At 30.9% G+C, this 117,705-nt stretch overlaps 10 protein-coding genes and 3 long non-coding RNA genes across 15 annotated transcripts; 9 read left to right on the plus strand and 4 right to left on the minus strand.

The window, feature by feature from the left end:
* Positions 1-6,298: 6,298 nt before the first annotated feature.
* Positions 6,299-12,839, plus strand: LOC130671441 (uncharacterized). Its single transcript, XM_057475338.1, has 12 exons — positions 6,299-6,429; positions 6,983-7,221; positions 7,802-7,897; positions 7,989-8,088; positions 9,251-9,371; positions 9,471-9,591; positions 10,888-11,036; positions 11,126-11,175; positions 11,246-11,360; positions 11,445-11,579; positions 11,659-12,403; positions 12,738-12,839. The coding sequence occupies exons 2-11, from the start codon at positions 6,994-6,996 to the stop codon at positions 11,696-11,698; spliced, it is 1,155 nt and encodes a 384-aa protein (XP_057331321.1). The 5' UTR covers positions 6,299-6,429; positions 6,983-6,993; the 3' UTR covers positions 11,699-12,403; positions 12,738-12,839.
* Positions 12,840-13,651: 812 nt separating this feature from the next.
* On the plus strand, positions 13,652-25,426 carry LOC130678717 (uncharacterized). The gene is made up of 11 exons (XM_057486148.1): positions 13,652-13,769; positions 17,615-17,847; positions 17,999-18,094; positions 20,098-20,194; positions 20,276-20,402; positions 20,498-20,618; positions 21,683-21,810; positions 22,678-22,724; positions 22,926-23,040; positions 23,105-23,239; positions 25,127-25,426. Exons 1-11 carry the CDS (start codon positions 13,652-13,654, stop codon positions 25,158-25,160), a joined length of 1,251 nt encoding a protein of 416 aa, XP_057342131.1. The 3' UTR covers positions 25,161-25,426.
* A 4,228-nt stretch (positions 25,427-29,654) lies between these two features.
* On the plus strand, positions 29,655-33,594 carry LOC130678725 (prion-like-(Q/N-rich) domain-bearing protein 25). Its single transcript, XM_057486159.1, has 6 exons — positions 29,655-29,894; positions 30,662-30,910; positions 31,164-31,412; positions 31,512-31,760; positions 33,012-33,260; positions 33,323-33,594. Exons 1-6 carry the CDS (start codon positions 29,657-29,659, stop codon positions 33,592-33,594), a joined length of 1,506 nt encoding a protein of 501 aa, XP_057342142.1. The 5' UTR covers positions 29,655-29,656.
* Positions 33,595-35,618: 2,024 nt separating this feature from the next.
* On the plus strand, positions 35,619-38,300 carry LOC130672586 (protein crumbs-like). Its single transcript, XM_057477214.1, has 5 exons — positions 35,619-35,858; positions 35,940-36,188; positions 36,286-36,534; positions 37,864-38,112; positions 38,168-38,300. Exons 1-5 carry the CDS (start codon positions 35,678-35,680, stop codon positions 38,170-38,172), a joined length of 933 nt encoding a protein of 310 aa, XP_057333197.1. The 5' UTR covers positions 35,619-35,677; the 3' UTR covers positions 38,173-38,300.
* A 3,742-nt stretch (positions 38,301-42,042) lies between these two features.
* Positions 42,043-43,350, plus strand: LOC130676406 (uncharacterized). Its single transcript, XR_008991410.1, has 3 exons — positions 42,043-42,308; positions 42,550-43,135; positions 43,202-43,350. It is a non-coding gene; the product is annotated as an uncharacterized LOC130676406 (long non-coding RNA).
* Positions 43,351-53,296: 9,946 nt separating this feature from the next.
* LOC130678734 (prion-like-(Q/N-rich) domain-bearing protein 25) lies at positions 53,297-61,821 on the plus strand. Its single transcript, XM_057486170.1, has 10 exons — positions 53,297-53,305; positions 53,417-53,554; positions 54,413-54,503; positions 55,591-55,842; positions 56,243-56,491; positions 58,006-58,254; positions 58,354-58,602; positions 61,184-61,432; positions 61,504-61,752; positions 61,802-61,821. The coding sequence occupies exons 1-10, from the start codon at positions 53,297-53,299 to the stop codon at positions 61,819-61,821; spliced, it is 1,755 nt and encodes a 584-aa protein (XP_057342153.1).
* Positions 61,822-66,464: 4,643 nt separating this feature from the next.
* Positions 66,465-70,238, minus strand: LOC130672235 (rh5-interacting protein-like). The gene is made up of 4 exons (XM_057476670.1): positions 70,038-70,238; positions 67,687-67,935; positions 67,353-67,604; positions 66,465-67,213 (listed from the first exon to the last, which is right to left on the minus strand). The coding sequence occupies exons 1-4, from the start codon at positions 70,162-70,164 to the stop codon at positions 66,960-66,962; spliced, it is 882 nt and encodes a 293-aa protein (XP_057332653.1). The 5' UTR covers positions 70,165-70,238; the 3' UTR covers positions 66,465-66,959.
* A 6,093-nt stretch (positions 70,239-76,331) lies between these two features.
* On the minus strand, positions 76,332-81,945 carry LOC130666845 (prion-like-(Q/N-rich) domain-bearing protein 25). Of its 2 annotated transcripts, none has more exons than XM_057468169.1 (10): positions 81,613-81,945; positions 81,381-81,468; positions 81,041-81,289; positions 80,713-80,961; positions 80,399-80,644; positions 80,086-80,334; positions 79,743-79,988; positions 78,193-78,597; positions 77,079-77,327; positions 76,332-76,990 (listed from the first exon to the last, which is right to left on the minus strand). In XM_057468169.1, the coding sequence occupies exons 2-10, from the start codon at positions 81,418-81,420 to the stop codon at positions 76,722-76,724; spliced, it is 2,202 nt and encodes a 733-aa protein (XP_057324152.1). In that variant the 5' UTR covers positions 81,421-81,468; positions 81,613-81,945; the 3' UTR covers positions 76,332-76,721. The 2 variants fall into 2 exon arrangements, with proteins under 2 accessions (XP_057324152.1, XP_057324142.1); XM_057468159.1 differs by having other exon boundaries at positions 81,806-81,912.
* Positions 81,946-88,858: 6,913 nt separating this feature from the next.
* Positions 88,859-89,569, minus strand: LOC130678742 (bone morphogenetic protein 6-like). Its single transcript, XM_057486184.1, has one exon. It carries the CDS (start codon positions 89,567-89,569, stop codon positions 88,859-88,861), a length of 711 nt encoding a protein of 236 aa, XP_057342167.1.
* Positions 89,570-97,744: 8,175 nt separating this feature from the next.
* LOC130678765 (prion-like-(Q/N-rich) domain-bearing protein 25) lies at positions 97,745-103,253 on the plus strand. Its single transcript, XM_057486221.1, has 7 exons — positions 97,745-97,774; positions 97,819-98,098; positions 99,126-99,374; positions 99,452-99,700; positions 99,785-100,024; positions 102,073-102,321; positions 102,997-103,253. Exons 1-7 carry the CDS (start codon positions 97,745-97,747, stop codon positions 103,251-103,253), a joined length of 1,554 nt encoding a protein of 517 aa, XP_057342204.1.
* A 1,516-nt stretch (positions 103,254-104,769) lies between these two features.
* LOC130665644 (uncharacterized) lies at positions 104,770-106,844 on the plus strand. Its single transcript, XR_008989566.1, has 2 exons — positions 104,770-105,012; positions 105,091-106,844. It is a non-coding gene; the product is annotated as an uncharacterized LOC130665644 (long non-coding RNA).
* On the minus strand, positions 106,255-108,032 carry LOC130665630 (uncharacterized). 2 transcript variants are annotated; one of them, XM_057466098.1, is made up of 3 exons: positions 107,797-108,032; positions 106,850-107,733; positions 106,255-106,486 (listed from the first exon to the last, which is right to left on the minus strand). In XM_057466098.1, exons 2-3 carry the CDS (start codon positions 107,374-107,376, stop codon positions 106,483-106,485), a joined length of 531 nt encoding a protein of 176 aa, XP_057322081.1. In that variant the 5' UTR covers positions 107,377-107,733; positions 107,797-108,032; the 3' UTR covers positions 106,255-106,482. The 2 variants fall into 2 exon arrangements, with proteins under 2 accessions (XP_057322081.1, XP_057322089.1); XM_057466106.1 differs by lacking the exon at positions 107,797-108,032 and having other exon boundaries at positions 106,850-107,751.
* Positions 108,033-112,540: 4,508 nt separating this feature from the next.
* LOC130678242 (uncharacterized) lies at positions 112,541-114,355 on the plus strand. The gene is made up of 3 exons (XR_008991777.1): positions 112,541-112,596; positions 113,886-114,131; positions 114,232-114,355. It is a non-coding gene; the product is annotated as an uncharacterized LOC130678242 (long non-coding RNA).
* Positions 114,356-117,705: the final 3,350 nt, after the last annotated feature.

Raw genomic sequence — 117,705 nt, forward strand, 5'->3', positions numbered from 1 at the left:
CGTTGACGAAAGAATTCAAAAAAAAAATTTTTTTCGGTTTTTTCGAAATTTCTCAAAAACGACTTGATAAATCGATTTCAAAATTTGATCAGCTTTAGAACTTGATAAAACACGTCGATTGCCGCCTCAACCATCAAAATCGGTTAATTCGTTCGCGAGATATCGTGGGAGAAAGAAATGCTAAAAAATGGTTTTTTACAAAACAATGGCATACAAAAGTATTTGCGAGCTCGAAGAGCTCGAAAATGTATTCACAATAATGTTTTCGAGCTCAACGAGCTCGAAAACAGCGGGAAGTTTTGGGGCTGGCCCGCAGGGTCATCTGACAGACCGATTTTTTTTTCTTTCTTTGCATCCAGTAATTATGTGAAATGCAATTTTTCTTAATGCAAATTACTCATAAGAAAATTTAATTTAATAAAAATTATATAATTTCCAGAAATTTTTTTTTTCACCTTTTTTAGGCGGTCTTTCTTTTTGCTCGCAAAAAATGAAATTTTTTTTTGATAGCAGCTACAAGAAAGACGACTGTCCTACGGTCACGTTGTATAATAATCCTCTTACTCAAGTATCTAGGAATGCACCTGAACAGGAGGTTGACATAGGCTAAGCACATTGAAACGAAAAGAAAAAAACTCGAACTTAAAATGAGAAATATATACTGGCTCATTGGCAAAAAATCCCAACTATCACTTCACAACAAAGTAAACATATACAAGATAATCATAAAGCCGATCTGGACTTACGGCATACAGCTATCGGGAACTGCCAGCAATTTCAATATTGAAATACTCCAGCGATTCCAGTCTAAAACACTAAGAACTATAGCTAACGCACCATGGTTTGTGTCAAACAAGATAATACTCAGAGATCTCGGAATTTCAACTGTAAAATCTGAAATAAAACAATTCAGCATCAACTATGAGACTAGATTAATGTATCACCCCAACACCCTAGCAACAAACCTACTGAACGTCGAACAAATTAGCAGAAGATTGAAAAGATATAAACAGTCAGATCTGAAAAACCGATTCAACTAATTAAATACCTCGCAAGCCATAAAGTTTACCTCTAACACCTGTAATATATGAATCATAAAAATTACTTAATGTTAATTAGCAGATTGTAGTTTAAATTAATAACAAAAAATAGCAGCTGAAAATTTTTTCTATTAACTTCGGATATCAAAAAAAAAAATCGGTCTATAAGTTGACCCTGCGGGCCAGCCCCAAAACTTCCCGCTGTTTTCGAGCTCGTTGAGCTCGAAAACATTATTGTGAATATATTTTCGAGCTCTTCGAGCTCGTAAATACTTTTGTATGTCAATGTTTTGTAAAAAACCATTTTTTAGCATTTCTTTCTCCCACGATATCTCGCGAACGAATTAACTGATTTTGATGGTTAAGGTGGCAATCGACGCGTTTTATCAAGTTCTAAAGCTGGTCAAATTTTGAAATTGATTTATTTAGCCGTTTTTGAGAAATTTCAAAAAAACCAAGGAAAAAATTTTTTGTTGAATTCTTTCGTCAACGGTTTCTCTTGAACGAATGAACCGATTTTGATGGTTGAGGTGGCATTCGACGCGGCTTATAGAGTTTTAGAGCTGATTAGATTTTGGAATCAATCCATCGAGCAAATTAAAAGTTATCCAAATAAAACATTTTCGAAAAAATTTTATTTTTGAAATATCTCTGAACGCACCCTACCGATTAAGTTCAAATTTTTACGGCTTCAAGACATTAACAAACCGCGTCGAATGACACCTCAACGATCAAAATCGGTTCATCGGTTCAAGAGTTATGAATATTTACATACATACATACGTACGTACGTACGTACACACATACATACACTCGGACATCATCGTGAAATTAGTCAGGATAGCTTCCTAGGACCTCGAAACGTCGACATCTGATGGAAATTCGATTTTCGTAAATCGGACCGAAACCAATAACTTCCCGAATTTTTGAAAATTCACAATTTTCTTAGCGGGAAGTTAAAAAAATATAATTTAACGACAGTGAGTCCCCAAAAACCTAGTATTTCCTTACTCTCTAAACATGAATTAGTGAAAATTTCATTAATTACGTTAGTGAAGCAGTATTTACTTCATAATCAGTGTATTTAAATAACAAATTAGTGAATTCTCACTAATAAATTTAGTACTATAATTTTCACTATAAAATTAGTGATTTTCACTACTGAACTAGCGATATTTTAATAACTTCTACAAGTGAAATTGTTAATCATTTCTTAATTTATGAATTTCACAATTTCACTAGTAACTTTAACTCGCAAATAATTAAAAATTTCACTAGATATAAATTAATCAATAATTATGGTGCTATTTTTAAAAATTTTGATAAAAAACTTTCAAGATAAAAAAAAAATAGAAGTACAGAACAATAATATATTTATATGAAGAGTACGTCAATCATAACATCACGGATTTTTTATTTTTTCATCAGTTATTGTTTGGTATCATAACGAATTTAGGTCAGCGCAGTGGATAGCATCAAAGACTTTAAATCGGAAGGATGCAGGTTCGAGCCCAGCAGTCACCGGGATTTTTTCATCAATCATAATCATGTATACTTCCTCTAAGTAATGATTTTAATACATTAATTACATTTCGGATCTAATTACAAGTGCCTTATATTTTTATTCGCAATATAATATTTTTTTTCACCGATGAAATCAGTGGATTCCCATATTCACTTATCAAATCAGTGAATTCTAATATTCACGTATTCATTTAGTGAATATTCACTAATTCTGCATGGTACGATTGTAGCATTGACAATTAGTGAATATTCACTTGAAATTAGTGAAAAATCACTAATTCATATTTAGAGAGTAAGTACCCCGTTTTGCCCCTTCCTCCTCTATAAACATTTGTATGTTTTAAAAAAATATTTTCCAAAATCTTTATTACGAATTATATAAAATATATATTTAAAATATTATTTATCATCCGACAATAAAATGATTATCAGTTCACCAGCATACATATAACTAGAATATATATAAATTATTCCTTACCTATTTTGATTGTACGGCATCACCAGAAAATTCGAAGATACTAAACTTCTACAAGCACATTCATCTCATTTTTAAAAATTATTTTTTAACTTAAATATAATTAATTACTTATCTTCTCATACTAATATCTAAATAACAATTAAACTCAATAATTAAAAAAAGTATATCATTTTACGCAGTTAAAAAATTCTTTTAATTTCTTATTGACACATCCGATTCTAAAATTATTATTTATATTTTTTTTTTTTCATAAATAAAACATATTTCTGAAAACTTCATTTCACTATTAAAAATAATGAAAAATAAATTATTTTGTATTAAATTTTTTTAATTATTCGAATTACATTAAAAAACAAAATAAATTAAATATAAACATTAATTAAATTATTTTACTCACCTGCCGCAATTAATTTCCGTCATAAAAAAAATATAAATTTTATATATAGATTAAAAAATATAAATTTTTAATAAAAAAATTATTTAATAATATTATTCAAGACGTATTTAACATTTTTAATTGAAATTCAGGGAAATTACATATTTATCATAAACAATATTTAATATTAATTTTAAATACTTTATTATTTATCAATAATAATAAAATATTTCATTACTTTCATAATCCATTTATATAATTTTCATTATTTTTAAGTCACTAAATAATTTATTTTATTAACTATAGAAAAAAAAAATTTCCAGAAATGTCAATAACTTTGTAAAAAATTTTTTTTAAATTAAATTATTTTTTTTTCAAATTATTTTTATTACCAGGCGGCAATTTAAATGACCCATTGGAGCCTTGACCTTTTGTTTGAACGAGGGTACCATCAAAAACAGCTTTTTTCAAATAACGTCTTATCAATGGGGCTGTTTTTATGGGATTTAATTGATAATTTGTGTTGACATATTTCTTTATAGCATGCAGTGATGATCCATGACGACGGTTGTTTAAACTCAATATAGCTTCGTTGACCATATTTGATGTAGACGGATGTGGTTTTAAACTAGTCGATTTACTTTTATTATGATTATTTGTCCGCAAATTTTTCTTAATTACTTTCGACTTTAATTTATTATTCGCCTTAACGACTTTTCGTGGAGACGCTTTGGTATTTATTTTATTTTTATTTCTTGACGATGATCGCGATTCAATCATTTTTCACTGACACTTGATTACTCAATGCACAAAAAAAATATTTATTATTAATAGTTGTATTTTTTATAACTTTTATTTGTGTTCAATTCAATGTATGATAAGAGAAACTTCCAGCTTGAGCTATCAGAGAGATGGCTTAAATGTCAATTATGTGATGATTCAATTGTCAATTAAATTTTTGTTTTTATTTATTTATTTTTCTAAATAAAAACAAAAAAAAAAACACGAACGATTTTATTTATTTAAAATTTTTGTTTGTTTTTTAATGCAAGAATTTTTTATGAGTGTGAATGTAGCAGACATCAGACAAATTTAAAATTACAAATAAATTTAGTAATAAATTTTTTTAAAAATGCACTTATTAATTTAAAAATTTTTTTACATGCGCATTTTTGAAAAATTATATTTCATTAATTATTTACTCTATTTATTTATAATTTTAAATTTGTCTGATGTCTGCTACATTCACACTCATGAATTTTTTTTTAAATTTGCTACAGCAGAGATGGGATCTATAAAAAAGAGATAAAGAGGGTAAAAGGAGACATGTTACTTATCTTGTATTCATTATATATTCATAAATATACTACAATGCCGACGGCACAATGCTGCTAGTTTTTCCCGCCATAATTTCCGGCGTGTCAATCAATGTATACTATCGTATTACCACCAAAACTATATAGATGTCGTTAGACTAGGTTTATCGGCCAGAAGCAATGTGGATACGGCAACGCAGTATGGGCCTGACGGCCATACCGACATTGCGGCGTCCGCGACAACTATTGCCAATGTTACTATTCCCGCAATGGTTGAATCGTCTATGCATACAATTTTATAACCTATAAAAATCTTCGATACCATACAGTATGGCGTTGACGCCCATACTGGCATTGTGGTATCCGCAAAATACTTCTTACCGTGTATCTTTAAAACATTCCATGCAGTAGTTTTCTTTAAAAAAATTCTAATTTTTACACGAGTCTAAAAATTTTTTACAGTGAATCATTCGTTTTCTCTTTGAAGAAACGAACTTTTTCCCTCTAAACAGGGCAGGAATTTTAACTCTCAGTGCAGGTATAGTAAAAAAATTTTTTTTTTCATTTAAAAATTATATTATATAATACATCTAATTTACATAAAACTCACGTATATTAAATCAAATTATAAATGTATGAATCTTTCTCTTCTCCTTACACATAAACAGCCGACATAAACTAATTTTCATCGGGTACCGAAATAATCAGTAGCCGCTACCGATTATTTTTTTCGGTGATCGTACAGTGAACTGGCGTAATTTCCATTTATTTTGGATAATTTAGTCGCTTTCCATAAATAAATATAATTAAAGCTCGAATAATTAATTGCCTTTATTAAAATATTAATAAAACTTCTATATAAATAGGATTGAAAGTAATCGTTAATTAATTTAGTCAATTTACGACGCACTCGATTAATTACAATCGATATTACATGGTGAAGTGAAATTTTATTCTATATATAGATTTTAGTACCTGATTTTAAATACAGACAGCTAAAATATAACGTTAATAGATTGATTAGATATATTGGTAATTAAAATATTTTACTATCTAATTTAACCATTATCTTTAAATAGGAAGTGTAACGACGCTATTTAAAAGTAAGTATTACGAATAAAATAATACCAATTAAAGAGAAGGGATCTATTTTCATGAGCTTATTAGTATTAAAGACATTGATTTTTATAAATTGGTAACAGTTTTAATTTATAAATTTAATTTGTTCAATTGTAATTGCTATTTGATTTTTAATTTTAACATGTAAGTATTTACCGATATATTATTTTGACTTACAAATTAGTAATACATTTTTTTAATTAATTATATCTATTTTACAAAAATAATATTCTTCAATCAAAAAAATTTTCCTTCTAATAATTTTTTGGCTCAAGTAAATTCTTCTTGATTAAAATTCATTTTTGTTTAGCGCATAAAAAAAATCCGTTTGCGCTCTGAACAACTCAGCTTGCCGACAGAGGGTTTGTTACTAATAATAGGCATTATAAAATCAATCTCAACAAAATACTTATTATAATATTTTTATTATTACAGAAAAAATGGAACGTTTAAGAAATTTTAATCCATTATTAATTTTTTTCACAATTATACAAATTATTACTGTCAATGCAGATTATGAATGTCGAGATGTCGCTAGTCGATACATCAAATTAAAAAAAGATCATCAATATTATTGTAAATTACTATTACCTTTTATAAATTGAAGAATAACACAAAATGGAGAGAATTTTTTTTTATAAAATACCAATAGAAGCCATTCCAGGAAACTGATAGTACGGAAGGACCTTTTCAAGCCTCCTTTGTTCAGAGTCTCTTGATTTCCTGAGATGGAAGGAGTGTTAGAATCCCAGAGATAGGTCTCGTTATAAGTGTAGTTAGTCATGTTAATGGGGTTGTTCTTTGAACGTGTCTCCAGGTAACGTCTATTCTTGGTTACTTGATCATATTTTAGGCTAGGAGTATCATCTGGGCTGAAAGGTATAGATTTTCGTAACGCGTGTATAAAAAGAATAGGTTAGGAAACAACAGCGCAACCTGTCGGCTTATTTTTGAACTAACCTATACAATAATATATCACTTCTAAACTTATATCATAAATAGCTATCAAGAAGTCAATGTGTTCTGCATTTTCTGTGGGTAATCAGGAAAAATTCTCTCCATCCACAATTTTTGTTTCTACTAAAACGGCAAAATATATTAATAATAAAAATATGTTTCCATAATCTAGTTGAAGATTGTATGTTTGTTGATTTACAATTTGGAGAACATAAGGTATCACGTAATATAAAAATTACCATTGTATCTATTGCCGGTAAAGTACTGGAAACTTTGGATCTTTACGAAACAAATGGATTACTTGCCGATTTTTCAACGCCTGTTTATCTCAGTCAAGTAGATTCGCTTAAAAGTGTTAGAAGGCTTGTTAAAGTTGATAATTATACTTTTAACAAAACAACCATTGATGAGGTATATTTATCAATTAATTCATAAATTATATATTTATGACTTAATCAATATTTAATTAACAGCACACTGCGTAAATCAGTATGAAACAACACGAGTTCCTGAAAAAAGTTGTTCAGATCTACGTAGATCGGTTTGTCCTACTTTTTAAATTATCATAGATCACTTAGATCTACAGGAATCTAATTTGATATTTATAGATCAACATTATTTACGTCTATGCAGATCTAATTTTTTCGGATTTCAGATCTTCATTGAACTAATAGATCTATTTAGATATGCTTGGATTTATAGATCTTTTTAGGTGTTTAATTTTTCTTATACGAGGTCTCAAAAACGTTTAAAATCAACATTTTGATATTTCGCTTTTTTTAACTTTAATCAAAGTAGATCTGTATAGATCTACATACATATAAATAATCAAGAATAAGGTCTACGCATGCCTCTGTATATAATTTTTTTCTCGAGTGCAAAGATCGATCCTGATTTACTCAGATCTTTATAATATATTATATTATAGTCTTAGAACTATTCTAAAGTATCTTTTTTTCTATCGCCCATCAAAATAACCATTTTTTTACAGTATGCTCGAGATCTTGGTTATTTTACCTTTTACCAAGATAGAAGTAAATTAGCTTCTATGATTCATTTTTTCAAAGATTCATTAGATATCAGTGTGGTAATTAATCGATATCAACATTACTAATTATCACTATAAGTACCTATATTATTTTTATTAATATCATTGTCACAATTGCTACTTTTACTAGGAAGGAAACGTTGGGAATTATGTACTTAGAAGATTACCCAGTAACTTTCATAATGGGTACTATCAGTACATTTATGTACAAGTATTAGAAAATAATCAAGGTAATAAAATAGTTGATATAATTAGTTACATGTCTAAACATCACAGGATAAAATTTCACAGTCGTACATTTACTCTAGTAGCATTCCGTAGTAGTATTCTTATAGAAGTCTTAAGTAAATCCGTATTTTAAGTCTTAAGAAAGTCTACATGATCAGTCTTGCACAGATCTAAGGCAAGATATTTTCCGTAAGATATCTTAACCCTTCCCCGATAATCCACCTCACGGAGTGATGATGAACGGTTCAGTTGTAGTAGTGCATGCCCCCTTTTACTATTTTTTCTGCCCCTTCTCTACTAAACAGGTTAGCGCTCTCTTACTTTAAGACGAAGACGTACGATTCAAATTAAGAGTAGGGACTCAAGGCCAACTGGAAAGGGTTAAGCAAATCTGTTGTAGCTCTTGGCTAAGATACTTACGTAAGATTCGTTCGGTCAGACTTGCTAAGGCATTGCTTCGAATACCTACAGATGGCGACTCCTACTTCGTTACTTCGTGATCCGTGTATTCAGCATTAGTATAGTAAATTTAGAGCTACTCACTTAATATTCAATTTCATTTTATCAACCGATCATATTAATAATTTGTAACGTTTCAAATTTCAATGAGAACCACTGGGTTCGCTATAGGGACTAAATTTGAGCCTCGGGCAATCCTAAACAAATAAACCTGATATCTTAAGCGATTTTGTAGCAACTCTTACTGAACATTGTTATAGAAGATATCTTGGTTAAGAATTGCTGCAGACTGATTCTATAGATTTACGCAAAGACGATGAAATTTGCAACAAGTATACAGTCGAGTCGCGTTATGAGTCCGTTTGTTATGAGTCAACTCATTTTCTATTGAAGACACTCCAAAGTAGGGAAAATTTGAGATACGGGGGTCGACTGCTGAGTAGAAGTGGGGGCACAGAAACTCTTAGAATTATATTTCCCTAAATCCCTGTAAGCGGGTTCATAACGCGACTAAGTACTTACGAAATACATCTTCTTCAGGCCTTGTTTAAATCTTCCGTAAGAAACTTGCTGAAGGCCTTTCATCAAATGACCTGCTTAAGACAGTGCTACTAAGGTACATATGATATTTTGTCGTGTGATATTAGTATTTACAATTTCATAACAAATAGTTACTTATTTAAAATATATATTCATCATTATTAGCCACCGAAGTATGGAACGATTTTGACGTTTCTCCACAACCATCATTCAATTTAGGTGCTTCTGGTGTTAAGGCGATTAAGGCACGATTATTTGTTGCACTGGACCTAGAACATACTTTTGAGTAAACATTGAATTATTTTACCACTTTTCATAAATTATTTATCAGTAAATCACAATATTAATCTTTATTGTACAATAACTTAAATGGATAATTTGATAGTAAGACACCAAGTGAGTTGATGAAAATTCTTCTTATGTATTTCAATTTTATTGGTATGATGAACGGCAACTTTACATCACCAACAGTAGACCTTGAAATCGGAGCAATTATTATTCCACAGGTAAGTCATTAATTAATTGTTGATCTTATATTACAAAGTAGGAAATTAAATACGACATTTTAACTCAACCGTGTTCGAGTCCCGCCGAAAAGTAAAAAAAAATATCTTCTGTTTCACTGACATCAACAGTGGATTTTTTGTCAGTACAGTAGAGTCTCTCTAACTTTGACTGAGACGAATCCAAAATTCCAGGAATTAAAATTATAGAAGTACCCCTTCTTTTTACTAGAAGGCGAGTTTTTTAAATTTTAAAGGTTAGGTTTTGCCAAAATTAATATGTCAATTCTATTGCTGTTAAACTTCTTAAATAGAAAATCAATTTTTCCAGTGAAACTCATTCTTCATCGAGTAATAAGTTTATTCTTTTTTTTTTTTTAAAGCTCATTTAACTTAAATGTTTATTTACGTACACGAATTTAGGGTTAAAATACTCAGCTTACACGCAACGCCTATACGCAGAACCGCGCTTTATCTTTACGCATGTACAGTTGAGTGACAGAGTGGGAGAACACTTCCCCTGCTGTCGGAGAAGAAATTAAGGGAAGTCAAAGTTACAGAATGAAAAAGTTATAGAGACTCTACTGTATTACCAATGAATTTTATTGATTCGATCAGTAATTTTGTTTCACTGAGGCAATCAGTGAATTTCACCGATTACTGAGCTACCATTTCACTGAAACCAACAGTGATTTTTACTAATTAAATTAGTGTTCAAATTTCACTGGATCAATCAGTTATAAAATTGAACTAATTAAATTAGTAAATATTTACTAATTCCTAGTTGTATATTTATAACTGGGAATAAGAGTAAATATGCACTGTGGCTCAGTAAGAATACACTACAGTCTAGTCGTGTTACGAACCCGCTTACAGGGGTGTAGGGTAGTATAATTCTCTCTCTAAAAAGGAATCAGTGAAATTCACTTCAAATAAGTGAATTTTAACTGGGAATCAGCTATAAGTATACCACTGGTTGAATTAGTGGTATACTTATAGCGTATAGCTGTAGAAACAGTGACTATCCACTGATTGGCAGTTCATTTCACTAATTCATTTTTAGAGGGCTAAGAATTCCTGTACCTCCACTTCTGCTCAGTATTTGACCGCCGTAGCTCACATTACCCCTACTTTACAAGAGTGTGAGTATGTACATGATTATTTTCATAATCATAGAGGGGGAATGTCTTCAATAGAAATATAAGCCGACGGACTCATAACGCGACTCGATTGTATTTCACTTTTACAGACAATTATGCAAAAAAAAAATAAATAATTTAACTAAATTTTTATTTAAAGAATACAAAACCAAACCCATACTTAGGAAGTACCAGTCCCTTTTCAAGTAAGCTACACTTTCAGCAAACGAGTGAATTAATAGGATTTATGTATACTCACAAATATTACTTTGGTGTTGATAATCATGATATTGTAATTCTTATGACAGAGTACGTTTTTTTTATTAATAACAATTTCTTTACAAATTTGTTACGATATTTTTTCGATAGTTAATAATATGTAAATCAATTATTTTAAGACGTTTGATGTACGGATCCTCAGAAGTTCCTCCAAAATTAGTAAAAATGGGTAATAATAATTATTATTGTTTATTGATTAGATATTTTTTAAAACTTATTGACTAATTATTATTTACCAGATAGCTTGAATAAACATAAAATTTGTGACGTTAATGAGGATCCATCAATTTTTTTATCGTACCATGTTGATTTTCAAGCTGCTCATAACATCTTATTATTTCAATTATTTGATTTGTAAGTTCATATGTAATATATTATTCATTAAGTTATCTATTTCTATACATTTTTTTGTTACGAATAAATTATTACAAATTGTAGGTTCAGCTCAAATAATGCCGAACTAAATAAGAGAAATGGTTGCTCCAAATACTGGAACAATATTCAAGGGAAAAGATCCAAACAATACCGAACATTGCCTACGTGTATTATCGACTCATATTCAGATTATTTCCGGTAAATTATTAATCTTATATTTAGGTATTAAAGAGATATAGATTTAAATGATAGTAATTCAATTCTTCACTTTCATTAGGAACTCTAACTGCTCATATTTCAGTGAACATAAGAAGTAATAACATACATCGTCTGTATAGAATGTATGTCATAAGATGCTACGCTTAGGGACCCGACGACTTCCGATGGAAGAATATCGACTTCAATGGAGCTGTCGAATGCAAATCGTTACTAAAATTTAAGGAAACATTTTTCAATAAATTAATTCAACATTAATTTGGTTGTTAAAAAAACTGATTTCTTTTTATTAACCCTTCGTCACTCGCTCAATGAGCGCGGCGCCGCCTTTTTTACAATTATGCAATTTTCTCATAATTACGGTGACGGATGAGGTCGAAAAAATTAGAATGCTTGAATTAGACATTCTAAAAGAATTTCTAGCACTAGCCGCTTCTAAGAAATAAATTATTTTGTTAAAAAAAAATATTTTCATGCGAAAAAAATTGAAAAGCGGCGCGACGCCGCCCAGTGCGAGTTAGTAACCGGTAAATGTCCGCCGCGCGCTGCTGCCAACTTGTGTGTGGTAATATTCTCTTGTACGATATAGATATATAAATATTTAGGTTGGACATTTAGGTATTCTCTCTTAATAGAGATACATTTTTTATTAATAATTAAGAATAATTCTACGCGTAATAAGTATTTTGTCACAAACAAAAATATGTTATTTAAATATTAATTATTATATTTACAAATATATATTTATATTATATGTAATGTGTGTATAATATTCAAGAAGAATTTCGAGGTTATAACCACAACAGGTAATTGAATTTTATTTTGTTTTTAATCAATTTTGAGTTAAAATAATGAAAAAATTCTAGTAACAATAGAAGCATTATTAATAATTATAGAATTAATAATATTAACAATAATAATATCAAAAATGAATAATTTATTAAAATACATTTGAGTAATAATTTTATGAGCAAGCGATTTTTATAATAAAATTGTTGTTAAAAAAAATTTAATTTTACTTGAAACAGAGTAATTCCTAATAAAAAAAATTAAAAACAAAATGGAAAATCTATCTTTTATTTTTTAATTTCGATGAATTAATTATTAAAAAAAATTTCTTTTAGATTATTTTTTATATAGATTTAGCAATCTGAAAAATGTGGCAACAGCGCGCTTGATTTAACACGGCGGCGCAGCGCTCACCGCGCGAGTGACGAAGGATGAAAAAGTGATGCGGGTGACGAAGGGTTAATCCGTTGATAATTAAATATAGACAAGGAAGTGATAAAGAACATAGTAAATTAATATGATTATTATTTCAGTTTAAAAATAGTGTCAAAAAATCGTAAGACCGACGATTTTAGGAATTATTTTGTAGTCTCACGGAGAAATTATTACTCTTGTTTGACATGCTATCGTGTTATAGTAAATCCGGAACATGTTGGCCATCTGACGGAACTTGAAAGAAACGCATGCAAAAGTTACTATGACCATAGTAAAATTTCCAATGGTTTTATCACAAATTACTGCAATCATTGTAAATTTTACTATGGTCATACCAGTTTTTGCAAGTGCTTATTTCGACTTCCACCAGGTGGCCAACATGGTCCGGCTTTACTACGGTCATAGCATTTCAAACGGAAATAATTTCCCCATGCAGTTATTTTATAAGTCAACCATCCCCTAGTAACACTGTCAGAATTTTTAGACAAACTGAGGCTAGAGTCTTTCAGAAGATATCCTAAGTTCATGTGTTGTCTACACGGTAAGAGATACTTTGCGGATATCACTATACCAGTATGGGCGTGAACGCCATACTGTACGGTATCGAAGATTTTTATAGGTTATAAAATTGTATGCATAGATGATTCAACCATTGCGGGAATAGTAACATTGGCCATAGTTGTCACGGACACCGCAATGTCGGTATGGCCGTCAGGCCCATACTGCGTTGCCGTATCCACATTGCTTCTGGCCGATAAACCTAGTCTAACGACATCTATATAGTTTTGGTGGTAATACGATAGTATACATTGATTGACACGCCGGAAATTATGGCGGGAAAAACTAGTGGCATTGTGCCCTCGGATTGTAGTATGGCTCTCAGGGCCATGCTGTTTCGCCGTGCCTGCTATGCATACGTGAGCAATGCAATAGCTCCAGTACTATACAGTATAGTAAATAACGGCATACTTCTGGGACTCGTTACAATACTGTCTTGGAATATTTCACATACTATTTTAGTATCTGTCTTGAGACCGTACCAGCATGGTGTTAAACGCCATGTATTTCTTACCGTGTACGATGTTGACCAAAACGAGGGCTTTGGAAAGGTGCTTCTAGTCTCTGGGGGTATTTCAGTCAATTTTTTCGAACTAATGCTAGAACATAAAAGTAGAGAAGAATTTTCTTTTGTTTTAGCATAAGCCTGAGTGAGTTCCAATTTGGTATATAATTTCTATGCTATTTCTCAGAAGTTGATCCTGATCAAAATTAGGGCTTCGATCAAATGTCTGTACCCCAGGTAACAAAATTTGAAGTCGAAATGATATTAAAATTTCTTCTCGGCCAATAAGTAGCTGACGAAAGGCTCAGGCTTTTCGGCCTCTTCTGATAAAATTCTTCGGCTTTAGCGTGATTATGGTCAAATTTAAGGCCCATTTAATAAAATTCTATGGTTTCGGCGTAATTTCCGCCGGATATTTTTACCCGTGTAGTCTTCGGAGGAAAGTCAGTGAGTTTCGATTTTCTATAGATTATTTTGCGAGGCAATGCTGACCAAGTTGAAGTCAGGGTATCCGGTTTTTAGCCTTTGGGGCCATCAGTCGAATTGATTGGATAAATCAATCGACTGTTCGTTGTCGAACCATAAGTATAATCGTATGTCATCCAGTTATTTATGAGAGATGATAACTTTTGTCAATTGATTGTCATTTAATTGATAAACTAACTATTATCATAAATTATATCTTAAAATCATTGATACGCAAAAATAAATTAGTAACTACAAAATATTTAGGGAGTATAGAATTTTTATCACGTATAATAATTGTAATATAAATAATTAATAAATCAAATATTAATGATTTAAATGTATGTTATTTTGGAAATTATATATTTTTTTTTAACACCGACAATTTACTATTTATAGAAAGTATATTTTACGTCAACACCTAAATGATTTTTCTATTGAAGGAAGTCATAAAAAATAGACAACTCTCCAATAGAAAATATACCGTTGAACTTTTTATTGTCTATTTTTAACTTAATGACTTTGTTATTCGAAAAATTATATAAATAACTAATTTCTGATAAGTAACAAATAAAAACTTCAAGTTTTTATATTTTGACTTTTATTTACTAAATCGTATTTTTGCTCGTTGAATGAAAGTTAAATACTGCAGCTACTGGTACGTTATCAATTAAGTACTAAATTACTACAATTAAATTTCAGTACCGTATATTATTTTTATTAAACTATTTCTTTGTAGAAATTATGAGTCCATTAATTGGTATTTTGTTATTTAATTTATTTTGTGTAACATTAAATAAAATAATTAGTGAGAAGGATTATGAATGTAAAAATGAAGCTCATGAATTATTAGAACTTGAAAAATCACATACATTTTACAGTAAATATGTTTTTAATTATTTAATAAAATTTTCATTGTATTTTTTTATTGCACTGAGAGAAAAAAATTTATATTTTCGTTAAAGAATATCCAGCTTAAGTAATTTACTCACTTACATGCCACCCAAAAAATGTATTTTTAATTAATAAAAAAAATAGTAACTTGATTTAGTTATTCTACTTGCTTGTGAAATTAAAAAAAAAATAATCTGTCTATCGGTTGACTCTGCGGGCCAGTCCTAAAACTTCCCGCTATTTTCGAGCTCCTTGAGTTCGAAAACATTGTTGTAAATACATTTTCGAGCTTAAATATACTTTTGTATGTCATTGTTATCGAAAAAATCTGTCTATCGGTTGACCCTGCGGGCCAGCCCCAAAACTTCCCGCTGTTTTCGAGCTCCTCGAGCTCGAAAACATTGTTGTGGAAACATTTTCGAGCTCTTCGAGCTTGAAAATACTTTAGTGTGCCATTGTTTAAAAAAAAAAACCGATTTTAGCATTTCTTTCTCCCACGATATCTCAGGAATGAATTGACCGATTTTGATAGCTGCGGCGGCAATCGGCGTATTTTATTGAGTTCTAGAGCTGATAAAATTTTGAAATTGTTTGGTTCAGTTGTTTCGAAGATATTCGCAAAAAACTGTTTTTTACCATTTCTTTCTCCCGCGATAACTCTCGAACGAACTATCTGATTTTGATGATTGAGGCGGCAATCGAAGTGTTTTATTGAGTTCTAGAGCTGATTAGATTTTGAAGTTGATCGTATAAGTCGTTTCTGAGAAATCAATAAAAAACTAAAATAAAAAAAAATTTTTAATTCTTATTCTTTGTATAACTTGTAAACTACATGACCGATTTACCCCAAAATCTAATCAAGACTAAGTTTTGGTGAGCTCTTTCGATCGCCACCAAGTACGTTCAAATCGGTTCATCCGTTCCAAAGATATCGTCGGACAAAAAAAAGTTCACACACACACACACACACACACACACACACACACACGGACGTCCACCCGGGAATAGTCATAATAGTTTCCTAGGACCTCAAAACGTCGACATCTGATGAAAACTCGATTTTCGAAAATCGGACCGAAACCAATAACTTCCCTTTTTTGAAAATTTGCAATTTTCTTAGCGGGAAGTTAAAAAACCGTTTTTTAGCATTTCTGACTCCCACGATATCTCCCGAAAAAATTAACCGATTTTGATGGCTGAGGTAGTGCGTACTTCACTTCTGTGGCTACTGCCTACTCTCTAAACATGAATAAGTGAAATAAGTGATTATTCACTAATTCTGAGTACCAACCGAACCACTTTTTGAAATTAGTGGTTCGGTTTGCACTTGGAATTAGTGAATATTCACTTATTTCGCTTATTCATGTTTAGAGAGTAGTGTAGTAACCAGTACTGTCCTAAAACACACTCACAATCGTATTACGCATATCTTATTATAGATTCTTCTAGATTTTGAAAATCAAAATCCTGTTATTGAATTAAGAGACAAGTACACAAAATGTTAACGAACGATATCTGCAGAGTAACTATCATTGCTTTTAATGTAGTACACGGAGAGAAAAATATCGCCAGAATGACTATCCAATGTATCCTCAAACGACATATCGTCAGAATAACGATCCGTATACCTAATTTAGGAATACTCTCATATTAATTTAATAATCTATAGTATCGTTAAAATAAAGATACGTATTTGGGTTAGGTTAAGTATTCGTTTATTTAATTTAATAATACGACGAATAGCCTTTGTAACGATATGTAGTTTCGTTGATAAGGTATCTGTGTCGCCAGCGTGAGGATCCGTATAGCTAAATTGGCTATACGTATCGTCGTTCTCGGTTGCCGGATGCCTAAATACAGAGTTTGCGCAATAGTCATCTCAGTGATTCATAAAATGCCTAAAATAAGGATATGGATCGTCATTTTGATGATCCACTGTGAGAATACTCTGTATAGCTGAATTGGCTATACGGCGTATCGTTAAGTAAGATGACTATACAGCGTATAGCCAGAATAGCGATACGTATACTTAATCTGGCGATATTTTTCTCTCCGTGTATGTGTAACGTTACTCACTATAGTTAGAGACAGTACTAACTGCTGTGGAAATAGTTGCTATTTCTCGGGTCAGAGTAATTCTTATGGTTCTACATGAGATTTCATTGTTTTGTATATTATATAGCTTAGATTACTATCCCATACGGTAATGGTTACTGTTTTTTTTCACCGTTTACTTACTTCAAGTATCTCTTGTAATGAAAAGATGCTAATTTTTTTTTTCTCGCAGTGTAGTAATAAACAATAAATAATGAATAATAATTTTAAGCAATTGGCTTAATCAGATAGCTAACTGATTGTTATTATAATATAGTCGAAGATTGTAAGCTCGTTGAAATAAATTTCGAGGACCATAAAGCGAGAAAACTTAAATTTTCAATAGTTTCAAATGAGGGGATATTGGATTCGGTAGAATTGAAAGAAGCTGATGGATTACTAGCTGATTTTTCAACTCCTGTTCACTTATTATCTAGTCATAATAATGATCGTAGCGTTAATAAACTCAAAAATAGTTTTTATTCTATCAGAAAGTCAAATATTTATCAGGTAATAAGCCGAATTTTTTTTTATTATTTACTTTTTCTGCTTTCAAACTATAAATTTATTCAAATTAACCATTGAAATTTCCAATATAATAATCGCTAAAATAAAACCGTACATGCATAAAAATCTGTTTAAAATTGTTTATTTTTTATAGTATGCTCCAGATCTTAATTATTTTACATTTTATCATAATTCAAGTAGAAAGGCGGCTCTTCTCTATTCATACCACGGACCAATGAATATAAGTTTGGTAATGTATTTTAGCATAACAAAATATAACCTCACTGCTTAAATTGTTGGTTCCTTTGTGCTGTTAGACTGCTAGCTTACCGAAATATAGAGGTTAAATTAGAAACCGCGCTGCATAACTAATTGTTGAATTTATTAATCAACACTATGCTAACTCATTAAAGCCGAAATAAAATGAATGTCTATAGTCCACTTGGTCTATAACAGCCTGTTACAATTGCAACCCTTTAAGTCACCATTTTCACATCTCCTTGAAATAAATGCTTCTACCCCATGCAGTGAATAATAATGTCGACTTTTAACCGTTTTCTGAAATATAATTTTTGGAACTTACGATGTTTACACTCTAAAACCAAGCGTGTAGTCGCAATTAATGCACTTTCCGCAACTGAGCTGTCTGGGCTTATGCCGTATTCCGTTCAATTTTATCGAAATTCATTTAGCCTCACAATCCATCTTACGGTAGCATTTTTAAAATTACATTAAATAATCCTGTAAAGCAGAAAAGTATGTATTCGTGTACAGACACATACGAGAATATAAATACAAGGCTCATTTAAAGTATGTTACAATGCATTCATACACTTGTAACACACTTCCCTGGTTAACAATAGGGGAGGGTGGGGCAGAGCGGCCCCCCTGAAATTTTGACAAAAAAAAAATTTTTTTTTTTTTCGACTAATTACTATAAATCCGATATGTTTGCGCATTTTTACCCCTACGCATGACATTTGGGGCAAAATGGACAAGCCCAAAATTTTGAAAAAGTGATTTTTTCATATTTTTATCGTCAAATTAAAAAAAAATTATTATAATTCCACATTTCTAGCCCTACGCATAACATCTGGGGCAAAATGGACCAGCCGAAAGTTCCAAAAAAATTATTTTTTCATATTTTTCGGCCGTTTCTCTATGTAAGAGGCAAATTTGGTCACTAAAAATTTGTAAAAATTAAATTTTTTTTTTTAGTTGATAAATTTTTGAAATAAAGTAAAATTATAGAATTGATTTTTTTTTTTTATTAAATAACAATTAGTAATTAAGGTAATCGAGAGTGAACGATTTTTTACGCTTTAAAACATTTTTTTCGAGTAATATAAAACCAAAAATAGTTGTCAAGAGAAAGAAATACATTCTTAATGATGAAAACAATTTAAAAAAAAAAAACGGAAAAAAAAATTTTTTTTATCACTTTTTGAAGGGGGGCCGCTCTGCCCCATAAAAAAAAAAAAAAATTTTTCAGAATTTTGGCAAAATGTCCATAAAATTGTTCGAAATAGGACAAAAGTAAAGTGATCCTATGGTTGAAAGCCACAAAAAATAATAATTGGCTTAGGGGGGCCGCTCTGCCCCACCCTCCCCTACTGATTGAAAAGAATTAAGAAGCGGTCACTTCATGCAAACAGTCTATCTATATATACAAACAAAAGAATTGAAATTATTGAAAAGAGTTCGAATTTCATCATTTTTAATTCTTTTCAATCAATATTTTTAAACAGGGTTGGTTTTAGAGTATGTAGTTAAGTCTGCAGAAGAATGGGCTTTTCTCCTACTACTTGGCTCTAACGAAGTCCATGAATTTGCACTAACGCGCATGCGCAGTAATGGCTTGATTGTAGAAAAATGGTGAGAACAAAGATCATTCTTTTACGGACTCAAGTATATAGTCGTCCCGGAAAAGCGTGGGATTTTTTCCCGCCATTGTTCTTTCCCCTTTTATTATAAATGCTTGCGCATGCGCAAATCCAAATATTGTGGTAGGGGAGGAATAATTGCGGCAGGGCAAAATCCCAAACTTTCTATGGGACAACTATAGTTATTTTAACCCTTAAACGGTTACCTTAAAAATTTGCACGCTACGGGTAATGCCGGTCTGACAGACGGCTATTAGAAGTAGACTCGGTTTTTTTATATACTATTATAAAGTTCATTTATTTTGAAACTTCAGACCAGGGTTACCGTTTAAAGATTAAATCTATGTTTTATTATCGTTTTGTTAAAAAGGATGGAAACATTGGAAATTATGTACTTCGACGTTTACCAAAAATTATAAATAACAAATATCAATATATTTACGTTAAAATACTGGATACTTATCAAGGTAAAAAAAAAAATTGGGCTACATATTCAATATAACTATTCAATATTCTAAATATAAATAATTATTATTATTATGGTTTAGCACTTTTACATAAAGATTCATATATATCTGATATTTCGCCAAGAGAAAAAATTAATTTGGAAGCTACTCATATAAATGCGCTTAATATAAAATTGCTGGTTATTTTGGATTTAGAAAAAAATTACATGTAATTGAATTATATTTTAGTTATATGTTTTACACACATATTTTATTAATACGTAGGTCATGCGCTTAAAGTAATAAAAATTTATAATTTTACAGTAAATCATCTGCTGAATTAATTAAAACTGTTCTGATGTTTTACAACAATAATAACATGCTCTTTAGTGATTTTGAATCGCCGTCAATTGATTTTATGTTGAAAGGGATTGTATTTCCACAGGTAAAATTATTTACATCTATACACATTATTATTAAATTAACAATCAGTACTATCATCAATTGATTTGTAACTCGGCATCCCCGATATACAGTCGATTATCCATCATAAGCCTTCTCCTCAAGCGGCTCATTCGTTTGAAAGTTACAGAATATTTACATACATACGTACGTACGTAGATTCTAGGTGTTTTGATCCCCAAAATAAAACATCCCCAAGACCCCTAAATCTTGTCTAGAGTTAGAATTTCAAACAAGACTGATAATGTACGCGTATGCAGAGACGATTATATGTTAGACGCCATTTTTCTGATGTAAAACTGACACGTGTACACTTAAATATCTGCCTAATAACTAGTCGATAATTAGTAGATATCGCGTATTGAAATGTGCAATTGGCCGCGATAAATCACCAAACTTATAATCGTTATCAAACTCAAAGTTTAATAGACTTCGAACAATATTAGGTTTCATCCCAGATGTGTTGGTGGAATCGTCAGTGAGGCACCTCCAACACATCCTGCCTCATACTTAATACTGAAGTTACCAAAAAATTTGAATAGGTTGGACGTATAACGCCACCGTCCATCGTACAGTTTTAAATGAAATTAATTATTAAATATTTTTGATTTTTATTTAATCTATTATAAGATGGTAAGTTACCGGCTACACGTAGGTAAATAAACGCCATCTGTGTGTACATGGCCGGCTTTTTCACTATCCACATGCCACGTCACCCACAATGCATCTTTTGAATCGTTTAAGATAATAAGTCAGGAACCAATTGTCAAAGGGATCAAATGTCCGGGAATCAAAACGCACAGAACCCGTACGAATAGTACATACACATGAACATCATTTTGAAATTAGGGAAAATAGCTTCCTATAACCTCAGAACGTCAAGATCTATTAGAAATTCAATTATCGAAAATCGGACCGAAACCAATAACTTCCTTGTTTTTGAAAATGAGTTAAAAAGAACAAGAGTGTCCTTACTATACCATTCCAGAGAGTTTAAATGTTGTAAATAAGAGTTGTACTTTCAACAATTTTGTATTTTATTTTCAGGACACAGACATTACTTCTAATTCTACAGTTTTGACACTTGAATCTATTAATAACGTGAAGGAATTTGTGGAAAAACTGACGCCGTATTTTCAATTAGAAAATCATGATATTGTGACAGTTTTAACTCAGTATGTATCTAAATCAATACAAATAATGAAATATGTAATCTAGTAGCATGCCAGAAGAATATGCCTTCAAATGCCTAAAGTCGGCTTCATGAATTTTCATTTTAAAGGTTCATCCTTTTCGAAGGATCGAGCTTTAGAACCAGTGCTACTTTTTATCATCATGACTAACTACAGTTAAATCTCTATAAAGTTAACGCACCTGTCCAGGACCATTTCATACATTCAACTCACATTTTTGTCCCCACCAAAATGTCTAAACTGCGCATGCTCATGAGCGACTAATTGAGCTACGCTGGATACGGCCGTGTTCTTTTGGATTTAAAGTCCAAATGGTGCGCTCGCGCTTGCGCAAATAGCAGTTTCTACTTCGCTTCCTCACAGATATCCCGGGAAAGCAAAATAGAAACTGCTATTTACGCAAGCGCGAGTGATCAGTTCAATACAATTGCACTTCAAACCGAAAAAAACATGGCCTAAGTCGAAGGCCTGTTTTAAGTGAAAAAGTTTATTATTTGGGTAAGAACACATGCGTACATTTTAACCTTTCAGCTGCATGGCAATGATACATGCGCAAAAGACAACGATGCACGCATGCGTATCTATAAAAATAAATAATTTTTGCGCTCAGAAGAGGCCATCGAACAACTAAATATACGTTCTTGGTAGAAACTCGGCGAACTTAGTATAGTCTGTAGGCATAAGATGGCATTTTTCTTCGTGCACTGCATAAATTATTATATAGATTTAGTAAAAATTAGTGTTATACTCTCGTGTGTTGGCACCACTCGCCTAAGGCTCGTGTCCACTTTACGCTTGAGTATGGTACTAATTTCTACACGATCATTATTAATAAATTATACATTTAAGGCGAATGATTTTGCTGGATAACGAAACTAGACGATTCACTGAAGCTAGTAAGTATTTATGTCATTTTAATTATTATGATTGAAAAGTTATATAAAGAATTGACAATATTCAAAGATAAGAAAACTTTGAATAAGGAATCAATACGTTTTTAATACACTTATATTAATCAATAATTATCTCCATTTTATAAGATGGAGAATATTTGCCTCAATTTAAAAAGAAATTTTGATATTTTTATAATTTGTTAGTGATTATCAATGAGCACAAAATTTGCGAAGGTAATGCAGAGCCGACACTTATTTTATCACCATATTATAATTATCAAACAGTCCATGATACATTTTTAGCAAAGATTCTTCCAATGTAAGTTGATTCAATTATGTTGGATAGATGTATGAAATTGAAACAATTATTATCATTCATTTAGGTTTGGCACTAACGATTTCAAAAATAGATTAAACACCATGTGCCCAGAATTTGTGGTCAATGTTCAGCCGGATTATGTAAATGGTCAACAATTATGGCCTTCATGCATTATTACAGAGTATTCCAAGTACTTCAGGTATATTGTCACTGTTTGTTAATATGTTTTATGTAATTCATTCTCGAAGAATATGCCGTTAAATCGCTAGAGTCAGCCTAATAAATTTTTATATTACAATATTATCCATTCTAATTGATCAATAGTGTGATTTAGAATATCTTTAACCGGTACTTTATATATTGAATCACAAAGTTTAAGTTAAACGGATGGAGTACATTCCTACTCAATGATTGAAGACACTAACAAATTTCACGTCTCTTACTTATGACGTCACTTTAACCCTTCCCCGGTTGACCTTGAGTCCCTACTCTCAATTTGAATCGTACATCTTCGTCTTAAAGTAAAAGAGCGCTAACCTGTTTAGTAGAGAAGGGGCAGAAAAAATAGTAAAACGGAGCGCATGCATGCACTACTACGACTAAACCGTTACTCACACAGTAGAGGTGGGTAGTTACGGGAACATTCCGGAATGAACCTGGAACGTTTCCGGAGCGAAAAGGAACTAGTTCCTGGAATCATATCCGTGGAACTATTTAATGTTTTCAATTCTCATGAAGGTTCAGTATTTAGAACGTAGACATACAAAATATTCTAGTATGCACAACATCATGCTATGCGACCTATGTGTTTAAGACGCATTCACGGCGAACTATGTTATTTTATACTAAATAGAGAATGAATTATGAGTGGTATTCAACCCAAAGTTCCATAAGAAATCACCGATCAAAAATTATTCTGCTGCTTTACTGCTTGTTGGTCATGACGGCAGTGGCGGACAAAAAAGAACTAGTGAGTATACTAAAGTGAATTTTGAGGAACGATCGGATACGTATCCGACAAAAGACATAGTTCATGGAACTATACAGGTCTGGAACTACCCATCTCTATCACACAGTTTTAACAATGATCTTTGATTGGCGCTACCCCCGTAGAGCTCACACCGATACATTTCGAAACACACTTTCGACAAAGGGTTAAATTGAGCTACAGTTAAGTCTGCAAAAGAATGGGCGTTTTTCCCTGTACTTGGCTATGATGAACTCCATGACTTTACACTAATGCGCATGTGCAGTAATGACTTAATTGTAGAAAAATGGTTGGAGTATAAAGGGTAGAGGTACCTCTACCCTCCATAGGTTGGAGAGAAGCCCATTCTATTGCAGACTTAACTATACCTTATTAGTATGATTTGTAATAGGTAGGAACTAAATGTCACCCATTTCGGGGTTGTAAAATTTCTAATGGAAAAATATTACATTAACCATTATTTATTTATTCTTTAGTGTAAATCATTCCCATTTAAAATTTAATTTAATGGTTGATGGAATTTTTGCTATTAAAAAATTAAAATTAATAGCTAATGGAAAATTTCACCGTTAATAATGTAAATTTGGTGCCGCGACTATTGAACCGAAGACAGTTCAACCGCGACACTTCAACCGAACGACAGTTTAACCTAGCGACATTTCAACCGACAAAAAATCCCTGATAAAAGGGCACCTAAATAAGGAGGTACAGGTTATTTTCAGTTGAAATGTCACTAGGTTGAACTGTCGTTCGGTTGAAGTGTCGTTCGGTTTAATTTTTACAGAACCGTAAATTTAATGGTCAGTGGAATTTGTCGCCACTAAAAAATCAAATTTGATGGCTCTAATGAAATCGCTAATGCATTAAAAAAAATAATGCATTATTTACAACTTTGGGCCATTTGTTGTATTTCTTTTCCGAATCTCGTGATTTAAAAAATTTTAAATCATCCTTACGATTAATCAGAAATCACAAGCTTTTGATATAAAAACTTATGGGGCTTTCATGCAATTTGCAGCATATTCTTTGTCCATTAATTAAATAGAAAAATTATGTAAAATAATAATCTTATTTATCGGTAAATTTTTTTTTGTATAGGCACAATATTTGTTCAGAGTTCGATACAAATTAAACATTTTAATCATTCGGGCAGACCGTCAATAACAATGAGGTATTGGTGTATCAAGAAATAATATTTCTAGACGACTACTTTTTATTTTTGGGAAACTCCGAGTATAAATAAACTACAAAAATTCCATAAAAAAAAAAATATTTCTTTTATTATAAGTATATTGTAACAATAATAATTATTATTATTTGATAAGAACTATAAAAAATGTTTCTTAAATTTAACTTAAATCATCATGAGATATCTTTTATCACTGGTGATAACAAAACAAACGCTTCAACTTTAGAACTGAGGCAACACATCAATCGAATTTAATTACTTTTTTATTACTGTAATTGAACTATAAAATTTGTTTTTTAGACAAAAATTCCAATCGAATTGTTATTCAGTACATTATAGTCATATTAAAAATATTTTAGTCACCTATAGTGTGGACTTTTGAATTCTTAAAAGAGTAGACATTAAAATGTCCTTTAGTGTATTATTATTATCAATAAGATTTGATATTTTAGTATTCATTGTATTGTCTGCAAATTTAATTGTTGGGGATGGAGACAATATAAATAATAAATGTGCTAATTATAAACAATCGGTAAGTATTAATTGCCTTAGTAGTAATATTAAGTGATGCTTGCTCAAGAGTTGTTTACAATATTGGCTGAAATTTTGTACAAAAAACTCGAACATTTATTACTCCATAGTAATAACCTTGTTCGAGTCTATTACAATTTTGTGTCGAAGTTTGAACTACTATTATTAAACAAGGTTTGATTTATTGCGCCAAGTAATCGGTCAAATACATGGAAAAAAAATTCTTGCAATTTTTACGATTTTTTTATTGTATAAAATTGTAATGCTGAACCAGACTCTCTAAATAATCGTTTTTATTATATACCATCGTAAATTCTATTTGATAAATATTACTACCAAAAACATTATTATGACCAATACTAGAGCAAATTAAACAAGCCTGGTTTATAAAGTTTACAATACGAGTATCGTAATATTAAACAGTCGATAATGTAGAATTTCTGCTCCTACGAACGAAAAAGAGAGGGTTGCTGACTGATGTAGTCAGAGAGAAAATAGAGACAGAGAAGAATTGAAGGAAGATTGTTGAGGACACGTGACGTCATTTCATCATCTGAGGATTTCACGTCATCCCGAGTCGAAATTTAAAACGTATCTCAAGCGTCTCAGGCGTTTAAAACGTATGTCAAGCGTCTCAAGCGGGGTAAGCGTGATTAAAACATTTCAGTTCAAAAACGTAATAAGTGCAATTTTGAGCACTTAAGTATGGAATAAGCGGGAAGTTGCAGGGATGGCCTTTAGGGTCAACCGTTTTCCTAATTTTTTTTCGAATAGTCCATTATGCCCCATATATTACATATTGGCCCAAAATATCATAAAAACATCATAGAGGTCATAACTTGACGAAAAATGGAAAAAAAAAAATTTTATCTAATACCCAGTACATGACCTTTTTAATTTTAATCGGAATCAAAAATTAAGTTAACGACAACCGTGCTTGGACATTTGACGACAGTAGAGTACTACCTCTCCTCTTCGCGTTCGAGGTGTACAAAATTATTGAAAAGTTTTAAACACGCTCTTAACGCCTGAGACGTCTTAAACGCGCTTTCAACGCCTGATAAGCTTGAGATACGTTTTAAATTTCGACTCGGGATGGCTCTTGACTAGATTGTCAAATGAGTATGAGGTGGAATTGTTATATATTGAAACAGGCATGAATATAAACACTTGTGAGAAGCGTAGATGGTAGTGCCATCTCGTACGGAAAAGCCGAATCTCAATATACATTTATATAACTATACAAACATCTTATCATAGTATAGATAACTCATACACTGGTCCCTCAAATGTACACTAGCGCTATCCACGACAAATACTGCTAACATCAATTTAGAAATACTCCTATTTGAGTATCGTAAAATTTGTTACTTACATTGGAAAGATACAGAGGCAGCACTGGAAAGTTAAAAAAAAATACAGGAATAATTAGGTTTTTATATCTTATTTTTTCGTTCCTATACTTTTTACGATACCAGTATTGTATTTTTTCAACTGAACTTGATACAACAATCTTTTGGTAAAATTACGATAGTAAATTGTAAAAAATCTTTTGTAAACAGTAAGTTTTCATATAAAGTATTTGATAGTTTACGGTAAAACGAGTCGGATCCAGGATTACGATACTTGTATAGTAAATTTTCATAGAATTTTTTTTCCATGTACTCTGCCCAAACAATTTGCATAATATCATTGCTATTAAAACACATCGTTGACGATAGTATATGATGGATAGATGCTTGTACCTTACGGAAAAAGTGCTATAAGCTTCAACTGATGAGCAATAGGATACAGGTTCGAGCCCCAGTAATGATAAATAATTTTTATAAGTATATATAGTTGGATCCGATTTTTAACTTCCCGCTAGGAAAATTGTAAATTTTCAAAAGTCGGGAAGTTATTGGTTTCGGTCCGATTTACGAAAATCGAATTTCCATCAGATGTCGACGTTTTGAGGTCCTAGGAAGCTATTCTGACTAATTTCAAGATGATGTCCGAGTGTATGTATGTATGTATGTACGTACGTACGTACGTATGTAAATACCTGTATCTTTTGAACGGATGAACCGATTTTGAACTTTAAGGTGCCATTCGACGCGGATTGTCAATATCTTGAAGCCGAGAGAAAATTGAGCTTGATCGGTAGGGCTCGTTCAGAGATATTCCAAAAATAAAGTTTTTTCAAAAATGTTTTTTTTGGATAACTTTTAATGTGCTCGATGGATTCATTCCAAAATGGACTGGGCTCTAGAGCTTTATAAGCCGCGTCGAATGCCACCTCAACCATCAAAATCGGTTCATTCGTTCAAGAGAAACCGCTGTCGAAAGAATTAAAAAAAAAAATTTTTTTTATTTTTCCTGAAATATCACAAAAACGACTCGATAAATCGAATCCAAAATTTTATCAGCTTTAGAACCTGACAAAACGCGTCGATTGCCGCCTCAACCATCAAAATCGGTTAATTCGTTCGCGAGATATCGTGGGAGAAAGAAATGCTAAAAAATGGTTTTTTACAAAACAATGGCATACAAAAGTATTTGCGAACTCGTAGAGCTCGAAAATGTATTCACAATAGTGTTTTCGAGCTCAACGAGCTCGAAAACAGCGGGAAGTTTTGGGGCTGGCCCGCAGGGTCAACTGACAGACCGATTTTTTTTTATTGGGTTACACCATCGATACTAAGGAATAAGTGCAACAGGTTTATCACACTAAAAATCCTGAGAATATTAAACACACTAATTACACTGAAGTTTTAGTGCACAAAAATCCTCGACCATTAGTTTTTCATTAGCGTTTCCCAATAGTGTTCATTAGTATTTTTCCGTAAGGAATACTCTCCTCGTTGTAATAAATTTTAAAAATCTCTGCTCCCTTTGCTTTTGCCGTCGAGAATATTTTACATATATAATTAACTATAAATAACATCCACCTGAAATTATTATTTATTTTTATGAATAGTGTAATCCTAAATTTCATCAGCCATGTTGTAATCAAAACTATTCATGTAAATCGACAGGGCTAGAAAATGAATATATTTGCACAAAAAAAGGTAATGAAACAAACGTTTTGATTTGGTATAAAAATTATTGTTCTTTTTATTTTTTGTTATATTTTTTTGCATGCTAGCACTGCTGGGCACACATTGTTCGGCTGATAGGGATTGTGATGTGAAAAGGCATGTAGAATGTTCTAGAACTAACACGTGTGTTTGTGAACCGTTTACTGTACAAGTAGATGATTCAACATGTGGACCATTGATAAGTGCTTATTGTCAGGACGATGAGCCTTGTGGTCCAAAAAATTCTGTGTGCATTCGTAATCGATGTCAATGCGGAGCAAATTATTTTCCACAGTCAAATCGTATTTGTGTACAAAGTAAGTTATAGATTTATATAGAAAAATGATATTTTTTGGAATTCTGGGCCTTTCCTGAAGATTACCGGAACTCCTGGGGCTGAATTAATTTCCGAGGTCGATACCCGCCATTTTTCTTATATATATGTACATATGTATATGTATATTAGAGTTAGCATTCATTTATTAAATTTTGTATTAACGTAGATATTTTGGGGCTGCCATGTGTGAATGACACGTCTTGTGCACAAGTAAAATTTGCTAAATGTACAGAAAGAAAAATTTGTGATTGTACATTAAATACAATGGCAATTAATCCATATACATGTGGATCGCTAATGAATGGTTTTTGTTTATTTAATAATGATTGCGTATTCGTAAATTCATATTGTATTGATAATACTTGTAAATGCAAATTTCAACACGTTCCTTCAAGAAATCCTCTTCTTGATTGCATCCCAGGTCTGTATAAATAATGACGATTACTCCTTTAAATTAAATTTAGCAAAATGATGGAATTTAAGATTTATCCTTCCGCTAAGGTTATTTAAACATGTCCTGTAATTCCAATCAGTCGTGCAGTGACATAATAGATCACACAATATGCTCAGAAAATGGTAGATGTATCTGTGAATCGGATTATCGTCCGATAAATGGAACAAGTTGTGAATTATTATTTGGTGGAGTATGTGCGAAAAACGAATCATGCGTGACTGTTAATTCTGCTTGTATTGATAATGAATGTCAATGTAAACCTCAATACGTCTATCAAGGCGTCAAATGTATGCCAAGTAAGTATAAATTAATAAAAATAGTCGGGATATCCTCCACTTTAATAGACGCTAGTATACTACTATATTTTGGAAATTGTACGGCTATAAATAGAGTACCTTTAGTAGCATTGTCTTAAGTAAGTTTCTTGACAAAAGTCTTTCAACAAGTCTCTGACAGAAGATTCCATCAAAACTTAACGAAGATGGATTTCATAAGTATATTTTCTACAGATTCCATCAAATGTTACTTAAAATTGTTTCTAAAGATTGGAGTAAATCTGTAGAAATAGTTTGCAGCAACTCTTAACCAAGATATATACTATAACAATGCAAGTAAGAGTTGCTGCGAATTTCCTTAAGATATCGGGTAAATTTTTTGTTAGCATTACCCGAGGCAAATTCAGTACCTGCCGCAAACAGAGTGGTCCTCATTGAAGTTTACTAAAGCTGAATAGACGGATCACGTAGTAACGAAGTAAGGGTCGCCATCTGCAGGTGTCTTAAGCAATTTGTTAGCAAGTCTGATTTTGTGGATCTTACGCAAGTATCTGTACCAAGTTTTGCAACAGATTTGCTAAAGACATCTTACGGAAATATCTTCCTTTAGACTTGTCCAAGGCTGACCATGTAGACTTGCTTAAGACAAGATACAGATTTACATCAAACTTCCTTAAGAATGCTACTTCGAACACTATTTGATTTTTTTGAAACTTTGCACAATTCAAGCGCAAAGCTTTGAAAGAATACGTTATTAGCAAATAATTTTTCATGACATTTTCTCTTAGCAAATTTGAATCAAGTCTGTCAAAGCAATAGTGATTGTAGTAAAATACGGAACGCAATATGTTCAGCCGATAGTAAATGTGTTTGTCATGAAAATTATGAAGAAATTAATAAAACCATGTGTGGAGCAAAATTAAATAGTTATTGTTCAGTAGATGACGATTGTCTGATCCCTAATTCTATTTGCATTTTGGGTCATTGTAAGTGTAGAAATAATTATCTTCAAGTTTTAACTAAAAAGTGTATTGTCAGTAAGTATTTTTGTGGACAAAAAAAAACAATAAATGCAATATGAACATTGATGACCCCTTTTTACATCTCAGTCGAAATATATCAGCAAAAACATCTCATGAAAAAATAGCTCCATTTAAATATCAATTACACCCTTGTCGTACTCATGGAGATATTTTTTCATGAGATGTTTTTGCTGAGATTTTTTTGTCCGAGATGTCATTTCAAAATTAGAACATAATTAACTAGTTCAAAATTCACTTTTCTTCTAAGCTCGTTTAGAACAGTCATGTTTTGAGGACAGAGATTGTAAAGAAATAATGTATTCAAAATGTTCTGAAGATAAAAAATGTGTTTGCAAATCTAACTATGGTAAATTAAATGAAACTGTCTGTGCTCCATTATTAGGAGAATTTTGTTGGAAGGATAATTTATGTGCAACAAATAATTCTGAATGTATTGATAATAAATGTCAATGCCAAACGGGTTATTTACAACAGTCTAATAGTAAATGTATTAAGAGTAAGTATGATCAATATATGACCTAGATTGTGTATGATTGTATTTTGTTATGTTTCATCAATTTGTTCCATCTGTTCTGATTCATTTTTGGAATTTTAGACTACTTAGGAAAGACTTGTTTGAACGATGACGATTGTACAGAGGTACTCCACGCAAAATGCTCTGGCGCTAAAAAATGTGCATGTAGAATAAATTATGTTCCGTCGAATAAAACGAGCTGTACACCCTTATTGGGTGAATTTTGTTGGAAAACTGAAAGATGTGGACCTACTAATTCTATTTGTATTGATAATGAATGTCAATGTAAAGCTAACTATTTACAACAATCTAATAATCAATGTTTGGCCTGTAAGTTAAATTTATATTCGAATTGAAATGTATATTTGCATTGGTTATTTCCCTAGTGGATCCATTTCACGGTAACTTACGGTAAAACTACGGGTTTACACCGATTTAATGTAAAAAAATACGGTAAATTAATTGTCAATACGTGTTTTACTGTAACTTATGGTAACACGTTGTAATTAACAGCACAATTGCCGTATTTTTACGATAAATAATTACTGTACGACACGGCCATTTTGACGCAATGTCGTTACATTCACCGTAAAATAGACAAGACCCATCGTAAATTACAGTAATTTTTTATTATTATATTGGATTACTACAAATGTATATAACCCGCGTCAAATCTACCCAATTTAGATAGCTTTACCTTAAATTTTGGAAAATTTAACGTTACTCTTTTAAAATGAACCAGTGAAATTCCACTGATTCAACCAGTGAAGTTCACTGGTTTCAACCAGTGAACTAAAAATATGTAAGCGCGCGGGTACAGCAGCATTCCGTACATGAGTATATTTAAGTGTTTTATTATGTCAATAAATAAGTAATATTTATTGATTATCTTCATGTAATATTTTAACTAACTTTTATATAACAATAATAATTTTATGCCACAATTTTTACAGAGTTTAAAAATAAATAACTTTGGAGTAATTTCAATAGCTTGGAGCTAACCTCAAAAATGAATGACATAATTTTAAAATTAAACAATATAAAAAGCCCATTGAAAATGGAAACAAATTAAATTTTTATAAATCCTAATGAATATTATTTATTTTATTACAAAATAATTTTTAATTAAATATAATTGTTATTAAGACTCTTTTAGTTCACTTTGTTTTTAAATAAACGTTTATAATAAAATAAAATTAATCTAACCTATTGTGTATTATATTTATGTAGTACACCGGCGTATCACTGGTTTAACCAGTGAATTTCACTGGTTCAACCAGTGAGCCAAGCGATCATCTTAGTCCACTGGTTGAATCAGTGAATTTCACTGGTTGAACCAGTGACCGCTCGATTCACTGGTTGAACCAGTGGATTTCACTGGTGAATCAGTGGATTTCACTGGAAAATCAGTGAAATTTCACTGGTTCCTTTTAAGAGAGTACTTTCTGTAAATTTTATCGTAAAACAAGATGAATTTACATAAATAATGTTCATGTACAGTAACTGTGAGAGATTAAATTTGTTTTAAAAATGATATTTATAATTTTTATCGATGTAATGTTTTTTTTTTATTTTTGATAGCTAATTTAGGACAGTATTGTTACGATGATACAGATTGTAAAAACATTAAATATTCAAAATGTTCGGAAGACAATACTTGTATTTGTAAATCAAACTATGTTCCATTTGGAAATAAAACATGCAGAGCACTTATAAATGAATTTTGTGAAAATAACGACGATTGTTTTCTTTTCAACGTCATTTGTACGAATAATAAATGCAAATGTTTACCAAATTTTTTGCCTCAGTCAAATAAAAATTGTCTATTCAGTAAGTTTAATTGTAAAATATTTTGAATTAATGTTATGATAAAAAAAACGATATTTTTCTAGTTTATGTAAACATCATGTGTAAAAAAGATGAGGATTGCAAGACAGCAAAATATTCCAAATGCTCAGAACATGGAGTATGTGTTTGTAATACAAATTACGCTTCAATAAATGAAACAACGTGTGCGCCGCGTTTGAATGAATACTGCGAAAATGGTAGCCGTTGCGCTACCGCTAATGCTATTTGTATTGACGATCGTTGTCAATGTAAATCTAATTACGTATCACGATTCAATGATTATTGCCAACCACGTAAATATTTTATTGATGAGTAAATATACACGGCGTGAACTTTATGGTAACAATTACAATATATTATAGAAATTGCTCCCATATCGGATGCAGTGCTGCCAGATCGTGGGATATTTTTACCCCTTTCCGTAGTGAAAGACCATGGAGTGTAATGCCAAGAGGGAGTAAAAATATTCCACGATCTGGCCGCACTGATCGTATGGGTCTTTTCGAAGTATTGGTTATAGGAATAGCACTCCTACAAATTATGATAATCATTCCTATCTATAAGGGTTTTATTCCTTTATGATATTGGAAAAGTTTCTATGTCATTGTAGAAATCGTTCCCATGCTTTTTTTTATATAATTACAAATTCGTAGTACAGTAAGTCCACTTCAAGTTCCTTTCTTTATAATTTCACATAAGTACACATGTTGAAAAAAAAACTTTAAAACTGCTTTAATGTTTCTTTGCAGCTTAGCTAAAGTACGATATTTTGGTAATATTTACAGTATCTTACTACCTTTTTTTGAATACCTTTTATTACTTTCAACTGTCCCTATAATTCTTTGGGACTGCGTACTTTCATACCTAAGATTGTAAGTACAGTGCCCTCTATCTTAGCACTTTTACTTTCTATCTCGATAAGGGCATGTGTCCTTCGGTCTTTCTCGTTTTGAGAACTACTCGCTTTTTTTCTCACTTATTTCTATTATTTTAGCCCACACCCGAATCATAAGAAAAAAGGGACTTGAAGAAAAAGACGACAGAATATTTTTGAACTCTGACCAGAGCGGTCATACTCTTCCGGTTATAGAATCTAGACTTATACTTTTTTGAGTTTTTATACCTTCGTATCTTATATTAAATATATCGAATTTAAACCTTTGGATTTTATATCTTGAGATATTTTTATGCATTATTTAAGTTAGTGTTAAAATAAAATAGTTTGTTGTTCATAATTAAGCAATTTGATTCCACAGGATAAACCTCTAAGAAAATAAATTACTATTCGCTTCGTAATAATTTAAATTTTAAGAAATTAAAATTTAAAAATACGTTCAGGTGCGTACAATTTATTTCTATTGGCCTATGGGAATTATTCCCCTTAGTATGGTAATCATTATCACAATTCAATACGTATACGACATAGGAAGTATCACTACATCAATAGGAATCGTTACTACACTGTAAAAAATCACCGGGGTAAGTCCAAACGGTGTAGGTGTTAAAATTATCGGTGTTAAATTTACCCCTGAAAGCGGTGTGAAAATAACGCCGTCACCGGTATAAATATTCTGTACCGGTGTTAAAATAACGCCGCCGCCGGTGTAGATATCCTTTACCAGTGTTAAAATATTTTACATTGTGAATATTTTTACTTACTCGATCACTATACTTGTCAATAAATGATATTCTTTATTAATTTTCATAAAGAACTGACATTTTTTGTGTTTTGTAATCTTTAAAGTTAATAATCCAAGCGGACGCAGTTTACCCTACTTTTACACCGGTTATCCCGCTTTTACACCGATGTTACTCCGTTTTTACACCGGTTACCCCGCCTTTACACCGATGTTACTCCGTTTTTACACCGGTTACCCCGCTTTTACACCGATTTTACTCCGCTTTTACACCGGTTACCCCGCCTTTACACCGATGTTACTCCGTTTTTACACCGGTTACCCCGCTTTTACACCGGTTACCCCGCCTTTACACCGATTTTACTCCGCTTCTACACCGGTTACCCCGATTTAACACCGGTATTTTTAACACCGGTGTAATTTTATTTTAACACCGGGCGGAGTTAAAATGAGTTCATTTTTAACACCGCTCTTTTTACAGTGTATAGTTATTGAAACGTATCCCAAAAATAACGGATTTATATTCCAATATCACAAATCATTATTTTATTTTATTACTATCTCTCTTGGAATGATGTTTCATATAACGTCATAGCGTCCGTTACCATAATTTTCTCTCCGTGTAAGATAGCTTCGATTATTTCATATATTACTAACGAGACTATAGTTTAAAATGATTGATGGTATTTCATTTTAGTGACTTTAGATTCATCTTGTATAATTGACAGTGATTGCAATGAAGTAAAACATGCAATTTGTTCAATGGATAAATGCGTTTGTAAAAAAAATTACATTAGACTAAATGAAAAAACATGTTTACCATTTTTAGGAGAATATTGTTCGACAAATGGATCATGTGCCACTGAAAATTCAAACTGCATTGATAATCGATGTCAATGCAAATCTCAGTTTATACCTTTATCAAGCAACAAATGTATAACCGGTGAATTTAATTAATTAAATATTTAAATATTACCTTTATCTCTTAACAATTACATGCTGATATATTTATTTTCTTTATTAGCCATCAGAGAAAAATTTTGTCACACAAACAATGACTGCAGTGAGATAAAAAATGCTGAATGTACAGAGGAAAAAAAATGTTCTTGTAAATTAAATCATGCTATAATGAACGAAATGGCGTGTGAACCACTTTTAGGTGAATTGTGTACAACAAATCGAGATTGTATTACAGCAAATTCCGTTTGTAATATTAATAAATGTCAATGTAATCGTTATTATGTGGCAAAATCTAAAAACCAATGTGAACCATGTAAATATATAACTTTCATTAATCTTCTCGATATGTATAAGTTTCTGTTCAATCGTCAGTATGGGTTAACTAAAAGCGTAATTGACTTTCGTTTAAGTTACATTAGGAAAGCCCTGTGAAAATAATATGGAGTGTTTCCAAATACCTAACGCTGTATGCTCGTTAAAAAAAATTTGTGATTGTGATAAAAATCATTATGCAATGGACGACCAAACATGTTTACCAATCCTCGGTGGATTTTGCTCACAGGACGATCATTGCCGCTATAATACAATGAATTGTGTGAATAACATGTGTCAATGCAAAAGTAATTTTATAGCTATATCTGGTACTCAATGTAAAGAAAGTTAGTATAATTGATAACATTTTAAAATTCGGTCGCCAATTTTATATTCATAACCTAGAAGTGTTAAAATGATTCGAAATTACGAAGTATTCAGTGAGAAAAAAACAGTAATCATTTCTGGTACGTCACAGTCTCCAACTCTGACGGATCCGAATTACGGAAAATCACCGTAATTTACACTAAGTTACCGTAATTTACGATATTAGGAATATTTATGGAAAATTACGGTATCTTACAGTAAAATGCGGTACTTTCTCGTAAAATATAGTACAGTTGCCCCCCCCCCCCCTATCTAAGATATTAGACTAGGGACTCTGGTTCCAGGAAAAATATCTTAAAGAGGTACCTCTTCCACTCTTAAAAGGTGGAGCTATTAAAAATAGAAGCATGCGTAGTCTTACTATCTATAAGTATATCTATGTGTATGTAAACAGCTGACTTAGAGTAACGGCTCAAGCGCATGCGCAAGTGCATTCCACTGAGTATAGTGGGGACACTGAATTGGGGGGAGATGGTAGTAAAATGAGAAAAAATGATTTTTCTGCCCTCCGGCCGGAAAGTGGCAACTTTCGGGCCGCTGCCCTAAACGAAGTTGCAACTTTCCGGCTTCGTCGAGCAGAAAAATAGTATACGCACCTTGGCCAGTAAAAAAGAAAGCCTCAGACCACATGTTTGTCAGCCTCGGCTTCGCCTCGGCCAACAATTACATGTGCTCTGAGACTTTTCTTATTTTACTGGCCTAGGTATGTAATATACTATCTTACAGAGGGATATCTTAGGGGGGGGGGGGGAACTGTAGGTCAATAGCAAATTTACCGCATTCTGCGGTAATTTACAGTGATATACAGTATTTTCAGTGATTACAGTTACTTCACTGATATCAATTGTTGTTATGGAACTTCACAACTATTTCTTGTACTTGGCCCTTGGTTCTAGGCGAGATTTCATTGAAGCGCATATTATATTGAATAGATTACTGTTACTTACCAGAAATAGTTACTGTTTCTTCTCTTATTCATATCAAAGACAATATCAATACTCATTTTAAAATAAAAATATTATTGGTAACTTTCGTAATTATTTAAAACATTCGAATCATTTTTTAATTAGTGTCTAAATTTTTGAATATTAGTAATATTATAATTGAGGTTAAAAATTCTACATTTTACTTCGATCTTAGTAATTTAATGATTTATGCATAATTCCAAATCTAATGAATACTTAGAATTTTCATAATGATTTCATCCGGGTTTCGAGTTGAACAGTAATGTTCGATTAGATTCGAACACTATTCGTGTATTGCTATTCATAACTTTTTTTTTAATTTAGAAAATTTAGTACCATCATGTAATGAGGACTTCGATTGTGGTGACCCATGGCATGGACAATGCTCGGAAGATGAAAAATGTGTCTGTAGAGAAAACAATATTGCTTCGAATGATTGGACTTGCTCACCGCTTATAGGCGGGTTGTGTTGGACAAACCGTCAATGTCAGGTTGAAAATTCTACCTGCATTGATTTTCATTGTGAATGCAAGTCTAATTTTGTCTCCGTATCCAATCATTTATGCGTGGAGGGTAGGCATAATTATTATGAAGATGGTTTCAAATTTGATATATTTTTTTTTTTTAGAGTGATTTTTATTTCAACGCTAATTGGATAACTCAAATAATTACAATACATTCTAAGAAATTTGTGTGTAATTTTTATGATTATAAAACATTCAAATCTATTGGAAATAAGATGTGTGAAAGCTAAGCTGCCTTTGCGATAATTTTTTTAATTAACTGTTATATTTTTATTTCAGCAAAAAAAAAAAATTATAAAATAAAAATAACTTTTTGTTTCTTTGAAATTTTTAACGGTTAGTAAATCAATTTATTTATGAAATTTAGTTCCCAAATTATCTAAAAATTGATACGTTTACTTACGAAGGTGACAAAAATAAAATAATCAAAGTGAGCCAATTATAGAAGATTGCCATTACATTTAATCAATTTTTATTACTTTAGTTAGAAAATCAATATTGTTTCTCATCGTAATGAAGCTTTAATCAAATTGTAATGTCGTGTATTGAGTTTATATAAAAAATATTAAACTTACAGGTAGTATACTTCTGAATTTTGTAGACAGTAGATGTTAAAATGCCCGATCATATGTTATTGTCTGTAAGTTGTGGTATATTAGCATTTCTTGTGTTATTCTCTAATCCAATATTAGGTGATAGTAAAAGAAGAACTATTGAATGCAGTGATGACGAAAGTTTGGTAGGTATTAGTTATAATTGATATTGAATAATTGTAATTGGCATTTATTATGACTTTCATAATATTCTATTGATGATTTTGTCACATTTGTTTTTTTATCTGAAAAATTACACGTAGTAATCAGAAGGTTTACCTGTCCCTCATATATATATGTCGGAGATAAAAGAATTAAATGAGTTTTTTCCAAGGGAACGCGGAAACTCCCAATACTCAGTCGAGACTTTTTTATTCTATCACAACTCATAATCAGCTTAAGTAATAAATTTAAGACTAAATTTTTCTTAAATAAAATTTCATACCCTACACAGAAAGAAAATTATGGGAAGTTTTGCTATGCATTATGGGAATGGTTCCCATATTGGTATGGGAATAGTACCTATACTACTATAGGGATGGTTCCCATATATTATGGGAACCATCCCCATAATAGTATGAGAATAGTTCCCATACCATTCCCATATCATTATGGGAACCATTCCTATAATGGTATGGGAACTATTCCTATAATATTATGGGAATTATTCCCATAATGTTATGGGAACCATCCCTATAATATAATAAAATTTTTTTTTTGCACAATAGTGTAGAAATTTCCCAAAATTTGAATTTTCTTGAATGTTTTGTGCTGACAAAAAATTCTTGTTAAAAATTTTAATGTTTTTTTGCTAAATACGAATTTTTTTTTTCAATGTTTGAATTTTTGTTTTTATGTTTAATAATATTTCTGTGTATTGTAGAAGTGATTACCACACTTCTTTAAATTCATTTTTTCATGATAATATGGGAACCATTCCCATAATATTATAGGAATGGTTCCTATAATAGTATGGGAACTATTCCCATAATATTATGGGAATGATTCCCATAATGGTATACGAACCATTCCAATTGCATTATGGGAATCATTCCCATAATATTATGGGAATAGTTCCTATAATTTATGGAAATGGTTCCTATAAATTATAGGAATGATTACCATAATATTATACCATATATTATAGAAAAGATTCCTATAAATTATAGGAACCATTCCTATAATTATAGGAACCATTCCTATAGTGTTATGGATATCATTCCCATAATTATAGGAACTATTCCTATAATTATGGGAAACATTCCTATAATTATAGGAACCGCTCTCATAATTTATGGTCGTAATTCCTATGATGGTATAGGAAAAAATTTCACAAAATTATGGGAACCGCTGCCATAATTTTCTTTCCGTATACAAAGAAGATCTCATTCGAAATTTTTGTGTCGATTGGTTTCCATGATATCGATCCCCAAACACTGACCTATTTTTAACGGTTTTACTTTTTAAAAAGGTTTTTCGTCATTTGAACGAAAAACCATTTGAATAAAAATTTTTTTAACTAAAATTATTTATCGATAATTATTTTATCATAATCGGAATATCATATGATTAGCAACGTATATTACGTATATACCTTTAATTAATAATATTCAATTATGATTAAAAATATTTGTCAAGGGTCGAATCAACTCTTATTAGTAATTTACACAATTTGAGAATTTTGCTATCTTAAAATGAAGAAAATACCTACACTTCTTGAAATTCATCTTTTTCTTAAGTTAAAAAATCATACATGTTTGAACAATTAATTATTAAAATTAGAAAAAAAAAATTTTAACGCCGAAATTCTTGTACAGGAGAGTATAAGTTTTCCAATTCTTAAGAGTGCAAAATTATTCAATTGTTCCGTTTTGGCTGACGAAAAATTAAATACTTTAAGGTGGTGTTTTTAGAGATGATTATGGAGAAGGGAAGACCGGGGCAAGGAGGCCCCCCTGAAATTTTGATAAAAAAAAAATTTTTTTTGTCTAATTACTATAAATCCGATATATTTGCGCATTTTTATCCCTACGCATGATACCCGGGGCAAAATGGACCAGCCGAAAATTCTGAAAAAATGATTTTTTCATATTAATATCGTCAAATTATAAAAAATTTAATGTACTCAATGTGTCAAAAATAATGACAAATAAGGAGTATGGAATTGTTTTTTTTTTATTACATGACAATTAGAAATTAATCTTATCGTTGGGGAACGATTTATTACACCTTAAAAATTTTTTTTTGAGTAATATAAGACTAAAAATAGTTATCAAGAGATAGAATTACATTTTTAACGATGAAAAGAATTTAAAAGAACAAAAAAAAAAATATCATTTTTTGGAGGGGGGCTCTTTGCCAAAAAAAAAAAAAATTTTTTCAGAGTTTCGGCAAAATCTCCAGAAATTAGTTTGAAATAGGACAAAAGTAAAGTGATCTGATGTTTGAAAGCCACAAAAAGTAATAATCAGCTTAGGGGGGCCACATTGCCCCGGTCTCCCCTATTTCTAGTAGATTATTATTAACATAGTTATTCATGATGTGTTGAAGAAATGGAAAATTATAGTATGTTAGTTCTAAAACAAGCGATCAGGCTGCGATGTGTCACAAGCAATCGAATAAAAAATTTAGCGTCTGATTACAGTGAGAATGATAAAACCGTCACTTCTTGAGTTTCACAACACAGCCAGAGGCGAATTTCCAAAAATAACAGCAATTATTTTACTCAACTTAAAAAAATGCTATCATCACAAATTATTATCTACCTTTTTTTTTTCTTTTTAGTGTTATCCTCTCAGGCCAGAACCATGCTGTAATGAGTATATGCAATGTCGAATGAATTCAACACATGGTTATTTTGTATGCACAGAAAAGGGTATTATTTTTTTTCAATTTTATCTTAACATTAAGTTAAATGAAAGCTGGGCAAAATAAGATATCTGAAACCATAGTAAATTTCCTTTTTCACGTGGGTTACTAATTGCAGTATAAAACATTTCTTTACTATTAATTATTAATACAAAGAGCAAACAAATATGTGCTGCGAACTACCATCAATTTGATCAAACCGAAAGTCTTTCAGCGCCGTTGAGCCCAAGACAATTTTGATAAAAAAACTGAATTTAGTTAGCAGCATATTTTTTTTCTGACTGTACATTACTTTGATTTTATTTAAAAATAAGTAGAGAGTACAGAACCCCTGCATTACAATTTACAACAGTGCTATATTTCTTTTGTGTCCCGATTTTGCCCAGCCCTATTCTATGAGAAAGAGTCGCGGCTGTTGTTACAGAAAATTTCGTTTCACAATTTTTAATCTTTTTCTGTATGTTTAATCATAAAAATATAGAATTACTCATTTCTTTTTTTGTTGTACAAGAAATTGTGCTGTATACAATATCAGGAAAGTTGGGTATGTCATGTGAAACTGATGCCGATTGTGATATAATAATCCACGCCAAATGTTCTAAAGATAACAAATGTGTTTGTCGGAAAAACAATATTCAGCTAAATGAAACAACATGTGCGCCACAGTTAGGAGAATTTTGTTGGAAAAATGAAAAGTGTGCAACAGATAATTCCGTTTGCATCAATAACGAATGTCAATGCCAAAATAACTACTTCTTGGTATCTAATCGTTTTTGTCTACAAAGTGAGTATGAAATCATCTAACGGTGTAACATGAATAGATTATAGTCCAAATGGTTCAATAGTCTAGGAATAATAACAAAAGTATGTAAGCTTAAAACGGTGTGCAGCTAACTGATCCCACCACAAATGATCTTAAATAACTGATCCCACCGATAATCTGATAGATTCTGAAAGCCAAACAGTTGACATTGAACCGCTTTGAACAAAAGATGGATTATATATTTTATTTCATAAAATTATAGAAATATTGGGATCCTCGTGTGATGATGATCTAGACTGTGAGCGAATTAAATATTCAAAATGTAATGAAAATAAATTGTGTAAATGTACATCCAATACAATTGAATTGACTCCGACATTATGTGCACCAATTATTGATGGTTTCTGTTTAACAAATAAAACGTGTGTCCCAGATAACTCTATTTGTATTGAAAATAAATGTAAATGCAAGCTTGATTTTAAACCATCATTATCTAAAACTAATTGTACACCAAGTAAGCAAATTACAAGTATTAATATTGATTAATATCAACAACTAATGTGAGACAAAGCAATTTTTTTAATGTTTCAATGCAGTAGCTTATTTGGGTATGATTTGCAAAGACGATACAGATTGCCTCAGTTCGACCGATCATTCAAAGTGTTCTGAACGAAATGTCTGTGCATGTGAATCGAAATATCACCCAGTAAGCAGAAACACATGCGCGCCCATATTAAACATGCCTTGCACTCACAATGAACTTTGTGCTATAGATAATTCAATATGTATCGATAATACATGTCAATGCAAGCAATACTACGTATATCGAGGCTTTAAATGTGTACCAAGTATGATTAATGCTTATATAATTTGATAATTGTATGATTAACATAATTTTTGTATCAATTTTATAGCTATTCTAAAAGAAACATGTGAAACAAATACAGATTGCAATGAAATAGAATTTTCAATATGTTCAAATAATCAACGATGTGTTTGTGGTGATGAATATGTCCAAGCAACTAACACAACTTGTTTACCTATTCTAAACGGAACTTGTTATACCGACACAGAATGTACTGTTGATAATTCTATTTGTATAGATAATCAATGCAGCTGCAAACCTAAGTTTAAAATTGTATCTGACAAACAATGTCTTCCTGGTAAATATCACTAATAATTTATTTATTAAGTAATATTTTAGTTAGTTAATAACCTCACATGTCGCACTATCGTGATATAAATACGCTGAACCCAATAGCTACATGTTGACAAATGACGTCGAAATGTGGACCAGTTTGTCGTCAATATGTTATCACAAAAAGGGATTAATGCGACAGAGCTAATCGGTGACGTTACTTTCAAATGTTCACCCCTTTATACGGGGGCCGTTTCCTCACCTTTTTGGGTATACATGAGTTGCTTACATCCCCATCTACCCCCCTCCCCCAGACGACATCTTTGATCGAAAAATATAATCGTGGTGACCAGGGTGATCGTTAATCAGTGATGAGTTCAAAGAACTTACACCTCTGACCGGTAATGTCTAACCACAACCACTGAAAGTCCGAAATTCCTCAGACCCAACACCCCTCCCATCTTAGAAAATAAGGAGACTATGGACGAAGTGGGGTAGGGAAGGTCTGTCCAATGCACTAGATCTCTAAGGGTTGATGAATCAGATAAAAATATTTATGCTTCATATCTTATACATAATCATATTTAATTATTTTTCTGCGCGATGTATGTTCACACATGTTCACATATAAAGCATATATATTTCTTATATGTATGCTTTATATGGACATGTAAATTAGGGTGGCGCAAAAAAACCGACTATTTTTTTTTTTTCCATCTCGCATGAAAATTTGTTGGTTTACGATGTTTTAAGAAGCCTCTCCACAAATCAGCTCAATAAAAAATTTTTAAGAGGTCGCTCACGAATTTTGAAAATATCAAAAATGATCGAAATTCGGATTTTTATTTAAAAAATTTTTTTTTTCTCGTGGCAGCAATAGTTTATATTTGTAAAATCATGACTATGCTGAAAATTTCAGCCCAAAATTTAAATATTTAAACGGCGCTCAAGAATTTCGAATATTAACTGATAATATGTAACTAATAGTTTGAATTAGTTTTTATAACTCAATTATTGTCATTCCACTTAAATATAACTTTTGCATAACCAAAAATATACAGGACAGTCTTAAACAATAAAATTTGGTAAGTTTTGAATAAGTGAAAAAACCTACAAATTGGATTAAAAAATAAAAAAGTATGTAAATAACTTATTATTTCTATTTCTCGGGTTATATTTTCATTCATTGTCATGCGAATTGATGGTGAAAAAATCGAGAAGCTTTATTATTAATATTTAAGAGTCGCTCAAAAACGTCTAAGAGACTGCGCTCGAAAACATTCAAAATTCTTGAGCGCCGTTTAAATATTTAAATTTTGGACTGAAATTTTCAGCATAGTCATGATTTTACAAATATAAACTATTGCTGCCACGAGAAAAAGAAAAATTTTAAAATAAAAATCCGAATTTCGATCATTTTTGATATTTTCAAAATTTGTGAGCGACCTCTTAAAAATTTTTTATCGAGCTGATTTGTGGAGAGACTTCTTAAAACATTGTAAGCCAACAAATTTTCATGCGAGATGGAAAAAAAAAAATAGTCGGTTTTTTTGCGCCACCCTAATGTATATATGTTTTCTGTAATCAATATCTTGATTTTCAGTGGAATTAGGATTACCTTGTTACGATAATTTAGATTGTACTCAAATATATAATTCTGTATGTTCTGATGATAATAAATGCGTCTGTAGAATTAATTATGTTGAAATAAATAAAAAAATATGTGCAGCATTGATAGATGAGTATTGTTCAAAAAGCATTCTATGTGCGGTCAATAATTCAATCTGTATTGAGAATACATGTCAATGCGGAAACAACTTTCTACAAGAGTCTAATAATCAATGTATACAAAGTAAATCATAATTAATTATGAAGATATTATTATTTTTCATTGATTGTTATCTGAATTTTTGAATAAATAATGAAAATCATGGTTATTGACAATTTAGGTATTATTAATCAATACTGTCATGAAAATCTAGATTGTGAAGTGATTCAAAATACTGTGTGTTCTAAAGACAACGTATGTGTTTGTAAAGCAAACTATATTCAAGTTAGTTACACAAAATGTGCACCATTATTGTATGAATTTTGTGGGGAAAATGATGACTGTGCTACAACTAACTCTATTTGTTCAAGTCATCAATGCACATGTGATATTAATTATTTACGCCGATCTAATGATAAATGTCTACCAAGTAAAAATATATCACTTTTATAAACTCTCTATAACCATGAAATTTATTATTATTTTCTGTAAAGTCTCCTTAGGACAATCTTGTACAAAGAATGAGGATTGTTGTGATATTAAGTACTCGATATGCTCGAAAACCAATAAGTGTATTTGTCAATACGATCATAGTATGAAAAATGAATTTACGTGTGCGCCACTTATAGGGGGAGACTGTAATGAAAATGATGACTGTTTTTCTAATAATACAATTTGTTTTTTAAATCAATGTAATTGCGCTTTTAACTATATATCTGTATCTAAATTTGAATGCTCACCTAGTAAGTGATATTATTTTATAAAAATGAAAAATGTTGATTACGTTTTCATTTAAACTCAATAATCATTTTGTTCTTAATCTTTGCAGTATTTTTCGAAAAAAATTGTCATAACAATAGCGATTGTAATGAAGTTAAGTACTCATTTTGCTCACTAGGTATATGTGTTTGTGAATTAAATTACGTCGCATTATCCGGATCAATTTGTTCTCCACTTTTATATGAAACTTGTTCCTTAAATGATACATGTGCTATTAAAAATTCGTTGTGCGCGCAAAGTCAATGTAAATGTAGACAAGAATATGCATCACGTTCAAACAATCAATGTCTACCAAGTAAATATATATATATTTTTTTTTAATTTGTAAGTGCTTCTTAGTAACATTATCTTAAGCAAGTTACATTAAAGAAAAAGATAACTTTTGTAAAAACAATATTTATTTAAGTAGTAAATCAATAAAAATTATTACACCATTAATTTCATATCTAAGATGAAGAATAATTGTGCTGGCAGAAGAAAATTAAAATTTATTTACACTATTACAAAAAAATAGACGATTAATGTATCTCGAGATGAAATTAGATTTCTTCGATTAAAAAAATAATTTCGAATGAAATTTTTGGTTTTTATTCTAAAAATATTAGATTGGAAATTTTCAATAGCATGATTTTTAGCAAGAAGATGCTAAAATGCTCCTCAGCAAGTCTCTTACGGAAGATTCGAACAAGACTTGACAAAGACGGACTTTAAACGTATACTTTCTGCAGATTTCATCAAGTTTTACGTAAGATTCTTCCTAACGATTTACGTTAATCTGTAGAATCAGTCTGCAATAATTCTTAACCTAGATAGTTAATTCTTAACCAAGATAGTTACTATAACAATGTTAAGTAAAAGCTGTTGCAGAATTTCTTTAGATATCGGGTTTATTGTTTTTAGCATTAACCGAAGCTTAAATTCAGTACTACAGCAAACTAAGTTATTAAAATCCAAAGCGCAATAAATTATCAGTATTATTGGTTGAATTAATTAATGTAACGGGGCCGTTAAGCCCACCTCCGTTTGACCGGAGGCCGATACCTTACCCTTTTGGGCATACTCGCGCTGCGTGGTCCCTATTCATATAATCAACACCACCATATATTATAGAAGCGAAATATGAACATAAGCTCACATTAGCTTACCCATTAGGCATGCATTGCATGTGGGTGCCTTATCAACAACCACCACGAGTCCGACCTCATTTGGACCCAAACACTCCTCCCATCTCAGGAAATAGATAGACTCTGGTCGAAGTGGCTTGGAATGGATCCCTTATGGTACCAGCTTCAGCTCTGATCAACTGCTTGCATAGATTAGTGGTGGGATGCAAGTTCTTCCTATACCCTATGTAAAGGGCTTCTTCCACTGTTATCTTTCGGGTTCCCAACAAGCAATTATCCGCTTGTTCGTCCTCTTCTAGATTTTCTACTATCTCCGAGCTAGTTGCACCCTAATTATTCAAGCCAAATTACAGTAATGAGCTTAATACAGTACTAAGATACAGCATTTATATAAAACTTCCTCAAGAATGTTACTAGGGCTCATCGTGTATAAGGTGTGCCAAAAATATTGTACACGAATAAAGGAGCAGAGAGAGGATGTAAATTTGAGACCAAAAGCCGCCGAGGGTATTTGGATCTAACGCACAGCTAATTAGTTATCAATTTATGAAGGTACCCAATTAGATACGCGCTTTAGTGGACGTCGGCAAGCAGGGTCGTTTGCAAAGGGTTGCAGTCATTCTCTACTCAATTTTATCCGCTAAGTGCCTTTATAAATGGGCGCTTTCTTAAATTTATAATTAACTAAAATTACCTATGTGTCAGATCAAAAAAAGATAGAGGACTGTTTCGTCTCAGAACCGCATCCTCTTTTTATCTCGTTATTTTTACCTTCTTTCTACCCCATTTTTTTGGGACACCTTGTACAATGCTTTACCCTCGCAGATTTGAATCACGGTGGAAACACAGTGGGTTTATTCCATTTTACCACTGTGATTACGCGGTGTATCGACCGTGATTCCATGGTGGCTTGACCACTGTGTATACACGGTGTTTCCACTGTGATTACGCGGTGGATACACCGTGGAACCACGGTGGTGAAATAGCACAAAGCCACCGTGGAATCACGGTGGATACACCACGTAATCACGGTGGAAACACTGTGTATACACAGTGGTCAAGCCACTGTGGAATCACGATGGATACACCGCGTAATTACAGTGGATACACTGTCTATACCCGGTGGTGAAATGGAACAAACCCACCGTGTAACCATGGTGGATCTACGGTGTTTACACTTCCACGGTGTTTCCACCGTGATTCAAATCTGCGAGGGTAAGCATGGATGCAACGTCATACCTGATCAGGTATATCACTGCATCGACGTTCATGACATAAATAATTATCTGTGGTATTTAATACAAAATAGGTGACAATACATTAAATCAACTATGGCAATATTTTAATGAGAACTTGTGATCATTATTGTAAATTATTTAAATTTGACAGATAACTTCCTTCAGAAATCTATTAACATATTTTTTTTTTAATATTTATTTTAGGTCATTTGGGAGAGAAATGTACTGAAGATATAGATTGTGATCTTGTAAAAAATTCGGAATGTTCGAGTGATAAAAAATGTATTTGTAAAGAGAATTACATTGAACTCAATAAAACAATATGCGCATCACCTAATGGCTATTTTTGTTTGACTGATGAAGAATGTGGGATAGAGAATTCAGTTTGTATTGATAATGAATGTCAATGCAGGTCTGGTTATATTACTGTATCTAATATTGCATGTATATCAGGTCAGTTAAGGGCTTACAAGTAATGTTGTGGCACAGTGTGATGAATTGTTATTTTCTTTTTTTTTTTGTAGTACAAACAAAAAAATATTGTGATTCTGACGACGACTGCACAAGTATAACTAATTCACAGTGTTCACAGAATCGACGGTGTGTTTGTAAAGAAAATTACGTTGAAATCAATAGTACCAAATGTGCATCACTTTTGTTTAGTGATTGTTTGAAAAATGAAGATTGTATTACTGATAATTCTATTTGTTCAAAAAAAAAATGTCAATGTGGTCCTTACTATACACCAGGATCTGATAATAAATGTCTACCAAGTAAAAAAAATTAACTAACACATAATTCAATTTCATTTAATTCGATTAGATTTCGCTATGTCTTGTTAGATCTATTTGTTTTTTCATAGTTATCTGCATTGACTTTGCAATTCATTTAATGTATTTAATAATTTTTTTGTTATTGCGTTTGATTAAAAAAAAATTTTTTTTTTTTTGCAATCAAGTATCGTTGGGAATGCCATGTAATGCTAATTCGGACTGTGAAACGATAAATAATTCAGTTTGTTCTGACAATAAAATATGCATATGCGATAAAAATAATTATGCTGCAACCAACTCAACATGTTTACCAACGATAGGAAAAGTTTGTGAAGATGACGTTAACTGTTTGTCAAAAGTTATGCACTGTATTAATAATAAATGTCAATGTAAACCTCCTTTTGTAACTGTTTCCAGTAGACAGTGTGTCACAAGTGAGTTATTTCTTGACAATAAAAGAATTTTTCAGTATAAATTTCGTAATATTATGGTAACGATTACTATAATGTTATGGTAATAGTTACCATATTATATGACAACGATTATAAAATTCCTACTGACGTTATAAAACAAATCGGCACAAATAAGACCTATGGTGGACATGCAAATACTGATTATTTTTCGAGTATTTTATCAGACGATAATATTTAAAACTATTATCTGTGTTTTTAAACTTCCCGCTAAGAAAATTGAAAATTTTCAAAAAAAAGGGAAGTTATTGGTTTCGGTTGAGGTATTCTGACTAATTTCAAGATGATGTCCGAGTGTATGTATGACCGTACGTAGGTGTGTGAATATTCTGTAACTCTTAAACGGATGAACCAAATTTGATCTCCAAAGTGGCATTCGATGCGGCTTGTTAATTCTTACAAGCTGTGAAAATTGAGCTTGATCAGTAGTGTGTGTTAGGAGGTATTCCAAAAATTAAATTTTTCAAAAATGTTTTTATTTGATAACTTGTGATGTGCTCGATGGATTGATTCCAAAATCTGAACAGCCCTAGAACTTAATAAAACGCGTCGATTGCCACCTCAACCATCTCAATCGGTCAATTCATTTGAAAGATATCGTTGGAGAAGAAAATGGTAAAAATCATTTTTTTCGAAAACAATGGCATACAAAAGTATTTTCGAGCTCGAGGAGCTCGAAAACAGCCGAAAGTTTTGGGGCTGGCCCGCAGGGTCAACCAATAGACAGATTTTTTTTATTAGTTTAATTAATAATAAATGAATAAATATATATATATATATATATATATATATATGCTAAATATACATATATAATGTGATCATTATTATAGTCGAATAATTTAAAATGATTGAAAAATTTTATAAATAGTGAATAAATATGTATAAGTAGAATGAATGTTTTAGAGCAAATAACCATTTAAATATAGTGGAAACCTAAACATGCAAACATGCAAATAACCTTCTCAATAAGACAATTTATAGATAAATTGAGAAAAATATAGATAGCCCGAACTAGGAATCGAACCCAGACCAATTCGGTATCGCGCCCAGTGCTCTACCAGTTGAGCTATCCGGCTCTATACTATATTCCGTTCAATTTGATCTATAACTTATTGAGCCACACCGTCCATCGTACGGTAATACACCATTTAAATATAGTGGAAACCTAAAATTTAAATTGAATTTTTCGTTGTAAGTCTCAAAGAAAGTTTTAGTAGTTTTTTAGTGGTATTAGATGGTGGGAATGGTAGAATGAAATTCAGAGTGTTGGTAATACGTTCATTATCCAGAGCATAATCGTAATTTCCCTTCAAGATTTAGATTACTGTCAAGCAAAAATCGTTATGCATTATACGGCTAAATTTGTATTTTTTTTTTTTTTAATTTAGAATCTTTAGCATTCTCTTGTAACAAAAATTTGGAATGTGGTGAGCCATGGCACTCTGAATGTTCGAAACATAAAAAATGTCTGTGTAAAATAAATAATGTTGCGATAAATAAATCAACCTGTCGTCCAATAATCGGTGGATATTGTTGGAAGAATCAGCAATGTCAGCCTGAAAATTCTGTTTGTGATAATTTTCAATGTAAATGCAAGATAAACTTCATACCGGTTGCCGATAATTTATGTATGCCATGTAAGTGAAAAAATGAACTTAAAAAAAAAATGAATGTTATTCTATAGTATTAAAATTAAATCGAATCAATGATGTATTTGAAATCTGTCCGACTTTTTTTTATTAAATAAGAGTTTCGTCTAATTATTGTTGCAGTTTAAACTGTTATAAGGAAGAATATGTTAAAACAAGCAAGTAGATTAAGTTGGACAATCAACACATAAAATTGTTGAACAATATATTAAACTACACGAGTATAGTTCTATTACATTTATCTGCATTTATATTTTTTATACTATTTCGAAATCTTCTAAAATTATGTCTTATAATACAGTGGTATATGAGTTGAATAAAGCTATATAATTTTAATGAAAATGATTTCACTTTTTTCCTATAATTATTATCTATAGTTAAAAAACAACGGATTCAATATTACTTACTGCAATTCTACCATAGGAAATCAGTTTTTACCAACAGTTGCTACGAATGTGTGTTATTGACAATCATATTATCTTTGCTACCGAAGTCCCAGCTTCAATAAAGGATGAGAGATACAGAGGTATTAACTTTATTTATCCTATTCAAAATAATTAATGGATATAGGGGAGGGTGGGGCAGAGCGGCCCCCCTAAGCCAATTATTATTTTTTGTGGCTTTCAACCATAAGATCACTTTACTTTTGTCCTATTTCGAACAAATTTATGGACATTTTGCCAAAATTCTGAAAAATTTTTATTTTTTTTTGTGGGGCAGAGCGGCCCCCCTTCAAAAAGTGATAAAAAATTTTTTTTTTTCGTTTTTTTTTTTTTTAAATGGTTTTCATCATTAAGAATGTAATTCTTTCTCTTGACAACTATTTTTGGTTTTATATTACTCGAAAAAAATTTTTTAAAGCGTAAAAAATCGTTCACTCTCGATTATCTTAATTACTAATTGTTATTTTATAAAAAAAAAAAAATCAATTCTATAATTTTACTTTATTTCAAAAATTTATCAACTAAAAAAAAAAATTTAATTTTTATAAATTTTTAGTGATCAAATTTGCCTCTTACATAGAGAAACGGCCGAAAAATATGAAAAAATAATTTTTTCGGAAGTTTCGGCTGGTCTATTTTGCCCCAGGTGTTATGCGTAGGGCTAGAAATGTGGAATTATAATAATTTTTTTTTAATTTGACGATAAAAATATGAAAAAATCACTTTTTCAAAATTTTGGGCTTGTCCATTTTGCCCCAAATGTCATGCGTAGGGGTAAAAATGCGGAAACATATCGGATTTATAGTAATTAGCCGAAAAACAAAAAATTTTTTTTTTGGTCAAAATTTCAGGGGGGCCGCTCTGCCCCACCCTCCCCTAATTACTAGATTTATTACTTATTTTTTATGGGCGAAAACGAAAAGTAAATAAGTACAAATGAGTATTGATCTCTAGATCAATAGATGTGCTGACAACAATGAGTATTGTCCCTAACTGTAGACTGAAAAAAAAGTTTTTTTCCTCCTGGTAAATTTTTCATTCTGGTAACAATACTGGTATCCTTTTAGTAAAAAAACCAAAGTTCATTTCATAGAGCAATAATAGATGGGCTATGTTGGCCAGACCCTCAATGCCAGGTTCATAATTCTGCCTGCATTGATTATTGGTGTAAATGCAAATCTAATTTCATCTCCGTATGTGATAATTTATGCGTGCTGGGTAAGCATAATTATAATGAAGATCTTCATTTCAAATTTTATAGATTTTTTTTTTTTGTTAGCTCTCAAAGAATTATAATATTTTCTAAAAAATATGTGTGTATTCTCCATGACTTAAAAACATTCAAGTTCATTAGGAATGAGACTTGTAAAAACTAAACTTCCCTTCCAATTATTTTTTTAATTAACTGTTATAATTATATTTCAACAAAAAAAAGCCATAAAAATGGACTTTTTGTTTCTTTTAAATTTTCAATCGTAAGTAAATAAATCTATGAATTTTGAAACATTTTCCTTAAATATTTTAAAATATTCGTGACCTTATATAATAACTGTATTTATGTTATTTAGTTTCCAAATCATATAAAAAATTAAAACGTTTACTTACTAAGTGGTGTCAAAAATAAAAATGATCGAAGTAAGCCAATTATAAAAAATTGCCATTACATTTAATTGAATTGTGATGTCAGGTAGTGACTTTATATAAAAAGTATTAAACTTACAGATAGTATATTTTTGAGTTTTGTAGACAGTAGATGTTAAAATGACCGTTCATATATTATTGTCTGTAAGTTGTGGTATATTAGCATTTCTTGCGTTGTTCGCTAATCCAATATTAGGTGATGGCGAAAGCAGAATTATTGCTTGCGGTAATGACAGAAGTTTGGTAAGTATTAGTTATAACTAATATTGAATAATTGTAATTGGCATTTAATATGACTTTTATAATATTCCATTGATGATTTTGTCACATTTATTTTTTTATCCGAATAATTACAAGTAACAGGCAGAAGGTTCACCTGTCCCTCCCAATACATATCGAGCAGAATATACTATTTTTTGAAGCGTGACATTGAAATGAAAATAATTAGAGAGCACTGTGGAATTTTGAAAAACTCCGAGTTAGACCTATGGTTTCCCCGGAAAAGTAGAAAGATCTAAAAATTTTCTGTAAATTTAATTTCAAGCTCAAATAATTTTTAAAGAGATGGATTTATCAAAAAATGATAAGAAACTGTTTTTGTAGAGCATTCGATTCCGAGAAGAAAAAAAAATTTTACTTTTTTGGAAACACCCTCATACATATATATAATATATATATATATATATATATATATTTATATATATATATATAGAGATATATAGATATTCCTTATCTATGATGACGTTTTCTTTTGCACATAATTATATGTGATCATTTCGAATTATTCTTTTGAAGTCAGCGTTTTTCAAAATGATTATAAAGTATTTCTAGCAGGTTATTATTAAAATAGTTATTTATGATGTGTCTAAGAAATGGAAAATTGTGATATTTGCTCCAAAATATTCGAACAAGCTGCGCTGTATCGCAAGCGAGCTAAAAATAAATGTAGCCCCCAAGTAAAGTAAGAGCGATGAAATCGTCAAGAGTTCTCTTGTTTCACAATACAGCCCGAAGCGAATTCCCGAAAATAACAGCAATTATTTTACTGAACTTAAAAAAAAAGCTATCATTACCAATTATTATTTTCGTTTTATTTTTTAGTGTAATCCTCTCGACTTGAAACCATGCTGTAATAACAATATGCAATGCAAAGAAAATTCAACAGTTGGTTATTTTGTATGCACTGAAAAGGGTATTATTCATTTTCAATTTTATCTTAACATTAAGTTAAATGAGAGCTGGGCAAAATAAGATATCTGAAACCATAGTAAATTTCCTTTTTCACGTGGGTTACTAATTGCAGTATAAAACATTTCTTTAATATTAATTATTAATACAAAGAGCAAACAAATATGTGCTGCGAACTACCATCAATTTGATCAAACCGAAAGTCTTTCAGCGCCGTTGAGCCCAAGACAATTTTGTTAAAAAAACTGAATTTAGTTAGCAGCATATTTTTTTTTCTGACTGTACATTACTTTGATTTTATTTAAAAATAAGTAGAGAGTACAGAACCCCTGCATTACAATTTACAACAGTGCTATATTTCTTTTGTGTCCCGATTTTGCCCAGCCCTATTCTATGAGAAAGAGTCGCGGCTGTTGTTACAGAAAATTTTGTTTTACAATTTTTAATCTTTTTCTGTATTTTTAATCATAAAAATATAGAATTACTCATTTCTTTTTTTGTTATACAAGAAATTGTGCTGTATACAATATCAGGAAAGTTGGGTATGTCATGTGAAACTGATGCCAATTGTGATATGATAATCCACGCCAAATGTTCTACAGATAACGAATGTGTTTGTCGGAAAAACAATATTCAGCTAAATGAAACAACATGTGCGCCACAGTTAGGAGAATTTTGTTGGAAAAATGAAAAGTGTGCAACAGATAATTCCGTTTGCATCAATAACGAATGTCAATGCCAAAATAATTACTTCTCGGTATCTGATCATTTTTGCGTACGAAGTGAGTATGAATTCATCTATATAATAGAGTAACATGGATAGAATATAGTCTAAATAGTGCAATAGTCGAGTAATAATGGCAGAAGTATATAAGCATCGACTGTGTGCAGCTATCTGATCCCACGACAAATGATCCTAGATAGCTGATCCCAGTGACAATTTTATAGATCCAATAGCTAAAAAGGCTAAATCGAATTGCTATTACGGAGATTGGACTATCTATTAATTGGATCAGATGTTGTTGAAATCACTTGACATGAAACCGCCTTGGACGTATGTTTATTACATATTTATATTTATAAAATTATAGAAATACTGGGATTACCATGTGTTGACGATCTAGACTGTGAGCAAGTTAAACATTCAAACTGTAATGAAAATAAAGTTTGTGGATGTACATCCAATACAATTGTATTGACTCCGACATTATGTGCACCAATCATTGATGGTTTCTGTTTAACAAATGAATCGTGTATCCCAGATGACTCTATTTGTATTGAAAATAAATGTAAATGCAAGCTTCATTTGAAACCATCATTATCTAAAACTGATTGTGAACCAAGTAAGCAAATAACAAGTATTAATATTAATTAATATCAACAACTAATGTGAGTTAAAACAATTTTTTTCATGTCTCAATGCAGTAGTTTATTTGGGTATGAGTTGCAAAGATGATACAGATTGCTTTAGCTCGACTGATCATTCAATTTGTTCTAAACAAAATGTCTGTGCATGTGAATCGAAATATCAACCAGTAAGCAAAAACACATGCGCGCCCTTATTAAACATGCCTTGCACTCACAATGAACTTTGTGCTATAAATAATTCAATATGTATCGATAATACATGTCAATGCAAACAAAACTATGTATCTCGAGGCTTTAAATGTGTACCAAGTATGATTAGAGCTTATATAATTTGATAATTATAAGATTAACATAACTGTTGTATCAATTTCATAGCTATTCTAAAAGGAACATGTGAAACAAATACAGATTGCAATGAAATAGAATTTTCAATATGTTCAAATAATCAACGATGTGTTTGTGGTGATAAATATGTCCAAGCAACTAAAACAACTTGTTTACCTATTTTAAACGGAACTTGTTTTACCGACATAGAGTGTACTGTTGATAATTCTATTTGTATAAATAATAAATGCAGTTGCAAACCTGAATTCGCATCTATATCTGACAAACAATGTAATCCTGGTAAATATCTATAACAATTTATTTATTTATTGAATAATATTTTAGTTATTTAATAACCTCACATGTTGCATTAATTGTGATATTAATACGCTGAATGGAACAGTTACCTGGTGGCAAACTGACGTCAAAATACGGACCAGTTTGTCGTCAATCTGTTATCACAAATAGACGATTAATGTGACAGAGCTGACTGGTAACGTTACTTTCAAATGGTCACCCCTTTACACGGGGGCCGTTTCCTCACCCTTTGGGTACACACGAGTCGCGTACATCCTCATTTACCCCCCAGATGACACTTTCGATCAAAAAATATAATCGTGGTGACCAGGGTGATCGTTAATCAGTGATGAGTTTGAAGAATTTACTCCATTGACCGGTGATGTCTATCCACAACCACCATGAGTCCAAAATTCCTCGGGCCCAACACCTCTCTCATATTAGAAAATAAGGAGACTATGGACGAAGTGGGGTAGGGAAGGCTCGCCCGTAGCACTAGTTCTCTGTACTGGTTAACAGACCGCTTCGAGATTAATTGGCAAGACGCGGCCTCGCTTTATTACCCTAAAAATGGTTCTCGTATTAATGTATAACACTTGCCCGGATAGCGAAATTGACGGTCGGTTAGCGCTAAATTGAACGCAATAAATTGGGAATGTTCTAAGTTAAAGGAAAATTCCGGGAAACTTTTTGTCAACCTTGCGGCCGTAGATTGTCGCCAACTTTCTGGGAAAATTGGCGTCAACTTGTACTCAAAAGTTACAAAAGTGTGAAGTTGTCGACACGCTGTCGTTAACTTGACCACAAGTAATTGACATCTACTTTCTGACCAGAAAGTTTGGCTATAAGGTCGGATGAACAAAATAAAAATACTTATAGTTCATACCTTGTATATAATTAGCTTTTTATATAATGTATGTTCCCAGATGCTTATATATAAAGCATATGTATTTGTTATGTATGCCTTATATGGACATGTATATATGTTTATTCAACTCATGCGCGCTATTCACGTTTTATCATGCCTAAAATGCGAACCCTAAATGGCCGTTTACCGACTGGTGAAAAATTATTTGTCAAAACGCAATAAAGATGTCTACTATCCCGGCCATTGTGACGTAATGAAAATAAACGTAACTATCTTTCAAGCTCTTACTGAATATGGGGTAATTACAATTCCCTGTTGTTACCCATTGAGTAGCCAAGGTTGTGATGCCGAATGTTTTTTTTTCACCATGTCACTAAACAGCTATTGAGACTTCGCTTTTTAGGCGATTAATAAGACGTGGATAGCGCATATGAGTTGAATAAAACTATGGGCGCAACATGTAGGGTAAGTCATAATCCGTCACCCGCGATGTGTTTAGCACTCGTCTCCGGTGCGCAGTATGCACTCGCTTCGCTCGTGCCTGCGCACCTGCGACTCGTGCTAAACGCATCGCGCTGACACATTATGAATCACTTACCCTACTAGTTACGCCAATAACTATTTTTGTAATTAAAATCTTGATTTTCAGTGGAATTAGGATTACCTTGTTACGATAATTTAGATTGTGCTCAAATATATAATTCTGTATGTTCTAATGATAAAAAATGTGTCTGTAGAATCAATTATGTTGAAATAAATAAAAAAATATGTGCAGCATTGATAGATGAGTATTGTTCAAAAAGCATTCCATGTGCGGTCAATAATTCAAACTGTATTGAGAATACATGTCAATGCGGAAACAACTTTCTACGAGAGTCTAATGATCAATGTCTAGAAAGTAAATCATAATTATTTATGAAGATATCATTATTTTTCATTGATTGTTATCTGAATTTAAAAAAAAAATAATAATAATTATGGTTTTTTGTCAATTTAGGTATTATTAATCAATACTGTCATGAAAATCTTGATTGTGAAATGATTCAAAATACTGTGTGTTCTAAAGACAAAGTATGTGTTTGTGAAGCAAACTATATTCAAGTTAGTTACACAAGATGTGCACCATTATTGTATGAATTTTGTGAGGAAAATGATGACTGTGCTACAACTAACTCTATTTGTTCAAGTCATCAATGCACATGTGATATTCATTATTCACGCCGATCTAATGATCAATGTCTACCAAGTAAGAATATAGGGGAAAGGGGTGCAAAACGGGGTATCCCCTAAACTTTATTAAGAAAATACATTTTTTTGAATGTTTTTTTAACGTTTTCGAAAATCGAGTGTCAATCGAAAAATGTGAATGCCTTTTTTTTATGATAAAAACTATTGAAAAATTTTTTTCTCTATTAGCATTAAATAATCATGTGAAATGTAGTTTTTCTTTATGTAAGTTAATACAAGAACATTTAATTTAATCAAATTTATTTAACTATCAGACTATCATTTTTTTTTCACATTTTTTAGCGGGTCCCCATTTTGCCCACAAAAAATGACTATTTTTTTTTAACGGCAACTGAAAATTTTTTCCATTTATTTTGAAACTCATTGAAAAAAAGGTTTAACGTATTTGAGTCCCCGAAAACTTAGAATTTCCTTAAGTACCTCGTTTTTTCCCTCCTCCTCCCCTAACGTACAAAATTTTTATAAATTCTCTATAACCATGAATTTATTTAGTATTTTCTGTAAAGTCTCCTTAGGACAATCTTGTACAAAGAATGAGGATTGTCGTGATATTAAGTACTCGATATGCTCGAAAACCAATAAGTGTATTTGTCAATACGATCATAGTATGAAAAATGAATTTACGTGTGCGCCACTTATAGGGGGATACTGTAATAAAAATGATGACTGTTTTCCTAATAATACAATTTGTTTTTTAAATCAATGTAATTGCGCTTTTAACTATATATCTGTATCTAAATTTGAATGCTCACCTAGTAAGTGATATTATTTTATAAAAATGAAAAATGTTGATTACGTTTTTATTTAAACTCAATAATCATTTTGTTCTTAATCTTTGCAGTATTTTTGGAAAAAAATTGTAATAACAATAACGATTGTTATGACGTTAAGTACTCATTTTGCTCTCTAGGTGTATGTGTTTGTGAATTAAATTACGTCGCATTATCTGGATCAATTTGTTCACCACTTTTATTTGAAACTTGTTCCTTATATGATACATGTGCTATTAAAGATTCGTTTTGCATGCGAAAGAAATGTGAATGCAGACGAGATTATGAACCACATTTAAACTATCAATGTGTACCAAGTAAATATACATTTTTTGTTTTTGTAAACGCTTCCTAGTAGCATTGTCTTGAGGACTATAGGGGAGGGTGGGGCAGAGCGGCCCCCCTAAGCCAGTTATTATTTTTTGTGGCTTTCAACCATAAGATCACTCTACTTTTGTCCTATTTCGAACAAATTTATGGACATTTTGCCAAAATTCTGAAAAAAAATTTTTTTTTTTGTGGGGCAGAGCGGCCCCCCTTCAAAAAGTGATAAAAAAATTTTTTTTTTTCGTTTTTTGTTTTTTTAAATTGTTTTCATCATTAAGAATGTATTTCTTTCTCTTGACAACTATTTTTGGTTTTATATTACTCGAACAAAATTTTTTAAAGCGTAAAAATCGTTCACTCTCGATTACCTTAATTACTAATTGTTATTTAATAAAAAAAAAAAAATCAATTCTATAATTTTACTTTATTTCAAAAATTTATCAACTAAAAAAAAAAATTTAATTTTTATGAATTTTTAGTGACCAAATTTGCCTCTTACATCGAGAAACGGCCGAAAAATATGAAAAAATAATTTTTTCGGAAGTTTCGGCTGGTCCATTTTGCCCCAGGTGTTATGCGTAGGGCTAGAAATGTGGAATTATAATAATTTTTTTTTAATTTGACGATAAAAATATGAAAAAATTACTTTTTCAAAATTTTGGGCTTGTCCATTTTGCCCCAAATGTCATGCGTAGGGGTAAAAATGTGCAAACACATCGGATTTATAGTAATTAGTCGAAAAAAAAAAAATTTTTTTTTTGGTCAAAATTTCAGGGGGGCCGCTCTGCCCCACCCTCCCCTACAACTCAGAATTGCATACTCTTTTTACCCCTTCATTCTCTGAAGGATCCGAACTACGGTAATTAATGCCATTTTCCGTAATTTACGGTATTTCATAGTAACAGTATGGTATTTTTACCGCAAATTTCCACTAAGAGAAGGTAATTTACAGTAAAGTTAAGTATTATTGTTGCACTGTAGTAACTGTAAAAATAAAAAAAAAGGTGTTTACGGTGAAATTTACAGTAAAATACAGAATATTACCTCTACGGTATTTCACCGTAAAGTTATGTATTGCACTGTAAAAACAAAAAAACATACGTTGCTTACGGTGAAATTTACAGTAAAATACAAAATATTACTATAAATAGCCGTAAATTGCGGGAACATGCGGAAAATTACCGTAATTCGGATCCGCTAGGGTCCCTACCTTCTCTCTACCCCATCTTTTTGGGACACTTTCTATAATGCTTTAAACATGGATGCAGCATCATACCTGATCAGGTATATCACTTGCCTATATGTTAATGACATAACTAATTATCTATCGTATTTGATATTAAAGTGTATGACAATACATTGAATCAACTATAATAATATTTTAATGAGAACTTGTAATTATTATCGTAAATTATTCAATTTTGACAGATAACTTTTTTCAGAAATCTATTAACATATTTTTTTTTTTAATATTTATTTTAGGTCATTTAGGAGGGCAATGTACTGAAGATATAGATTGTGATCTTGTAAAAAATTCGGAATGTTCGAGTGATAAAAAATGTATTTGTAAAGAGAATTACATTGAACTCAATAAAACAATGTGCGCATCACCTAATGGCTATTCTTGTTTAACTGATGAAGAATGTGGGATAAAGAATTCAGTTTGTATTGATAATGAATGTCAATGCAGGTCTGGTTATATTACTGTATCTAATATTGCATGTATATTAGGTCAGTTAAGTGCTTACAAGTAATGTTGTGGCACAGTGTGATGAATTGTTATTTTATTTTTTTTTTTGTAGTACAAGCAAAAAAATATTGTGATTCTGACGACAACTGCACAAGTATAACTAATTCACAGTGTTCACAGAATCGACGGTGTGTTTGTAAAGAAAATTACGTTGAAGTCGATAGTACCCATTGCGCAACACTTTTGTTTAATGATTGTTTGAAAAATGAAGATTGTGTTACTGATAATTCTATTTGTTCAGAGAATAAATGTCAATGTGGTCCTTACTATACACCAGAATCTGATAATAAATGTCTACCAAGTAAAAAAAATTAACTAACACATAATTCAATTTCATTTAATTCGATTAGATTTGGCTATGTCTTGTTAGATCAATTTTATTCATCGTTATGCGCATTGATTTTGAAATTTATTTAAAATATGTAATAATTGTCTTTTACTGCGTTTCATTAAAAAAAAAAATTTTTTTTTCAATCAAGCAATGTTGGGAATGCGATGCAACGTTAATTCAGACTGTGGGACCATAGATAATTCAGTTTGTTCTGACAATAAAATATGCATATGTGATAAAAGTAATTATGCTGCAAATAACTCAACATGTTTACCAACGATTGGAACAGCTTGTAAAGATGACGTTAACTGTTTGTCAGAAGATATGCACTGTATTGATAAGAAATGTCAATGTAAACCTCCTCTAATAGCTGTTTCCAGTAGACAGTGTGTCACAAGTAAGTTATTTCTCGATGATTAACGAATTTTTCAGAACAATTTTTTTCTTTTCCCCTTAAAACATATCTGAGTCTGAAAATATATTATCTCTCCTGTTTTCTGAATGCATTGATAAGTTAGGATCAATACTAGATTTTATTTACAACTATAGTCCGCGAAGAATTATCATTTCCCCCACTACATATGAGAAAGTGCATGTATTTGTACAAAGGCGCATGCGCAGTACTGACTCAATAGTAGAATAAAGTGGGAGAAAAAGTAATTCTTTCTTCAGTACAACTATAACGTTTATTACCAGAGCATGATAGTAATTTCCCTTTAAGATTTAGCTTGCAGTCAAGCAAAAAACGTTTTGCATTAATTGCTTTGAAAGTTCTGTTTCCGAGCGCTGTAAGTCGTGTCGGAAGCGCTAAATATAAGTTTTAACTTTATTGTACTAACGTACTAATCAGTTGTCATGTTCAGTGACTTTAGTTAATTTTGCTCTCTATAACTAACGACATGATTGAACTTGAAGCAAAGGAAACGTCACTAAACGTTGTGACAACACATTACTTTTAATTTTCTGTCGCTCATGCGATATGTATCGTGTATGATCTACAACTTTGTCAGTTCATGGTAACTGGCATAAGAAAACGAACGATCTCACGCTGTTGATCATGTTGAAAATTATCATATCCTTGGAAAATTTTGATTTAAAATGAAATTTTAATTTTTGACTTCTCGAAAATTGAACTTTTATAGCAGGAATTGCAAAAAATACTGTATCCTGCAGGTGGACAGAAGCAAAAATGATTGTCAAATTTTTATTCTTTAGTACACATCCGAGTCGAAATTTAAATCGTAGATTGAACGTACATGACGTTGAAAACGTAAATTCACTTTTTGAAGACGTAAATAGTCGTAAAACGTATTTTAGACGTAGCTGACGTACGAAAACGTAAATAAGACTTGCGTAATCGTAAATCGTAGATACAACCTTTCAAAACTGGCAATAAAACAATTAAACTATATCGGAAACATTTTTGTCTACCAGCTTCTAGGTAGTCTGTAACACCTAAAAAAACTCGAAAAACTGAACATCAGTAGAGTTATCTCCTGCAAGGCCCAAAATATTTTTCTACAGCTGCTAAGAATTTTTATTTCTTATCTTCTAGCTGCTAGACATGTCTTTTGGCAACGAAATGTTTCCGATATAGTTTAATTGTTTTATTGCAAGTCTTATTTACGTTTTCGTACGTCAACTACGTCTAAAATACGTTTTAGACTAATTACGTCTTCAAAGCTTGAATTTACGTTTTCAACGTCTTGTACGTTCAATCTACGATTTAAATTTTGACTCGGGTATGTAGTATAAACTACTATTGTGTATCATACGGCTTAATTTTTATTTTTTTTTTAATTTAGAATCTTTAGCATTCTCTTGTAACAACAATTTGGATTGTGGTGAGCCATGGCACTCTGAATGTTCGAAACATAGAAAATGTCTGTGTAAAATGAATAATGTTGCGATAAATAAATCAACCTGTCGCCCAATAATCGGTGGATATTGTTGGAAGAATCAGCAATGTCAGCCTGAAAATTCTGTTTGTGATAATTTTCAGTGTAAATGCAAGATAAACTTCATATCGGTTGCCGATAATTTATGTATGCAATGTAAGTGACAAAATGAACTTAAAAAAAAATGAATGTTATTCTATAGTATTAAAATTAAATCGAATCAATGATGTATTTGAAATCTGTCCGACTTTTTTTTATTAAATAAGAGTTTCGTCTAATTATTGTTGCAGTTTAAACCGTTATAAGGAAGAATATGTTAAAACAAGCAAGTAGATTAAGTTGGGCAATCAACACATAAAATTGTTGAACAATAAATTAAACTACACGAGTATAGTTCTGTTACATTTATCTGCATTTATATTTCTTATACTATTTCGAAATCTTCTAAAATTATGTCTTGTAATACAGTGGTATATTAGTTGAATAAAGCTATATAATTTTAATGAAAATGATTTCACTTTTTTCCTATAAGGTAGAAGCACCAATTATTGACACTATAAGAGACAAGATTGTAATTCCATTTTTTTAAACATATTAACGATTAATATTATTGAATTTTAATTTTAACATTGTCTCATTTAGTCTTTTAACTAAACAAATTTATATTTTTTTATAATAATAAATTACATTTACTAATTAATTTAAAGCGATAAAATAAGTTACACGGATACACCAATTATTGACAAGTTAAAAACCCGACTGATCTAACTATTGACATGCTGTTGCTCCAATTATTGACACCCTTACTGCGCATGTGTCACTGATCTGTTGAACTTTACATTTACTTTTTGAAAATGAGGTTAATTTTTAATTTAATCAATAAATATTTGATGTATAATGTTTTTCACTCATTTTTATTTTAAACACGAAACTACTAAAAATGTTTTTTTTAATTAAATAAAAATCAATTCATCATTTTTTTTAAAACAATTCAACATTATACATATGACAGCGTGGGTTCTCGAATATTATGGTTTAAGTTTTTAATGGATTTATGTTTGAAAAAAAGACGTCATGGCGCTGTCTACTGACCTGTCAATATAGTCGTTTCGATGAAAGCTTGGGATTTTTTCCCCATCAGTTCTTTCTCCTACCACCATGATATTTGAATGTGCGCATGTGCAAAGCCACCAAAACCAACATTTAAAGGGTGGGGGAAGAAACCGCGGTGGGAAAAAAATCTCAAGCTTTCATCGGGACAACTATATAAGATACAACTTCAATATTATGTACTAATTATTGACATCCACTATTTTAAAATTAAAAAGCATATAATTTACTGTAAATATATAATATTGTTAATTTTTTATATTTTATTTATTTATAAAAAAAAAATTGATGTGATTAGATGGAAAAAATAATTAAAAATCATCGTTTCAAAAGACTGCTTTTCTAACCGCAATAGTTAAGAAAATTGACGCACACAAGCTGTTTCGATAGACTATAATGAAGTTTTTTTTTATTAATGAATATCTAATATTTTTCACTAACAATAATTTTTTTTTGATTTCTTAAATTATATAGATTGTTTAAAAATATATACAATCATTATTAATATAGTAGGTAATTGAATATGTTCTAAAATAGGATAGGGCTTCAATAATTGGACCCCCCGTCAATAATTGGTGCTCCCTGGTTAAAAATACTGATTGAAAAGAATTGAGAAGCGGCCACCCCATGCAAACTGTATATCTATATAAACAAACAAAAGAATTGAAATTATTGATAAGAATTCGAATTTCATCATTTTTAATTCTTTTCAATCAGTATTACCTTAACTATTGTCTATAATTAAAATAAAAACAGATTCAATATTACTCACTGCAATTATACCATGAGAAATCATTTTTTACCAACAGTCGCTACTAATATGTTTTATCGACAACCATATCATCTTTGTTACCGACGTCCCAGCTTCAATAAAGGAGAGATACAGAGGTATTGACTTTATTTATACGATTCACAATAATTAATGGATACAATTTCTAGATTTATTGCTTAGTTTTAATGCGCAAAAATGAAAAGTAAAAAAAACAAAATCATTTAGTGCTGATAAGAAAATAACAACCTTTAATTTACACGTATATATACTTATAAATCCTTGAATTGCTTAGATTAATATAACGAATACAAATATTCTAAATTTCATATTTTTCACATTAAAAAGATTTTTCAATTGTATGGCTGCATTAGAGTGTTTCAAAAAACCGACTTTTTTTTTTTTTCTCGAAGAACATTGAAAAATCCACAGAGTATCTCTAGACAAAGACCCTGTTAAAATATGAGACCTTAGTATTAATAATATTTAAAGGTGGCGATTCGCGATTTTCTATTTTCCATTTAAATAACATGGAAAAAAAAATTTTAAGTTTGGAATTTTATACCTCGGCGATGGCTTATTGAACAGATAAGTTCAGGACATATCTTTGGAGGGAATTGAACGCTCCACAAAAAAAGTCTCTTATCATTTTTTGATAAATTCATCTGTTCAAAAGTTATTGGAGCTCGAAGTCAGGTTAGAGTAAATTTCAAGATCTTTTTACTTTTCCGGCGAAACTGTCGGACTTATCATAAAATGTCACGAAACCTTTTTTGTACACAATTTTATTTCCTACAATTATCATTGATAAATATTTTTTGAATTTTGCATTGTTTTCTAGTTATTTCCATTTTAATGCCAAGCTCATAAAAAAAATAGTCTTCTGATCGATTTTAAGAGCTTGGCATTAAAATGGAAATAACTAGAAAACAATGTGAAATTTGAAATAAATTTATTCAGGATAATTTGTAGGAAATAAAATTGTCTACACAAAAGATTTCATAACATTTTATGATAAGTTCGATAGTTTCGCCGGAAAAGTAAAAAGATCTCAAAATTTACTCTAACTTGACTTCGAGCTCCAATAACTTTTGAACAGATGGATTTATTAAAAAATGACAAGAGACTTTTTTTGTAGAGCGTTTAATTCCCTACAAAAATATGTCCTGAACTTATCTGTTCAATAAGCCATCGCCGAGGTATAAAATTCCAAACTTAAAATTTTTTTTCCCATGTTACTTAAATGGAAAATAGAAAATCGCGAATCGCCACCTTTAAATATTATTAATACTAAGGTCTCATATTTTAACAGGGTCTTTGTCTAGAGATACTCTGTCGATTTTTCAATGTTCTTCGAAAAAAAAGAAAACGTCGATTTTTTGAAATCTAGGCTGCATACTTTAATTTATTCTACACAAATTATTAGCCACAGCTATAAATGGGTACACACATCTGCAGTGAAAATCAATGCAAAAAGAATTCTCAACAACACACTGATCATCTTTCCAACAATATCCTCCAATAAGTGGTAAGCACGTTGTAGTACTTATTGCAGTATTGTTTGCTTTACATGAACATCTTTTGTTTTTTGAACATTCCCAATGCCATGGAACACCACAATCTGTATCATTATTACATTTGGTAACTACCCATGCTGTAATCACAAAAATAAAAATAAAACAAACTTTTTTCACTCTGAAAAACATTAAAAAATTCCAACTTTGGTCGTAGAACCAACGAAATATTTTCTACGATTTAAAATAAATTATTCAACGTTACAGTTTAATACCTACACGATACACACTGATTTTCTGACACAGGCAAGTAATGATTCAGACATTGACATTTATTATCAAAACAATGATAGCGATCATAATCACATTCACTATCATTTGAGCAAAATTTACCAATCATTGGTATGCAAGAAGTTTTATTATATGCAAAAGAATTGTCGTCACAAATACATTTTTTATTATGATTTGAACATTGAGTATTTGCTATCATCTCACAATCTGAATTTTCATTACAAGAATCCCCTAATGAAACTTTATTAAAAAAAAAATTAATTGTTTCAAATTATTAAAATTTATTTTACGACTATTGATATTCAATAATAATTCATTTTACCTTTTTTACACTCAAAATAAGAACGTGCTCTATAACTATATTTGCATTGACACGTATTATTAAAACAAAATGAATTTGCCGTAATACAGTCATTATCATTTACACAGTGTCCAGTTATAAGTGGTGCACAAACAGTGTTATTTATTGGAATATAATTTGATACACAAGTACATCGTTGATTATTTGAACACTTTGTATGATTTATATCGCGACAATCATTATCATTGTAACAAAATTTATCCGTCAGTACTACATAACAGTAAAATAAAAGTTAAAGTAATAACTCTTTTTGTTCAACACATGTACGGTTATGCGGTTTTATCATGCCTATGGAGTGAATCGTACCCAGACAGCCACAGATTGTCCGCAACTCCGTTATTGAGAAGCGGTTTCAGTCGAGGTGCCGTCATGTTGAACGCAATATCTTCGAGATAAATTATCACGACGCAATCTCACTTTATGACCCTAAGAAGGGATCTCTCCATTTATATCAAAACAAAGGAATATTGCCGTCGTTTCGGCATTAGACCTACATTAAGTTACAGACAAAATGGCTATCTGAGTAAGTGGTCATTTATAAACCGGTAAACTGTAGTCAATTGAAAGGCAATACCGGTTTCAGTTTTTAACCAGCGTGACGTAATATGCTCATAATGACACTATTGAAGTCATTATTAATGATTCCTCTTACATTTTTTCTCGTATTATCATCAAGATAGATACTCTCTAAGCATCGCGAGTGGACCGTCCTCCGCCATTTTGTGCCTCAAAACATCATGGCGTCCACAAAAAAACTCGTAGATAAGAGATCACTAGGTGATGGATGAGGGCATGTGTTTATAATGGCATGTTTGAAATCTTGGTGATTATATTCCAAAGTGGAGGTAGCCCTTATGGGTTGGGGAAGAACTTGCGCACCCCACCACTAATCCTAAGCAAGCAGTTCTCCAGAGCTGAAGTCTGGTACCATGGGGGCCCCATTTCCAAGCCCCATTTCGGTCAGAGTCTCTTTATTTCCTGGGATGGCAGGAATGGGGGGCCGAGTGAGGTAGGACTCGTGGTGGCTGTTGGTGAGACACCTACATGCAATGCATGCCTAATGGGTAAGTTAATGTGAGCTTATGCTCATATTTCGCTTTTATAATATATGGTGGAGTTGATTATAAAAATAGAGACCACACGCAACGCGAGTATGCCCAAAAGGGCGAGGTATCGGCTTCCGGTCGGCGGAGGTGGACTTAGGTCCCGTTACATTAATTAATTAATTACTCTCTAAGCACCCCCGATGCTCTCTATACTGTAATTTGGCTCGAATAATTAGGGTGCAGCCTAGCTCGGGGATAGTAGAAAATCTAGCAGGGGACGAACAAGCGGATAATTGCTTGTTGGGAACCCGAACGGTACAAGTGGAGTAGCCCTTTACATAGGCTATGGGGAGAACTTGCGTCCCACCACTAATCTAGGCAAGCAGTTGACCAGAGCTGAAGTCTGGTACCATGGGGGATCCATTCCAAGCCACTTCGACCAGAGTCTCTCTATTTCCTGAGATGGGAGGAGTGTTTGGGTCCAAATGAGGTCAAATTCGTGGTGGTTGTTGGTGAAGCACCCACATGCAATGCATGTCTAATGGGTAAGCTAATGTGAGCTTATGTTCATATTTCGCTTTTATAATATATGGTGGTGTTGATTCTATAAATAGGGACCACGCAGCGCGAGTATTCCCAAAAGGGCGAGGTATCGGCATCCCTGTTAGGAGGTGGGCCTAACAGCCCCGTTACATTAATTAATTACAACTCTCTAAACATGAATTAGTGAAAATAAGTGAATATTCACTAATTCCAAGTGCAAACCGAACCACTAATTTCAAAAAGTGGTTCGGTTGGCACCCAGAATTAGTGAATATTCACTTATTCATGTTTAGAGAGTAGGTTTTGATACCAAATTATTAGTTGAATATTAATTTATAGTTTCGATTAAATACTTTTACTGTTAAATTTTTAGTCTGATTAGCGCTAATTCGCACCGTATCGCTAAATGACTACTGTGACAATGTATTGCATGTTTGATAAATCAGGATAACCAGAAATGTGTTGAATAAAGTATAATACGTAATACGTAGACTATTATCCGTATAACCCAATGTTTTTAGCTCTTGCTTTCAATTCGTGCAAGCGTTCCTCTGATTCGTGCTAAAGCCATTGGCATTGACGAATAATGGCCAATTTAGTCCACTTGTTATACAATCTACTATCATGTAATTTATATACCAAGATTATATACAAGGTTTGGCTAAATGCCGAAATTCGACCTCATAAATTTCCATTTTAAAAAATAATGTTGCCGATACTTACGTGGTATACATTGTCGATTAGATACAGAAGTCGTGAAAAATTTACATTGACATTTATTTTCTCTACAAACTGAATCTTTAACAATGCATTCTTCATGCGTTGTACAGAATTCGTTTAGTAGAGGCATACATGTTGTTTCGTTAAATTGTGAGAAATTTTTTTTACATGTACATTTACCATCATTTGAACATTTTGCGTGTTTTATTCCCTCACAATCTATGTCACTGGCACATAATTCATTCAAGTAAGCTGTTGAAAGAACAATATCATTACTTTTTTTTTTTTTTAGTTAGTTATAGTATGTGTATGATCAAGACAGTGTTACTTTTCTGGTAGTGTTCACTATATGGTAGAGTTTTTATTGGGTCGGCTTGAAAAATGGTAGGGCTGTTTTTTAGTAGAGATTTATTCTGGTATAGTTAAAATGTGGTTATTTATTGGAAGCTCGTAAATGGAAGAGATGCTAATAGTAGGCATTTTTATGGGTGATCAATATTGTGGTAGAGATTGTTATGGTTGAGTTTGTTGGGATTTTCGCGGGTAGTTCTTGAAACTAGTATAGTTGCTTGTGGTAGGCCGGGTTATGGTTCAGTTGTTGTAAGGTAGAGATTTTTAGAGATGTTTAGGTTCCTCTATATAAAATTGGTGTATTACCGTACGATGGACGGTGTGGCTCAATAAGTTATAGATCAAATTGAACGGAATATAGTATAGTGCCGGACATGGTCTGGGTTCGATTCCCAGTTCGGGCTATCTATATTTTTCTCAATTTATCTACAAATTTTCTTATTGAGAAGGTTTTGCATGTTTAAGTTCCATTATAAAAAAAAAACCGAGATTTTTATCGTAGACCTATAAATTGTGCCATTTCAACCCTACGTTGCGGTCAGTCACAGTGTCCTAGTTGTGATGCTTTACATGGCTAAGTTGAATATTGAAAGAAAAAAATTCTATTTTTCTGTTTTATACCCCCCTGCTGCAGGTGCTACGTTCTCGCTCTAGTTTTACAGCGACAACATAAAGTAGGGTTTGAAGGTGAAATTCTGAAGGCTTAGTCAGGGTAAGAATCAAGCAACTTACATGTAAGACATCGGTTGTTTGGATATAATTTATATTTAGGTTTACATTGGCACCTATTGTCAACACAAATAGAATTATCGATGGTACATTGTTCATCTTTTGAACAAAATCCGTTCAAAAGTGGTTCACAGGTTTTTCTGGATAATGCAAAATAGTTTGATTCACAAACACAATTATTTGTTTTTGCACATATACTGTGATTTGTTTCAGTACATCCTACGTCATTGATACAACTTTTGTCCAACTTAACTGCATTGATAAAATTAAAAAAATTGTCAAGTAAAAAAATGATAATTTTACATTCGTTTTTATGCATTACAAGTACTGTTATTTTCGCTGGCAAACACTTACTCGGCAGGCATTCAAGATTGGACCTTTGTACGTAACTATTGAGACATTGACATTTGCTACGATAACAGATCGACTTATTCATTGAACAATCTTTATCTTCGCGACAATATCCTCCTAATAGCGGTGAACATGCTAATTTATCATCTTTAATATAATTTGACTGACAAACACATTTATTATTATCAGAGCATTCGGCATCGCTTATTTCATCACAGTCTTCATTTTCATTACAAGGTTGTCCCAAGTATACTATAACGAATGATTAAATGAGTATTTTCTTGCCTCTGGGCGGAAAGCGTCAACTTTCGTCCCGCTGTGCAAAACGAAGTTGACGCTTTCCGCCCGGAGGTGAGAAAAATAGTACACACACCTTGGGCAATAAATAAGAAAGCCTCAGATCATATGTTTGTTGACCTCGGACATTTCTTACTTCACTGCCCTAGGTGTGTAATGTACTATTTATTTACTTTTCGAGTAATGTTATAATAATTAATAATAACAATACACTGATAAACAAAATTACTTTCGTAAAAACAATTTTTTCTACAGTTAGTCAATGAAAATTACTATAACTTGAATTCAATATCTAAGATAAAGGAAAATTTTCTTGACTGAGCGACATCGAAGTTCGTTTACACTCTCACAGAAAAAAAAAAAAAAACATGACATTTCGAGCTAAACCGAAAATGACTTTAAAAAAGGTTTTCACTAAAAATACATTAGATTGAAAATTTTCAATGGTGTAATTTATTGTAAGACGAAAATAAAATGTTTCTGAATGCTATTTTTATCTCAGGGTAGATTATTAAGAAATATAAATGTTTAAGTTGCTTACCTGCTATACACTTGTTATTAGATCGTTGTGAGTAATTAATATCGCACATACACGTATTGTTAGAACAAATCGAATTGTGGGGTGCACATTGTTCATCACTCGAACAAAATTCACCTATCAGAGGTGCACATGTTGTTTCATTTAGTTGAACATAATTCGGTAGACAAATACAATTTTTACTGATTGAACATTTTGCATTTGCATGACAATGTACATCAGTGATACATGGTAATCCGTAAATTATTTTTACAAATACAATCAAAGATAAAGTCACACCTGAAATTGAGTATGAGATTCCAATTCCTGGCATTTTTCGTTGCTGTTGTTCAAAGCTATTGTTCAAAGTGTTAACGAGTTATCAAATTTCAAAGTTGGAAAACAAAATTTCAATGTTATTTGAATGGAAAATCTTTTTAGGCGAGTGCAAAATTTGTAAGTGAGTGAGAGGGCTCTATTTGATGACTAAATGTTATTTTTTGTGACAGACACTTGAATTCTACGACATTTAGCGACTATAGCCGGCAGCTAAAAATATTAGATAAGATACAGCTGGCAAAAAAGATACCTAATTGTTCTAATAGTGACGTCATCATCGGATCAAAAAATATTTTTTGGTTACATGTGCGATAGCAAACGGCCAAAAAATATCGAAGTAACTTAACGAGCCATCTTGTGACAAAATTTATCATCATTTTAATTCGTCCACTAACCGACTTCTCTCTAATTTTCAACAAATACTCAAAATAATCTTACCAAATAAATAAACGCGGATTTATAACCTGCCATTTATAGGCACTAAATGTAGTAAATTTCAAATATCTGTCACAAAAACTAATGTATTTATCTAGTACAATCGAGTCTAAGACGCTCGTGTGTTGATACCCTCGCCTTCGGCTCGGGCACCAATCTTCACACTCGCGTCTTAAACACGATCGCACTCAATAGATAAACTACTATTGTCACATACAACAAAATTTTCATATGAGGCCGAAAAAAAAATAACGATTTTATTTGGCACTGTCTAATATACATATATATTATGGTGTTTCAGAAAAAACAAGTTTTTTTTTGGTATTCAAAAATTGAAAGTATACCTGAAAATCAAAATTTTGGTGCCAATCCGAGCTCTTAATACTAATATTAAGGTTTGTCTCAATCCATTTTTTTATTTTCCATTTAAATAACATAGGAAAATATTTTTTTTTTTTTAGAATTTTTAAGCTTACAGACCACTCAACGGATTTTTATGCGCAATGAAAATTTACGTAGGAAATTGAACGTTCTACAAAAAAAGTCTCTTATCATTTTTTGATAAACCCCTCTTTTCAAAAGTTATTTAAGCTTCAAGTCAAATTTATAGTAAATTTTAAGATCTTTTCACTTTCTGGCGAAACTATTAGTCTTATTACAAAATGTCATAGAAACTTTTTTGTAGGTAATTTTATCCCTTACGAATTGTTACGAATAAAATTTTCTGAAATTCCGCATTGTTTTCAATTTTTTATCATTTCAATGTCAAGCTTTTAAAATTAATCAGAAATCTATTTTTTTAAGAGCTTGACATTGAAATGGAAATAACTTGAAAACAACGCAGAATTTCGAAAAACTTTATTCATAATAATTTGTAAGGAATAAAATTATCTACAAAAAAGTTCCTGTGATATTTTTTGATAAGACTGATAGTTTCGCCGGAAAAATAAAAAAATCTCAAAATTTACTATAAATTTGACTTGAAGCTCAAATAACTTTTGAACAGTGGGATTTATCAAGAAATGATAAGAGACTTTTTTTGTAAAACGTTCAACTTCCTACAAAAACATTAATTGTGCATAAAAGTCCGTTGATTGGCTTATGAGCTGGAAAATTCTAAAAAAAATTTTTTTTCCCGTGTTATTTAAATGGAAAATAGAAAAATGAATTGAGGCAAACCTTAATATCATTATTAAGAGCTCGGAATGGTACCAAAATTTTTATTTTTAGTTATACTTTCAATTTTTGGATACCATAAAAAAAAAAAAATTGTTTTTTTTTTTTTTTTGAAACACCCTAATATGTATATAATATATATTATGTATAATATGTAAATTAAATTACTTACAGATTGAAAAAAAAAATCTTATCTATAGTAATAATTCTTACTTGAGTACTATAAATTGTGGACTAAATCAATTTTAAAACAAAAGAATGTTTTTGATCAATAAAATTTATTTATAAAAGTATTGAGGATGTCGATTGTAATAAAGTTGTTTTTCTTATATATTTATAAATAAATGTCATTAAACTGGTGGCACTGTCGGGGCTAATTACTGTACCCCCTTTTTTTAACGAAGTGCAGTTAAGGATGTTAAAAAAAAATTATTTTTGGCTCAAAAATAGTGCCTTGTTTTGCCCCGAGTCCATGATAAAGGCGAGGTTTGAAAGATATGAGAATGCTAGATAATAAAAAAAAAATAAAACAAATTTTTGATAATCATCACAAAAATAAATTTTTTCAAGTTCGATTAAATTTTGAAATTCTCCTAATACTCCGCCACATATTATTTTAACTTGATATCAAATTAGATTTATTTTCGATTTAATTTTTTTTTATTCGAAATGATTATCTTAATTGTAAGCTGCTGTCTCACACTTTTAATTTAACCTCCGTTTCTCTTTCACTTGAAAACACATTTAACCCGTCCAGATATGGCTTTAAAACAATTACGGTAGCTATTGTTGAACGTTATTAATAACTCATTTGGAAAAACATTATAGAAGTAGGTCGAGTACACGGAAAGAAAATTATAGCAGCGGTTCCCATAATTTTGTGAAATTTTTTCCTATACCATCATAGGAATTACGACCATAAATTATGGGAGCGGTTCCTAACATTATAGGAATTTTTCCCATAATTGTAGGAATAGTTCCTATAATTATGGGAATGATACCCATAACACTATAGGAATGGTTCCTATAATTATAGGTATGGTTCCTATAATTTATAGGAATACTTTCTATAATATTATGGAAATCATTCCTATAATTTATAGGAATACTTTCTATAATATTATGGAAATCATTCCTATAATTTATGGGAATGGTTCCTATAATTTATAGGAACTATTCCCATAAATTATAGGAACCATTCCCATAATATTATGGGAATGGTTCCTATAATAGTATGGGAACTATTCCCATAATATTATGGGAATGATTCCCATAATGCAATTGGAATGGTTCCCATACCATTATGGGAACGGTTCCCATAATATTATGGGAACCATTCCCATATCATTATGGGAACCATTCCTATAATATTATGGGAATGGTTCCCATATTATCATGAAAAAATTAATTTAAAGAAAAGTGTGGTAATCACTTCTACAATACACAGAAATATTATTAAACATAAAAACAAAAATTCAAACATTGAAAAAAAAATCGTCTTTGGCAAAAAACATTAAAATTTTTAACAAGAATTTTTTGTCAGCACAAAACATTCAAGAAAATTCAAATTTTGGGAAATTTCTACACTATTGTGCAAAAAAAAAATTTAATGATATTATAGGGATGGTTCCCATAACATTATGGGAATAGTTCCCATAATATTATAGGAATAGTTCCTATACCAATATGGGAACCATTCCCATAATAGTATGGGAATGATTCCCATACCATTATGGGAATGGTTCCCATAATGATATGGGAATGGTCTCCATAATATTATGGGAATGGTTCCCATAATCGATGGGAATCATTCCCATACTATTATGGGAATGGTTCCCATAATATATGGGAACCATCCCTATAGTAGTATAGGTACTGTTCCAATACCATTATGGGAACCATTGCCATAATGCATAGGAAAACTTCCCATAATTTTTTTTCCGTGTAGAGGAGGAACATAAAAAATATCTAAAAAAAATTTATTTGAGGAAATTTCCATTCCATTCGATGCCAGATAACACTATTAAAAATTACATATACATATATATATATATATATTTTTTTTTATTAAATATATTTTTGCATAAAGTACATAGTAAATATTCTGCATTAAAAATTACATTTTTTGAATCGTAAAAAAAAAAAAAAAACAGCACTGCCTCCGTTGTAACGTTACATCTCGATTTTTGAATAATAACTGTTCCCACCGTGGGAAGTATTCTCGTTACTCTCGATAGTAAGGTTCCGTGTTCGAATCCAACACCCGATTAACGATTAAAATTAGAACAAGCGCAGTTCTCCTTACAAACAGAGGCAGAAATGTAACTTTCAGGTGCAGGTCTGGTGAAAAATCATATACACACTACAGGGGGAAGGTAGGCTGACCCAATCCGTGTGTTTGCCAACCTTGCCTTCGGCTCGAGTAGGCTGTTATACACGCGGGTTGGAATTTCCTATTTTTCGTGCCTTGACATTTAATATTACTTGATATACTATTGATTATTAAAGTCACTTTGTACGCATAAATTCTTTGACACACGTAGAAAATGAGGTTTGCATTGGCAGCTATTATCAATACAAACAGAATTTTCAATGCTGCATTGACTACTTTTCCAACAAAATCCATCTAGAAGTGGTAGGCATGTCGAATTAATAGATGCAATATGATTTGATTTACAAACACATTTGTTATTTTCCGAACAATCTGTACGTAATGGATCGTTGCAATCAGTACGTTCATGACAATTGGGTAACATAGATGCTTAAATAAAGAATGAAGAAATATTCATCGTTAAAAAATTTAGGAACCAATATTATACTATTTTTTATAATTTGATCGTTATACTAACTTTCTACACATTGGCTATCCGATGCAGGTGAATAATTTTCTTGGCATTGACATTTATTATCGAAACAACGTAGGTTTGCAACAGAGCAATGCTCATCTATCAAGCAAAATTCATCAATCATTGGCTTACACATTAATTCATTTTCTGCCAAGAGATTGTAGTCACAAATACAAATTTTATCTTTTGAACATATAGAATTTTTGATCAAACTACAACTCATAGCTGATTTACATGGCATTCCCAATGAAACTAATGAAAAAATTATAATTCGTTATTCGTTATCATATTCAAACAAATTGAGCTTGAACTGACTATCGTTAAATTGAAATAATTATAACAAACCCGATTAAAACAAATTATATACACTGTAAAAAGAGGGGTGTTAAAAATGGACTCGTTTTAAGTCTGCCCGGTGTAAAAATGAAATTACACCGGTGTAGACGGAGTAATACACCGGTGTTAAAAATACCGGTGTTAAAGCGGGGTAAATTGCGTCCGCTTGGAGTATTAACTTTAACGATTATAAAACACAAAAAATGTCAGTTCTTTATGAAAATTAATAAAAAATATCATTTATTAACAAGTATAGTGATCGAGTAAGTAAAAATATTTTAACACCGGTAAAGAATATTTACACCAGCGGCGGCGTTATTTTAACACCGGTACAGAATATTTACACCGGTGGCGGCGTTATTTTCACACCGCTTTCGGGGATAAATTTAACACCGATAATTTTAACACCTACACCGCTTGGACTTACGCTGGTGATTTTTTACAGTGTATGCTTATATATGGTGCGTATATATGATTTGGATATGATGCGTATATGTTTCATATATGATTCTTATTTGCTTTATACATGATTTGTATATAAGCTCCATATATCAGCATGAATGTCTAATTTTCACATTAAGTGATATATTATATTTTTTTTTACGGGAAGAGAAATTTGATTTATTGTATAAATAAATTTTTTCCGAAAGTTGAAAAAGAAAATTTTATTTTCAAATCAAACATATGCAAAAGCCTAACTTCTGTTCAAATTCACATGGAATTACTTATTATTCAATATTGATAAATGTATATTTTGAAAGAGTCAAAAATATGTGCTTACTTGGCTCACAATGATTTATCGATCGAATTGCATAATTTGGTTTGCACTGACATCGATTGGAAATACAAATTGAATTTTCAACAACACAATCTTCATCGATTTGACAAAATTCATTAAGATATGCTAAACATACATTATTTACCATCACGTAATTGTTATTGCAAACGCATTGATTTTTCCAACAACGCGTATTTATTTTCTCACTGCAATCTTCATCCGAATTACATACTGTTTGTGTGACAGAACAGTTTCCCGCAAGGCAAAAAAAGTCACTCCATAATTGGCAGTACGTTTCATTTTTTTTAACATAACTTACGTCACAAATACATTTTTTCTTTTCTGAACATTTGGAATTTTCTATTAGACGACAATCTGAATCTAATTTGCAGGATCCTTGTAAATGCACTAAAGGATAAATGAATAATGTAATATAAAGAATATTCTTAGAGATCATTTTTACCGACATGAACATTACTGTTTGTAGAAAAACATATATATCTGAAAATAAATGCCGGCAAAATAGCATATACTCAACAATACTAAAGAATCAAGCCGCATATGTACTATTCTGCCGATATATATTTTTTTTCGGTTGGGTAATAAACACTATTGGAAAACACTAATGAAAAACTAATGGACTAGTATTTTCACCCACTAATGTTATAGTGTCATTAGTTTATTTAGTTTAATTAGAGCGTTTAGTGTCCTTAGTTAGTATTCTCAGTACTTTTAGTGCCATAAGTGTAATGCACTTATTCCTTAGTATCGATTGTGTAACCCGATAATCAAAATTTGGATCCAATCATATATACTGAGATTACTGTTTGTACTGATTAATTGATATTTATTAATTTTTTTATCGATGAAAAATTAGTGGTCATTACTGGGGCTCGAACCTGGATCCTTCTGCATATCAGGTGAAGCCTGTACCACTCTGCCAACACCACGAAGTCAATAGTTACGATTATTTTAAAGGTCTATATATTTATCACAGAAATCTCAATAATCATGACAATGCAAATGATATTAATCGCTATGATTGAGCAATTTATAAAATTTCACTGTATTTATATAGAGGTTAAATATAAAATTTTAAGGTTAGAGTTTTTTTCACAATAGTGATGTAGAGTTAATAATTGAACTACAGTATACAGTGTAGTAATGTATATTCTCTATTTCTATTTATTATTCTCTGACCTTGTCTATCTGAGTTTCCCTCTCTGTGTGAGAAACCCGGGTAAGTGAGAAACCTCTATAAGTGAGAAAAAAAATCTTAGTCCCTTCAAGTCTCACTTATACAGGTTTCACTGTACTTACTAACACTATTGAAAGCCTGATCAACACTAATAACTTTTAATAGTACTGTAGACCCACTAATCGGAATACTAATTATCATGAATACAAAACTAATCGACACTTGTCACTTCCAATAGTGTTGCGAGGTTTACATTAGCCGGATTACTAATGATCACTAATTCATCACTTATGAACACTAATGGATTTTCAATAGTGTTTATTAGTCTTCACCGTAAGGGTATAATAATACTCACCTGGTATGCAGTCATTGTTAGGCTGAAGTTGGTAGTTAGGTTTACATTTACACCTATTATCAATACAAATAGTGTTTGTGGTTGCACAGACTTCACCAGTTGAACAAAATCCATTCAAAATAGGTGCACACACATTATTTACAGCAACGTAATTCGGATTACAAATACACATGCGGTTTTTTGAACATTTTGAATTCTTTATATTATGACAGTCATGATGGCATTCACAATTTCTTTTCAAGGACACTTAAGATGAGACAAAAAATTAAAAAAAATAAAAATTACTAAAATCATGTCAGCGAATATATATATATATATATATCGCGATTGAAATTTAATTTACTTGGTGCGCATTGCTTGCTGGATACAGGCACGAAATTAAATCTACATTGACACCGATTATTTAGGCAATATGAATTTTTTATAGCACATTGTTTATTTGTCAAACAGATTTCGTCTAAAATGGACCCACAACTTTTTTCATTTATCTTATTAAAATTATTTCTACAGACGCATTTTTTATCTACTGAACATATTGCATTCTTTATTTTGCGACAATTAGAATCATCGTTGCATGGATCATTTAATAATGCTGTAAAAATTTAAAATAATTATTGATAGAAAAAATAAAACTTTTTTTTAATTTGGAACCTTACTTGGCACGCATTCCCAGTCTCGATAAACATAATTAGGTTTGCATTGACACTTATTATTAATGCACACCGAGTTATCATTTGCACATAACTCATTTGTTTGACAAAAGCTATTGTAAGTTGGCGCACATATTGTGTAATTTATTGGAAAATAACCATAATTACATGAACATATATGACTGTCACACACTGAATGATTTATGAATTGGCTACAATCTACATCACGTTTGCAAGTCATTCCTATGTAAGCTAAATTATTTTGGAAAATTGTAATAAATTGTTCATTGTGGGAAATTTTTTTATTAAAACGCATTTACCTTCTGTACATTGAGTATTCAATGAAGGTAAAAAAAAACTGTTGCATTTACATTTATTATTAATACAAACAGAATATTTAGGTACACATTCTTCATCTTCTTCACAAAATCCATCTAAAAGTGACTTACATGTTTGATTTACCGCAATAGTATTTGATGTACAAATACAAACAAAATCAGTAGTCGAACATTTTGAAAATTTAACCAGCTTACAAAAGTCATCATTAAAACATAATTCTCCCAACACAGCTAGAATAATATCAGATGAAACTTGTAAGTTCTCAAATTCTATTCATTATTTAATTTATTATTAAGCAATGATTCTTACATGGTTTACAAAAATTATTCAATTCCTTTGAATAATGAGCTTTGCATTGGCATTCATTATTTCTACAAACTGAATTTTCAGGCGCACATTGTTCATTGTCCATACAATATTCACCTAATAGTGGGGCACATATTAAATTATTAATTTGAATATAATTTGATCTACAGACGCATATATTTCCTGTTGAACATTTTGCATGCCACACTGTATTGCAATCCTCATCTGATTTACAAAACATTCCTAAATATCCTGGAATAATTATGTGAATTAATCATTATAATCTCATTACTAAGACATGTTAATAGAATAAAAATCGTTTTTTTATAACCGGCACAAATACCTTTATAAATACATTTGAATATACCATCACTTTTTTCCATACAAATGTTACTTTGGTCACAGCATGGTTTTGGATGCTCAGGATTACACTGATAACGTAATAGAAAGAAATTAACATGTATAGTGTTGCTACATTAGACTTTTATGAAAAAATTAATTAAGATCAACGCAAATCTAATTTGTATCATTTTTGAGATCAACGTGGATCTCCAAAATATCATAAATTTATTTACGCAAATTTAAGCCGCTTTTTTAAGTCTTTGAAACAGTCATTGGGTATTAAGACTAAAACATTTGACTTTTTTTTGAGTTGTTTATTTGGTAATAACAGATAATTTAACAAACATAATCTGGATTAGAATTTTTTTACTAATTATGCGTTAGGGTGATTATAATTGTAATAAAAAATGATTTTTACAATTTTACCATGCGTACGCGAAAAAAAAGTTAATGTAACCGGTACAATATCATTTTTTGATGGTCAGAATACTCGTTTAGCTATTTAGAGGTTAGTTATTAGTTAGTTAGTTAAGAGTGGAGTCTAGCGTTGGCAGCACGGCCATATTGAAGTCTGGTTTGGACTTCTGCGCTCGGGCGCTAAGTTTAGGACTCGTTTTCTCGTGACACTGTTACGTCCCAGCCTGTATGGCAGATGTCGTAGGCTTTTACTTCCTTAATTACCGACCTGAAACCTAACTAATTATATCGAATATCGATAATCTAGTAATTCCAATAATATTTAATTAATCATATAAAATAATATAATATAATAATAGAATAATATTATTTAAGACATTTGAACGTTAAGGATATGAGTAATAGTTGATAAACTTATTTTTCTATATTTTATCAAATATAAATAAGCGCTGACGCCTCGAGTTAATCCTCGAGACGTGCAGCTGCACAAATATCTATTTTGTTTAAGATAGCTTTTGTTAATAGATAAGTGACTCATTTGCTAGTAACAAAAGTGGAGAGATCGTGAGAACTAAGTATTTTCAATAAATATTAGAATGGATCATTCGAGAACATGCGTTATCTCGAATGACCCCTCCATATGACTCGATGCGCGGGTCTGATGCCCAAACGTATTGATAAGAGTTACTCTAGTTTTTCTCGATCAAGAGAAGTCAGTCTGAGATATAGAATCATAGAGAGCAGTCAGGCTCAATATTAAAAACTCAACTTCGTTCTCACATTCTCGAAGCTATTGTTAAGAATAACTTAACAATATTATAACACTAGAATTGTACGTTTCACAAATTCTCCAACTATCTCTTTATTCATTGAATAAATCCGATCCAGATAATATATCTAATAACATATAAATATAACCAGTTTATTTCAACCACCAAATGGTGGCTGTTCAACCCATACTTAATTATTATTTATAATTATATGTAAGTTTCCATCACGTCCAATTTAAATCGACCGCTCAACTACGCCAGCGCCAAAACACCAACCAGGACGTAACAACACAGTGCCACCTGTCAGCTTATTCTGGAACTGACCCATACTGTAATATGTCACTTCTCAGAATTATATTATAACTAGCTATTTAATTTTTAAATTGTAGATCTCATGTCCAATACAGAAAGTTATTAAGTTGTTAGTGTAATAACTTTTGTCATTATTGATTTAAATACTTGCCAAATTATTATTCTGCGCACAGTGAAAAATTTTATTTTGTGAGCCTCCACAAACTGAATTGCTCAATAATGGAATAAAAATAAAAACTATACAATGTATTATAAATAAAGTAACAATCAGCACCATTATACTGCTTTTTTTGCAACATTCACTTGAAAATTTTATTTGCTATTTATAATTGTTAATTTAAAACAGTCGTAATTAATTCATAGAAAATTTTTATTATTCGCTGGAATAATTTAATTAACCCTGTTTAAAAATACTGATTGAAAAGAATTGAGAAGCGGCCACTCCATGCAAACTGTATAACTATATATATAAACAAAAAATTGAAATTATTGAAAAGAATTCGAACAGATATGAATAAAAACAACTTATTCTTACTGTCAAATAATAAACTAATAATACATACTTGTAGATAACGTAATAAAAATTTAATGTAATTGAGTATTTCGTTCCTAACTCAAATCAAATATTTGACATTTTATTTTTGTTTTATTATTTTCTTAATGATCAAAGTTGTAGTATCATGAACTCAACTGTTTTAAATTAAAAATTTATAAAAATATACTTCAACATAAACTATAAAGATTAATAAGCTTTAAAAAAAAAAAAAAAAAGTAGTATAAAAATAAACGAGGACCACTTCGTTCGTCATCGATCGTAAAAAATTTGTGACATGATTATGTGGAATTACTTCAAACATGGCCGTCATGTCTTGTCGAAGCATATTCCTATGATTTTAGGTACACGGAGAGAAGCAAATGCAAATCATTCCCATGCTACATTGTAACTATTACAATCTCAATAAAGCTGCGTCTAATCCAAGGTAATAAGGTTATTATTAAACTGACATTTTGAAATTAAAAAGTTAGGTTATTTAATTAATATTCAATATATTCAATTGTTTTTCTAGTATACAGCCGTAGTAACGGCTTTTTACACTTTTTGCCTTTATATCGCAACTGCTTTACTTCTCTTTCTGCCTTCATTGTGCGGCTGTGGCCCGACTTGTGCTTATACTGTACTGCATTATTACGGTGATGCCCTACAACCTTCCTTGTGCAATGAAGGTGTAGTAACGTAGGGAAACCACAGAGAAAACCTAGCCAGTACAGTTTCGGTTTGGGTGAAGCTCCAGTGGTCGATAAAATTCCCATTTTACCGATCACTGGATCTTCATCCCGCGCCTAACGGTCAGAGACCTTCATTCGAACCCAACGCGTGGCTAAACGGTCACCCAGCCAAGTAGTGGCCATGCTCAATGCTACTTAACTTCGGTGATCGCCCGAGCCACGCGTGTGCCGAACGGCTGCCTCAGCCGCATTATTTAATTAATAATAAATTCATATATTAATGCATTGAGTGGAAGGTGCTTTCGACAAGTGTTATTGGTTCACGAGCCGTTAGGCGAGTGTTGCCAACACACGAGTGTCGAAAGCCCTTCTTACTCAATCCGGTACAATAGTATTTGCATCGAATGGTAAGAAAGAATGTCTTTTATTGGTAAGAAAGGACACTAGATTAAAAAGAAAATTAATTTTAACGGTAATAAAGTTATATTAATATTGATTTTCATAATAATAAATAATTCTAAATTAAAATAAAAACACATAAATAACATTTGTATAATTTAATAATAATAATAAACTCTGATTATTTATCAAAATTTACAAAAAGATCTCCTTTTGATCCGAAACGTAAATTTTGTTATTTTTTTTATACTGAAAAAAAATTGTAATTAATGAAATTTGATGAAAAATATCACTAGAATTTGAGGTTTTCTACCAAATTCTAAAAAAAAAAAAAATCGATAATTTATCGAAAGATACCCTTTTGAAACTCACCTCCTCAACTAGAGACCGCTGTTGATTGGGTTTTCTGTTGGATCGTTTAATGACTAATGAATAGTATATCTATGCTTACATTATCACTCTTTTTTTTTTTTTTTAAATTAAACACATTTAATGAAACGTATAATTCTTTATTATTAACTTATAAAACCCTTTCCTACACCAATTTCCATAAACATAAAAAAATTAAGATTCTTGTTGTCGCAAAAAAGATATATGTCGAAATATGTATTTCGTATATTTGTATATATGTGACATATATAACATATATGTTTGCAGATATATACTTACATGCGGACGGGATGTGCTTTGCATGCAAATTAAAAATTTATTCTGTTAAAAAATATTATATGACACAAAATATTTTATTTTTACTATTGTTCGAAATTTTATTATATTTTAACAAAATCATAACATAAAATAAGTGGATTTTAAATCATACACCAAAAATTTCAAGTCTCTTATTTTGACTGGCTCTCTCATATTTATAATATACACTTATCAGTAATCAGCTATAAAATAAAATATTTTATAATTCAAATTTTAATAATTATACAATGCAATAATTAATTTATTATACTTACTAGATATTTTTATTAAAAAATTCATTATCAAAATAAATTTTCCCAGCACCAGTAACAATAATTATTGTTATTATTAATTATTTATTGATTTATTAACTATCAAATCCATAAATTGTACGACCGTGACGTTTTAAAGCCCAAACAACGTCCATAACGGTTACTCTTTCTCTTCTTGCATAAATAGTATAGGTGACAGCATCACGTAAAATATTTTCAAGAAATATTTTAAGTACACTACGTACTTGTTCATATATAAGACTTGAAATACGTTTAACACCACCACGACGTGCTAACCGACGTATATCTGATTTAGTAATCCCATTAATATTATCACAAATTTTCCTTTTATGTTTCAATCCATTTCTCCCCGATCCCTTCGATTTTTTACCACAAACTTTCATAATTAAAAATAAACGTTTTTTTTTTTAAATTATACTTTAATATGTTTTTTATTTATTGTCAATTACTTAATTAACTTAGCTCATTAATTTATAATTTTATAGTAAAATATTTTGTTGAAAGTCATCTAACTACTAGTAGTGATGTATCTTGTAAACGTTTTAAGTAGTGAATGATTGTTAATAGAGTTACTCGAACGTGTACTTATTTCAAAATAATATAATTACAATAAGTACGACGCAGTTAACGATTACATAATCTTTTGTAATTGACGCCGCTATGATTATTTAAGTTTGTTGATATTGATAAACTGAGATATAGCATGTACTTACGATAACTAAGTAGTGATTAGTGTTTTTACAAATCATATATATTTCATTATCGAGTATTTTATAAGCTTGTATTAATATCGTTATAATAACAATCAGAAAAATATTATAATTGTAACAAAAGTGAAATATTTATCGATAGAATGAGGTCTGATTAGTTGAACATAGATGTTATTTCATATAAGAAATTCCTAATACTACTAATTAAAGAGTATAGGTGGTTAAATAAATACACTTAACATTTAGTTATGTTTACGTATATTGTTACAGCATAAAGTTTGACAGATGGATTCACGAACTCCTCTTTCTTACGTGACAAAAGTTAGAGTGTTATACAAAAATTATAAGTGATAACTTACCCTTAACGGATGTGTAGGAGGAATAGAAATTTAGCTAATTGGTCGGAATTAAAATGGTAGGGTTTAAGCACCACACTTTTGAGGACTAAGAGTGAGGGCAAGTTACTCGAGAAATTTGTCTAAAACTAAATTTACAAAAATATGAGAAAATATATAAGTACACGGAAAGAAAATTATGGGAAGTTTTGCTATGCATTATGGGAATGGTTTCCTTGATGGTATGGGAATAGTACCTATACTACTATAGGGATGGTTCCCATATATTATGGGAACCATCCCCATAATAATATGAGAATAGTTCCCATACCATTATGGGAATGGTTCCCATAATATTAGAGGAACCATTCCCATATCATTATGGGAACCATTCCCATAATGGTATGGGAATCATTCCCATACTATTATGGGAATGGTTCCCATATTGGTATAGGAACTATTCCCATAATATGATGGGAACTATTCCCATAATGTTATGGGAACCATCCCTATAATATCATAAAATTTTTTTTTTGCACAATAGTGTAGAAATTTACCAAAATTTGAATTTTCTTGAATGTTTTGTGCTGACAAAAAATTCTGGTTAAAAATTTTAATGTTTTTTTGCCGAATACGATTTTTTTTTCAATGTTTGAATTTTTGTTTTTATGTTTAATAATATTTCTGTGTATTGTAGAAGTGATTACCACACTTCTTTAAATTAATTTTTTCATTATAATATGGGAACCATTCCCATAATATTATAGGAATGGTTCCTATAACAGTATGGGAACTATTCCCATAGTATTATGGGAATGATTCCCATAATGGTATACGAACCATTCCAATTGCATTATGGGAATCATTCCCATAATATTATGGGAATAGTTCCCATACTATTGTAGGAACCGTTCCCATAATATTATGAGAATGGTTCCTATAATAGTATGGGAACTATTCCTATAATTATAGGAACCGCTCCCATAATTTATGGTCGTAATTCCTATGATGGTATAGGAAAAAATTTCACAAAATTATGGGAACAGCTGCCATAATTTTCTTTCCGTGTAGGGGAAAGTGGGGTCAATTGAACCAGTAAGCTTAGAAAATAGAAAAATGAGTCGTCCTCTCGGAATTATATTTTAATACACTAAACCTTAGTCTGACCAAAATTAGGAACCAATATGATGATTTAATTTAAGAAAATTCGAGTTTTTGTGTTTTTAGGCATCTGAACTTTTTTTTCAGCTCTTGACAAATTGTTTAATAAGTTTTTAATTTTCAAATGTAATCTTAAAATTTTTTTTGCAATACCTTCTTTCATATATTAGTGATAAATTTCTAACTTTACATCTAATAAAATAGTTCTTGAATATTTTTTTTTAAACTAATTATTTCAATAAAATCATATGGGGTCAATTGAACCAGTACTCTCGGGGACGGTTGAACCACACGAACCACACTGTGAGCATCAGACATGCGCGCGCATCTTGACTGAATGTGAAAAAAAGCTAAACTAACCAAGAAAAAAAATAATCATATTGACAGAAGTTGTAAAAGCAATTGTTTTAACATATAATGTCATATAAAATAATCAATATTATTAGAAGTATTGTAATTTCAGTTTTAAGCTGTAATAAATAGTAAATTATTCATTAAAGTCATTCGTTTGTGGTTCTAATACTCTTGATTCAATTGTCCCCGACTAGTGGTTCAATTGCCCCCGCAAAGGGGACGATTGAACCATTTGATGCAGTTGTACAATTTCATGCTTATAAGAAATTTTCATAATTTGTTAAGTTATGCGCTTATGAGAAATGATAGTCTATATAATAAAGTAAAATTTCGTAAAAAAAAAAGTTATCATTTTGCTTTTATTCATCTAAAAAAAAATGTTAAAGTATTTTTGGTTCAATTGACCCCACTCTCCCCTACACTACAAGGACACTGAAATTGAATTTCCAACTAGTCATAAATCCAAGGATTAACAAACCCTTCAGGCGACTCACATCTGTTTGTTGTAAAATTTGAGATTAAAATTTCACTCGAACTTATTTTTATGCGCTTATGACTACCATGTTAAACCAAAAAACAGATGTAATTTATGACACCAAAAAAAAACTTAGCTCTCGAGAAACTAGAGATTTTAACTTAATATTACTAATCTAGTATCTATTATAATCTTAAATTCAAATACAAAAAATTAAAAACACTAATTTTATAATTAATTTATACAACATTTATTGAGTAATTATAAGTAAAAACTTGAAAAAAAAATTTATTTGCAAGGCACTTTTTTTATAATACCCCTCTTTATAAATTATAACAATTACTCACAAGGACATTCTTCAGCTATTATGTTGGGCACTGTTTCTAAAACAATATTATCATTGACGTCAAAAAATAGAGCAGTTAAATTTGAAAATTTCGTAGGCGCACAATACGTTGATGATATTTCTTCAGGATATAGATGACATAATGACTGATAAATAAGATAGTGGTTATAAGCTGCAGAATAAGTTGAATTGTCAAAATTTGATCCACCGCATCGACCATTGCAGAAGTTGAAATTAATTATTTTTGGAGCAATTATATGGTCACGTCCTATATCTTCAAAATTAACGGACAATGATTTCATATTACAACTACTCGGTTTTTTTTTTGAACCGTCCTTATTATAGTCAGCTAAATTTTTTTTAACCGTACGATGATTGTCAATATATTTACGTTTGTAAGTTTTTGTAAATGGAGTTAATGCAACATAATCTGGAGGAATTACATCAATTTTATTAGATTCATAGTCTAATGATTTTGAGAAATCATCTCTTTTATTGCGAACATTCTGTTTGATCTTCAAATTATGTTGATCGCTAATAACATTATGAAAGTACAGAACCAAAAATGGTTTGAATTCAATGTCAGCCGATGATTCCAATCCGGTGATTCCAATATCTTGGAGCTTAAGTTGTGATTCATAAGGGCAAGATTTAAATGGCACAATTGAAATATTCAATCCGTTATTTTTCTTCGGGTCATCCATCCATGATTTGATAGATTCGGTGACGTCAAAAGTTAACCAATCAGTATCGTCAGGTGAAACAAGTAGCGAATCCATAAATTTATTGTTTTTATCATCAGTTTCACATAATTTTTGATAAACTTCAATTTTCACTGATTCACAAATTCGTTTATCCTCAGATGTATTATTTTTATATAGATATAATTCCGCTGATTCTAATGTTAACGTATTTCGAGACATTTTAGTTACGTTAAACCACAATATTTCTCCAGAAAATCGGTCATTGTGATTATAAAAATTATCAAACGGTCTTGCCACTATACAAGTGATCATCATTTCCGTTGAGTTATCATTTCCGTAATTATAATTCATTAAATCAAAACTTTCCAAATGATCGGCTTGACTGTAAACACTTTCCAAAAAATAAGTAGCTGAATTTTTTTTAGCTCTTGAACTACGAAATTCACGGTAGCCATTTGACGATTTTGGTAAAAACTCAATACTCGGTGTTTCGTGTTCGAAAATACTTTTAAAAGTTATATTTAACAATTCATTACTTGAATTTGTTTCATTAATTACACCATGATTATTTCGTACATCACTTATCATAAAAGCATCGATTTTACTTTTAAAAGTTAATAAAAAAATAAAACAAATTAATAAATTACGATTCATTGATTAGCAGTTTTTAATCAACACGTCAATTTAAATAGAAAAATATATACTGTTTCTAGATATATAATTTAAGCCGTTATATAAATTTTTTATCGCGATATGATTTAGCTTTCTTAGTTAGATTTATCATTATTGATGTTTAATCGTTTTAGTGTCATATCTCAGTATATTGTAAATTAATTCTAAAAATATGTGCTTTGTATAAAATTGAGTGCAAACACTGCTATTATGACTATAAAATAATGTAAATGAGTCTTATTTTTTCACTTTGTTTCCAATATCTGACACTTGTTTATCATTAAATACACATTGTAACTGCGGTAGTGTTAAACTAATTTACGTCATAACTTAGTTAGAAAACATATGTATGTAATATAATTAAATTTATTATCCAAATTATAGATATTTTTATATCAAATTAAATATGTGCGTTAATTTACGTCATTCGTAATTTAAAAAAAAATTGTAGAAGAGACCGGGGCTGACGGACCCCTTCCAAAATTCACCAAACAATTTTTTTTTTATGATCGTCATATTTTCATAAGTTTGATATATTTACCAAATTCCAAAGCGATATGAAATACTCGGGGTACGACGGATCCCCAAAAAAATAAAAAAAATATGCTCATTTTACAGCCTAAGTTTACGAGTTTAATGCAATTTACGAATTTCCTCGTCTATTAAAATATTATTTTGTTGAAAAAAAGCTTTTTTAATGTTTTCGTAATTTGAAGGATCATAAGTGATTGAGAAACACAATAGGGTAAGTGAGGGTATTATCGTGGATGTGAGTATTACCGTGAATTTTTTTCATTCTATTATAAATGAATTATACATAATTTTTTGTAATTTAAAAAAAATCCAGCAACAAATTTAATATTTCAAGAATGTAATTAACAAACAATCCGGTATAAAATGCAACTACTATAGTTTGTTATAAATTATTGCAAACCGATTGATCGCTTTGAGAGAATATATCATCAATTTCTTGCAGTTAGTGTGCAACTGTACGCTCGAATAAAATGTGGTTTTTTATAAATTAATGTTTTAATACTTATATTTGTTAAAGCGGCTGAGGCAGCCGTTCGGCACGCGCGTGGCTCGGGCGATCACCGAAGTTAAATAAGTAGCATCGAGCATGGTTACTATTTGGCTGGGTAGGGTGACCGCTTAGCCACGCGTTGGGCTCAAACGAAGGTCTCTGATTGTCAGGAACGGGATGAAGAGCAAGTAATCGGTAAAATGGGAATTTTATCGACCACTGGAGCTTCACCCAAAACCGAAACTGTACTGGCTCGGTTTTCTCTGTGGTTTTCCTAGCCATTGCACCTCCATTGCACAAGGGAGGTAGCAGGGCATCACCGTAATGATGCAGTACAGTCATGAGCAAAAGTCGGGCCACAGCCGCAAAAATTAAAAAGAGGCGAGAAAAGGGAGAATTTGAATGTTAAGTCACGTAAAACACGATGAGTGATACAAGTAAATTAAAATTATTATTACTTATATTTGTTGCATTCCAGAGCAAGATTATACTTTTTTATAGTCGAAAATTCAAGAAACATTAACTTTTAATCAATTGTCACTTTTAATTTACTGCCGCAGTAATAGTCACCAACTTTTAAAGCGTGTCAGTATTATCGTGGTTTCACTTGATTCCACGGTAATAGAAACATATGTAGTATCTTAGGTGAATGCGACAATTGCCGCGGTTGAAATATAATTATTCATAACCTCAAAATTGATATAACTCATTGTTTATCTTGTACACTCGTTGTAATTAATGCTTGGCCCCCTGTCTAGTTAAGAATTTATAGTCTAAGGGGCCAAACAGTAATGACAACGAGTGTACCCCTTGTATTAAACATTCAGAATTGCAAAAACTCAAACAAATTCTGAAAATACGAAAAAAACAAGTTAAAAAAGTGATCAGTGAAAAACAAAGTGTAATTATAAACATAAAAATTTATTATTAGTGGTGAAAAGAAGCGCAAAGAGGCAAAATTATTGCAGAGCTGTCAAAAAAATATATAATAATGATACTGATTAAATCGTATATTCTTATATCACTCATAATATTAAATGTATTGGTTAACTGTACCATAATTTGAACGTGATATGCATTATTAAAGTTAAAAGCTTGTTTTTTATAAAAAAAACTATTCATTATTTAATTTAACGTTTGCATTTATAATTTATTTCATGGATTTATGTTTCATCGGATTCCGCGGTAATTGTCACACGGTAATTGTAACGCGGTAATTGTCACAAGTCTCTTTAAGGTCCACGGTAATAGTAGCATAGACAGACACATCAAACCGCGGTAATACCCAGACTTACCCTAGAGTGTTTGAAAAAAAATTGAACACTTCAAAATTTTCAAGAAATTTTTTATTTTAGTAGGATTAAAAAATTTTAAATGAAAGAAATTAAATTAAAAATAAAAAACAAAGTTAATTATTTATAAGTCGAATAAATATTATTAATGGAAAAAAATGATAACATAATCAAAGTATTATTATTAATAATTATCATATGAGCGATTGAGGTGCGCACTTTCGGATTTTCCAAGATTTATTTTTAAATGCCTACAGAAATTATTGAAATGATAGATTAATTTTTTTTCATATAAAATTGTTATTAATATAGTTTTATCGGTTTATTTTATTATTTGAAATTTTATTAATATATGTTTTTTTTTTTTTATTTTTTTTAAGAAAAATGACTAAAAAGTTCAAAAACCGGATTACGACCAATAACAAGGTCACAAACGTTTTTTCATTGCGGGTATTTTTTAATGCGTCTATTTAAACATTAGATCGTTTTTTATTCTGAAATATATTAAATACGATTGATAAATCTAATTTAAGAAATGACTATTCACATACGACTTATAAGTGTTCGTGTTAATTAAAAGTAAAAAAATTTAATCAATATCGAATTAAAAATTAAGAATTTGTTTGTCACGTTATCAATTTTTACGCAGATAAATTATTTTTTAATCTCAAACTAAATTATTTTATTATATAGAAAAGAATAAATTTGTTATTTCAAACTTATATAATAATTAATTAATAATATATCAGTACTTTTTATGAAAAAATGATTTGTACTTGAAGATAAATAATTAATTTTTATTAATGTGTTTCTTACACCCGCGAGCATTGGAGACTTTTAAAAAAAGATAGTCGAAAAAAAAAAAATTATTATTATTATTTTATTAAAAAAATATCTGGAATTTTTTTAATTACTGCTCTCTATATAAAAGTATACAGATGTAACTTTATAAATCACTCTTGTGATAGATCCGATCAAGTTGAATTGTTTTTTTTCTTTTTTTTTTTTTTTTTTTTTTTAATAAAAAGAAGTCTTACAGTTAATCATTACTTCGACAATTAAGTAAACTTTCCACACTATTAAATATTTGAAGATACTTTCAAAATGATTATTCAAAAATTATTTTTAATATCGAGTGGAACATTAGTTTTAATGATATTCAATAGCTACTTAGTTACCGGGAATAAAGAAACTAGGGTAGAATGTTCGAACCATGGTGAAACGGTAAGTAATAAATTGAATTGAATGAATTAATGGTGATTAAAAAATTGATAACAGTGTAGTCATAAAACTTTTATTTAATTTTAAAAGTGTAAACTTCATGATCAACCATCATGCTGTAATGAAAATTTAACGTGCAAACGACTAAATCTAACAAACACGTTTGTATGTATGGAAAAAGGTAACTAAACAACAATTTTAACTAACAGTTAATGGTAAAATTTAGACTTAATTATCAATTAATAGTCTCAAAATTAACTCTTTTTGAAACTTAATTATGGTAATACTTAATAATTTAAAAATGATAGAAATAAAATTTCAAGCTTTTACGAAGTAGAAGTTCATGTTAGATGTGAAATAAGGTCTGATAATTTGAGAATGATGTTGTCGCGACATGAGCGTAAGGCTTATGAAGCATTGACACGAGTCCTTATCTGTCAATGCATTGTAGTAATTGGTATCTTAAATTAATATCACTTATACACTACAATGATAACACACTTATATTAGAAACAACAACACCACAATTAACAGCAGCAAAAGAAAGCAAGAGCAATATATAGTTTATTGACATACAATGTTTGCTGTTTAGTTGTCAATATAAGACTGACTTAAGTCGCGCATCTATAAAAAAAGAGAAGAAGGCATTTGTTTTCTAGCTATTCAAATATTTTAAAGATCAGTTTCACATTCGTTACAGTATCATAACCTTAAGGCGTATGGTGTGATCAATATTTTCATGTTCACTTCTTAGTCCATCTGTAGGTTACATTATTTTTTGCAAATTCTGACAAATTCTTACAATACATATCACATGAACGACAAAAAGTAATACGTTGTCGCAACGTGTGGTGGCGCTTCACTCGCTTCAAGTACAATTACGCCGTTAATTATAGAGAGCGAAATTAAATAAAGTCACTGGTCATGACATCTTATTACTACGTTAGTATAGTAAAGTTACAGGTTATTTAGCGCACAAGTTCAGTTAAGTAAAATGTATAGGCACGACGGAATATATTTTGTGTTTTCAACACGACTTACAGCGCTCGAAAACTGAACATTCAAAGCAGGTGTTGCAAAAATTTTATTATTTGATTCAAACAATGTGAAATTTGAATAATTTAGAACAAATATTGTCCGGTAATATAATCTGTAGTTAAAAACTATCATATAATATACAATTTGTAGTTTTATGCATATCATTATTGTTACTGATATAGATATTATTTAAAAATAAACAATAAGTACCGAGTACCGAAGTAATCGACAGTTTTTAATAAAGAACTTAAATGTACCTGAAAATCGGAAATCTCAATAATGAAAAATTTTAACACCAAATTATTCACGACACACCGTAGACTCAAAATTTTTTTACAGTGCACGGTGAATCTTTTTTTAACTTCCCCTTCTTTTTAGAACCTGCTTAACATATCATGATAAAATTTGCATAAACTTGCTCTAGTAAGCAGTTACAAAAAGCAGAATAAGAAATAAAATTTCCTCAAACTGTGGCGAATTTAGGGGAGGATGGGGTAAAGTGGGCCCCGTAAGCTAGAAATGGGATTATCTTTACTTTTTTTACTCGTTACACTACTTTATAAGCCCTTGTTTGTTATTTAACATTGATAAGCTGTGTCCATTAAAATTGAAAAATCGAAAATTAGGGGCAAAGTGGGCCCCCATCTAAAAAAATTGTGTGAGACAAATTTATTGCTCGTTTTACTTTTTTTAAATTCGCCACTTTGAAAATGTTATGAATAAGCTGTGTTCATAATAAATTACGAATTTTAAAATATGGGGCAAAGTGGGCAAAAATGGGTAAGCCATAAATAAGCTAATAAGTAATAAATGAATAGTCGTAAAAAAGTGAAGGTGACTTATTATGAGCCTCGTTCATAAAAAATTTCAGGGTGCTCACTTTGCTCTCAAATTTTAGGGGGGCCCACTTTGCCCAAAAATTTTGGAGGCTTTTCAAATTTTAGGGGGGCCTACTTTGCCCCAAGGGGCCCACTTTGCCCCACCCTCCCCTAGTCTAAAAATGAATTATTGAAATTCACTACGAATCAGTGAATAGTCACAGTTTCTTCAGCTATAAGTATCCCACTAGTACAACAGGTAGTATAACAGGTGGTTCCTAGGGCATATTCACTAAATCGCAGTGAACTTCACTAATTTATTTTTAGAGAGTACGAATATTACGAATTTTGATTAAAGTGAATAAATCAATTTCATTGTTTTTTTTTTTTTTTTTTTTTTTTTTTTTTTTTTATTAAACTTAGTAAAATTAGGCGATTTCTGCAAAACTGATCAAGAGTGTAGTGACATATTGCATGCCAAATGTTCAATGGGAAACAAATGTGTTTGTAGATCAAATAATGTTCGAGTAAGTAGTGTGGATTGTGCTCCATTACTAAATGAATTTTGTTGGAAAAATGAAACATGCGCGCCAGCTAACTCTTTATGCATTAATAATATATGCAAATGCGATAGTGGCTATTCACCGCTATCTAATGATCGATGCTTACCAGGTAATTATGATTAGACAAAAAAAAGATTTAATTATTTGTAATCAATCACATTCTAATGGACTTTTAGACTGATGTTTATAATCATTATTGTAGAGATATTAGGATCATTCTGTGAAAACGATACTATTTGTAATAAAATAAAATATGCGGAATGTTCTCCAGAAAATATATGTGTTTGCACATCAAACACAATTGCTTCAAGTCCCATTTCCTGTTCACCACTTTTAGGTGAACGGTGTCAAAGTAATTATGATTGCAGTATTGATAATTCTGTGTGCATTAATAATAAATGTCAATGTGAATTTCAATATGTGCCTTATTCCAAAACTGAATGTAAATCACGTAAGTGTCGCTTACACCATATCAAAAATATCCATGTGGGAATCTAACAGATATAAAAAAAAAGTCGTTTCAAAAATCTTACAAAAAAGCTTATAGCAGTAAACTTTTAAATTTGAGACGATTCTGAACTGTGAGTTGATCATTTTTAAAACTTCAAAAAAATTGAAGAGTAATAAAAAATTCAATCTCCAGACCTCGTCTTTGAAACGTTCTAACAAAGAGTCAAAAAATGTTCATAATTGGGTTCCACAGTTGAAAATTTTCTTTACTCGTGAACGTTTTTAAAGTTCAAAAAATGATCAACTCAAAATCAGAATTGTCTTAAATTTGGAAGCTCATGGTTATGAATTTATTTCGAGTATATTCAGAACGATTTCTTTTCACACGGGTGTCCGTGGGAGCCCACACTATGAAAATTTATATATTTATATAAATCCATACTTCTGTATATTGATTCCGATGAATTCTTGTATTCATCCACACTTTCCTATATCGATTTTTATGGATTCCCATACAATCCTTCACGTAAACTTAATCTCGTTTAGAATGCTATGGTGTTATGGTAAAGCCAGATCATGTTGGTCACCTGACATAAATTAAAATAAACACATGCAAAAATTACTATGACTACAGTAAAATATATAAAGATTACAGTAATTTGTGATGTAATTATTCCCAATTTTACTATGATTATAGTGATTTTCACCAAACGTTTATTTCAATTTTGAAGGTGGCCGAAACTTTTCGGCTTTACTATGACACCATAGCATTTCAATCAAGAATAATTTCTCCGTACACATTAATTTTTTTGATGGAACAGTCATTGAGAATTATTGAGGAATTGTTTTATCGAATATTTTTTAACTTTATATTATAGCTTATTTAGGTATGACTTGTGAGGATGATATTTATTGTCAAAATTTTATAAACTATACAATATGCAATACTGATAAAAAATGTCTTTGTGATCATGAATACTATCCAACGAAATTTAATACATGTGGACCAGGAATAAACGCACGTTGTTCGGGTAATAAACCGTGTGCTGCGAAAAATTCTATTTGTATTGATAATCAATGTCAATGTAAACGTAATTATGCGCTTCGGGAATCGCGATGTTTACCAAGTAATTTAATTTACATGCAGCCATAGAAATTAATAAACCATCAGCAACAAAACACTATTCTAATTATAATTACAGCAAGCTTAAATGAACCATGTCATACAGAGACTGATTGTGATGAAATCGAATTTTCAACATGTTCAGAAGATAAGATATGTCGTTGTAAAAATGAATACTTTGCTGTGAACGAAACAAAATGCGTATTAACTATAGGTGGATTCTGTTTATACAGTGGAGAATGTACTGTCAAAAATTCCGAATGCTTTCAAGATCAATGTCAATGTAAGCTTGGTTATATCGCTATTTCTGAAGAACAATGTTTCCCAAGTAAGTGATCAATTAAAAATAAATACACTCGAAATCTAGAGTTCCTACCCGAGTCGAAAAGTTTAGCATTATTTCAAACTGATTAGGCTTAACTAAACCTTAAATGAAGCTGACTGCGCTGAACTGAACCTTACTTGAAACTGACTACGCTTAATTGAGCCTTAAATTAAATTGTTCAGCCTTTCAGTTAAAATTATTTCAAACTGATCAGCCTGCTAGTGGAATTAAGTTAAAGCTGGATTCAACCTGAATAAGCTTAAGCTTCAAACTGACATAAAATTTTCAGGCTGTTTTAAAACTGAACAGCCTACTATATAATTGAAAAGACACTGAATTCAAGCTGAATAACCTGTCGGTTATTCAGTTCAAAACTAGCTTAACTTTTGAGCTTATTTTCGAACTGAATAAACTGCTATTTAACAAAATTAAGACTTGAATTGAAACCGCCACACTGTCATTATAGAGCACAATTTCGACCTGAAGAACCTTAATTCTGCACTGATTTGAAGCTGATCACGCTGCTACAATTAAACATATTTTTAACTTGAAGAGCCTGATTTGACGCTTTTGTCAAACTGAATAGCCTGACTAATTGATTTTATTTTCAAGCTTAATTACAGCCTGTTGGTCCTGAAAAGTGAAATATGACGACCTTTCAGTCTGAGTTCAGACTCATTTTTTAATGTATTTCAAATAGCCACTTTTTATTTTTTTCTACTATTGGTTCGCAGTTTATTCAGTCTGAATTAATGCTGAAACTTTTTGACTCGGGTATTCACCTACTCTATATGCTTACTATGAAACTTATTGCCCTATGCGCGTTCCGATGTGCTATAGATATTTAAATAGCGCGCCAGAACTATCGAAATTTGCTTCGTCTTGTAAAAATCACAGTAAGGGAAAAACGCGTAATTTTATAGTGTGTATTCTGACAACTTTAGAGGATTAGCAACTTGATGGAAAGCTACTTTAATAAAAGACTTCGACTTTAAATTAAAACTTATTCCAATTTTCACTATACTTTTAGCGGATCTTAACGGGTACTGCGACAGTGATAATGATTGCAAATTAATTATCAACGCTAAATGTTCAAAAGAAAATAGATGTATCTGCAGAAAAAATTACGTAAGAACAGATATCTCAGAATGTGCACCATTGCTTAATGAAACATGTACAAGTGACGAACAATGTGTACCAGATAATTCTGTTTGTATTAATAATAAATGTCAATGTAAATTTAGCTACTCGCAGCGATCTAATTATGAATGCGTATTGAGTAAGGAAAATACTACATTTAAATTCATGGGAAAATTTATAGAACAAATGAACAACTGATTTATTCGTTGATTTTAGATTATTTAGAAAAATGGTGTAGGTTAGATGAAGACTGCAATGATATACTTTATGCTAAGTGTTCAAATGCTAATAAATGTATTTGTCATTCAAATTATATTCAATTGAATGCAACAACATGCGCACCACTATTGGGAGGATTTTGCACTAATGACGTAGAATGTAGAACTAATAATTCAGTATGTCTTGATAATAAATGTACTTGTTCGGACGGTTACTCATCACGATCGGACAATCAATGTTTGCCTGGTAAGTGTAATTAATAATAGAAGAAAACTTTTTTGTACGCAATAAGAACTCTTCAATAATTATCTGTCTATTTAGTTTTCTTAGGCCAATCTTGTAGGGATGATAAAGATTGTGATCAAATATCAAATGCTAAATGTTCTGATGACAATGAATGTATTTGTAAATTAGGTTATTCAACATTTGATAAGCGTGTATGTTTACCACTTATAGGAAGTTATTGTAAAGAGCATAAAGAATGTCTTGTCTTTAATTCTAATTGTCACAATAATAATTGTCAATGTCTAGACAATTATGTAGCCCTATCTAATGAACAGTGTGTATCAAGTAAGTATATAAAGTCTTAAACGTACCAATTATAGTACATTGAATACCGAGTGAACTAGGTGAGTCTTTATACGGGAAGCACAATGTTTTTAAAACGAGTTGTAAGTGCAACGCTAGCGAATGCTTAGTTTGCACCGGAGACGAGTGCTATGAACACAGTATTTGACGGATAATGACAACCCACGTGCCATGCACTATACTTTATTCAATAATTGGCTGATTTTTGCGAATAACTATATCAGCAAAGTAACCCCTAAATCAGTTAGGGTTAAATATGATGATAGTTCTTGACTGTTTTCACCATTAGCTTTTTATGTTATTTTAATTAGTAAAAAAATAATCAACGTATTTATATACAGACATCGACATTAGGGTGTCCGTTATTTACCAAATTAGACTTTTTTACTTGGGTATGATATAAATCATATATTTGTGATCCAAAAATAATAAAAAAAAATAAAAAAGTTTATTCTAATGCCGTTTAACCCTGCCTAAGCAATGATGCATTCTCATTTCAGTACAATGAGAAAAATGTAATTACTTGCTTAAAAATGAGTGCACAGTAACGACTAATACATATTTTCATCGGAAATTTCCCGCTCTTCAAAAAAGGTCTCTTATGTTTTTTTCGTGAATCCAACTGTTTAAGAGATATTGAAGGTCAAAGTTAGATTTGTTTAAAAAAATTTGCGTTTCTGTTTGAAATTTTATAACTCTCTAACACCTAGACATAAAATTAAGCGCTGTAAACTTTCTTGTAGGAAATTTATTGATCTTCAAAAAAGGTATCCAACACTTTTTCCCTAAATCCAACTATTCAAGTGATATCGAAGCTCAAAGTTGATAAATTTAAAAATGAATGTTTTTCGATTAAAATTCTATAACTCTCCAGCAAACGAATATTTACGTAAGCTTTTAACAGTTGTTCGTCGGAAATTTACCGCTCTACAAAAAAGGATTCTTTAATTTTTTTGATAAACTCAACCGTTTAAGAAATATTTAAGCTTTAAGTTGAAAGAAAAGTTTCACAAACCAACACAAAATTTTGCTCTGATGATATTAAAAATTTCTTTTTTTTCGAGCTTAGATATCTCTTAAACGGTTGAGTTTATCAAAATAATTAAAGAATCCTTTTTTGTAGAGCAGTAAATTTCCGACGAAAAACTGTTAAAAGCTTACGTAAATATTCGTTTGCTGGAGAGTTATAGAATTTTAATCGAAAAACATTCATTTTTAAATCTATCAACTTTGAGCTTCGATATCACTTAAATAGTTGGATTTAGGGAAAAAGTGTTGGATACCTTTTTTGAAGAGCAATAAATTTCCTACAAGAAAGTTTACAACGCTTAATTTTATGTCTAGGTGTTAGAGAGTTATAAAATTTCAAACAGAAACGCAAATTTTTTTAAACAAATCTAACTTTGACCTTCAATATCTCTTAAACAGTTGGATTCACGAAAAAAACATAAGAGACCTTTTTTGAAGAGCGGGAAATTTCCGACGAAAATATGTATTAGTCATTACTGTGTACTCATTTTTAAGCAAGTAATTACATTTTTCTCATTGTACTGAAGTGAGAATGTATCATTACTTAGGCAGGGTTAAACGGCATTAGAATAAACTTTTTTATTTTTTTTTATTATTTTTGGATCACAAATATATGATTTATATCATACCCAAGTAAAAAAATCTAATTTGGTAAATAACGGACACCCTAATCGACATAAAAGTTGTTAGATTGATTGTACGATTGATAAAGCGTGATTATCCGGCGTGCGTTGAATGAAATCATTTGCCGCACGGGAAACATCGCTTCATTATTAAAAAAATACTATTTGGGATTAGTCCGATTTTATCTATTGTCCACTCGAGCGGATGACAACTTACCGCTTTCGTTGCACAATACACTATTTTTGCATTTCGTATTTCTGTTAACTATTGACATCCTTAAAAGGAGATTGTTTTTGAATATAAGAACGATTTTTTTCGAAAAGTCTAGATTGCATTCACATTAAGTTATTTCTTATTTCAATTATTATTTATTCCAGGTCATTTCGATAAAGTTTGCTATACCAATTTTGACTGTGGAGAAATAATGAACTCATATTGTTCAAAGTATAATTTTTGTGCTTGTAAATCAAATTATATTGCAGTATCAGGAAATAGGTGTCAACCCATATTGGGTGAACAATGTCAAGACGAAAACTTATGTATAACAAATAGCTCATTATGTATTGATAATAAATGTCAATGTAAACCTAATTACGTAAATGATGGGAATAATAAATGTATACCAAGTAAGTAAACAGTTTCGATATAAATAATAATATCCCGATCGAAAAAATCCATCTAGGAATCTAGCTTAGATTTCCACACAGCGTTTTCGAATGGATTCCCATATGGTTTTTTCAGAATCCATCAGAGATTAAAAGATCTATCTACAAATTCTTACGTAGATTCCCATAGGAAACCTTGTAGCAGGCTTCACTAGACACTTTACTAGTAGAGAGAGGCGGATACCGACCAAACTTCTTACATCCAAGTAGTACCTAAAATAATCCGCATATATTTTTTATATGAAAATCCAGACACCCCGTATTCTACATAAATGTATTACATGAAAATCTAGGTATTCTAGTTCCTATATGAACTTCTAATATGGGAATACAGATATCCGAGTTTCTATATATATTTGTTGTATGGAAATTCAGGTATTAATAATTTCACATGGATTTCCTGTATAGGAACTTCTATACCCATACTTTGCTACATTGATTTCTATAAAAATCCACGCTTTCTTGTGCTGATTCCCACGGAATCCCATGTAAATTCATACTTCCCTCTAATAATTTCTATGGATTTCAATACTATTCTACATGGATTTTTTTGAAAAGGATATTTCAACACGATTGACGCATAGCGTTCCAATACCTTATATAGTAGAATAAAAGCACAATTATTTATGTTATTAGCACGATTAGATGAATTTTGTGAACAAAATGAAGATTGCATTAAAATACCCAATGCTAAATGTTCAGCCGAAAAAAAATGTATTTGTAAAAATGATTATGTAGCGCCAGATAAAACGTTATGTCTACCACTTTTAGGTGGTAAATGTTCAAACGATAAAAATTGTATTGTTGAAAATTCTATTTGTAGTGGAAATAAATGTCAATGTAAACCTCATCATTTAATACACTCTAATCATAAATGCGAATCAAGTATGTGAATTAATTTTTTTCTTACATGTCACTTGCGGTGGAACTACAAGCTTCAATGCCCGTTTAGCCAGTCGGGAAGAGCTGATTTCAGATAAATCTGAATTAAAGTCTTGAAACTGATCAATTTTTGCCTTGGTCGGAACCTGACTAGTTTCTTCTCACTGTATCAGTTACTGACTTTACTTTAGCTCAGTCAGAATCACATTTGTTTATTGTAGACCCCAGAATAATGAAAAATTATTGTAACTAACCAGGTTGACAGTTGAGTACGCATCGACGCCACTGATCTTAAACAATGTGATGTTTTGTTTTGATTGCCTTCAGCTGTTTAAGCTGTTTTAGTGCAGGTAATTATAAAAATAGGAGAACCTGAGACAAGATAAAATCATCATTTTAGTACACGGAGAAAGAAATATTGTGATTGGAATGATCTAATGGATAGTGATTTGATAGTGATGTGCATATTGTGAAGGGAGAGATCTGTAAAGCTACCGTCGCAATCCATTCTAGTTCCATTCACGATCCGTATTACTGTCAGCACTATACGCATCAATACTCACACTAACCTCCAAATTGCTAAACGAGTATCGCGACAGTCAGTATACTGTTTTGTGCTGTTCACGATATAGTTTTCTGCGTGCAGGTGCTTTTTCTACAAACCGTAACTAAACATTTCTGAAAAAGAATTAATGTTTTTTGTCTTAAAAACAGTATATCATATAACTCTAGATTTTCCTATACTGTATAGCACGAAGTAGAATTCAATTTCAGACTTTATATAATTTTTTTATTGCGAATTCATTGTTTTTTGAGTTTTCTAAACATAACTATCAGTTTGAATAGTTATTAGAATGACAGAAATATTTAGAGGTTTACAATAATGAGATTCTGACAAGGAAGAAATAAAGTTAGACAAATACAGTGGGCAAAAATTAATAAGTTTCTCCCGTAAATAAGAAAATGATAAATTTATGCCAGTTCAATCGCATCGCCCTAACGGACCCAAATTACGGTAAATTACGGTAAACCCACCGTAAATTACGGTAATCCACCGTAAAATACCGATTTACCGTAATTTACGGTGGTTTTACCGTAATTTACGGCGGATTTTCCGTAATTTACGGTGGATTTACCGTAAAATACGGAAATACAGTAATCCACCGTAAATTACGGTAATTCGGTAATCCACCCGAATTTCTTTACGGTAGATTTATCGTATTCGACGGTAAATTTACGGTATACCTGCCGTAATTTCCGATGATTCACCGTAAAGTACCGATTTACCGTAAATTACGGTGGATTTACCGTAATTTACGGTATTCTACGGTAGATTTACGGTAAAAATACCGTGAATTTACGGTAACTCAGGTCTGCTAGGGCGCTCTGAAATTGGCTTATTTCAATTTACGAAATAGACATTGAAACTTGCAATTTTAATACAAGTGATATGAAAAAATGATTATTTTTATTTTACTTAATGAGAATGTTTTTTTTTTCATTTTTACTTCTCCTATGAAGATGCTTTGGGAAAATCATGTAATACAAATCTTGATTGTGGATTTATTCAAAATTCCATATGTTCAAAAGATAAAATATGCATTTGTGATGCAAATACATTTGCATTAAATCAGTCCTTGTGTGTACCAATATTAAACGGATTTTGTTTGAGCAATAAACAATGTAAATTCAATGGTTTTCATTGTGTTGATAATAAATGTCAATGCAAACCAAATTTTTCACCAATTTCTCCTAGTCAATGTCTGGCAAGTAAGTGTCATATGAATTAAACAAAATATTGGTGACTCATCGAATAGATTTGTTGATTATATGTCATTATTTCTACAGCGCATCTTCTACACTCGTGTACAGAGTCTACCGACTGTTCTGAACCATGGCATGCTGCATGCTCGGATGATGCTAAATGTATATGTAGATTAAATAATATTGCAATGAGCAGATCAACATGTCTACCACTTTTAGGTGGATACTGCTGGAGAGATGATCAATGTCAGGCTGAAAATTCTATATGTGATAATTTTCGATGCGCGTGTGACTCTAATTTTGTTCGGGTTTCCAACAATTTATGCGTACCTGCTAATTCCGAAATGACTTCTAAAAACAATAATTTATTCAAATGAAGATATTTAGTTTAATATTCAAAAGCAAAGTCAATATTTATGAGTATGGGAGAACGGGACACGACGGATCCCCTCAAAAATTTTCTAGAAAAATTTTTTTTTTATAATTAAAAAAAAAAAAAAAAATTTTTTCATAGCTTAGATTTATGATTTTGATGTAATTTACGAATTTTCTCGGCGAAATATTTGGGTTAAAATGGAATACTTTAGAAGTTTTAATGAATAAATTTTTTTTATTTGAGTCAATCACAACAATTAAATCTATTACACGCATTACGCGAAAAATAAAAGTTGTTTCACTGACGATTCTTCCTCGTTGACAATTTCACTCATACACAAACATTTCTACACCCTTTTCATAGCACAAAAAATATATTAAATTGTGTACTCACATGCAGATAATTTATCAAGGAATAATTTAAACCCAACGTTGAGTCGATTTGTTATTTCATTGATTTTAAATTAATTATTTTAATCCAAGCAACTAGTGCTGTCAATCGTTACGTATTAATCTTCGTAAGCACGATAACTCTCGAAGGAAATAACTAATCGGTCTATTTTTTTTTATTGGCTATGTATTTTTTATTTTTTTACAAAGTTTTGTCATTATCATTTTCAGGAGAAGGTTCATCATGCCTCGAAAAAAATTTTTTTCTTTAATTATGGCAAAATTATGATGGATTTGTTTCCGAAAGATCAGAACAACTTGCGGAAGTTGCTCAAAAGCCACAAAAAATAATTAGCAGCTTAAAGGGCCGCTATGTCCTGGTCTCCCCTATGTAAATTATTAAAATATAATTTTGACTTAAAAATGGTGTGTTTTATAACCTTCCCACAAGAAAATTGTAAATGTAAAATGTCATTAAGGGGTTAGGGGTACTCAGAGGCCTGAAAAAATGATGATTTTCAATAATTTTTTTTTTGTAGTTAATTACTTTATTTGACAAAAATAAAAACATAGCTTTATTAGAACACGTTTCGATTTGACTTCACGAAAATTTCAAAAAAAAAAATTAATAATTCAAAAAGTTATCGCTGTTTTTGTAGAGCCCGTTCCTCCCGAAGTCCTTTGCGGTGATCATCATAAGTCCTTGGAGATTCATCTAAAATCAATCGGACAAGAAAAATTAGTTTTATTAATAGATAATCTTGTGCCTGATCGAAGCTTTTTTTTTTTTTTCGAAATTAACAAAATGGCGGCCTCAGGAAATTTTTTTCAAATTTTCGAGAAAAAAACCGACAGTTTATTGTTAAAAAAAAATCGAAATTTTTGAAAAAAAAAAAAATCCTTCGATCAGGCACGAGTTTTTAATGTATTTCAAAAGTACAATAAATTTTATTGAAATCTACCGAGCAGTTTTTAAGTTACAGTGATCACCAGTTCAGAAAACATAGTTTTGAGAAAAACGCATTTAAAGTTTTGCTATGGATTTATGTCGAATTATAAGAATTATTTAATAACTTACACTGAGTCATCTATTCCTGGACCATATAATAGCTCTTCAGCCGTCATAGCAGCTTCCAAAATATTGATTTGCTGGTGCCTACGTTGCAATCGACCTTCTCGGGTGTTATCATTAGCGCGCTTATCTGCTACTTTGATACGTGCAGCATCCATTCTTTCTGCATACCGATGAGAATTAGGCCCACAATTAAGTCCTAGTGTATTCATCAAGACTAATACTGAATTTATACCCTCATTAAATATACACATAGCAACGTATGCAGCTATTTGTACGACAGTAAAACTAGTATTTACCGTTTTTGGGCATATTTTCCATACTAGTTGGTTAAAGCTTTCATTATTATTCTGATTGAATCCACCTACACATCTTGAAAGTAAATTTTCATTACTAAGACCTTCGTATATAGGCTTGATAGCTTTTAAAACATCAGAAGGTAAGGGAGAATAATCGTGAGAATAGGTATCAAGCTCTCCTCTTGCTTCAGCGCGCTGGTAAGAGCACCAAGATTCTTCGCCTTTTGGACACATATCATGATTCGGTTTTTCATCACTCGAATTTCATCAAATTTATTATTCGAAATTCAGTACTGCTGTCTTCAGGTACATCATCTTCAGTGTTTTGTTTTAATTTTTTAGAAGATGTACTCTGAATACTTTCATCACGTTCGGCTGTTTTCGGATTAAAAACATTCTTTCTTTTGACTGAACGCGACTTATTAATTTTTTCAGAACTCCGAAGTTCTCTTGAAACCTTTCTAGAATCACGTCCCATGGTTAATAATTTAATTCACTTGAGAAATAATTTATCACAAAACTATCGACTGATCAGTGCAACGACTACAGGTATACTGGCAACCAAAAATTATTTTTCAGTTCTTGTACTACCTACAAATTGTGAATATATGTAGAAGGATTTATATATATATATATATATATAATTATACATACATTAAAATGGGGAGATATTCATGACAATGAAACCCGAAAGGTCGGTTGCTTGCAGCTGTTTCTAGCTACCTGCTCTCGAATGCCACGTAGCACCCGAGCGTCCTTTGGTCATTGTTAAATAACTCGAAAAGAATTTGTCGGATTCACTTCAAATTTTCACACAATATTTTAAAAATATTATACTTTAAGAAAATGCAAAAAAAAAAAAAATCGATTTTTTGAAAATTCTGACTACCCCTAACCCCTTAATAATATGTGCTAGCTCATTAAAGTATAATTAAAAATTCTATTTAATTTAATTTTCAATGATAATAATAAAAAAAAAAAACTATAACAATTATCCGTTAATACTGATTTGAATTTATTGAACTTTCCAAAAATAACTTAACGTGTTTTTCCAATATTCCATCCTACTTATAAATGCTCATTAAATAATTTATAAATAACTTGATTTAAAATTATCAACTAATTTAAACGACCGTTAATCTTTATTTCCTGCGTGAAGAATACTTATAATTATCGAAATAATTCTAAAAAAAGAAAAGAAATTATTATAAAACTAACATCTGAATACGAATTCATAGTTAAATATTAATTTGAACGTTATTCTGATTTCGTAGATTGTTAAGCATTAAATAATTACTTTAAATAAATTATGATTGAAAAATCATTATCGTTATTGAGCGCAGCTACAGTTTTAACTATATTATTTATTGTGTATTCAGTAAATGGAGACAGAAAACTTTCGACGCAATGCGCCATTAAAAATGAACTGGTAAGTAACGCAGCAATTGTTATTCAACTGATGAAATAGTTTGATATGAAATTTTAATTAAATATTGTTAGTGTGACGAATATCAACAATATCCTTGCTGTGATAAGAATTTCAAATGTAAAAGGATATATGAAACAAATCAATCACTATGTATAAAAGAAGGTAATTTATTTCTTCAATTTAAAAATTATAGAGCTTTTACAAACATAATAATACTATTATAAATAGTAGATCAGTAATAGTATTATTTATAAAATAGATTTGAAAATTCGCCCGAGTCAAAATATTTAACTTACATTTGACTTCCGTTAACTTATAGAACTTGCATAAGCTTAATGACCTTACATCTAACTTAAATAACTTATTGGGCTTGATTATAACTTTAATCGACTTAAATAAAAATACTGACTTAATTATAACTTACCTGGAATAAAATTAACCGAAAGTGAACTTGAATGTACTCCCAAGTCGAAATTTGAATCGTAAGTTGGAAGTATTGGGCGTTGAAATCGTCATCTAGATATTCAATGTTAAAAAAGATGGACAAAATTAATTCCCTTCTGCCTTACCGTGGGGGATTTTAGTGGATAGAACGATAAAAATACTCCTGTTTTTGCATTATCCGGCTTACAGACTTTAACTTTGGCACAAATATTCCTAACAATCTCACAAATCACCCACCATCGAAGTTTTCGAAAAAATTACCATCACTTTGGGTTAATTTTATTCCAGGTAAGTTATAATTGAGTCAGTATTTTTATTTAAGTCGATTCAAGTCATAATCAAGCCCAATAAGTTATTTAAGTTAGATGTAAGTTCATTAAGCTTATGTAAGTTCTATAAGTTAACGTGAGTTAAATGTAAGTTCAATGTTTCGACTCGGGATCGTGTGACAAATTTGACATGGCATAAATTATAATTATATTGTGTAAATAAACACATTTTGTTTAGCTGAACTAGGAGATTCGTGTCGAACGAATGAAGATTGTAGTGACATATTGCATTCTAAATGTTCGATAGCGAACATATGTGTTTGTAGACCAAATAATATTCGAGTGAATAATACGAACTGTGCACCATTATTAAACGAGTTTTGTTGGAAAAATGAAAACTGTGCGCCTGCTAACTCTATGTGTCTCGATAATGAATGTAAATGTAGAATTGGTTATTTACCCAAATCTAATGACCAATGCATTCCAAGTAATTACAATTTTAAGAAAAACATTATTCTTTGTACCTAAATTAACTTTGATTACTTTTTCCCTATTGCTTTCATTTTATTTCAATTCTCATACTTATAGAGGTATTAGGAGCATTCTGCGAAAATGATACTACTTGTGAACAAACAAAGTTCGCGAAATGTTCGTCTCAAAATTTATGTGTTTGTACTTCAAACACAATTGCTTCAAGCCCAATTTTATGTTCACCACTTTTAGAAGAGCCATGTAAAAGCAAGTATGAATGCGGAGTTATAAATTCCGTGTGTATTGATAATAAATGTCAATGTAAATCACAATATATACCATATTCTAATATTGCTTGTGAAATACGTACGTTCCAATTGAAATTATCAACTTTTTAAACCAATTGGTTTCAAATTATTGAATTATTAAACAATTAATAATATCATTTTAACCAGCTTACTTGGGAATGCCTTGCGACAATGATCTGTATTGTCAAAATTTAATAAACTACACGATGTGCAATAATAATAAATGTTCATGTGCGCATAACTACTTTCCAAAGACCGGTTTCATGTGTGGACGGCTATTTAACGCACAATGTACGGCTGACGAAATGTGTGCGACCTATAATTCCGTTTGCATTGATTACAAATGTCAATGCAAGGAAAACTATGCACTTCAAAAGACAAAATGTGTACCACGTACGTATGCGTGCTGGATAATTAATTTTTATAAGCTATCCCTAAAAAAAAATGTTTGATGTTTTCAATGTTACTATAGAACACCTGAATGAACCGTGTGAAGCGTCAACTGATTGTGATAAAATAAAATTTGCCGAATGTTCGGAAGGGCAAAAGTGTCGTTGTAAAGATAAATACTTTGCTCTTAATGAAAAAAATTGTGTATTAAGAATAGGTGAATATTGCTCAACTAATGAAGATTGTGGTGTCAAAAATTCAAATTGTTGGTTCAATCAATGTTATTGTGAACTTGGTTACATTAATATTTCAAATGAAGAATGTGTACCTAGTAAGTAATTGCTTAAAAATAAATAAATTGTAATTTACAGAATCGATTTTAATCGTCGTTATACTTATAGCGGAACTCAACCGATTCTGTGTCGATGATAATGAATGTAACCTAATTACTAATGCAGAATGTTCAAAAGATAATCGATGTGTCTGTAAAACAAATTATGTTGAAACAGATATGTCAGAGTGTGCACCGTTGCTTAATGAACGTTGTACACGTGACAAACAATGTGTACCAGATAATTCTGTTTGTATTGATAATAAATGTCAATGTAAATCTAGTTACTCGCAGCGATCTAATAATGAATGCGTATTAAGTAAGGAAAATAAGACATTTAAATTTATGTGAAAATTTATTGTTAAAAGAATTACTGATTCATTTATCAATCATAGATTATTTCGAAAAATGGTGTGCTCGAGATGAAGATTGTAGCAAGATACCTTTTGCAAAGTGTTCAAATACCGATAAATGTATTTGTCATTCAAATTATGTACAACTGAATTTAACAACATGCGCACCATTGTTAGGGGGATTTTGTACTAATGACGTAGAATGTAGAACTAAAAATTCAGTATGTCTTGATAATAAATGCACTTGCATAGACGGTTACTCACCACGGTCGGATAATCAATGTTTACCTGGTAAGTGTAATTAAGAAAAGAAGAAAAATTTTTTGCAAGCAATAAGAAATCTTTATTGATTAGTTGTCTGTTTAGTTTTCTTAGGACAATTTTGTAGAGATGGACAAGATTGTAATGAAATATCAAACTCACAGTGTTCAGATGACAATATATGCGTTTGTAAGTTTGGTTATTCACAATTCGATAGTGACATATGTTTACCTCTTATTGGAGGTCATTGTAATGAGCACAAAGAATGTCTTGTCTATAATTCCAATTGTTACAATAACACATGTCAATGTTTAGAAAATTATACACCTCAATCTAATCAACAGTGTGTATCAAGTAAGTATTTAAGTTTTTTATCAACTTCCCACAAATGAAATGGAGACTGTTCGAAAATACCGGAAGTTATTGATTTCACTTCGATTTTCAAAAATCGAGTTTTTATCTCATGTCGAAGTTTTGAGGTCTTGGGAAGCTATTTTAACATTTTCAGAGAGATGGTTGAGCGTGCGCGCGCTCGTGTGTGTGTGTGTGAGTGAGTGTGTGTGTGTGTGTGGATAGGGGGGGGGTGCAGTTAAGAAGACCTTAAGCTCAAAGCAGCTGAAAATTTTGGGGCTGGTCCGTTGGGTCTTATTTCAAATTTTTTACCATCAAAGGGTAACACCAAACGAAACCCTGAAGCTATAAAATCGATTCATTGTATCTAAATACTCTAATAACATACAATGAAAAGTACCAAAGATCGCATACAGAAACCAACACTCAATACTTTCTCGGCTGTCTTTGTCACTTACAATTGAATTCTATAGGGGTTTTTGAATAGGATAACATTGTAGAAGCTCGGCCATGTGTTGGTTCCCAAGAAATCATTTCATTAGCAACTTCCATTTGTAGCAGCTGAATCATATTTTCTTACTAATATTATTTGTTTCAGCGCAATTGAATAAAATCTGTTATAGTCATTACGACTGTAGCGAAATAATAAATTCGCATTGCTCGAGATACAATTTATGTGTTTGTAAATCAAATTATATTGCAGTAAATGGAAATATTTGTGCAACTCAGTTAAATAATCTTTGTACAAAAACAAGCACATGTATGACGAACAATACGCTTTGTATTGATAATAAATGCCAGTGCAAACCTAAATACGTCAGTGATGGTTATAATAATTGTGTCCCAAGTAAGTAAAAAATTTCCATTAAATGAAATTAATCATTTTGTACAACTGAAAATTTAGACGTATCAGGCGACAAAAATACTTTTTCATTGAAAAGTGATGAAAAAATTAGATTAAACAGCTATTAATTATGTTTGTTGTAATCTGAACTGTATAACTTTAGATTCATTGTAGTCTTAGGTTATATTACAAGTAATTTAATTTCCTATTGGTATTGGGTAAATATGTACTATACTTCTAGCAACTTTTTGACTATATCTCCTAGTCATATATTTCCTTGTCTCACTTTGGGATAGCTCAATCATCATTATTGCTGTCATTCCTTATATTTTTTTTTTCATGCTTGTTCGAAATCGAGCACGTGTTATTGTACAAGATTGCAGGCAGATCCCTAACGGACCCAAATTACCGAAGATTATGGTAAAACCACCGTAAATTACGGTAATCCACCGTAAAATACCGATTTACCGTAAATTACGGTGGATTTACCGTAATACACGGTAAGTTTACCGTAATTTACGGCAATACACAGTAAAATACGGTTATATGCCGTAAATTACGGTAATTCGGTAATCCACCCGAATTTTTATGGTAAATTTACCGTTTTCTGTGGTAAATTTACGGTAAAAATACCGTAGTTTACGGTAAACCTACTGTAATTTACCCATTTTTCGTGAATCTACCGTAAATTACGGTAAATACGCCAGAATTTTACGGAAATTTACCGTATTCTACGATTTATTTACGATAAAAATACCGTAGTTTACGGTAAACCCACCGTAATTTACCTATTTAACGCAAATGTACCGTAGCTTACCGTAAATTACGGTAAATACGCCAGAATTTTACGGTATTCTACGGTAGATTTACGGTAAAAATACCGTAAATTTACGGTAAACCAGATCTGCTAGGGATGGCAGTCGGTTATAAGAAACGAACCTCTAAGGGCAATACATAATATCAACTGATGAAAAATGATTCATTTGCTCGCGGTGAAATACGAACCTAAACCTATTTAGTACTTGCGTTAGAATACAAGAGAGTTGTCCACTCAACCACGAGTACTAGTAAATTACACTTATTTAAATTTAAAACTTAAATTCATCGAAAATTTAAATTTCGTTTTTTCAGCTCAATGTGAAAATAATTTTGCATAAAATTTTTTTTGTATATTAGTCGTTTTATATATCAGTGATGGAATTATTTTTGAAATATGCCAAATATAATTGATTCTCATAACTTCATAATTTTATTAATTAATAACTATTTGATGATGACTTTTTCTTTGATAGCACATTTAGAAGAACCATGTCAAAGAGATGAAGATTGCATTGAAATAAGGCATGCTAAATGTTTCAAGAGAAGGTGTATTTGCAAGAAAAATTATACTCCATTAAATAATACAAAGTGTGCAGCACTTTTGAACAGTTATTGTTATAGTGACACCGATTGTTTTGATAAAAATTCAGTTTGTGTTTTACATAAATGTCGATGTAACGTTGGTTACTCGGAAAATTTCAATCATACATGTGTGCAAAGTATGTAAATATTATTATTTTTTCAAATGCTTTTATCAATTAGAAGTGTACATATGTAATGATTTAATTCTACTTGTTAATTTTGTTTATTTTTTTAAAGTTCCATTAGGAAAATCTTGTAAAGCGGATAAGGATTGTGAATATTTGAAAAATTCGAAATGTTCTGTCGATAAAATTTGTGTTTGTGATGATGGTTATTTTGCATTAGATGAATATACTTGCACACCTTTTTTGGATTCGCCTTGTCTAAATAATGAGCAATGTCATATAGATTTCGCTTACTGTTCTGAAAATATGTGTAAATGTGAACCGGGCTTTTCAGCAATGTCTAATAATCAATGTGCAAGAAGTGAGTATTATTTTCGAATTCATATAAAATGAAAATAGGAGAAAAGGTCAAAACGGGTCCATCGAAAATTTTATTGGTATATAATCCAATAAGTGACATATTTTATTACGACCGAATAAACGATAGGTTTTCTGTAATTTATTTGACACAATTCAAAATGATTATATTGCTTCTGACATACAAACAATACTTAGCACTTTTTTTCATAACTTTTCAAATTTTAATCATGGGTCCAACTTGCCCTGTCTAGTGACTGTACTAGTAAACCGTCGATTATCTAGAAACATCGAGATGACAGATGCTTCCTTTTTACAATTTTTTGACGGTTGTTCATCGGGGAATAAGGGTCTTGCCACCTCCTCTCTTATAAAAGACTGAAAATTCAACTACTATATTTATAACGTTTTTTTTTAGCCCGTTTGCTATATTCTTGTAATAGTTTGTTGGAGTGTGCAGAGCCCTGGCATGAACAATGTTCAAAAGATAAAAAGTGTGTTTGTAGAGAAAACAATTTTGCATTAAGCATATCATCATGTTTGCCTACTTTGGGTGGACTTTGTTGGAAAGATGATCAGTGTTATATTGAAAATTCTTTTTGTAATGATTTTCGGTGTGTATGTGAAGCCGACTATAAACCTGTTTCCAATAATTTGTGTTTAGAGGTTGAAAAAGATAACTAAATATAATAGGCACCATCTATTTTGTCGTCACAAGAAACACAGGATTTTATAAATATCACCCTATAAATTTTAATTATCTTGATAATTAATTATGTAAATGATAACTGTTTTTTTTTAAATATATTAAATATATACAATATTAAATGTAATTTTTTATTGCGTAGCTGTAAAGATATACTACAGGGTAACTTGGATTTTCGACTAGCAAATTGGGCGTGTACATGAAAACACCCCTATGGCCATAGATTGTGCAAGTTTTCTCCTCAGTTTGCTCTGGGCTCTTCATGAAGCCCGTTGGTTTTTATTCTAATTAAGTTGCAGGCGGCAGCTCAGTAGGTTCCACGTTATCTTAATTTATACTCTCCCGTATGAAAAAACCATATACTGTCGATAATATATAAAAAAATATATAGTAAATAACTGAACATATATGGCGACAAAATAATTAATATTGATTAATATATGATTTATCATATATAATAATTTATACGTTTAATATTATAATAATCCATATCATTTATAATATATGTGATTATATACATGTGATATTGTATCAAAAATTATATGTCCGCTTTATATATTAATTTATAACGTAAAATATATGTTTCATCTTATAAATTAATTTATAATTTCAATATTATTATAATCCATATAATTTATAATATATGTAATTGTATACATTTGATATTACATCTCAAATTATATTCTCGTTTTATATATAAACTTATAATTTCAATATTATAATAATTTCGATATTATTATACATAAATAATGTAAAAAATACACTCATACCAAAAATTAAAGGAACAAAAAAATTTTAGAAATTTTAGTGATTTTTGCAAGACTGTAACTTCATGATAAATAATCGTATCAAGATTTACAAAAAAACATTTTACAGCTCTTGAAATCTCTAGTTTTATATTTGTGCAAATATATATGAACATATATTTATATAATTATATATTTACATGTATAAATATTATATGTCAGTCATATAATTAAATCATATATCTTATCATATAACTTAAAGTATAGTATAAAATATTATAAGCAATATTTATAAGTTAGCATGTAAAAAAAATATATTACCGATATATATGTTGCAAATTATAAAATCATATAATATTTCGGCAAAATTTTGTATATGGCTCCATATATGACTTCTTATAATTCCATATAATTTATCATATATTTTGAATTATACTGAAGCTCATATATTGCTTTTTCATACGGGCTAAGACGGCAAGCTATCCCTTACGAAAAAACTAATCAGCACTAATAAGAAACACTAATGCTTTAGTTCTGTCGCGCACTAATGGGTAAGTGTCTTAAGTGCATTTAAAGTCAATAGTGCGTTTAATGTCATTAGTGTGTTTAGTGTCATTAATTTGAATTTCACAGTAGAGTAGTACCGACTATTCGGATTACTAATGAACACTATTGAAACCTGGTCAGCACTTACCACTTCCAATAATAGTGTAAAATTTACTTATCAGACTACTAATGATCACTAATGGAACGCTATTCAACACTAATGAATTTCCAACAGTGCTTATCAGTTAATAGTACTGCCAGAATCAGTATTTGGAGTACTCATGATCACAAATACAAGACTAATCACTTCCAATAGTATTGCAAGATCCATTACCCAGAGTACTAATGGTCACTAATGATCACTAACAAAACACTTATTAACACTAATGAATTTTCAATAGTGTTCATAAGTGTTCATTCATTTCTTTCGCAAGGGTAGTAGATGCTTGAAGACTGAACCACCGTTGAGTGGACCAATAATGTAGGACTTAGGATGTCTAGTGATGCCCATGCTTTACATTCCGGGACTTAAACTGTATTTTTAAATACCGGGTTAAACATCAAATCGAATCAGTTAATTTTCAGTTCTATTCAAATGGTTAATTGTAGTCGTTTGATTAATATATTTTCAAATACTCAATATTTTATGTATATGACATTCACTGGGACGTCGATGCCGTCGCAGAAGCTACGATTATCATTAAGAAATCCGGAGAACCTTTTATTATAATATAATGTCCATATCTAAGGTATCGAGTAATTTATTATTATAACGAGTCTCTATTCGAACAATTTCTAAAATATTAAAGTCATCATTCGATACTTAATACCGAATTGATTTTATGTTTAAATTTAATTGTTAAAGCTAAGGTATCACAAGTATAACAGATTATTGATGAACTTATCATTAATAAATAAATGAATAAAAAATATAATTCTTTCAACTAAATAATCTTATAACGCATTTTTGTTTTACTAAAATTTTTGAGTAACCGCTAAATTTTAAAACAATTAATTCTATATCTTGAATAAATTCAATTTAGAATGATTAAATACTGCTCCGAATTTCGGAACAGTTTGTTGGTAAAATATTAAATAAAAATAACATTTCTCTATAAAATCTATTTTAGAAAGAAAATTTTTTAAAATCGTCACGCAAGAGTTTACCGATAAAATTATTTTTGGATATCTCGATAAAATAAAAATTTCAAATGACTGTTTTTATTGAATT

This window comes from Microplitis mediator, chromosome 1 (genome assembly GCF_029852145.1).
Source record: "Microplitis mediator isolate UGA2020A chromosome 1, iyMicMedi2.1, whole genome shotgun sequence".
Taxonomy (NCBI): Eukaryota; Metazoa; Arthropoda; class Insecta; order Hymenoptera; family Braconidae; genus Microplitis; species Microplitis mediator.

Excerpts from the sequence above, each read along its gene's own strand:
- LOC130671441 (XM_057475338.1), top strand. The coding sequence starts at position 6,994 with ATGTTTGTTGATTTACAATTTGGAGAACATAAGGTATCACGTAATATA. Across the intron at positions 7,898-7,988 it reads ATTCATTAGATATCAGTGTG|GAAGGAAACGTTGGGAATTA; the intron begins GTAATTAATCGA and ends TACTTTTACTAG. Across the intron at positions 9,372-9,470 it reads GACCTAGAACATACTTTTGA|TAAGACACCAAGTGAGTTGA; the intron begins GTAAACATTGAA and ends ATAATTTGATAG.
- LOC130678717 (XM_057486148.1), top strand. The coding sequence starts at position 13,652 with ATGGCGGGAAAAACTAGTGGCATTGTGCCCTCGGATTGTAGTATGGCT. Across the intron at positions 13,770-17,614 it reads AATAGCTCCAGTACTATACA|TCGAAGATTGTAAGCTCGTT; the intron begins GTATAGTAAATA and ends ATTATAATATAG. Across the intron at positions 23,240-25,126 it reads GAGTATTCCAAGTACTTCAG|GCACAATATTTGTTCAGAGT; the intron begins GTATATTGTCAC and ends TTTTTTGTATAG.
- LOC130678725 (XM_057486159.1), top strand. The coding sequence starts at position 29,657 with ATGTCCTGTAATTCCAATCAGTCGTGCAGTGACATAATAGATCACACA. Across the intron at positions 29,895-30,661 it reads AGGCGTCAAATGTATGCCAA|CAAATTTGAATCAAGTCTGT; the intron begins GTAAGTATAAAT and ends ATTTTCTCTTAG. Across the intron at positions 31,413-31,511 it reads TAATAGTAAATGTATTAAGA|ACTACTTAGGAAAGACTTGT; the intron begins GTAAGTATGATC and ends TTGGAATTTTAG.
- LOC130672586 (XM_057477214.1), top strand. The coding sequence starts at position 35,678 with ATGGATAAATGCGTTTGTAAAAAAAATTACATTAGACTAAATGAAAAA. Across the intron at positions 36,189-36,285 it reads TAAAAACCAATGTGAACCAT|TTACATTAGGAAAGCCCTGT; the intron begins GTAAATATATAA and ends CTTTCGTTTAAG. Across the intron at positions 36,535-37,863 it reads TGGTACTCAATGTAAAGAAA|AAAATTTAGTACCATCATGT; the intron begins GTTAGTATAATT and ends TTTTTAATTTAG.
- LOC130678734 (XM_057486170.1), top strand. Across the intron at positions 56,492-58,005 it reads TGACAAACAATGTAATCCTG|TGGAATTAGGATTACCTTGT; the intron begins GTAAATATCTAT and ends CTTGATTTTCAG. Across the intron at positions 58,255-58,353 it reads TAATGATCAATGTCTAGAAA|GTATTATTAATCAATACTGT; the intron begins GTAAATCATAAT and ends TTGTCAATTTAG.
- LOC130672235 (XM_057476670.1), bottom strand. The coding sequence starts at position 70,164 with ATGCCTCTACTAAACGAATTCTGTACAACGCATGAAGAATGCATTGTT. Across the intron at positions 67,605-67,686 it reads TTATTTTGAGTGTAAAAAAG|TTTCATTAGGGGATTCTTGT; the intron begins GTAAAATGAATT and ends TTTTTAATAAAG. Across the intron at positions 67,214-67,352 it reads AGAAAATCAGTGTGTATCGT|CATGGGTAGTTACCAAATGT; the intron begins GTAGGTATTAAA and ends TTGTGATTACAG.
- LOC130666845 (XM_057468159.1), bottom strand. Across the intron at positions 80,962-81,040 it reads GAATAATTTTTGTAAACCAT|CTGTGTTGGGAGAATTATGT; the intron begins GTAAGAATCATT and ends ATATTATTCTAG. Across the intron at positions 80,645-80,712 it reads GAATACTCAATGTACAGAAG|CTTACATAGGAATGACTTGC; the intron begins GTAAATGCGTTT and ends AAAATAATTTAG.
- LOC130678742 (XM_057486184.1), bottom strand. The coding sequence starts at position 89,569 with ATGGATGACCCGAAGAAAAATAACGGATTGAATATTTCAATTGTGCCA.
- LOC130678765 (XM_057486221.1), top strand. The coding sequence starts at position 97,745 with ATGCGCTTCGGGAATCGCGATGTTTACCAA. Across the intron at positions 97,775-97,818 it reads GGAATCGCGATGTTTACCAA|CAACAAAACACTATTCTAAT; the intron begins GTAATTTAATTT and ends ATAAACCATCAG. Across the intron at positions 99,701-99,784 it reads GGACAATCAATGTTTGCCTG|GCCAATCTTGTAGGGATGAT; the intron begins GTAAGTGTAATT and ends TAGTTTTCTTAG.
- LOC130665630 (XM_057466098.1), bottom strand. The coding sequence starts at position 107,376 with ATGTGTCCAAAAGGCGAAGAATCTTGGTGCTCTTACCAGCGCGCTGAA.